This window comes from Papaver somniferum, chromosome 7 (assembly GCF_003573695.1).
Source record: "Papaver somniferum cultivar HN1 chromosome 7, ASM357369v1, whole genome shotgun sequence".
In the NCBI taxonomy this organism is placed as follows: domain Eukaryota; kingdom Viridiplantae; phylum Streptophyta; class Magnoliopsida; order Ranunculales; family Papaveraceae; genus Papaver; species Papaver somniferum.
In genome coordinates this window covers 38,292,753-38,436,931 of record NC_039364.1, presented here as the reverse complement: position 1 = coordinate 38,436,931, position 144,179 = coordinate 38,292,753, and the positions used below count along the sequence as shown (strand labels likewise).

The 144,179-nt window shown below is 37.0% G+C and overlaps 2 protein-coding genes and 1 pseudogene across 5 annotated transcripts; 2 read left to right on the top strand and 1 right to left on the bottom strand.

Annotated features, from left to right (window-relative positions):
- The first annotated feature begins 49,386 nt into the window (after positions 1-49,386).
- On the top strand, positions 49,387-75,460 carry LOC113297020. Of its 4 annotated transcripts, XM_026545403.1 has the most exons (47): positions 49,387-49,773; positions 49,909-49,986; positions 50,652-50,764; positions 50,867-50,960; positions 51,177-51,220; positions 51,317-51,385; positions 52,361-52,422; positions 52,848-53,052; positions 53,521-53,589; positions 53,679-53,758; positions 54,566-54,715; positions 55,575-55,638; positions 56,090-56,191; positions 56,436-56,573; positions 56,646-56,770; positions 57,332-57,482; positions 58,396-58,494; positions 58,580-58,681; positions 59,166-59,224; positions 59,334-59,439; positions 59,905-60,099; positions 60,234-60,350; positions 60,815-61,059; positions 61,277-62,883; positions 63,315-64,516; positions 65,305-65,433; positions 65,519-65,674; positions 65,948-66,568; positions 66,648-66,719; positions 66,802-67,224; positions 67,308-67,494; positions 67,577-68,360; positions 68,494-68,610; positions 69,817-70,090; positions 70,219-70,332; positions 70,410-70,493; positions 70,585-70,635; positions 70,717-70,896; positions 71,059-71,375; positions 71,456-71,809; positions 72,233-72,317; positions 72,581-72,727; positions 73,493-73,597; positions 73,683-73,793; positions 73,912-74,013; positions 74,352-74,421; positions 74,571-75,460. In XM_026545403.1, the coding sequence occupies exons 1-47, from the start codon at positions 49,677-49,679 to the stop codon at positions 75,275-75,277; spliced, it is 10,563 nt and encodes a 3,520-aa protein (XP_026401188.1). In that variant the 5' UTR covers positions 49,387-49,676; the 3' UTR covers positions 75,278-75,460. The 4 variants fall into 4 exon arrangements, with proteins under 4 accessions (XP_026401188.1, XP_026401189.1, XP_026401191.1 ...); XM_026545404.1 differs by lacking the exon at positions 58,580-58,681; XM_026545406.1 differs by lacking the exons at positions 73,912-74,013; positions 74,352-74,421; positions 74,571-75,460 and having other exon boundaries at positions 73,705-73,793.
- Positions 75,461-75,969: 509 nt separating this feature from the next.
- LOC113294536 lies at positions 75,970-108,580 on the top strand (annotated as a pseudogene).
- Positions 108,581-108,654: 74 nt separating this feature from the next.
- On the bottom strand, positions 108,655-113,624 carry LOC113297019 (phosphoenolpyruvate carboxylase 2). The gene is made up of 11 exons (XM_026545402.1): positions 113,471-113,624; positions 113,123-113,321; positions 112,623-113,017; positions 112,405-112,489; positions 112,067-112,289; positions 111,797-111,900; positions 111,524-111,611; positions 111,151-111,305; positions 109,975-110,973; positions 109,472-109,858; positions 108,655-109,278 (listed from the first exon to the last, which is right to left on the bottom strand). Exons 2-11 carry the CDS (start codon positions 113,285-113,287, stop codon positions 108,982-108,984), a joined length of 2,898 nt encoding a protein of 965 aa, XP_026401187.1. The 5' UTR covers positions 113,288-113,321; positions 113,471-113,624; the 3' UTR covers positions 108,655-108,981.
- Positions 113,625-144,179: the final 30,555 nt, after the last annotated feature.

Sequence of the window (144,179 nt, the reverse complement as noted above, 5' to 3'; positions counted from 1 at the left end):
GCCTTAGGCTAATTGCCTTTGTGTCACTTTCACTTTGCTCCATTTTGTTTTGTTTTTGTTCACTGTTTTGTTGCTGTTTAGTTTTTAATCTGTTTAGTTTTTGCTGTTCCTGCAACTCTGTTGCCTCTCTGGTTTGCTTCCATCTTTGGCCTTTGGCCACTGTTTTGCTTTCCTTCCCCCACTGCTGCTGTTGCTGTTGTCTGCTGCTGCAACTGCTTCCTCTCCTGCTGCCATTCCTTTCCCTATTGTTTTCCCTTGTTGCAGCACTGTTGTTAGCCCCAGCTGCTACTGCTTGCATCTGCTCTGCTGTGCACTCAAGCCCATAGCTCAATCCCATTGAGCCCAAAAGCCCAAAACAAAGTTTAAGACCTAAAGCCCATAGTCCACATTTCTGAGCCCAAGCTCAGTTCAGCCCAACAGTTCCAAAGGGTATTCAAAGCCCATTGATATTCAAGACCCCTTTGATATTCAAAGCCCATTAGCAAATTTAGAACCCCAAATAGCTAGAAACTCCAAAACACACCCAGTCTATGTGGATCGACCCGTACTTGCACATTTGCCACTTTCGACACCGTGCACTTGCGGTTATAATTTGTAGGACCTTTTAGAAGCCTGCCAAGTTTTTGGCGCCGTTGCCGGGGATTGGTGCTGTGTTTTTCTTGTTGTTTTATTAGCTATTTTTGCATTTCATTGCATAGCATTTGCATCTGCATCTGCTTCACTTCATTTGCTGTTGGACCTGCTGTTCTGAACCTGCTTTTCTCTGCTGGGACGCCACCAAGGAAAAGAACCAAAACCCAACTGGGTTTTTGCAACAATATCAGAGCAGCTGGGCTGTGCTTAAAAGGTAACCCATTTAAGAGAACCCGAATTGTGGGCTTCCAATTTTTAATTGTGGGCATGTAATATTAAAGCCAATTTTTGGGCTTCTCTTATTTTCTGTTGGGTTTGTAATAATTTATTTGTGGGCTTGTTTGTTTAATTTGTGGGCTTGTATTTAATTTTTGAGCTTGTTTAATTTGGACTTGTATTTTGTATTCTGGGTTTTTAAACCCAGCTGAGCTTGTAACCGACCACGCTAGTTGAACTCGTTAGTGGGCCGAGTACCCAAATTCTAGGCCGAGATTTTGGACTCAGTTCCACCAAAAGTTTTCAACCAAGCGGAGCCAAAGCAAACACAAAAGGCTTGCACAGTGGGCTTGCTCCCATTCAAAAACCAAATTTTATTTTCTTTTCAAAAAAAAAAAAAAAAAAAAAAAAAAAACAAATTTTATTTTCTTCATTTTTTTTCTTCATTTTATTTTCTTCATTACTTAAAAAAAAAAAAAAAAAAAAAAAAACCAAATCTTCTTGTAGATAATGTGTTAGTTAAATTTCCTTTTGTATATTTTGCTAATCCAATATGATCTCGGCTGAAATATGTTGGATTTTTGCCCTGAATAACGGAGTTTTAATTCAGCTTTCGCCGAAATCGGGTATTCTCTCTCCTTTTACTCTACTCAGCATGTCCCTTTCCATATGTTGCATTTTAATTCTTTCCATATTTTGAAACATTGAGGACAATGTTTAGTTTAGGTTTGGGGGTATAGAGTAGATACCATGATAATTTGCCATAATTGAAAACGAACTCCTTCTTCTTTTTTGAAAAAATTGAAAAATTCCAAAAAAAGTGAAAAATCAAATTCAAAAAATTAAAAAATTAGAAAAATCATAAAAATGGAGCTCATTTACCTTGAAATGTTGACTCTTGTGCAAATATGTATTTTTATTAGGAGTCTTAGTCTAGATATTTAGGCACCCTGATTCTAGCACAATTCACATAGTGATAAGAAATTTGCACGCGCACGATCTACCAATACATGTATGGCCTCGATCTTCAAGGTGTTTGATAGGAAGTTACGATTGCCAATCACTTTAGAATACTGAACGAAACTTGACTAGCTTGTTCTTTGGTTGGTTGGGATAGAAGGTGGAGGTTACATTAAGAAAGACAACCATCGAATTTAACTGGGTGCATCAAAAAGGGCTACCTCTTGCAAAGTGTCATGTAATCTTTTGTTTCCTTTTGTATATGTATCAAAAGTTTTCTTTGTTCAAAAAAAAAAAAAAAAAAAAAACGATGTATATATTCAGGAAAAAAAAAAATAATAATACAAAAATAATACAAAAAAATAAAATAATACAAAAAAAAAAAAAAAATATATATATATATATTATATATATCAAGTATTTTTCAATTCCATCCTCTCTTGTTCCAAAAAAAAAGAGAGTAGTCAATGTAAATAAGAGTCATGTAAATAGTCATCTTTTGTGTTTTTGTAATAAGCAAGGAGGGTGTATGCCATTGATGTTCAACGCGAGTGATTGTGAAATACCTCCAACTCATTCACAATTCTCGTAAAGTCCGGACAGCTAGCTAGATTTCGACCTCAGTTCTTAGCCTGAGAAACTATCTCTTGGTGATTAGTAGTCATAACTTCAGATCTTTCTTTACACATGTGTAGATACACTTTACACTCTTATCACATGTTTTTTTTGTTATCAGTGCTAGGATTGTGCCTTCGATAGCTAGATTGACATCTCCATTTTGCTGTGAGCTTAAACTGTTTTGCACATGTCACATTTGATGGAATATGAGCTTATATTTTGACCTAGAACTTTGTAGGTACGTTCTAAGCAAACCTTCACGAGACTTCAACTCGTCCACTAGGGACACTTAGTGGTTTAAAAGGCTTAGTGCATACGCTAAATGCATTCGAGAGACCAGCGACAGTGGTATAGTTAGGATTTCCTTAGTTTTGTTTTACTTGAGGACAAGTAAAATTCAGGTTTGGGGGTATTTGATGAGTGCCAAATATTGTATATATTTATCCCTTTTTGCTGGCATTTAACTCATCTTTTATGCATTAATTCTACATTTTATCCCATATTCTGTATTTTCATTGTTTTCAAGAATAAATATTTTTATTAATTAATTTTGCATTTTTAGGTAATAAATAAAGTCTGGATGACTTGCGGAGCAGAAAAGAGCTGAAGAGTAGTGAAAAGCCGGAAGAAATTACGCAAGGAAGCCGCGAAGAATGGTGCGCATAAGCCCAAAAGACTAGAAATGGGCTCAAGAAGGAAGAATTGCTCTTAAAGAAGATATGGGCTTGGCATACCCAAGGCCCAAAACCCTTACCCAAACCCATTTTCTATAACCAAAACCGCCTCCATTCTCAGCCGTCAGATTGGATCCAACTCATCATACTACGGTCGCTCATTCATTGATCATCAAAATCTGAAGTCTCTGCCAAACACCACAGCGCTTAAATTCCAAGCCTTCAGATTAGATCACATTTAGATCCTACGGTCGATTCTTTGCCTGCGCATCAAATCTCGATACTTCCGCTTAACACTACAGTACCTAACATCATCTAACACCGTTGACTTCGTTGTGTTTCAAAATCCAACGGTTGCATCGATTCATCTCTCATCTCACCGTTAGATCTACCAACCATCTCCGCATCCCGCAGCTCAGAGTCACAGAACATCAAAATTTGATGAAGCCGCTCAACACTCTAAAAACCTAATACCTATACCCAAAAACCAAACAAACCCTAACCTATTTTCTATCGGGCTCCTTCTTCTTCCTCCCCTCTTCTTCACTGCAAACCCCATGACCACCACCTGCTCCGCCACCCACTCCATCTGCCACCACCACCAGCTCAGTACGAGCTCTCAAATCACTCAACAACCCTAACCCACATCATTACTTCCCATTTCACCAACTCTATGTCCTCCTAATCACTCAATTTCACGCCTCTCCCATGTCAGGAACCCTAGAGGTGAAATTGACAAATTAGGTGAAATAGAGTTGCAATTGGAGGCGTGGATAACATCAGGAGAACAATTAGAGGCGTGGGTCGAAGTCAGTAGCGTGTAATCACATCACTATGGGTAAGAATTACCAAACCCTAAATTTTCTGATTTGGGGGAATTTATTAAAGAACCCTAATTTTCTGTTAGGGAGAGTATTAGAAGATATGGGTCTGATTTGTACTGTCAAATTAGGTAGAAACAATTTACCTAATTTCTGTTTGATTTTAGGGATTTTTTGGGAAGAACCCTAACTTGTAATTGGGTATAAATTGGGACTGTGGGTGTGTGTGAGAGGGTATGCTTGGAATAGCCAGCATCCAGGACTTTCATGTCCTGTTAATGTTTTTTTCTCTTTTCAATTTCAGCTCAAACTCATTTCTGTTCATGTGTGTTAGTTTTAATTTCATGTATTTTCATATCCTGTTTAAGTTACTGTTAATGTGCTTGGTTTCATATCCTGTTAATTTGTTATGTTCTTGTTGATGTTTGTGTAATGTTAATGTGTTTAATTTGCTGTTAGTTTGATGGAATGCTAGGCTAGATACCTTTGAAGCATTGAACTGATTGTGCAATGGAAGAAATCAGTGCTCATAGCAAGCTGATTATCTTGCCATTCTATTTGTGTATGCTTAGGTTGCACTGTTGATTGAGCATTGGGAGAAATTAGTGCTCATAGCAAGCTAATTCTCTTCCCATTCTTTTTGTTTGCCTGTATTCTTGCCTTAGTTTTGCTCCATGTTAGCTTCACCATCCCCCCTGCCTTAGGCTAATTGCCTTTGTGTCACTTTCACTTTGCTCCATTTTGTTTTGTTTTTGTTCACTGTTTTGTTGCTGTTTAGTTTTTAATCTGTTTAGTTTTTGCTGTTCCTGCAACTCTGTTGCCTCTCTGGTTTGCTTCCATCTTTGGCCTTTGGCCACTGTTTTGCTTTCCTTCCCCCACTGCTGCTGTTGCTGTTGTCTGCTGCTGCAACTGCTTCCTCTCCTGCTGCCATTCCTTTCCCTATTGTTTTCCCTTGTTGCAGCACTGTTGTTAGCCCCAGCTGCTACTGCTTGCATCTGCTCTGCTGTGCACTCAAGCCCATAGCTCAATCCCATTGAGCCCAAAAGCCCAAAACAAAGTTTAAGACCTAAAGCCCATAGTCCACATTTCTGAGCCCAAGCTCAGTTCAGCCCAACAGTTCCAAAGGGTATTCAAAGCCCATTGATATTCAAGACCCCTTTGGTATTCAAAGCCCATTAGCAAATTTAGAACCCAAAATAGCTAGAAACTCCAAAACACACCCAGTCTATGTGGATCGACCCGTACTTACACATTTGCCACTTTCGACACCGTGCACTTGCGGTTATAATTTGTAGGACCTTTTAGAAGCCTGCCAATAACCCCTACACAAGTAGAAAACGTGAAACCTTACAGAGGGATTCTATGGAGCAATCACGTGTAGAAACAACACTAGAAAGTGGATCTTGCGCTAAGAGTCTAACTACTAGGATTAACCTAAGTCACAAAACATAAAGCATTCGATCAAGCTACACCTTGAGTGCGCTACTACTTGGTGGTTTGGACGAATAGAATCTGGTATGCGAGCGCTTCGGTACCCAGTGACCAAAGGACTTTAGAGAATATCACTTCTCTAGCTGCTTTTCTACGGTCGGTGATAATCTATGATTAATTACGAATAGATAAATATATTAACTCATTGACGATTTATATACGAAGAAGGATTCCTCGATCATATCTCTCTCTACTGATTATAACACAATTTTATTTTCTTTGATTATTTATTTTGTTCACAATCTAAAAAAAAAACCCCTTTGTGACACTTTGATAACTAAAACTCACTGCTCTTCGTGGGAACGATCCTTACTTCCATTATATTACCAGTTAATTGTGTGGAAATAAGATAAATAATTTGTTGAGCCTACGACACCCATCACTTTTCCGCATTATATTTTGTTATATAATTGAAATATCACATGTTGTGCATTTGAATCAATCAATTGGGAAATGCAACCTTTGGTTGTTGATTGAAATTGATTGATACTTGAGCACTGGTCTTTGGTACCGTTCAAGTGATTTCTCTCGTATTCAATTAGACTCGTAGATTTCTATTTGCTTGAGTAAGTATTGAATCGAGAAAGAGAGATATAACTCTTTGATATACTTTCATTAAGATTGAGTCTGACTGTCTAGTTGATTCTCTTAAAAGTATATTGGAGTTAGTCCATACAGATTGCTAATCGAAATATTGGGTGTGGTTGTTAGACCCCCGCTTTTTCACATTGCAAGATGAAAATCGTTGGCAATAGCTATGTGTAATCACAATATTTGCTATTCCAAACCCTAGTTATCCTTCTTAAAACACAAGAATAAATTATCATAAGAAGTTTCCTAGACATTAAAAAAAAAAATTATAAAGAGATCAAGACTGAAGAACTTAGACATAATCAGCAACCAGAGATCGAACAGAAACAAGTTCATCAGTTGCTTTCTTCAGTTCAGTCTACAGAAACTCAAGATTCTTTGTTGCAATTTTAAGTTGATCACGTACAACCTCAAAATCTCGAAGAAGATTTCCAACCAATTGAGATGACATCTGAACTGGAAGATTGTTTTCATGATCAACTACATGATAGCAGGTTATGAGAAAAGGGTTCTCATGAAACTCGATAACTTTGCCATCTTCAACTTTGTCTTCCCTTTTGCATCCATCCATCGTGCACTCCATGATATCACAAGAGGAACCTTGAGGTTTCAGAACGAGTGTATATCAGAAGGGAAAATAATCCTTTATATATATATATGGGTTATCATAGGGAAACCCTAGAAACACACGTTTATCTTTCCAAACTAGCCAGTATTAGAACCGTTCGTTCGGTGCACAGACATTCGTTGTTACAAACCAAAATTCAGAACCAGAAACCGATGGGAGTCTATTTTTAGAAGCATGTTTTGACAAAAGATCAAAAACAAGTTCTAAATTTACGACAAAATAACTCACCCTAAAGGAATTTAGAGCACAATTCATTTGTTGATAATCAAAAAGTCAACTGTCTTAAAGGAAGAACTGAAGAAAAAAAAGTTCTTTCATAACAAACAACAAAGAGCATTATCTCAAGAGTCAACGATAATTTATATTACAAGTGTAATAATTAACCGGAGCAAAGCTCAACAAAAAGATGATCATTAGTTTTTTTAAAAAGAATAAATACAATAAAGACCACTTTGTCAAGAAGAAGTTATCTTCTTGAGAATCATGTGCATCCTCACACGGTCTCAAAGAGGACGCACAACTGTAAGTAGTCAAGTTGCAATTCGATTAGCATATTGCTCCTCAAGGGTATTGACTAGGGCTGTCAATGGGTCCGGCTCCTCCCAGGTACCACTGGACCCAGACCCTACTTATAAAAGTCGGGTCTGGTTCCAAAATTTGTGGACCCAGAACCGGACCCGTTAAAAAACACGGGTACCCATTGGTTCCGGGTACCCGTTGGGTATTAAGAAAACATACAAAAAAAGCTCAAAAACTTGATATATTTCTCTTTTTTGGCTTGAATCTAACTTATTTTTAAAAAAATTGTTTATATTTTTTTATTAACGTACTAAATAAAGATTCAATGTAAGAAAAAAAATGAAAAATGGAAAAAAGATCAAAGCCAAAATTAGCAAAATACTTGTAATTTTGCTAAAAAGAAGAATAAAATAATGAATAACCGGGTACCCATTACCCGCGGGTACCCATCGGGTATTATCTGTTTAGACCCGTTAAGAATCGGGTCCAATCGGGTAATTACCCGTCGGGTCCTAACTTGTTAATGGGTCCAATTTTAGGACCTGAAACCGGATCTTATTCGACCGGGTCCGGTTCCTGTTCCAGGTAATGGGTACCCATTGACAGCCCTAGTATTGACATTCCCAACTTTTCTTCTTTGAACATCATCAGAGAAGTCAATAGAGTTAGTCTCAAGAGAATCAATAAAAGTAGGACAAGAATTACCTGAAGCTACTGCCTTCCTTGCCTTCTTAATGTTGCACTTGCGTCTATTTATATTGGTCTTGAGTTCCGAAACACGATTATTGATATGAATATATTCATGAACGGTTTAAACTTTTGATCCAAAACTTCCTTCTGCCACGGAAGAGGAGTTTGAAGTTCTTTTTTTACTCCTTGGACCAACAAAGTAGTCATTTGTCCTTATAACATTGTTTTTTTTATAACTGTAAAAAGGTTTTGTGTTATTCTCTCAGGCAAGAATTAGCTCATCACAACACTTTCCTTGTCTGAAGGTTGGACATTTAACACCAGTAATATGAGAAACATGTTTAATTACTTCCTTAGACATCCAGACAAGAATGTTATGAAGTTTCTCATTCCGCAAACGAAAACGGCATCTCCTTTCAAGATAATAACAACTAAAAGGAATGCTATTAACTGTTCTCATGTGAGTTGTCTTTGGAGGTTGACAACCTTTTTCTTTTGAAACTTCTGTTGCTGAAGATAAAACTTCACTTTTTCCATCAGTGATGTTTTTCTGCTGAAAGTTGTTATTAGAAAAAACAAAATCAATCTTGCTACTACTAGGAGCGTCTATTCCTTCATAGCCCAAACCTCGTGTATCACGATGTTTCTTAAAAGCTCCCAACATGGTGGATAATTTTGTTAAACTAAGGTTAAATTTTTTCAAGTTTTCTTCCAGCATATTTACCTTGTTCAGAGCAGCAGAAAGGTCAGCCTCCAATTGTTTTTCTCGTGAGAGAAAAGCGTTTTCTCTGTCACTAAAACAACTTTGTTGAGAGCAACATCTTTTTTCAGATTCAACAAGTTCTTATTTTAACACAAAGAGATTTCGACGAAGATTTTCACATTCAGAATTCTTTGAACGCACATCTTCTTCACGATCTTTAAGAAGGGATTGTAAGAGTGTATCCACAATCGTAACCTTTAAAGAGTTATCTCATTTTCTTGTTTTCTAGACAGAGAGGAGTCAGAAACTCAGCCAAGGAAGATGTTGACTTCTTTTTCTTTATGAGATTGTCAAAAATCTTGATATATTGCGAGACTTCCTCATCAACATCGTATCCATCGCCTGAGTCACTTTCATCCGAAAGATCATCCAACTGTTCATATAGGCGTGTTTCCCAGTTATACACAGTTTCAGACAATGGAGAAGATGTGAGAGATTTCTCAGGATAAGCAAGGCTTTGAACCAAGTCAGAACTTTTCTGAACTGGTGATGCTTGTTTGAGATAGCACATCTGTTCATAGAGTCAAATTGCTACAAACACAGACTTATGAGGTCTTAAATGTGTTTGCCTTCTCTGATACCAATTGAAAAATCGGGGGTCTAACAACCACACCCAATATTTCGTTCGACAATTTGTATGGACTAACTCCAATATAATTTTAAGAGAATCAACTAGACAGTCAGACTTAATAAAGGAAATATATCCAAGAATATATCTCTGTTTCTCAATGTAATCATCAAATCAAACAGATAGAATACGTGAGCCTGATTATTATGAGAAACAACTTGAACGGTACCAAAGAACAATGTTCAAGTGTCAATCAATTTCAATCAACAGCCAAAGGTTGGATTTACCAATTGATTGAACTACGCACAACCTATGATATTTCAATTATATAGAAAATATAATGCGGAAAGAAATAACACAGACGCCAGAAGTTTTGTTAACGAGGAAACAGCAAATGCAGAAAAATCCCGGGACCTAGTCCAGATTTGAACACTACACTGTATTAAGCCGCTAAAGACACTAGCATACTACAAGTTAACTTCAGACTGGAATGTAGTTGATGTTAGAAAATTGCTCGGTCGAACTCGCATGCGTTGCTATCTCAATCATGTTTGTCAAGTTTAGTTGTCAAAACTATATGTCTTGATTTCTAGACTACTAATAGCTAAGTCTCGTTTTAGGACAGTATAGTGTAGTTGAGCTCCAGACTCCATGGCGATCATCTTACGAAGACGAAAAACTACTCAAGGACCAGTGGAACTTCATCCGACTAAAAGGTATGTGGAGACTTGAACTTATCTATCACTCAAAAGTCTATCTACTCTATTTCCTACTCTTGAGACAAAGTCGTATAAGTATGATACTTGGATATTCAATCTTTGGTTGTTGATTTAAGTTGATTGATACTTGGATATTGGTCTTTGGTAACATCCAAGTTATCTCTCTAGTATTTGATAAAGACTCGCAGATTTCCATTTGCTTGAGTATAGATCAAATCGAGAGATTGGGATATTAACTCTTTGATATACTTTTATCTAGATTGAGTCTGACTGTCTAGTTGATTCTCTATAAAGTATATTGGAGTTAGTCCATACGGATTCCTAATCGAAATATTGGGTGAGGTTGTTAGACCCCCGCTTTTTCAATTGGTATCAGAGCCGGCAAACACGTTCAAGACCTCAAAAGTCTGTGTTTTTAGCGATCTGACTCTATGGACAGTAATTTTATCTCCCCAAAACCACCACCAGATCCAGGGATCCCATAATTTTCTTCCATAACCGATCCAATTAAATCCGTAGAAGAAATTCTATCTAAACCTCCATCAGGTTCAAGGTCCCTTGAAATATGTTCAGGAATTAAAAAGCAACTTGAAAACCTACTTTCTGATGTTGATACATATCTCCAGAATAAGCAAGAATCTCTTGACAGGTTAAATAAATTTATGATGAATAATAATGCTGAGACTGATATTGATTTGTTAATCAACAAGAACAGTGCTCCTCTTCTGTATTCTCTTAGTTGTAACAAACTAGACAGAGTACAAGGAGAATGTAAATCTCAGTCACATGAGTATATCACCTCAAAGCATAAACTATTTCATGGCTCAATTCCTGATTTTCTCTATCAAGATAGTCTTTTTTATCTTCAATCTTGAAGAAATCAGGATGTCCTCTACTAAAAGAGTTTCCCTGAGCAATTGTAAGAACTATCTACAAAAACTGTTTCAAATAAATTGGAAAAAGAAAAATCAAATACTCAATATTTTTTGGGTTCTGCTGAAGTTCTTTGATAGACCTATAAAAAAACAGGATCTGGAAGGTTCTCAATATTTTGAGATGCAAGAGATGTTGGAAAGAAGATCTTTCCTGGTGTCATGATGTGCAAGAACAATTCTTTTTTTTACAAGAATTACTCAAAAAAAATGATTGTCGAGCTGTTGCTCCTTATTTGTACCAAACGAGTCCTTGACTTGCACACGAGCAGTTCACATACGTTGAACCAGAGCCATCTCACGAATGAATCCTGTTTTCAAACGTGTCAAAATGGTTCACTCGACACTTAAAAGAGAAAAAGAATCTCTTTGGTTCTTTCACCATCTTCTTCGTCTCTCCAGTTCGTATATGCAAGAACAAAACCCTGCAGTTCTCATACCTTCAACATCTCGATTCTCAACCATATCAAAGTTGGGTTGGGTCTTGAATTCCAGAATTTGCTCGTGTACGTTGGGTCAAGAATCTTTCTTATGATTGAAGTGTGTGTGCTGGTTTGCCATTGACAGTTCGCGAGTCAAGTAAGTTTTCAACTCGATCTTGTACCTTTATCAGCTATGGAGCGTAGAAGAACTAGACATGTAGGAAGCTCAAGCCGTCAAACTAGGGATGAATCCTTTTATGACCCAAGTATCCTTGCTATATTTTTCAATTCTACTGCTCGTAAACTCTTTTTAGAGTATAAGAACAAAACACCCATTTGTGAAAGATACTATGACGCGTCTAAAGTTAGAGTTCATGGTTTGGATGATTTTTTCAATAAACACACCTGGGGTATTATTCATAAGCCTCTTAGAACTGTTCGTATTGAAATGGTTGCACAATTTTATGCTAATATTCATGAGGAAAACCCTGTTCTATGCTCCTTTAAGACCATTGTAGGAGGCACCGCGTTTACTGTAGACCGCTATGTTATTGCGTATCTACTCGATGTGACTGTTGGAGGTGCTAGATTTCCTCCTCCTGAGAATGATAGACCACCCTTAAAAGTATTGTCTAATCGTTTGTTTGATAAGGATCTCTCTCGTAATGATGTTAAGATTTTTGTGGAAGGAGCCGGGTTGTTTCTCAGAGTTGCTGCTAAACTCATTGTGCCAAATATGATGCCTGGAACTTGTGACATCAACTTATGGACCAGAGGTTTAACTGAATTCATCTACTACATTGTTGAAGGAAGAAATATTGATTTTTGTGGTATTATCATTGATCAAATGATGAGTGTAAGGCACATTGTAGGAAAGACACCATGTTTCCCATGTCTCATTTCAAGGATATGTGTTAACTTCAATGTTGTTGTTTTTGGGTCTGACCTTGGAGGACCATCTGTTTTGAGTATGTCAAGCATTGAGAAAATGAGACACTCTACAATCAGGAACACTCCAAGTACTTCAACATCAGCTACTTCAGAACTCACTCGTCTTCGAGAGGAAGTCACTAATCTTCAAGAAGAAAATTAGGTGCTTAAAGAAAAGGTGGACCTTGCTGAAAACGCCTGTGCAGAGCTGATAGAGAAGTTTTATGAAATTTAAAGAGATTACTATGGGTGGAGTGATTAAGTTTTATACTTCTTTTGCTTCTACCTGCTGTCTGTTAAACTTCTTACGTTGAACTTCCTTTAAAACTGATGTTTGATTGGATGTAATAACTTTTATGTTTAAGCTATGAGTTTTTCATCCTTCATAGTGCCACTTGAGATAGATCCATAAGAAGTACAGATAATATTGTCAAAAGTTATCTCTTTCATGTGTCGATATGCATGTATTGATACAAGATCGTGAACTTTTGACAAACAAAAGTTAAGCCTATTATGTCAAATCTTTGATGGGAGATAGGTAAAATCTTTTTGTTCACGAGGATTATGTCTATTGTATGTTATTGTGCAAATAGTTATGGAAAATAGAATGAATCCTTGTCTATTCCGCAGTATTGATCTTCCCTGATCCATATTTTATGTATATACTGTGCAGCTCCATAAGTATTATTGTATGAGCATTTCCGACTAGACTAATCATAGATTCGTTTGTGATTAATTTGGTTGTGTATTCCGATTAAATTAATCACGGTTCTCTTTTGATTAGTTTGATTGAGAAATTTTGGATACAAAATCATTTTCTTATGGTTTTTGGTGTCCAAAGAAATCCTTATTTTCTTGTAAAAGTAAGGTCGCTCTTGTTGTTCTTTCGGGAATGACATCAAACGGGGGAGAGTTCTTTTGAACTTGCGCTTAATTTTCATATCTTTGTAGGGAGTGCGGCTGTGGAATATTTTAGGGGTTATCTTGTATCTTTATAAACTCCTTGATGAATACATTTAGCTTCGGCTATATGATTGCATCTAAACAAGTTGATATGTACTTTTCTTTGGTCTTGAAGCATCTCCGTGGAAATTTCATTAGGATCCCATTTTCGTACCTTTGCCAATTTTATTGACAAAAAGGGGGAGAATTAATATGTATTTCACACTACAAATACATATGGTTTACGTGTTTTACGGATCATTATGTAAGGGGGAGTGGTTTTCATGTTGAGATGAAAGTATTGACTAAGGGGGAGTGATACATATCGCCATAGTATTGTTGTCGAAGTTGTGATATAAGAACTTTGATACTGTGCAATAATACTATGACACTGTATAACAATGATCAAGAGCTTTTGTTTTCTCATTATTATGGCTACGGATCTTCAACAACTATGATGCTGAATTGAATATCTATGGAATCATGGGAGCACTTGGAAAAGACGAAGTTTTCGAGTAATGTTGAAGCACCAAGGAGATCAAGCATGTGGACGAGAAGCTACAAAGTTTTATTTATTTTGTAATCCATATGTATTGATAGTTTTGCCACTAAAATTGACAAAGGGGGAGATTGTTAGAGCATTGCTCGGTCGAAATCGCATGCGTTTCTATCTCAAGCATGTTTGTCAAGTTTAGTTGTCAAAACTATATGTCTTGATTTCTATACTACTTATAGCTAAGTCTCGGTTTAGGGCTACAGACTCCATGGCGATCATCTTATGAAGACGAAGAACTACTCAAGGAACCAGTGGAACTTCATCTGACTAAAAGGTATGTGGATACTTGAACTTATCTATCACTCAAAAGTCTATTTACTCAATCTCCTACTCTTGAGACAAAGTCGTATAAGTATGATGGTTTTCATACATACACATTTGCTATTTCGAGTCGAGTTTACTCGCCTATATTTTTTTCGAAATATGTGTTGGTAAGCTTTCGCTTTAACCACTTTTCATCTTTACCCGTGACGAAAGTCATGATGACGTTTCAATCTTGAAAATAGCTTTGATGACGATAGTTGTGAATAACGACTGTTATAACATTATAGAAGAATGTTTCAATGATTGAAATGTATAGTTGAGATTACGTAACCAACTATGGATATAAGCATATATAGTGTGTTTGCACATTAGTGTATAAATCTATGTGCCGGAAACCAAGTGTGTGCATATGTGTGCATACGGTATTGGTGAAGGAGACAGGTTCAGTACGCGTACCCATACGCGTACCAGCGGATGTTTTCGAACCGAAAATTTCTGCTGAGTTTGTAACTTTGCAAACTGTTAAACCAGTCACCTTAGGTATGCATACCCGTACGCGTACCCACAGAAGTTTTCGAACCGAAAATTTCTGCTGAGTTTGTAAACTCAAATCCGGTTGCTATGGTACATGTACCCGTACGCGTACCCAAGCTGGTTATATTTCTCAAATCGGAAGTTCATGAACTTAAAACAATAAATTATAAGGAATGCAATCTTTGCAAAACGTGGATATATTGTTCATGAATTGATTCAAGTGAATCAAAACGATTTTGTTTCAATTGTGTCTATTCATAAAGACCTAAGCAATTGAACAACTCTTAAACTAGTTCTTATGAGTCATTTGAACTAGTTATGAGAAAGATGAATACGGTTAATATGAAAGTGCTCATATGGCTAACCATTGGTTAACTATTTGTGAACCAACTAAGTGTACACGTTTAGGTACGGTCACTCAAACCTATATGAAATACATTTCATTTGTGTGTGTCAAGCTAAGTTTCGATCTAACGGTTGAAATATATTAGCTTGGTTAAATCAGGTTTTTCATCTAACGGTGAATATTGAATGCTTTGTTACCAAGGTAACTTGGATTGCAAACCCTGATTTGAAAACTATATAAATGAGACATCTAGAAACTAGAAAAACTAATCCCCACACCTTCTGTGTAATACTAGTTGGTTTTTCTAGAGTTGATTCTCCTTTAATTGTTCTAAACTCCCATTTCAATCATTGATACATCCTTAGAAGACGACAGTAGCTGTCTCACACAAACTATTAGCTTATAAGTAATTTTCAAGTGATGAATGATCAATACGAAACATTCCAAGTCTACATCAAATGACTGTCTCACACAAATCATGTAAGATGTTACAAGACGATTTTCACATGATCATCTTTGGACTCATTATTTAGTTTCCAACAAATGAATTGTTTCCAACTAAACTCGTCAAGAATAATGATGAATGTAGTTAAAGCAAAAATCTTTCCAACACATATTTCGAGAAAGATATAAGCGAGTTAAACTCAGCTCAAAATATCCAATGTATATAATGTAAAAGTCTATATAGCTATACGACTTAGTCTCAATAGGAGATAGAATATAATAGACAACTGAGTGATGGATAAGTTTTAGTCTCCACATACCTTCTGTTGATGAAGTTCCTCCAAGCTCTCCTCAGTAGATCTTCGTCTTCAATCGATGAACGCCGTGATGTCTAAAGCTCAACTACACATTCTGTCCTAATCCGAGACATAGATATAAGTAAACTAGAAATCAAGACTTATAGTTTCGATCACCTAAACTTGACAAACAAGCTTGAGATAACAACACTTGCGAGTCCGACTGAGCAGTGCTCTAATAGTTACTAAAAAATTACCAATCATACTCAAGTAAAAAATAACTCTCCACTAAGCTAAAACAAAGTAGAAAACATAAGACATAACTTGCATTTCGTTAAATTGGGGAGATAATAATTGGGATAATTCCTTGAGTCGGGATCAGACCCCTTGGCTTTGATGCTAAAGTTGTGTATGTATAGGCATAAGAAGGAACCTCCTCAAAGTTCTAGTGCTCCTTTTGAGAGTAAAATACTTAATTTACATACATTCTAAAGTATTCATAGATTTGGAGTTGGGTTTGCCTCCTAGACGATACTGGACCATTGGATTTGGGATAACATATGGAATAAGGTATAAACTGATGTGATTGTGAGACCCTCGATCCACTAATGGTTTATCAAATCGCATATATGTATACACACACACATAATGATATACCCCGGAATTTTATCGAGGTTTGTTTCAACAAAATTGGCAACAAATGGGTTGGAAAAAAAAATCGTGCAATTATACGTGCTTGGGTGAGAGTAATCTATAAATATGTGGCCTTTCATAAATTTGTTGCTCGATGATTGCATAGGGCGCATTGGAAATATTACATTGACGGATGATTGCAATTTTATGCTTTATGAAATGACAAGGGTACCGAGTACACCACAATCCATTCAATATTAACATATATAGACACATCTTGTATAATCTTACAGAAATAATAACTGCCAAAATATTATTTCAACAAGGTGTAACTTGGTAAATAGTCTAAGCTCGAAACCGAACTAACGATGGGATCAATTACCAAGTGGATTAACGTACAAGTGCAATTACTTAATGTAAAAATAATTATAATGCGGAAAGTGCACGATACACAAGATTTTGTTAATGTGAAACTGTCAGGCGGAAAAACCTCGGACCTAGTCTAGTTTCTCGGAATTAAGCCACTATACAAATTGACGATGCAACTTCTTATTGTTGAGACAATGTGAACACTTATTCATTACTCATTTCCTTCAATCTCCATGCTCCCACAACCAATCTGGTTTGCGCACGTGAATTCTAAAACAGAGTATGAAGATTTTCGCTTCTCAACTTTTTTTGGTCGTAACCCGAAACAACAAATGACTAGATCAGTAATCCACTTACTTATTTAATCTCCAAAACCAAACTTTATATTAGAGATAAAGTAGAGTAAATGATCTTCCGTTTATTCAGTATAAACTCATTTGGCCAATCAAACCAAGATAACGATTATCGAAATAATCAATCTTAGTGGACAATCTTTTTCCAAGCAACTTAACAAGAAGAAGCAACTAAACAGTTTGTTCGACTTTCAACAAGTCTTAAGTCTATCAAGATAAACTGCTTGTTTCCCAAAAAATCAAGTGTGTAAGAAGAATCATAAAGATCAGAAACCAAAAAAATGAAAATTCTTTAAGGCTTAAATCTTAAATCTTCAAAGTAAACGATCATGTTTGAGCATTGCTCGGTCGAACTCGCATGCATTGCTATCTCAAACATGTTTGTCAATGTTAGTGATCAAAACTATAAGTCTTGATTTCTAGTCTATTATAGCTAAGTCTCGGACTAGGATAAAAAGTGTAGTTGAGCTCAAGGACTTCATGGCGATCATCATACAAGTAGAAGAACTACTCAAGGAACCGGTGGAACTTCTCGACAAAAAGGTATGTGAAGACTTGAACTTATCTGTCACTCAAAAGTCTATCTACTCTATCTCCTACTTCTTGAGACAAAAAGTCGTATGCTATATATATAGACTTAGATTATACACATTTGATATTTTGAGCCGAGTATACCTCGCCTATCTATATCTCGAAATATGTGTTGGTAAGCTTTTTGCTTCGACCAAGTTTATCTTTACCTAGTGACGAAAGTCATGATATGTTTCAATCGTCTTGAGAATTGCTTTGACGAGAAATGGTGTAACAACTGTATAACGTCCTCTAAGAATGTTTCAATGATTGGAATGAGAGTTTAGATTACATAACCAATAATGGACATAAGCATTGTTGTGCAAACACATTTATGTATAAGTCTTGTTCCTTGAACCAAAGTTTGCGAACTTTGTTGATCAAGAGAAACCGGAAGAATGGCTTGTTTCCAAGTCCGTGAACTGCCGAACTTTTCATCCCGAGAAATTCTGCTGGAGTTGACAAAATAGTTGTGTGAGTACCAGTTCACGAACCGGCAGAAGGTCTCTTGTCGAGATTTTCTGCTGGAGTTTGTAAACTCCGCCGGTTGCTTAAGTCCACGAACCTAGTGGGAGAACTTAAGAAGGTTATATATCTGAAGATGATTTTTGAACTTAAACTTTAAAAAGACTAAGGAATGTGGTTTGCAAACCGTGGCTATAAAAGTTCATGAACCGATTCAAGTGAATCAAATCATCTTTGCTTCAATTGTGTCTTGTGTAGTTACATAAGATTTTCTTGCAATTGAACAACTCTCTAACTAGTTTATTTGAGTCGTTTGAACTAGTTATGGTGAAGAAGAACATGGTTGATATGAAATTCTCATATGGCTAACCTTTTGGTTAACTATTGTTGAACCAACAATGTACACGTTTGGGTATGGTTAACAAACCTAGAAGCGTGCAGTTCATTTGTGTATAACAAGCTAAGTTTTCGATCCAACGGTTGAGAAATATTAGCTTGAATCTAAATCAGGTTTTCATCTAATAGTGAATATTGATTGCTTTGTTACCAAGGCAAAACCCTGATTTGAAAGACTATATAAAGGAGACATCTAGTATTGTGCAAAACTAATCCCCACACCTTATGTGTGATACTAGTTTGCGTAGTAGAGTCTATTCTCCTTTAACCTTTGGTTTTCTTCTTCTAAAACCAGGTTAATGACTTAAAGACTTCATTTGGATTGTGAAGCCAGACCGATACTACTTTTATCGTAGTTGTGTGATCTGATCTTGCATCTTCTATCGTACGAGTACAATCAGATTGATTGGCTTGAGATTTGATATCTCCGATAGGCAAGATATAAAAAGTAATCACAAACATCTTCGTCTCATTGTTTGTGATTCCACAACATCTTGTTTCGCTACCATACGATTAAGATTGTTGTGAGGTGATTGATTAATCTAGACTGTTCTTCAGGAATATAAGACCGGATTATCAATTGGTTCTTGTTCACCTTGATTATTATCAAAAGACAGAACAAAAACTTTAGGATTTTTTTTGTGTGAGACAGATTGATCCTTTGATAGACTTGTCTGTGTGAGACAAATTTGTTTATTGTCAAAGCCTGCGATTTTGGGTCGTAGCAACTCTTAGTTGTGGGTGAGATCATCTAAGGGAATCAAGTGCGCAGTATCCTGCTAGGATCATAGGCGTAGAGAGTACAACTGTACCTTGGATCAGTGGGAGACTGATTGGGGTTCAACTACAGTCCAGTCCGAAGTTAGCTTGGAGTAGGCTAGTGTCTGTAGCGGTTTAATACAGTGTGTGTTCAATCTGGACTAGGTCCCGGGGTTTTCTGCATTTGCGGTTTCCTCATTAAATTTTTTTTTGGTGTCTGTGTTATTTCAATTTCCGCATTATATTGTTTTATCTTTATAATTGAAATAATACAGGTAGTAAGACTAAAAGATGCCTACAATATTAAACTGCAAGTGCACAGTGCCTTATTGTGTATAGTGCAAATACAGGTCGATCCTCATGGACAAGGTGGGTGTAACGTGAAGCTTATGATCTTACTACTACTGATTCAAAGTGAAAGTAACAACAAGGGGTTTTGTTTGCCGATACGGCCAGATGTGTTTGGTAGTGACTGAAATATTAAAAACGAAAGCAAAGAGTAATCTAACAAGCATATAAATAGGGTGATAGGGCTGTCGAATCCACCTCTTAACCTACACTAAGTCAATTCAATCTCAATAATGTTCTTGTCCCTTGTATAGGCAATGGTGAACTTCTCGGCTCTGTCGACTATCTAGATGGCAGTGAAGATTCTAGTCTGATGCACATCAAAGGGTGGTTTCAGGAGGAAGGTTTAGTATCACTAAGATAATTATCTAATCCTAGTATTAGCTGTCCTCTCACAAAAAACTAACCGCAGATCAATCACTTAGATGAGTAAACAATCCTGATATGGATATTCTAATCACAACTAAGGTGTCCCTCCAAAGTACTAACTGTCTTATTAAAGCACAACTAGTCAAAGGATCGAACAATAATAATTTAAACATGAGTTGCAACACAATCAACATAGTGATGTTCAAACTACAATGGATACATCGCATACACTGTGAAAGCAAAATGATGAAGGCTCGGATTATATTTATCCAAAACATTACAGCACAACAAGAACAAAATCAATACTTGAATTAAACTGAGCAATGGATTAATGGTTTCATCTAAACCCTAACTATGAAATTAGAACACCATGGAGATAATAAAATCAGACATGAACTACTGCTTGGTGCACCGGCTAATCCGGGCATGCTCTCTAAATACAGACTCTTCCCCCTTTATATCAATTTTCCCCCAATCTCATCACTCCCATCAATCCCAATATACAATAATAAAGTACAAATCAGTACTAACCACTAGCTACCTGATAGACGCATTTATGTGTCTATTTTGTTCTCAATATTCTGTATTGTTAGAATCGATTAAGTACTTATTGTGTAATTTTGTGTTTTTGTAGATGTTTTTAGAGAAATAAGCCTTTGCGGCGAAATGAGAAGAAAAGTGTCCTTCCCCTAATCCTGTACGGATGTCCCTTTAGCAATTGGGGTGGAAATAGTAATTTTGGGGTGGAAATAGTAATTTTTCTGGGTTCCTCCGGTACATTTCTGGGACGCTTCCGGTGCATTTCTGAGGTGCCTCCGGTACATTATCCTGGGGTGTAAAACACTACTTTTCGAGCTCATTTCGCCGCAAGGGCTTATTTCTCTAAAATTTCCTACAAGAACACAAAATAACACAATAAGTACTTAATCGAGTCTAACAATACAGAACATTGAGAACAAAATAGACACATAAATGCGTCTATCACTACCACTCACCATATCTTCAGGTATGTGCATGTCGTCATCGATTGATAGCTCAGAAATCACATTCACCTCTTCACGTTTCTGAAACTGAATTGTATCTTTCATACCTAATTAATCTTCTTGATGTGAATGGTGAAGCTAGCTTCAGTTGAGTAGCTAAAGGTATGGACAGTGAGAACAAATACAAAAGCTAGTTAGTACTTGAAATTAAATGGGAAAGAAGAAAGATTGTTGATCGGTGAAGGTTTGGTATGCAGGGATAGAGGTATGGGTTTTGCAGGAGAGAAATGGGAAAACATGATTGTCGGTTCTGCAAGAGAAAAGAAAGTTGTTTATGCCATTGGAAATGAGAATGAGTAAGGGCATGTTTGGATGCTTACTAGCCTAAGGCCACCTGTTTGGTATTAGAGATTGGGCTTGCATTTTCTCAACCTTGACTGTAAAATCAGCTTGTGATTTGGCCCATCAATAATATAACACAATCTGCACCTCATTTTCCTTCCACTTCTTAGCCATCTTTCGCTACTCTAGTCTTTATCACCAGCTCACTTTATGGACCTCCCCATATTCACCAATCCTACAAAACGAACACAAAATATCATTATTTACAACAAAAATATTATTGATGCCTCGAGACGCAAAATATATAATTTGACTTAAAATGAGACATTAAAGCACTTGAGATGTGATAAAAGACAACAAAATGATCTAGAAAGATGCGTTATTAGGCACCGATCACACCCCCAACCCTGAATTTTGCTCGTCCTCGAGTAAAAAAAAAACTAAGAAAATCCTACCTATACCACCGGTGCGGCTACGATGTGGTCGGGCCACATCATTCAAGTATGTGGCCCATTTTTAAATAGTGACACATAGTTTTTTGTTCTCCAAAACAGTTTATTACCTAACTTTTTGTCTTAACTTCCTACTTTTTCTCAAAAGGTAAAGCAATTACGGGGATTTAGAGGAGGCAGGTTTTTAATATGAGTACGTGTCAAAATATGAAGAGGGGCCACATACAAAATATATGTGGCCCGACCACGTCATAATCCAAGCGCTATACCACTGTTGCTGGTCTGTCGATTGGATTTAGCGAATGCAATAAACCTTTTAAACCACTAAGTGTCCCTATTGGACGAGTTGAAGTCTCGTGAGGGTTTGCTTAGAACATACCCACAAAGTTCTAGGACAAAATAGAGCTCACCTTGTATGAAAAGTGTCACCTGCAATTCTGAAGTTTGTTCACAACAAAATGGATATGTCAATCTAGATTTCAAAGGCACAAGTGACACACACTGATTCCAACACAAAAAAAAATTGAAATCCAAGAGTTCGAATAGTTAACATGTGATAAGAGTGTAAAGTGTAATTCTATCATAAGCATGCATAGAAACTAGGGCTGTCAACGGGTCCGGGTCCTCCCGGGTAGTACATGGCCCAGAACCGGACCCGACATATCAGCGTCGCTTCCGGGGCCGGTTCCATAATGTGTTGGCCCAGAACCGGACCCGGTAAAGGTCACGGGTAATCACCGGGTCCGGGTACCCATCGGGTAAAAACACAAACTTATATCAGATTATCAGTTATATGACTTCCCAAGTGACCATATTTAACATACATACAAAAGTAGAGTAAACTTGAGCTTAGAATCCTTAGATTAGGAAAATCAAAGTTACTTTCCTAGCTATAAGTAAGAATCTGCCATTATATATGATAAATATTAAATACAAAAGTTGGCAGACATGTTTTTAGCCGATAACTGCTCCATCAGTAGATTCAGTACCTGCCCTAATGGTTATAGTCTGTCGTATTATAACCACAAAAGTTGACAGACATATCATTCTATAAACTGTAGAAGCCCCAAAAAGATAAATGCGTTTTTCCTTCACAAGTACATATACAAAAAAGAAGGATGTAGTTCGCGCACTTCGCATGTTCTTTGGCTATGTCTATATAATATATATATACCAAAAAGAAGTTCCAACCAGTTCACTAAAGATTTCACCATCATATTTCCAATTGTTCCTGCAAGAGAAACAAAAACAGTTGATCATATTCCCAATTGACCAAAAAGAAGTAACCATATCACAATCAAAGACCTTGCCTGTGATGAAGCAAGAGTTGCTTCCGTGATTGCACTCACCAAATATACAACTAGCTAGGGCCAGGACCACAAGCAAAAATTAAAATTCCCAAATATACAACTAGATAGGACAAATATTGTATAGACAGACACAAGTCAAACTTTCTTACGAATGTATTTCCTTATACTGTACTACTACTAATCACATTTCGACAAAGTTTAAGGAAATACAAATTTGTGCATTCCAAGGTTAGCTGGTTATTTTACCTTAAATTGATAGTCAGTCAGTTAAACAATGTGCGATGTTGCATCATCATCGTCTGACTCGAGCTCCTCCATTGCCTCCAAAAGAGTCTGAAGTGAAGTACTACCTAACCCAAATCCCTCATCTAACACAATAAAATAGTTAGTTGACGTACAAGAACCATAGTAAATGAATCACTAACTAAAATTGATATAATAGCAAACATGAATTGAATATGTTACTTACTCTTCAGCGCACTTCTTATCCAATCTTGTGTGCATATCAGAGCTTCAATTGTTTCTGGAAGCATTGAAGAACGAAATTTATCTACAACTCTACCACTGGTGCTGAAAACAGATTCAGAAGCCACCGATGACGCAGGAATTGCTAATATATCACGAGCTATCACTGCTACAATTGGATACATTGGTCCATGAAATTTCCACCACCCCAAAACATCAAAACTAGAATCATTCAGATCAATACCACTTCCTTTTCTAATAGGGTGAACATCAGCTGATAGGTATTGCTCTAGATCTGTGCGAACAACGTCATGTTGTGAACTTTCTTCCAGAAATGCCGTCAAACCTTTCCTTCTAGAAGTAAAAGAACTTTGAGAAGATGAAGTACTACCACTACTACCAACTGAATCTTCCATGTTCACTTGATTTGTCGAAATGTTTGTTGAGTATACATGAGCTGAAGAAGCATAATGTGTTGCATATTCATTATACAATCTTTTCAAGACTTCCATAACTTCTAACTTCTTCTCCTCGCTGTTACCAGGATATATTAATGGGAAATAGTAATCCAATAATTTCATTTTAAACCGAGGATCTAAAATGGAAGCTATTGCAAATGTTTTACTAGTAAGTTGCCAATATCTTTCAAACTTTTTCATCATATTCACTGCCATTTTTGAGATTAATGCATCATCGGAATCACGCCACTCACGAAGTTCTAAATACAAAGAACAAGCAGTATCAAAATAACGATTAACTGTCACGTATGACGTACCTGAAAAGAGAATGGTGACTTCATAAAAGACCTTCAAGCATATTGAAAGACTACTTGCATTCTTCCAGTCTTCACTCGTTGGAGCAACATTAAGAAAATCAGGTTCAATCTTCCCGAACCGGTTAAATGCTTCCCGAAATAGAAGTGTTGTTTCAAGCATCAGATAGGTAGAATTCCACCTTGTATCAACGTCTTGAATCAACTTTTTATCAGGAGCATTGACTTGCAAGCAAACTTCTTTAAATTTTTGTTGTCTTTGTGGTGAACCTCTAATAAATTTCACTGAATTTCTAATTTTCTGTATTTCTTCTTTAATTTGCAGCATCCCATGATCAACAATAATGGCAACTAAATGAGCAGAACATCGAACATGGAATAATTCCCCATCCAAAAATAATCCATTATCTGGTTTTAGCTGAGCAAGAAGTTCACTTACCACGACTTTGTTAGTTGAAGCATTATCCAGCGTAATTGAAGCTATCTTCCTATCTATATTCCACTTGTACAACTGCTCCATCAGTACCTTTGCAATGTTAACTCCTGTGTGTTGCACATCCACAGCGTTAAAAGATAAAATTCTCTTCTGAATCTTCCATTCTTCATCAACATAGTGAGCTGTCAAAGCCATATAACCTCTATTCTGAGTGGTACAAGTCCACATATCAGTAGTAAGGCTTATGCGACTCTGTACCTTACTAAAAATATCGTACAAATGCTTCTTTTTCATTTGATAAATCTTTATGCAGTCTGACTTCGTAGTGTTCCGCTTCACAAGTTTAATATTGGGTTGTAATAAAGTCAGCACCCTTCTAAAACCAATGTACTCTACAAATGAGAAAGGGAGTTCATGCAAGATAACCATTCTTGCAATACAATCACGAGTTACTTCTTGGTTAAACTTAAAGTTGTAAGCAGCTACTGACCCATCTTGTGTTTCACTAGCTTTCAAGAACATTTGGTTAATTTGTTGTTGTGCTCCTTTGTACGCCATACAACTATTTAGATGTTTCCTCAAACTGCTTGTCCCATTTTTGCTCTCCGCACCAATATTCCTCTTGCAGTGCTTGCATTCTCCGTGTGTTTTCCCTTTTATCAATACCTCTTGAAATTCAGCCCAATACTTTGAGGTTCTTTTGCGTTTACGTGTAGGTGACGGAACCACATCTGTTGTTGCCGCTTCTATATGATCAGAATCAGAATCACCAGTATCACTTGACTCACTGGCTACAGTTTCTACTTCTTTCGGCTCTGCTGAGTTTACAACTTTACTCTTCTTTGCAGCCTTCGAAACGGCAGCTTTAGGAGGCGGCATACACGGGGATTTCGAAACGGTAACTTTAGTCTTCTTTACAGGAACACAATGATCACCAACACTACTTCTTGTTTGACTTTTCATGTTGAATCTGCAAGGAAAACCCAACAAACATATGTATCATCCTATCAGGTGTCATAAAGTAATCCATAACAAATTTTCAGAATCATAAAAAATTGCCCATTCACCGGTAATTCAAAATCACTAAAGTAACACCCAATACTGCAAATTAAAAAATTCTTTCCTCTTGAGTAAGAAGAAACAAAAGGGGTAAATTCAAAACATCCATTCACCATTCACAGATTCAATAATAACATAAACAAACAAATTAAAACCTAAAATATCCAATTTCATAGACAAAATGTTACCATAATCATCATCATAATAATACATGTTTTCAAAATCCCCAAATTCATGAAACCCTAAAACGAAAACATAACTCATAACAAAGAAACCCTAAAAACAAGATAATAATAACCTGAAGAGAGGATGGATGAACCACCAATCAATCAATCAACGTTCTGCATAACATCATCAGTAGTAAACTTGGTACCCTTATCTTTATCAGCAGCAGCTCTACCTTTGGCCTTACGATCCAAGAGCGACTTCCTATCCTTATCAAGTCTGAGCTTAGTAATAACAGTATAACACACTTTGAATCTTTGATGGATTAAGTGATTAACGCCAACATTAACAGTAGATCGGATTCATCGGAATGGGTGGTGAGCTTAATAACTACTTCTGCAGGCAGAGGCAGGAGAAGAAAGTAGATCGGAATGGGGGCGAGCTTCTCATCCTTTCCTTATATATGACCTAATTTCGCTGGGGATTTTACAAAATTAACCTTTATGAAATACCCGAATACCCGCGGGTACCCGACGGGTAGGATCCGGATGGACCCGTTCATAAACGGGTATATATGGGTAGTTACCCGCCGGGTCCAAAATGGTTAATGGGTCCAATTTAAGGACCCGGAACCGGACCCGAATCCATCGGATCCGGTTACGGACCCGGGTAATGGGTACCCATTGACAGCCCTAATAGAAACTGATTTATCAATCTAAGTCATGACTGCCAATACTAAGAGATAGTTGGGCCGATTCAAAGACAAGCTAGATTTATGGGAGATGTGAATGTTCACCTAAAGTGTTGGTGATATTTCAGCTTACCCGTTTGTGCATCGATGGCATACACCCTCCCTTGCTTATTACAAGACTATTTACATGAGATATACAAAGACTAATTACAACATATGCATTGACTGACTATTTACTTTGACTACTTTGAAACAAAGTAAAGAAATACTGACTTAAGAGAGCACAAGACGAAGAACAAACTCTCTTATCATATTCTTTTGATTTTTTTTTTCTTTTCTGAATTTTTCTGAATTTTTTTTTTTTTTACTTTTTTTTACCTTTTTTTTTTGGTAAGAGAGTCAAGAACAAGTTGACGATGATACAACACTTTTAACATAATATTAAGAAAAACAAAAAGATATATCATAATTTTGCAAGAGGTAGCCCTTTTCGATGGACACAGTAACATTCAATGGTCGCTTTTCATAACATATACACCAACTACTATCCCAGCCGACCAAAGAACAAGCTGCTCAAGTCTCATCGGTATTCTAGATGATTGGCAGTCTATTGGATTATGCAAATCAGACGCTATACATGCTTGATAGACCGTGCAAGTGAAAGTTCAGATCACATGTTCAAAAAGTTTCAAAAAAATAAATAAACCGAACTCGCATGTTATGGTGCTAGAATCAGAAAGTTCTCAAACAAGTGCCTCATCATCTAGATCGAGAACCCTAACATATACGCGCAGGCATCACAGATCAAGATAGATGAGCTCAACAATTTATTCTTTTTTTTTTAACATGGCAGAGTTCAGTTTCAACTATAGCACAGTGACAGTCACATGGTATCTACTTTTCACCTCCAAACCTACACTAAACATTGTCCTCGATGTTTCGAAAGATAAACAAAATTATATTAAAACATACCAAGAGAACCATGCTGAGTAGAGGAAAGGAACGATATTACTAGATTTGACGAAAGAAAGAACTGAACTCCAATATTCACGGCTAGAATCCAACATTTTTCAGCTGAGATCGCATTGGATTATCACAATATATACAAAAGAAAAATGAAACTGACTTGAGATAGAAAAATTACCTACTAGATTATACACAAGAAGAATTCACCATACATTAACAGTATAAAGAGTTGAGGATCAACCCAAAATACGGAGTGCAGAAATTTTAACAGCCCAACACAATTATAATAACACAGAAATGCAAGTGAGGCTGCAAAACAAAATGAGCTATCCCCAAACATGGATTTTTCACTGGACATACTATTGGATACAAAATCTCGCAATTTTGGAGGTTCATCATGCACAAGGTCTAGTGCAAAATGAACTGTGGCACGAACAGGAAAAGTTATGCATTTCGACTGTGGCTCCTCAAAAATATTATATTTAGATGCAAAATAGTCCAAGAGGACTTGGGAGGCACAAAATTCAAATCCTAGATTAGGTACTCTTCGAAAAGTAGGTTTAACAATATCTTTACAAACCAAGTCTAGGTTGGGTGCAAGATTACCAGTTTGTGACATGGGAAGCCAGCTAGACTCATCTAAGTTATATTCATGTACATTATCATTAGTACCATCACACACTTTCCCTAAGTCATAAATAGGTAAATCATGCTCACAGTCATTGAACAAATTAGCAATCTCCAATTCAGTTTTATCAACATCATTCAAAACTTTAATCTCATGCACAGAAAAATCAGAAGAAAAATCACACTGCGACCCAGGCAGAGAATCAGACACATCACTTATATTTTCATGCGTAGGAACATTAGTGTCAACAGAAGATTCAACCTGATCTAAGTCATGCTTTCGTTCACAAAATAATTGCACCAGCTCCAAGTCATCAATAATATCACCCGCATATAAAGACTGAGATGTATGAGGATCAAAGGAATTACCAGCAGTGGAGGTTTCTACAATGTGTTCTAATGTTTCAGAGTTGCGAAACTTCGCAATTCTATTTTCACAGTTGACAACCTCATTTAATACCATATCATCATCATCAAAAATACATGAAAATCTTACCTCGTCCAAACTATTAGTGTTTTCTACCTGTACATCTACCTCCAAAGTACGTGAATATGCATTACAATTTTCAACAGTAGGGTAAGAAACACTATTTTCAGAATTTAGTTCCTTTGGAGAAACAAACGTTTCATGTTGACATTCCTCCCTTCCCTCCTTTTGTACATGAAGCAGAATCATATCCAAATATGCATTAATTTTTTCCATGGAAGGAGAGTCTTCAACAATAGGTATCCTCATAGCATATGGGTATCCAGTACATGGTTGAGCATGAGGGTCGCTACAGAAAGAAAATTCATAAGCATTTCTATATGGTTTATCATGCAATAAATTCAATTCAAACCTAGGTTCGATGAGTACGAGATTTTCTTCCACAGATTGCCTACAAGAGGTCGAGCAAGTACAAAAAGTTTCAACTTCCCACTGTGGTGGATAATACATGTGTGCATGGTCATTGGGATTTATAAAATACTGATCGCAACCTTCGAAAGGTTGATTATGGTCCCAATGACTACTAGCTTCGTAATCTGTGGGCATTTCATATTTTGGATTTTCATGGCCTTCTCTAGATTTCCTATAAGCATGCAAAATATAGCAGTTCTCAACAAGATGGCTTAAGCTACCACACAAGGTACAAGCATGCATTTCAGATTTCCTAGGTGAATAAGATGCGACATATTTCTCATGTATTTGCATTTCTAAAGCTGTGATTTGAGCTTCTAACTGTTCCAAAAGTGATGATTGTGTGAGCTGGGCATTACAAAAATGTTCATTTTCTCCATGTGACGATTGATACATGTGCGCATAATCATTAGGGTTCAAGTATTGAGGCTCAGGACTATGAAAATGTCCATAACAATCCCTATAACTATTGACATCATGGTCTGTGGGAGACTCATAACGTGAAGCATGCCCATAAGCAAGTTTTCTAATGGATTTGTTCTCATCCCCAGTTGAAGACCAAAATCCAGACATTTTTTTTTGAAACAAATCTATTCTAAATGCTAGTAACAAATCCTAAACATAATGATGCATATAAGAATATATATAAGCTACTAAGACAAAAATATGACAGGCTAAACACACTATACAAGATTACAATAACAAAAATTAACAAGAAAAATTAAAAATGATGTTGTTGTACCAGTGAAAGAGTGTTGTGACGTTTATCCATCCTGAACTGGATTTCTATTGGATTGGACTATGGTAAAATATGGTCAACTAACGAGAGGCCAACTCGTATTTGTTAACACAATACTAAGATCAGATGTTAGACCCAATATTAAACCATTCAGGCTAAGCAATTACAGAAGCAGAGACGTCATGTTGTTGTGGTGTTTAGGAAACTTACCTCCGGTGCGCATCCGGCAGAAAGCTATTAGGAATTGAATGTTCCCTCTTTTCTTTTGAATCTTTTGTTCTCACTTTTCTGTGGTAATTTCTTTAACAACAAAAAATTCAGTGACGAGTTTCAGTAGGAAACAAAGCTGCTTCCCTTTTCTTCTTTCTCTATGCCAATATGGTGGTGGTCTCTCTCAGTCACCTAATAACACTACAGTTGAAGCTTTAGCACCAGTTATGTAAAACAAATCATATAAAAACACCTAAATGCAAATTAAAAACTACGTACAAATAGGAATCAAATAAGTTTATAGAACATGGGAAATGAGAAAAAAAAATAAGCAGCATGGTACAACAAAATATATGATACAGGTAAGGCGGATAATTAAAAATAAGCAACAGGGTAAGCTGCAACAAACAACTAACGACACAGCAAAATATATGATACAGGTAAGGCGAATAATTAAAATGACACCTCCAAATTATCTAACTCCCAGGGCTTGTGACAACAAATACAAAAGACAAACAAAAGAACACTACAACGTTACAACGATAGAGACCAAACAACACTTTCAGATTCAAGTGCGTATATAAGTCACTGAACTAAAGATATTATATTAACTAAACTAACCACTAAATTAAGCTTAATGCTACCAGGCTACTAGTACTAACAGTTACAAGACAAGATGACATGCTAAAACAGGACCTACAAATTTAGAGACTAAACTTTACTACATGAAAAGAAGACAAACAAGACAAATGCAATTTTAAACCAAAATGCAAAATCTACAAGAAAAATTACAAGTATTAGTACCTAATAATCTAAATTAAAATGAACAAATTTATGTATAAGCCTAGGAGACTGAAAGCCTACACAAGCAGACTATGAGCAGCTGCGACAGTTCCTTATTATGCGATATATATACAGACCAAGTAGTACAACCAGCTACAGGTCAAAGAAATTTTATACTAAAACGAATCAAAAACACCTAATACATGAATTTCACTCAATGTTCCGAGGTTTAAAACTACAAAGAAAAAAAATTAAGAAACACAGGTACAAATAGATAAACCAGTACCAGAACTTTTTTTTTTTTTTTTTTGGAATGAAATAATATGAAGGTGATGAAAATGCAGAAAAACAGAATGGATATAGTGTGAAAAGATGATGCAAAGATGGATGAAGTTTACAAACTAAATTACATGATGCAGTTTATATGAAATGCAACTAACTAGTATTTACATGGCTAAGATGTTTACTAAATTACAGCTACAGATAAATTATATTAAATTACAGTTAAATATTAATAACAAGCTATAGATTGCAAATGTAGAGAATTGAGAAAAGTTAAAATTTAAAAGAGAAACTAACTAATATGCAGACAAACTAGCAAATATGCAGTTACAGAAGATACTAAAGAGGAGAAATGGGAATTATATACACAGATGTTCTTAACTATGATGATGCAAGTGATGGAAAAATCAAAACTAAAATTATATTAAAAACAAGATGCAATTTTCAAACAGATATATACAACAGTAAACTAAAGAAATCAGTAAAGAGAAACTTTAGATTATTACACCGCTACCGAGTCCCCGGCAGCGGCGCCAAAAACTTGGTAAGACTAAAAGATGCCTACAATATTAAACTGCAAGTGCATAGTGCCTTATTGTGTATAGTGCAAATAGAGGTCGATCCTCAGGGACAAGGTGGGTGTAACGTGAAGCTTATGATCTTACTACTACTGATTCAAAGTGAAAGTAACAACAAGGGGTTTTGTTTGCCGATACGGCCAGATGTGTTTGGTAGTGACTGAAATATTAAAAACGAAAGCAAAGAGTAATCTAACAAGCAGATAAATAGGGTGGTAGGGCTGTCGAATCCACCTCTTAACCTACACTAAGTCAATTCAATCTCAATAATGTTCTTGTCCCTTCTATAGACAATGGTGAACTTTTAGGCTCTGCCGACTATCTAGATGGCAGTGAAGATTCTAGTCTGCTGCACATCAAAGGGTGATTTCAGGAAGAAGGTTTAGTATCACTAAGATAATTATCTAATCCTAGTATTAGCTGTCCTCTCACAAAACAACTAACCGCAGATCAATCACTTAGATGAGTAAACAATCCTGATATGGATATTCTAATCACAACTAAGGTGTCCCTCCAAAGTACTAACTGTCTTATTAAAGCACAACTAGTCAAAGGATCGAACAATAATCATTTAAACATGAGTTGCAACACAATCAACATAAAGATGTTCTAACTACAACGGAAACATGGCATACATTGTGAAAGCAAAATGATGAAGGCTCGGTTTATATTTATCCAAAACATTACATCACAACAAGAACAAAATCAATACTTGAATTAAACTGAGCAATGGATTAATGGTTTCATCTAAACCGTAACTATGAAATTTGAACACCATGGAGATAATAAAATCAGACATGAACTACTGCTTGGTGCACCGGCTAATCCGGGCATGCTCTCTAAATACAAACTCTTCCCCCTTTATATCAATTTTCCCCAATCTCATCACTCCCATCAATCCCAATATACAATAGTAAAGTACAAATCAGTACTAACCACTAGCTACCACTCACCATGTCTTCAGGTATGTGCATGTTGTCATCGATTGATAGCTCAGAAATCACATTCACCTCTTCACGTTTCTGAAACTGAATTGTATCTTTCATACCTAATTAATCTTCTTGATGTGAATGGTGAAGCTAGCTTCAATTAAGTAGATAAAGGTATGGACAGTGAGCACAGATACAAAAGCTAGTTTGTACTTGAAATTAAATGGGAAAAAAGAAAGATTGTTGATCGGTGATGGTTTGGTATGCAGGGAGAGAGGTATGGGTTTTTCAGGAGAGAAATGGGAAAACATGATTGTCGGTTCTGCAAGAGAAAAGAAAGTTGTTTCTGACCTTGGAAATGAGAATGGGTAAGGGCATGTTTGGATGCTTACTAGCCTAAGGCCACCTGTTTGGTATTAGAGATTGGGCTTGCATTTTCTCAACCTTGACTGTAAAATCAACTTGTGATTTGGCCCATCAATAATATAACACAATCTGCACCTCATTTTCCTTCCACTTCTTAGCCAGCTTTTGCTACTCTAGTCTTTATCACCAGCTCACTTTATGGACCTCCCCATATTCACCAATCCTACAAAACGAACACAAAATGTCATTATTTACAACAAAAAAGATTATTGATGCCTCGAGACGCAAAATACATAATTTGACTTAAAATGAGACATTAAAGCACTTGAGATGTGATAAAAGACAACAAAATGATCTAGAAATATGCGTTATTAGGCACCGATCACACCCCAAACCTGAATTTTGCTCGTCCTCGAGTAAACAAAAAACTAAGAAAATCCTACCTATACCACTGTCGCTGGTCTGTCGATTGCATTTAGCGAATGCAATAAGCCTTTTAAACCACTAAATGCCCCTAGTGGACGAGTTGAAGTCTCGTGAGGGTTTGCTTAGAACATACCCACAAAGTTATAGGACAAAATAGAGCTCACCTTGTGTGAAAAGTGTCACCTGCAATTCTGAAATTTGTTCACAACAAAATGGATATGTCAATCTAGCTTTCAAAGGCACAAGTGACACACACTGATTCCAACACAAAAAATTTGAAATCCAAGAGTTCGAATAGTTAACATGTGATAAGAGTGTAAAGTGTAATTCTATCATAAGCATGCATAGAAACTGATCTATCAACCTAAGTTATGTCTGCCAATACTAAGAGATAGTTGGGCCGATTCAAAGACAAGCTAGCTTTATGGGAGATGTGAATGTTCACCTAAAGTGTTGGTGATATTTCAGCTTACCCATTTGTACATCGATGGCACACACCCTCCCTTGCTTATTACAAAACTATTTACATGAGATATACAAAGATTAACTACAACATATGCATTGACTGACTATTTACTTTGACTACTTTGAAACAAAAAGTAAAGAAATACGGACTTAAGAGAGCACAAAATGAAGAACAAACTCTCTTATCATATTCTTTTGATTTTTTTTTCTTTTCTGAATTTTTCGGACTTTTTTTTTTTTACTTTTTTTTTTGGTAAGAGAGTCAAGAACAAGTTGACGATGATACAACACTTTTAACATAATAGTAAGAAAAACAAAAAGATATATCACAATTTTGCAAGAGGTAGCCCTTTTCGATGCACATAGTAACATTCAATGGTCGTTTTTCATAACGTATACACCAACTACTATCCCAGCCGACCAAAGAACAAGCTAGTCAAGTCTCATCGGTATTCTAGATGATTGGCAGTCTACTGGATTACGTAAATCAGACGCTATACATGCTTGATAGACCGTGCAAGTACAAGTTCAGATTACATGTTCAAAAAGTTTCAAAAAAATAAACCGAACTCGCATGTTATAGTGCTAGAATCAGAAAGTTCTCAAACGAGTGCCTCATCATCTAGATCGAGAAGATAGATGAGATCAACGATTTATTCAGTTTTTTTTAACATGGCAGAGTTCAGTTTCAACTATAACACAGTGACAGTCACATGGTATCCACTTTTCACCCCCAAACCTACACTAAACATTGTCCTCGATTTTTCGAAAGATAAACAAAATTATACTAAAACATACCAAGAGAACCATGCTGAGTAGAGGAAAGGAACGAGATTACCAGATTTGACGAAAGAAAGAACATAACTCCAATATTCACGGCTAGAATCCGACATTTTTCAGCTGAGATCGCATTGGATTAGCACAATATATACAAAAGAAAAATGAAACTGACTTGAGATAGAAAAATTACCTACTGGATTATACACAAGAAGAATTCACCATACATTAACAGTCTAAAGAGTTGAGGATCAACCCAAAAGACGGAGTGCAGAAATTTTAACAGCCCCACACAATTATAATAACACAGAAATGCAAGTGAGGCTGCAAAACAAAATGAGCTATCCCCAAACCTGGATTTTTCACTGGATATACTATTGGATACAAAATCTCGCAGTTTTGGAGGTTCATCATGCACAAGGTCTAGTGCAAAATGAACTGTGGCACGAACAGGCAGAATTATGCATTTCGACTGTGGCTCCTCAAAAATATTATATTTAGATGCTAATCCAAGAGGACTTGGGAGGCACACAATTCAAATCCTAGATTAGGTACTCTTCGAAAAGTAGGTTTAACAATATCTTTACAAACCAAGTTTAGGTTGGGTGCAAGATTACCAGTTTGTGACATGGGCAGAGAGCTAGACTCATCTAAGTTATATTTGTTATGTTGTCTATGTTTTAGGAAGTTTCTAGAGTATTCTAGAATTGTCCAGGTGTTTCCTTAATTTGGTATAATTAGAGGTTTCCTGATTTAGTTAAACTCAAGGTTTCCTTTTGTAGCTATGTTTAGGTCTCATAGTATAATTCATATACTTGGAAGACAAGTTTGTAACCTATATAAGTAGGTGTACAAGTCTTAAGGAAAATACACACAATACAGTTTAGAGAAGAATTCTCACAAGGAGAGAATTTTAGGGTTTAGAACGTTTGTTCAAAGAGAATTAGTTTGGTGTTTGTGAACAACAACCTGCTGCTCATAGTTGTGGTTTAATTCTCTGTAATTGTTCTATAATAAGAGTTGATCGTAGCCGTTTGTGGACGTGGGAACATTGTCGAACCACGTTACATCTTGTGTCTTTCTTGTTTCGCTTAGTGCATCTTATTCTGTTTTCTTTAGTTCTACGTGATCCAAAGAACTAGTGTATTGTGAAGAGGTTAATTCTAAGGTATTAATCCTAACAAGTGGCGCGGTGAGCGTGGAGAGGATCATAGTTAGAAGTGAATATATCTGGTTCTACATCAAGTGAATTTTCGAAGGTGCATGGATTTGATATTATCAAGTTCAATGGGAAGGATAATTTCACATCATGGCAAAATGATGTAAAAGATATTCTTTTTAGTATGAAAGAAATCAAAGCTATCAAGGCGAAGCCAGCAACGTTACCAAAGGATTGGACTGATGAGAAGTGGGCTGACCTTGATTTGGAGGCGTTTTCAACTATTCGTTTATGTTTGTCAAGGGATATCACTCATAACTTTTCGAGTGAAACCTCTGCAAAGGTGTTGTGGGAGAAGTTAGAGAAGCTCTACTTGCAAAAGGATTTGACTTCAGAACTTTACTTGAAGCGTATACTCCATGCCTTTAGGATGTCTTCGGGTAAGTCTATGATTGATCATATTAATGAGTTTAATAAGATCTGTTTCGATTTGTCTAATATCAATGTCGCTATCTCTGATACGGATAAATCCATGATATTTTTATGTTCTTTGCCTCCATCATATGATGCTTTCGTTGACTATTTGCTGAGTGGGAAAACCGATGAAGACGACGATGATGAAGAGAATTAGTTTTTGATGATGTGGTTTCTGCTTTACAAGCTAAGACGTTAAGGAAGCAAGAGTTCAGCGATGAAGCACAAGTCGTGGGCTTGTTTGTTGATAGAGGAAAGAATGGTAATAAGAAGTCGAAGTCAAAGAATTGTTCCAAAAAGAGCGATATCGAGTGTTATTATTGTCATAAACCAGGTCATATTAGGGCTGATTGTCTCAAGCTTAAGGCAAGAGATGAGAAACGTGAGAAAACAGATTCGAAGAATATTGTTGCTTCGGTTACTGAAAGCAGTGAAGTTTTAGAAAACCCAATGTGTGGCTTTGATGAGGAAGTGTTAACCGTTACATCAAAGAGTTATCTCAATGATGGTTGGATGCTTGATTCTGGTGCTTCGTATCATATGTGTCTTTCAAAGGATTGTTTCACTACTTACAGAGAAGTGAATGGTGGTACTGTTATGATGGGAAATTCTAATGCCTGCAAAAAAGTTGGAGTTGGTACGGTACAAGTTCGTTCGCATGGTGTTATCATAACACTTTCAGAGGTTAGACATGTTCCAGATTTGAGGAAGAGTTTGATTTCGGTAGGAGTACTTGAATCTCTTGGATACAAGTATGTTTCTGAATATGGATTCTTGAAGGTCTTCTATAATGGTAGTTTGAAGATGACCGGTGAAATACATGGTAATTTATATTTTCTACGAGGAGATATAGTTTGTGGTGGAGCTATGGTTTCTCAATCAATTGATGAGAAACAGGTGGACTCAACACGTTTATGGCATATGCGTCTTGGGCATATGAGTGAGAAAGGTATGTCCGTGTTGAGTAGTAAAGGCTTGCTTGGTGGTGAGAAGACTTGCAAGCTTGATTTCTGTGAGCATTGTATCTTCGGGAAGCATTGTAGGAGCAGTTTTGGTACCGTTGTACATCACACACAGGGTATGTTAGATTACATCCATTCGAATGTTTGGGGTCCCTCTCGTACGGTTTCTAAGGGAGGTGCTAGGTGGTTTGTGACCTTTATCGATGAATTTTCGAGGAGAGTTTGGATTTACACCATGAAGCATAAGAATGAAGTCACCGAGGTGTTTAAGAAGTGGAAGACCATGGTAGAGAAACAACTTGGTCGTGTGGTTAAGAAGATGCGTTCCGATAATGACGGTGAATACATCGAAGACCCATTGAAGGAGTTTTGTGAGGAACAAGGTATTGTTAGGCACTTCACAGTTAAGGGTACACCACAGCAAAATGGAGTAGCAGAGAGAATGAATCGAACGTTACTTGAGAGAGCACGGTGCATGTTGTCAAACGCAAGTTTAGACAAGATTTGGTGGGCTGAAGCAGTGAATACGTCGTGCTATTTAGTGAATCGATCACCATCAACAACTATTAAGTGTAAGTCACCTATGGAGGTATGAACTGGAAATCCCGTGAACTATTCTAATTTAAGGGTGTTTGGTTGTCCAGCCTATTTTCATGTGAAACAAGATAAGTTGGGTGTTAGGGCTAAGAAAGCAATTTTCTTATGTTATCCATTAGGTGTGAAAGGATACCGTATATGGTGTCCAGAATTTAATAAGTTCATAATTAGTCGTGATGTGACCTTTAATGAGAAAGCTATGCTTGATTCAAAGAAGTTCACAGGTTGGGACTCTCAAATTGAAAGTGAGAGTAGTAGCGGTGTTGAAGATGATTCAATGCAGGTGGAGCAAAGAGTTCCTGGTTCATCTACTATATAAGAAGAAACAGAAACTCTTGTAGAAGATGAAGTTGAGTTTGAGGTTCCTATTGAGGAATCTACACAGCAACAAGTTGAGAATATTCCATCCTTGACGTCTCCACGTGAGAGACGTCCACCAACCCATTATGGTTTTGATGAGTATGCGTCTTACACATTATCCGTTTTTGAGGATGAGTCGTTTACCTTTTAGGAGGCAATGAGTAATACTCATGCCATTAAGTGGAAAACAACCATGGATGAGGAGATGAAGTCTCTTCACAAGAATCGCACTTGGGAACTTGTTAAGTTACCTAAGGGTCGAAAGAAGATTGGGTGCAAGTGGGTCTATATGGTAAAGGATGGAATTCCAGATTCCAAGGGTATTGTTAGTGGTGTACGATACAAAGAAAGGTTAGTGGCTAAGGGATATACACAAAGGGAAGGTGTGGATTATAATTAAGTTTTTTCTCCGGTTGTTAAACACACTTCTATCCGAGTCATTTTAGCATTTTTGGCGCAGTTTGACTTAGAGCTCGAGCAATTAGATGCCAAGACAGCATTCTTGCATGGAAATTTGGAGGAAGACATTTATATGTCACAACCCATTGGTTATGAAGTTGCTGGTAAGGAATATTATGTGTGTCAACTTGAGAAATCATTGTATGGTTTGAAACAGTCGCCAAGACAATGATACAAGAGGTTTGATACGTTATGTTGCAGCAAAAGTATACTCGTAGCAAGTATGATCAGTGTGTGTACTTTAAGAAGTTTCCAAATGGAGGTTTTGTTTATCTTTTACTCTACGTGGATGACATGCTCATAGCTGCAAAGAGCAAGTCAGAAATTGATGTTTTAAAGAAATAATTGAGTTTAGAGTTTGAGATGAAGGATATGGGTCCAGCTAAGAAGATTTTGGGTATGGAGATTACTCGAGATAGATCTAAGGGGAAGTTATGTCTTACTAAAAAATCCTATCTTGAGAGTGTTCTTCGTCGCTTTGGAATGCATAACTCCAAAGCTATTAGTGTTCCAATACCGTCTACAGTTAAGTTATCAAAACAGTTGTGTCCTACTACAACTGAGGAGAAGGAGTTTATGTCAAAGGTTCCCTATGCTAATGCGGTAGGTTCTTTGATGTATGTTATGGTTTGTACTCGTCCGGATATTTCACAAGAAGTTGGTTTAGTTAGTCATTATATGGCTAATCCTGGGAGAGCACATTGGTACGCGGTGAAGGGAATTTTGAGATATCTTCAAGGGACCTTGGATATTGGTTTAGTGTTTGAGAAGGAGCAGAATTTGAAGGTCTGTAGATTTGTTGATTCTGATTATGCGGGTGATAGGGATAAGTGTCGTTCTACTTCAGGGTATTGTTTTACACTAAGTGGAGGACCTATCGATTGGAGGTCTGTGTTACAACCAGTCGTAGCTTTGTCTACTACGGAGACAGAGTATATTGCTGTGACAGAGGATGTTAAGGAAGCATTATGGCTTCGTGGTTTAGTTAAAGACTTGGGGATTATACAACAGAGTGTTGTTGTGAACTGTGATAGTCAAAGTGCTATTCATTTAGCTAAAAACCAAGTTTATCATGCACGCACCAAGCATATTGATATTCGTTATCATAAGATTCGAGAAGTGATTGATAACGGATTAGTTTAACTATTGAAGGTTGATAGTGAAGATAATCCAGCAGATATGTTGACGAAATTCGTTCTGAAGGTCAAGTTTGAGAAATGTCTCAGCTTGATCAATGTTGCTCGTTGTTGAGGCCATAGGGGCATTTGAGGCTAAGGTTAACTTGTGAAGATCAAGCTCAGTTTGGTGGAAACATCGGCAAGGTGGAGAATTGTTATGTTGTCTATGTTTTAGGAAGGTTCTATAGTATTCTAGAATCGTCTAGGTGTTTCCTTAATTTGGTATAGTTAGAGGTTTCCTGATTTAGTTAAACTCAAGGTTTCCTTTTGTAGCTATGTTTAGGTTTTCTAGTATAACTCATATACTTGGAAGACAAGTTTGTAACCTATATAAATAGGTGTACAAGTCTTAAGGAAAATACACAGAATACAGTTTAGAGAAGAATTCTCACAAGGAGAGAATTTTAGGATTTAGAACGTTTGTTCATAGAGAATTAGTTTGATGTTTGTGAACAACAACCTGCTGCTCATAGTTGTGGTTTAATTCTCTGTAATTGTTCTATAATAAGAGTTGATCGTAGTCGTTTGTGGACGTAGGCACATTTCCGAACCACGTTACATCTTATGTTTTTCTTGTTTCGTTTAGTGCATCTTATTCTGTTTTCTTTAGTTCTACGTGATCCAAAGAACTAGTGTCTTGTGAAGAGGTTAATTCTAAGGTATTAATCCTAACAATATTCATGTACATTATCATTAGTACCATCACACACTTTTCCTAAGTCAGAAATAGGTAAATCATGCTCACAGTCATTGAACAAATCAACAATCTCCAATTCAGTTTTATCGGCATCATTCAAAACTTTAGTCTCATGCACAGAAAAATCAGAAGAAACATCACACTGCGACCCATGCAAAGAATCAGACACATCACTTATATTTTCATGCATAGGAACATTAGTGTCAACAGAAGATTCAACCTGACCTAAGTCATGCTTTCGTTCACAAAATAATTGCACCAGCTCCAAGTCATCAATAATATCACCCGCATATAAAGACTAAGATGTATGAGGATCAAAGGAATTACCAGCAGTGGAGGTTTCTACAATGTGTTCTAATGTTTCAGAGTCGCGAAACGCTGCAATTCTATTTTCACAATTGACAACCTCATTTAATACCATATCATCATCATCATCATCATCATCAAAAATACATGAAAATATTACCTCGTCCAAACTATTAGTGTTTTCTATCTGTACATCTACCTCCAAAGTAGGTGAATATGCATTACAATTTTCAACAGTAGGGTAACAAACACTATTTTCAGAATTGAGTTCCTTTGGAGAAACAAACGTTTCATGTTGACATTCCTCCCTTCCCTCCTTTTGTACATGAAGCAGAATCATATCCAAATATGCATTAATTTTTTTGATGGAAGGACTCTTCAACAATAGGTATCCTCATAGCATATGGGTATTCAGTACATGGTTGAGCATGAGGGTCGCTATAGAAAGAAAACTCAGAAGCATTGCTATATAGTTTATCATGCAATAAATTTAATTCAAACCTAGGTTCGATGAGTACGAGATTTTCTTCCACAGATTGCCTACAAGAGGTCGAGGAAGTACAAAAAGTTTCAACTTCCCACTGTGGTGGATGATACATGTGTGCATGGTCATTGGGATTTATAAAATACTGATCGCAACCTTAAAACGGTTGATTATGGTCCCAATGACTACTAGCTTCGTAATCTGTGGGCATTTCATATTTTGGATTTTCATAGTCTTCTCTAGATTTCCTATAAGCATGCAAAATATATCAGTTCTCAACAAGATGGCTTAAGCTACCGCACAAGGTACAAGCATGCATTTCAGATTTCCTAGGTGAATTAGATGCGACAAATTTCTCATGTATTTGCATTTCTAAAGCTGTGATTTGAGCTTCTAACTGTTCCAAAAGTGATGATTGTGTGAGCTGGGCATTACAAAAATGTTCATTTTCTCCATGTGACGATTGATACATGTGCGCATAATCATTAGGGTTCAAGTATTGAGGCTCAGGACTATGAAAATGTCCATAACAATCCCTATAACTATTGACATCATGGTCTGTGGGAGACTCATAACGTGAAGCATGCCCATAAGCAAGTTTTCTAATGGATTTGTTCTCATCCCCAGTTGAAGACCAAAATCCAGACATTTTTTTTTTGAAACAAATCTATTCTAAATGCTAGTAACAAATCCTAAACATAATGATGCATATAAGAACATATATAAGCTACTAAGACAAAAATATGACAGGCTAAACACACTAAACAAGATTACAATAACAAAAATTAACAATAACAATTATAAATGATATTGCTGTACCAATGGAAGAGTGTTGTGACGTCTATCAATCCTGAACTGGGTTTCTATTGGATTGGACTATGGTAAAATATGGTCAACTAATGAGAGGCCAACTCGTATTTGTTAACACAATATGAGGCTTAGATGTTAAACCCAATATTAAACCATTTAGGCTAAGCAATTACAGAAGCAGAGAGTCATGTTGTTGTGGTGTTTAGGAAACTTACCTCCAGTGCGCATCCGACAGAAAGCTATTAGGAATTGTTTGTTCCCTTTTTTCTTTTGAATTTTTTGTTCTCACCTTTCTGTGGTAATTTCTTTAACAACAAAAATTTTGAGTGACGAGTTTCAGTAGGAAGCAAAGCTGCTTCCCTTTTCTTCTTTCTCTATGCCAGTATGGTGGTGGTCTCTCTCAGTCACCTAATAACACTACAGTTGAAGCTTTAGCACCAGTTCTGTAAAACAAATCCTATAAAAACACCTAAATGCAAATCAAAAACTACGTACAAATAGGAATCAAATAAGTTTACAGAACATGGGAAATGAGAAAAAAAATAAGCAGCAGGGTACAACAAAATATATGATACAGGTAAGGCGAATAATTAAAATGACACCTCCAAATTATCTAACTCCCAGGGCTTATGACAACAAATACAAAAGACAAAAAAAAGAACACTATAACGTTATAATGATGGAGACCAAAAAACACTTTCAGATTCAAGTGCGTATATAAGTCACTGAACTAAAGATATTATATTAACTAAACTAACCACTAAATTAAGCTTAATGCTACCAGGCTACTAGTACTAACAGTAACAAGACAAGATGACATGCTAAAACATGACCTACAAATTTAGAGACTAAACTTTACTACATGAAAAGAAGACAAACAAGACAAATGCAATTTTAAACCAAAATGCAAAAGCTACAAGAAAAATTACAAGTATTAGTACCTAATAATCTAAATTAAAATGAACAAATTTATGTATAAGCCTAGGAGACTGAAAGCCTACACAAGCAGACTATGAGCAGCTGCGACAGTTCCTTATCATGTGATATATATACAGATCAAGTAGTACAACCAGCTACAGGTCAAAGAAATTTTATACTAAAACGAATCAAAAACACCTAATACATGAATTTCAGTCAATGTTCCGAGGTTTAAAACTACAAAGAAAAAAAATTAAGAAACACAAGTACAAATAGATAAACCAGTACCAGAACTTTTTTTTTTTTTTTTTTGGAATGAAATAATATGAAGGTGATGAAAATGCAGAAAAACAGAATGGATATAGTGTGAAAAGATGATGCAAAGATGGATGAAGTTTACAAACTAAATTACATGATGCAGTTTATATGAAATGCAACTAACTAGTATTTACATGGCTAAGATGTTTACTAAATTACAGCTACAGATAAATTATACTAGAACAGTAAAAGTAAAATCTAAACTAGCATATATATATAGCCTAAACTGAAAACTGGGAAACTAAAGATGCGGAAATTAAAAACTACAGCTAATACTGAGCAACAGAATGCAGATTGTAAGAACAAATGGACTAAACAAACTGCAGTACACAGCAAAGCTACATAATTACAAACAAATGATGCAGTTTATGCAAATGAAATGACTGAAATTTAAAACTTGCACTACTGGATGCAAATTATGCAAGTGTACTAGCTTAAAAGAAAACCAAAAGATGCTGAACGTATACACAAATGGATTCAAGTTTAAACAGTTAAATATTAATAACAAGCTATAGATTGCAAATGTAGAGAATTGATAAAAGTTAAAATTTAAAAGAGAAACTAACTAATATGCAGACAAACTAGCAAATATGCAGTTACAGAAGATACTAAAGAGGAGAAATGGGAATTGTATACACATATGCTCTTAACTATGATGATGCAGGTGATGGAAAATCAAAACTAAAACTATATTAACAACAAGATGCAATTTTCAAATAGATATATACAACAGTAAACTAAAGAAATCAGTAAAGAGAAACTTTAGATCATTACACCGCTACCGAGTCCCCGGCAGCGGCGCCAAAAACTTGGTAAGACTAAAACATGCCTACAATATTAAACTGCAAGAGCACGGTGCCTTATTGTGTATAGTGCAAATAGAGGTCGATCCTCAGGGACAAGGTGGGTGTAACGTGAAGCTTATGATCTTACTACTACTGATTCAAAGTGAAAGTAACAACAAGGGGTTTTGTTTGCCGATACGGCCAGATGTGTTTGGTAGTGACTGAAATATTAAAAACGAAAGCAAAGAGTAATATAACAAGCAGATAAATAGGGTGATAGGGTTGTCGAATCCACATCTTAACCTACACTAAGTCAATTCAATCTCAATAATGTTCTTGTCCCTTCTATAGACAATGGTGAACTTCTAGGCTCTGCCGACTATCTAGATGGCAGTGAAGATTCTAGTCTGCTACACATCAAAGGGTGGTTTCAAGAGGAAGGTTTAATATCACTAAGATAATTACCTAATCCTAGTATTAGCTGTCCTCTCACAAAACAACTAACCGCAGATCAATCACTTAGATGAGTAAACAATCATGATATGGATATTCTAATCACAACTAAGGTGTCCCCCCAAAGTACTTTTATCGTAGTTGTGTGATCTGATCTTGCATCTTCTATCATACGAGTACAATCAGATTGATTGGCTTGAGATTTGATATCTTCGATAGGAAAGATATAAAAAGTAATCACACACATCTTCGTCTCATTGTTTGTGATTCCACAACATCTTGTTTCGCTACCATACGATTAAGATTGTTGTGAGGTGATTGATTAATCTAGGTTGTTCTTCGGGAATATAAGACCGGATTATCAATTGGTTCCTGTTCACCTTGATTATTATCAAAAGACGGAACAAAAACTTTAGGGTTTTTATGTGGGGGACAGATTGATTCTTTGATAGACTTGTCTGTGTGAGACAGATTTGTTTATTGTCAAAGCCTGCGATTTTGGATCGAAGCAACTCTTAGTTGTGGGTGAGATCAACTAAGGGAATCAAGTGCGCAGTATCCTGCTGGGATCAGAGGCGTAGGTAGTACAACTGTACCTTGGATCAGTGGGAGACTGATTGGGGTTCAACTACAGTTCAGTCTGAAGTTAGCTTGGAGTAGGCTAGTGTCTGTAGCGGCTTAATACAGTGTATGTTCAATCTGGACTAGGTCCCGGGGTTTTTATGCATTTGCGGTTTCCTCGTTAACAAATTTTCTGGTGTCTGTGTTATTTCAATTTCCGCATTATATTGTTTTATCTTTATAATTGAAATAATACAGGTTGTGCGTTAGATCAATCAATTGGAGAATCCAACCTAACGGTTGTTGATTGATATTGATTGACACTTGGATATTGGTCTTTGGTACCATCCAAGTTATTCATTGTATTTGATTAATACTCGCAGTTTCTGTTTGAGGAAATCAAATCAAGAGAGAGATATAAACTCGTAGATATACTTTTAGTTGATTGAGTCTTGTTGATTCTCTTAAAAGTTTATTCGAGTTTGTCCATACAGATTGCTAAGCGAAATATTGGGTGGTGTTGTTAGACCCCCGCCTTTTCAGATCCACTATTGGTCAACACATACAAAAACAGAGTCAGTTAACGCCAATTGATCAACAGTTCCATATGAAGATCTTGAACCACCAGATCTATAATAGTCAAATTCTCAAACAAACTTGAGCGACTTTATATCACAAGAGGAGGACCGTAGAATAAACAAGTTTGATCTATTAAGGACCGTAAGTTCTTAATAATATCAATTAGTCGATAAACTAAAATAACAATACGATTCAGTTTCCACCAATGGTACTAATAGAAGCTTCTTGATCCCGACGGTAATACAAGTTTTTATATATCATTTCATTGAATTCTTTAATTTTATCAATAATAAAAATAAAAACAAACATTTAGTTTCATTATCTGTTTGTCATATAAAATTTAATTTATTTTTGAAGCATTATATAAAATTTAATAGTTATAAATACAGTTACTTTGAAACCATTAAACTAGAATAAAATTTTTTTCAGAGATATCTCTATTGTTGTCATTTTCTATAATAATAATAGTTGAACCTGATATTTTTATCATTTATTATGACTTTAATAGTTGAACATGATATTTTACCCAACGTATTTTTTTAATCGGCTTTAGATTTTGTTTAAATTTTATCGAATATCGAATTATTCTTTTTTAACATAACACACCACAACAACACACAACAGAAAAATATTCTTATAAAACTCACAGCAGTGCCGAACTAAACTATAATCACAACCCTCCTATCCGCTTCGGTCCCCTTAGCTTGGTTCCTCATGAGGCTCGCTGGTAGGCTAGCACGAAAACTTATTCAACTAATGTAGTAGGGCGTTGTTGGAGCTTAACTTGTTAGGCTTTCAACTAGTTGATGCAATAAACTCTTTATCCACTTAATAATATGATTTCAGGTGAATTTCTTCCGCTGCAGTTAAAAGCTGAATCAAGCTCTCTTCTTAGAGCTTCTGGCCCCACCAAAAAAATATTAACCAATAGAAAGCTCCGTTTTTTCACACCACTAATATTTCTTACGGGAACACCACCATATTTTCCAATGAATATCAAACCTAAAAATAAAAGAGACTTGCGTCCCAATCATCAGAGAGAAAAAACTAAAAAACTAAACCTTAATAATGGTTTGCCGCAACGGTGGTAGGTTACAATCGAAGGGTCAAGCACGTTGCAATCGATACTTACGTATAAGTATGCACGGAAGGAAAAAATTTCCAAATAAACAACATATTTTGTCTACTGAACAAGGTACAATCATAAGAGTGTTCTTTTGTGGTAAACTGTGCGATAAAACAAACTTTTATCGTAAACTGTCTAACTCTTTGTTTGCTTATATGCTAACTTTCTGTTTACTTATGATGAATTTCAACAAAGTATGTTAATAGGGTATAATCGGTTGATATATTTTTTTTTGCTTATGAACAATAATCTTCAACCTATTTAAAACTTATAATTGTGCACCTGTACGAATATAAGTCTTTAGATTTTTTTATCAGTGATCATTCATTGAGTTTCTGACTGAAGTTCCCTTCATAACAAATGAGATAATATTTTATGTCATTTTATTTTTGTTCCCAATGTCGTTTATTTTTATGTTGCCTACATAATAGTTGGACAAAGAAAAAAAACTAAACCCTAATCACCAATGGTTTACAGCAACGGTGGTAGGAAATGTTGTGCGAATGTCAATCCTACGCCATCTATATCAAGAGATCAAGCACGTTACAAAAACTCAATGAGTTTATTCAAAGAGAGGTAAAGCTTCATTGATTCTATTTTGTCATACTATTTTTTTTAGGGTTGGGTATTATCTAATACCAAAGAGAGTAAGTCATAAAATCTTCCCAATCATGATTACAACCACATATAACAGTGGGTTCGATAGATTACAAATAACATCAACACCAGCGCGTCGCACCAGCGTGTCGCACGGGATAACACTGTTGTAGAACTAGACATATATTTTTTTGAATAATTTTAACTATTAAATCAGATGGTAAACTTCATCCCTTCAATTTTGTATGGGATGTGTTATATTTCTAACATTGTTTAGAGTGTCTTATGTTGTTTTCTTTTGATTAGGCTCAAGAAGACAATAAGGGCACCAGAAAAAAACAATTTGTACATTGTTTTCTAGATGATATTTGGATTTATTGGTATGTTCTCCTTCTCATTCGCAAGTACTGATGTTCACAAGAGGACACATTTTTATAATAATAAAGATGATAGAGAATGTTTTAATTTGGTGACTAAAACAGTGAGAATGTTCTAATCTTTTCTATTGAAATTGATTAAATTTTAAGCATCCAAACTCATCGTAAAAAAAAAAGAGAGAGGAAGAATTTATATTTGTGGAGGCATCACATACTGATGCTTATTTATACAGAAATGTTTTACCTCCGTATGCATAGTCGATGCTTATTCATATGGCAAATATATATGTTTGGCAAGAGACCTTAAAAAATCATCTTTTACACTGTTGTAGGTGGTCATTAACCCTCACTACTCCTATAAGCGTGTGTTACTTATAATTTATACTAATGTTCATGTAGTCTCATGTTTTTCAGTGTCTTTATTTGTGTTATTTGTAGGGATTGAGAGGGTTGAATCCGTGTTTCTGATTGAATTTACTCGTTTTTCGACATGTACGATAGATTCCAAAACTGGGAGGAGGTGATAATAAGGGGTGTGGAGTCAGACGGTGTAATACTCTAATGGCGTCTTTAATCCCGATGGATATTGGAAAACCCATTGTGAGATTAGAGAAACATGTCGTCGGGATAGTCCGACAATGGAGGTCGAAGATTCAACCGGCTCTGCAAAATCTGGCGTGATTGGCGAAGAAACAGAAGATTTGGCGTACCGTAACATGGCCACACTCATGGTCATTCTAAGGTTTTCCGGATGAATAACAAATTTGTATACCTACTATTCCAGTTTAGGCAAGTGCATCTGCTATATGGACTAGGATGAATATAGATGCAAGGTTTGTTAAAGGATGAATAGAGATGCACTTGATGTCTTCTCGACTATGTTATATTGTCATTCTTCGAAACTAGACTTTGTGCAACAAAAAACACCGTAAGCACCCATACAATTCCTCTTATGCAGTTTTTCATTTTGCTACACCACATTATTGTCTTTCTGCCATTTACGGACATTGCTAATGGTCCAACATAATACAACTTAAGGGTTGTGTCGGGGAAAAGCATCTACGAATAAGAAATCAAGGTTTTTACATCTGGGCATGTGCGAAGCACGGGCGCACTACTAGTAATAATAATAATATACTCCCTCCATCCCAAATTAGATGAGCTAGTTGGTTATAAATTTTGTCCCAAAATAGATGAGCTATTTCACTAATTAAGGAGGTATTTCTTAAACTACCCTTTTAATTGATTATTGTTACTATAAAAAATATGTATAATTTGATAGCCATGTCTATATTCGTTAAGTAGGTGTTTTAAAATGCTTTTCAACGGTATAAAGTTTACGAAAAACCGTGGTATAATTTAAGAGAAATCATTTAGTATAAATTTTACTAGTTATTATTCATAAGGGTATAATTGTAAAAAAATACTTAAATATATTCCCCTTTTCTCCTTGCCTTAAGAATTGTGTAAACTATAAATAGCTCATCTAATTTGGGACGGACGGAGTATAACAAAATACTCCGAGAATTGTTAAATAAAAGAAAAAACACTCCAAGGCAAATTAGCCTAATCCCATCAGTTATCGAGCCTGGCCGCCCAAGCTCCCCCTATAGCAAGCAAGTAAACCTCGTTTGCTACCAAAATCAGAATGGGACTAAATTGAAACCCAAGAAACAATTAAACTAAAAACTCTTTTAGGGGTTTTAACCTTCTTTCTAGGTTTTCTTCCCAAGTAATTAGCCTTCGTCATTCTTCTATATCTACTCTCTCTCCCCTTCTCCATAGTCTTTATTACCGAATCGGCAGTACCAATTTTCGGTTAAATTCGCCCCCTAATTAACCCCTTAATCATCTTTCTCTCTACATGGCTGTTTCAGTACCAATTTGTATATCATCATTTCTCTAATTCTCTTCTCGCATTCTTATAACCAAAAATATGTTTGAAAGATGGGTTCAGCCGCTCCTATTAGGTTATCTTGGTCCATACATCAAAGATTTCCAAAGAGAACAACTCAAGATCGGATTATGGAACGGTATGAAAATTTTCATCTCTCTAATTGTCTGGCTTTTCAGATATTTCGGATAATTTGCGTAGATTTTCTTTTTTAGTAATGGTGATTACAGAAATTGTATGCCTGATTAGTTCAATGTTGGTTGACTCTTTGCAGAAGAAGTAGTGTTGGATAATGTGGAGCTGGTTCTTGAAGCTTTTGATCACCTACAGTTGCCTTTTGCTATAAAACGAGGTGTGGCTTTAAACTATATCCTTTTCTTTTTTGTTTTTAGTGATCATCAACATTGTAACTTGGAGAACTGTTGCTATTGTTGAAGGCTATACTATGGGATGGTTATTTTTCATCTCATAAGCAAGTGGACAGTCGGTATTAACGTTGGATTGACCTAGTTATTTTAACCTCGAATGCTGAGTTGTAATTCTTTGATACAAGACTCCTAGTTGTTAGTATGAAACAATACTTTTAAGTAAATGATATATATGTCAGTTTAAACAATACTATTTTTCAATCATCTGAACACTTCCACATTGTTTGCGAAGAGTAGGAGAATTTAGTGTTGCTTGAATGAGTGCCTCCTTTCAGTTGGACCAATACATCATGATAAATCCTTCATTTGGCAGCAAAAGCTGTCTCGCAGCTGGTAACTATTTGCGCATCTTTAAAGAAAAGGCTTTAGTCAAGGTTATAATCTCCTGACAGGCTAAGATATGATTGAATTTGTGACCCTTGAACCATTATCAACTTTTGATCCCATTTACATGATTGCATGCCAATAATGTTACATTTCTGTTTCTCCTTAGTTTTGTAAGAAACCGCGCCATAAACTAAGAGTCGATGCACATTTTATGCCCATCATGTACTTTCTCTAGTTGTAAAATTTAACTTGGATATGATAGGTCGCGTTGGGAGGTTAAGCATAAAAATTCCTTGGAAGAAGCTTGGTTTGTCGCCCATCATAATTGTTCTAGAAGATGTCTTCATTCAAGCTGGCCAAAGAGATGAGCATGAGGTGATAGAATTTTCTTTTGTATCACGACATAGTTTCGCACCCATTTATTTGATGGACGAAAGGATTTGCAGGGATACTAATTGGTTTATATTTTCTTTATAGTGGAATCCAGATTTAGTCGAAAGAAGAGACATCGCAGGCAAAAAGGCCAAACTTACTGCTGCGGAGCTAGCAAAATTTTCTAGACGCGTATGCGGTAAGTTCCAAGCACCAAAATATTTATTTCTTGTTCTTTTTTACCATCCAGAAACAGTTAGTTTGTTCTCAATTCTCAAGAGCATTTCGGAATGTTAAGTTCTTATGCCATTCAATATGCTGGGTGGACTGCTGATTCAACTAGTGCCGTGAGTGTATACTGAACCCGATTTACATCTTCTTCAGTACGACCTAATCTAATATTCTTTGTTTGCAGAAAATCAGACCGGACAAGCATTTGTTTCTTACATTACTGCCAAGGTGACACAGATTTTTGCTTATCAACCAGATCGTTTTGAATTGAAAAAAACATTGTTCATATTCTTTAATCATATTTTGTGTTTTTATTTCTGGCAGCTTCTTGATAATGTCCAAGTCTCCATCAGAAATTTTCGTGTCACTTATACTGATCAGCAGATTGGCTCGGTAATTTGGCTCCCCCAAAAATGTGTTTTAGGCATTTATGATTATGCTTTTCCTGTACTTCTTCAATTCATTATTATCTTAATATGTTATTTACTTTCCGTAGAAGCTTAAATTGTTGCAATACATATGGTGCGATGATGATCTATAAGATTTTATCACGCAATGCATCTTTTGCATTTCATAATTTTTTCTTCGGAAATAGATTGAGAATCTTTCTAGTGCAAGTGATTTGGTTGAGTTCTATGTTTGACAAACTCCACTTTTGGTTAATGTCCCCTATGCTACTGAAGGCATGATGCTATATAAGGCAAAAAAACTGTCACCTCGCGTTATCACGCCTAGGCGTCGCCTCAGAAACATGGGGGCTCCTGCATAATTACTGGTAAACTACAATGTAGCATACTTCAAATTTCTATAACAAAAGCATAGTATGTTTGATGCATAACAGTTCCAACAGGTTAGTTATTAAGTAAGCACATACTTAAAAAAAAATTCGCCTCACAGCACCTTAATTTCACCGATGCAGTAATGTATTTACCTAACTACATCACTCGCTAAGGCCTGTGTAGGAATCACTTAGAAACCATAGAATGGTCTCGTATTTTGTCAAGTCTGGTTGTTGTGTTGCCTGTTAGTAGAAACTTGGTTTCCAGGACTTGAAAACCATATAACAATCCAAACGAACCCACTACATCAGGACCCTTTCGACGTTGAACATATTTACCCTAAGATCTGTATCCTCTTAAGTATTTGGATATATGGGTAAGCAGGAACTATACTAATCCTTGATTGATATAGAGCATGCTAAAGCAATACAAGTTGGTTTAACTTTAATTTACTCAATTGTTTTAAATTGTTATAAGCATTTTTCGAATCGGTAATTTGTCTTGGAACATCCTTGAATGCATGCTCTGTTGTTAGTTCTTCACACTCTGAAACTAAGTTGATCGTTTACTTTTATTACATGGTTTGCAGGCACCATATACGTTTGGTATAAGGTTTTCAAGTCTGACGACAGTGAAGCACAGTTCTATCTGGTATCGTACTACCTTTTGTTTCAGATATTTATGTAATTGTAATTCTTTGGTGGCTATGGATTTAGGTTTATGTATCACTGCAATTCTGTTTTAAACTTTTATTACTTTGTAAGTAAGATATTTAAGATTGTTTTGTTAACCTCTTCTGCGCATGTAGTTTGACAACATTAGCTTGTTATCTCGTTCTCGGAAATCAAGGAATCCATTAGAACTCATGTCATTGTCGCTATTACTTATTTTTCTTCCTTATGCTTCTGCTGGGTATGGTTTGAGGATTCCCCCCACCCCACCCCCATTAGAACTCATATCACTGTCGTTATTACTTATTTTTCTTCCTTATGCGTTTTCTTCCTTATCACTGTCGTTATTACTCATATCCTGTCATACTGTTGGAACCTAGCGTCTTTAAATTCTTGTTTTTACAGGACATCCGTCAGAAGTCGAGGTGATCGGGTGAGCAAGATGTTGGAGATATCAGGCTTGGGAATTTATTATAGCACATCTGAGGGACCTTCGAATTCAATGGGTATTGAAGATGCCGCTGAGTACCAATTGTTCAGTGATGCGAGAGTGGGAAGTGATACGAATGATTATATAGTGGCCCCATTTGATGTTTCTGTGTCTTTTGTGGTACGCAAGTTTGGTTAAGACCCATATTATTTTCATCTCTTGATACTATATAAGCCGTTTTTAGGTAATCATTATGCCAGTTGTGTTGGCTCCCTTTTCTCAACCGTCGTCCACTGACTTCAAAAGGGAAAGGGGAAAAATTAAAAAAGTATATTCCACGTGATGTAGGCGTCAAGATCTTTAGTTAACTATAATCTAAGAGGTTAGGGGCTATATCATAAGGTTCTTTGATGGGTGTCTGGTAGTTAATTATTTTGTTTCCGGAAGATTTAGTAGTATTCTTGCTAAGTAATTATCTGAACTAGGTTGTCTTCTTTCCCCAGATTTTTGAGACACCTTCATTGGTTTAAGGGATGCTTCATAATTTAGTGCATGCTTAAATTTAGTTGTTATCTTTTGAGAAACTTTACTTTTAAGGCTGCCTTTTCTTATTTTCGGTACTGCTGGTGAGTAGCTGCATTTTTGTAGGTGAACAGGTCTGAGAAGCTTGAGAGTGATGTTCCACAATATTCTATTGGTGCTGAGATAACTTCTCTGGTTGGTCCTTCACCAATACAATCTTTAAGTCCATTTAATTATGCTTCATTGATATGAACCAATGTATGTTTACTGTGGAACTTCATTAGGTGCTGCAAATGAATGAAGTTCAGCTCAAGCAAATCTTTATTCTTTGGGATTATTTATGCACATCTGAAGTGAGGGAGAGGTATGTTCGACGTTCTGTTTCTTTTCTTATCATTACTTATTACCGATGAGCATATGTGACCGATTGATACGATTTTGAATAGGAGTTAGGCCTTAGTTTCTTTTGGCCTCGGAAGTTTACGATGAACTCGTTAATGTTTTAAGTTACAACTTCATGTAAAATTTACACCGTCTTCCTAGAATACCAAATTTGAAAACCGGATTCTAATTCAGTCATATAGCATGTCAGCTTCCAGAAAACGACACAGCAGATTATTCTACAGCCTGGAACTGCAGATTATTCTATTAGGATCTGCCTTAGGTAATTCTTCATGTTTTTTGGGCGTAATGGAACATAAGTAACAATCAGCACTAGTTTAAGTTGTTAAACATGCTTTCGTATGATAATGAAATTTGATTGAAAGTGTAATGGATTAGCAGGGGGCTGCACCTGCATACATATCCCCATGTATCCGTTTCTTATTTTCCTTTTCTTTCCTAAAATTCTTATCGTTCCCTTCTTGGCCTATCATAAAATCTTCAATTTTGCTTTAACGCTCTATTTTTTCTCGTTAAGTTACTGCCATGTTTACTTAATAACCTCCAAGTATGTTATGGCCTCTTGTTCTAAATCACATGTTTTCATTTATTTGAAATTCTCACCACATACTCTAGTCTATGATGATTGTATGCCTTCTCATGTTTCACGATGGAGGACTGGTTGCAACCTGCGTTCCACCTAGAGAATACCATCGGTCTCACAAAAAAAGTGGTTCCATAATAAACAATGAGAAACCCTGATCTGCTCTTTTCCCTTTAATTACCCCAGGTATTGGCGTTATCGACCATCATTTGATTCTTTATCAAGAAAACCAAAGGGTTGGCAAAGGATGTGGTGGCACTACGCCCAAGAATCCATCTTATCCGATGTTCGTAGAAAGTTAAAGAAGACTTCCTGGAAACATCTTGGGTGGCGAATGTAAGTTAACTGCTATTCAAGATTTAGTTTGTTTTTAATATGCGATTAAAGGTTACTATGTATGGTTTTTGTTTGTTCACTTGTTCTTTGAATAAGTTAATTGCTATTCTGCTATTCTGACAATGCATTTCAGCAAGCATTACTTACTAGGTTGTATTTGGATTTGATCATCTTTGATTAAATAGACAATGAACAGTAATACTTACTTTGCATTACTTACTAGGTTGTATTTGGATTTCAGCAAGCATTACTTACTTTTAGGACCTCTGGTGCTTTAAAGTTTGAAGACTTCGTGGTTCGAGGAAACCATTTTTTTCTGTTGTCTTGAGAACCTCTAGATCAATCCTTGTTTCTTGATTTTTTTTCCATGTTACAATCCGTGTATTATCTCACAGTTCGCTATCTAATAATTGTTGATCTCATAAAGAAGATAAGTTGCGTGGCTATGCACATTAAGTTGCTTCAGAACACTAAGAAAGCACACTTCTGACTTATCATTAGAGTCAGATTCATGCCATAAACATGTACTAGCATAGATGTTATGTTAAACCATCTCCAGTCATGGCTGTGTAAGAAGTGTTAAGAAGACGATAATTGTCCATTTAAAGAAGACGATAATTGTCCATTTAAAATGGTGGGACAAATGCAAATCATTAGAATGGCATCAGGAACAGTAACCATTCACAGCTAGCAAAACAAATAAATAAATCAGTTTATTTGATTTTATGGATGTGCGGTATATGCTTAGCTGTGAGTCAAACAAATTAAACAGCGTTGCAGACATTATTTTTTTTTATTGGATTGCTTGGATAAGCCACTGTGAGCTTAAATTTTGATTAACTCTCTTTATGAATTCCAGGAGCTACCGACGAAAGTATGTGAGCTTATACAAAAGAAAACTGGACTTTCTCCATCAAAAGCAGGTAATGTTTTTGTAATCTATATTATTATGGTTGTATTTGTAAAGAAACATTCAGAATATCAATATTGAATATGTTGATCCGGATTAGTCACGTAGAATTTTTGAACTTCTCGTTGAGATGGATATTTTTTTTGTTTTTGTTTTGTTTTGTTTTGTTTGGGTAGACACCTTTTCCCCCTTCATGCAATTAGTATTTGGGCCCTGTGGATCAATCAGCATTTTGTTTCATTTTTTTCCAACTTTTAATTGGATACTGTAGATGTGCATAATTTTATGGTTTAATTGTTGCACTCAGTTGTCCAGGAGTTAACTCTGGTTATCCCTGTCGTTGTAGGTCATTTCAATTTTTCTGCAGTTTGTGGGTCATTTCAATTTTTCTGCAGTAATTATTGTTAGTGAAGGTCAATTTTCTTTTGAACATCGTCTGATTACCACTGTGTTTTTATTTTTAGACTGTAGAAGAAGACATACTTAAAGAATTGGAGCTTATGGAGAAAGAGACAGATATTGACGACATCTTAGGTTTTAGGTCAATCGCAGAACGTGAATTGGAGGTATGAGCAGTATTGTAGTAATGGATTTGATTGGTGTTTTTGATTAAGTTGATGCAACGTATACCTGACTGAATTCTTGTCTGAGTCTTGTACATATTTTAATTAGGTGACCTAGATTTTGGATTATCATCTGGTTAATTTTGTCTAGGACCTTCTTTTGTTTTTTATTTCTTATTTATTAATGCATGATAGTGGGTTAATTGGTGTAATGCTGAGGAATAAGCATCTCTAAATATGTATGCAGAAACTGCTGCCGAGCTCTACAGCTTCGAGTGTGGGAGCAAATGGATGGATAAATTGGTTATTTCGTGGCATGCTTGGTTCGGGTGAAACAGCGGATTCAAGCCAGTTTTCTGGTGCTGTTTCTGAGGAACTTATCAAGGTGTGCAGGACGTCTTATCACGATTTAGGATATGTTGCTTTCAGAGTTTCTCAATAGTTTTTCCCTATGCAGGATATATACGAGGCAGCAGAATTCGTGCCAGTTCCTACTCTTGATGTGGGTGTTTCTACAAAAAGCAGAATCTTATCTTCAGTCAAGTTCGAAGTTCATAAAGTCACTGCAACACTAGGCAGCAAGTACATATATTTCTCTTAGAAACCCTTATTTGGTTAGTTGTCTTTCTGTTGCAAAATGTTTTTTGTAACATATTGTTATATATGTACTCATATGCCTTTCTAATAATATAGTAGACAGAAGCTGAATGAAAGAGGGTCAATTAAAGTTTCCCCAATTTTTGTCATATGCTCTTTGCTATCTTACAGTGGGATCACTTTAACTCCGTTTGATGTTATGTTAAATGCTCACTTCATTAAATAATTTTTATGGTGGGCTTTTTTTTGTGAAATTTGATGGAGTACAATAGTTTGTCAGGTAACTGTTCGCTACGAGATTATATTTTCTCTGCTGATATATGAAGTTCTTAAATTTTGTTAACACCACATGTCTATTCTTGATTGGGGATCATGAAATGAAAAATATATAATAGTCCGGAAGTTACTTTTTTCATCTCTTTTAGCTTTTTAGGCACCTCTTTGCTGTTCAATTTTCTTTTAATTTGTTTACGTCCTCATTAGCATTTTAAATTACAGGCTGTCAGTTAATTAAACACTTGTGCGTTTTTCTTTATATATATCCAGGATCAGCCAGAAGGAAGTCATACAGATAAATTTGGATGTCGTGGATATTGACTGTAAACATTGGGACGAATCATGGACAATTCAGCTGTTGGTTAATTCATTGGGTCTGGTGGACCCATATGCTAAGAAAGACATTCTGCTTCTTGGAAGGGTATTTTGTATTTGAGCTCTCTTGTTTATTGTTGGAGGTTAATTAATGTCAGATGCAGTTTAGGGCGTAATCAGAATCAGTTAACATCTATTATGATCATCCAACTCCAGAACTAGTGCGTCTTGGCAATCGCTATTATAGCTAAATTTCTTATTAAAGTTCGCATTCCCAAACATTCTGGGTGTTCGTTGTTCCCTCTTTCACATTCCTTCGGCTTTCTGTTTGTTTTACCAAGCACAAATCCGACCACTAAGATAAATATTTTGTAAATTCATTTTTTTTTGTCAAAGTAAGCACTAGGATTGTTTTCCTAGTTCTAGCCCAACGCAAGCTCAACGCAGAATAGATGCCTAGCTTCTTAAACTTCTGTCCTGAGTTTGTAACGATTAACCACTTGCTGTTTTGGTTACTGGCCATTGGGATAAGCAAATGCTTATTCCTGCTTTTGAGGCTAGCTTTGCATTACTAAAGGAAATATCCTCACGGTTTAGAGTCAAAATTTTGAACATTGTTTCTCAACTAATTCATCTCTTATTGGGTTATTTTCTTTCTTTTGTTACTTGGGTTAATTTCAGTTTCTCAGAGGAAAGTGTTTGTGGTGTATGTTACAATCTTCTCATGTCTGAGCTAAGCTAGTTTGATACGTATTCTATTCTTCTCTATCCGACAACCTTCTTTAGGGATAACTAGTTGGGGTCTATTTGGGTACTATAGTCCGTAGTTGCACGCGATTCCATATTTCTAGCTTTGATATACTGTAAAACAACCCCAGTAAATCAGTTCTACAGACTTCTAGTTTTGTTCCATATTTGCAAGTCTCCATTATTTTTCATGTTGCGAGATTGTTCATTTGCTCTTTTAACAGTATATTTTTATGAGTGCGACTTTCTTAGGTTGAATTTGTGCAATGCAGGATGTCTCTGAGCAAAGTAATTCGAATGATAAACTACGGTGTCTCAGGGTTGTAGTTGATACATCTCCTATAAACAATGACACTGATCTTTCATTAAAGGTACTTTTAGTGGCTGCTGATCATATTGCAAATGACATGCGCTTGAGAAGTTTGTAAATTGTAATCATGTTACTTGTTCTCCTAGGTTGAGCTTCAACCTTTAGAAGTTATGTACGATGCTGAGTTTTTATTGAATCTCTTGGACTTCCAGTGGTTTTTTGGATCATTCCATTCTCAGCGTGAGAGAGTATGTTCTCCAACACTTCCTTAAACTTATAGAAAAATGTAATATAACATTGCTCTGTGAACCTATGAACCAGTATCGCCTTTCCAATAGCAGTTGAAGGTATCTTGTTTTGATTTGTCACAAGTTGTTGAAGGTTATGGCAGTGGTAAACAATTCCCAAGTGTTAGTTCATGATGAGATATGTTCTTTACACGTATGCTTAGATTTGAACTTATAAAAAAATGTAATATAACATTGCTCTGAGAACTTATTTACCAGTATCGCGTTTCCAATAGCAGTTGAAGGTATCTTGTTTTGATTTGTCACAATCATGAAATGAAATTGTTGAAGGTCATGGCAGTAGTTCATTTTTACATTCTACTTGTGAGTCAATTCCCATTTGTATGTCTAGGTTGCATAATTCTCTCTCCCTCTCTCTCTCTCTGTGAAAAAGTGAAATCTTTCAATTGATTAGTAAACTAATTAGTTCCCGCCTTAAATACAGGTCCTCATGTCATTAAATGAGCTTGAAAATGTTAATGCTCGAGTACTATCGAAAACTGAGTGAGTTTGTTCCGTCCTGTAATTACTGAGCTTGTGACTCTTCTCCTCATTATTTTTCCTCTGAATATCTGAATCATTTCGTTAATAATTTTTTCATTTTTTTCGCCAGATATGTTGTCTCCAACCGTAAACAAATAATTTGGGATATCAGTTTCAGCAGTGTCTCCATCAAAATTCCATGGGAAACAGATCATCATTCCACACAGTATTTTTTGGTAATCTGCTTAGATATTTATTTGTACGTGCATTCCCTAAGCGCCCGTATTGTACCGTTGTATTCGGTTTCATGGACCACGAAAACATGTTTTTCTTATTCTGTTCATGGTTTGAAGTATGAATTGTTTTTATATTTACTGAAAGATGGTTCTTTTCTGCCATCAAGTAGTTCGCAAATATGGAGACCCATGGAATAAGACAATGGAACTTTATATAATATTTTCAACTAGTTGTAAGAATAAAAATTCCAAAAGATGAATGAAAAGCTTGGATATGCTTACAATTGGCATTCAGATACTTTAAATGTCTTTGTTTTATCTGTTTTCTAGCCTAGGGTACATGATATAGTGAATAGTGATTTATAGAGGGACTCTATGTCTGATAAGGTGGCTTTCATTTCAAAGATGAAAACCTGTTTCACTTGTTAAAGTTTCTTAGCTATTGACTTCCATTTTTTTTTACAGAGTTTGGACTTGGGAACTCTTATCTGTGGATCAAGGATTCAGAAGGAAACTCTGGCACCAAAGCGGAAGCCCGTACCTGACTATTTGTCCACAGCTTTCGGGGGCACAACTTCTTCCAGTGATAGGACAGTGACACCAGTTGACCACCTTCAAGATCTGTACGATCACTTCGAAATTACTTTGACTGGTTTTGAGGTCAGACTTTCAGAATTTTCTTCATTTGATTTGATTTTTTTTTTTTAATATTTCATTTTTTATTACTTTCTCTCATGCATTTGATTTTTCCCATTACCGTTGCTAAAGTTATCTCTGACAATAACATTCTACAGGTGAATCTGACGGTACCTGGTTGTTCTAGAGCAGTCTCCATTGTCGAGAAACTTGATGCATCTATTACGTTGGCATCATGCATTATACCAAATGAATCGACGTTGAAGCAGCTAGAGGTAATTAATAAACAATAATTATACTTCATGCTGTTATTGTGGCAGTTATGTGCTAACCTCCTTCCACTAGACACCTTTGGTCATTGGAAGGTTTAGATTTTAATCTTTACATAATTTTAATTCTTGCATTACGATTGGGTGTTTCACAATCAGTACTTTGAAGTGCTTGATCAAAAAAAAAAAAAATTGTTGTCTTGCGGAGAGCTTTAGAATGAATGAACCGGAATAGGCTCAAATTTATTTGGACAGGTTTACCACAAAGTCATGGGCTTTCTCAATGATGCATTTGCTTGAAAGGATGTATGCTCTTTTGTAGGAGAGAGAACTGAATCCACAAAATTTTATTTAAGTGCTGTATTATCATTAAGTACTGCAGTATATAGGTCAAAAGAGTGTACTAGGTCGTCTTTTCATTTATTATCGAAAAGAATTCTGAAACTGCTTAGTATCGCTTTGAATTTCAGGTCCATGTGGTTGTGTCAACACTTGGTGTACATTTCTCGCCCTCAATATATGGTGCAGCTGTTGGCTTGATTAAATCTTTTGATATTCTGGCTCCGCAATCAGAATCAGAATCTGTGCCAAGTGCTTTCCAATTCTCTTTCACGGCTAATGTTGAGCTTGTTAGCTTGCATGTACACACCAGTGATGACGATAATGGAGATGGTAGCCTTCTTCTCGTCTGTGCTCTTGGGGAGTTGGACATTCAGTATGTACATCTCTCTCTCTCTCTCTCTCTTCCTCCTTTTTTTATGCATAAAAAACAATTTCAGCGTTAGTTTTATTGGTTCATGTTCACATGTGATGCTTTATGTTCGTCATTCAACTTTCTACTTTCTTATTATAAACTCTTTCATGCTAATACTTGTTTTGGTTCTGATATTTCAGCTTTCATGCTAATACTTGTTTTGGTTTTGATATTTCAGGTATGCTCTCGAGCAAATGACAAAAGCATGTTTTGTCTGCGTCAAAACATTGAAAATTGAAACAGGTAAACTGAGCGATGAAACTAGTGACTTAACATTATGCTTATCCAAGAGTATATCTGCTGCTGCACATCAGCACGGATTTGTCTCAGAAGCTAACACTCCAAAAAGTGACGGTGGTGAAAGAAGTAGACCTTTGGATGGATGCTTTATTATGCACTATCAAGCGGATGAAGTTTGTCACAAGTTGACGATGTTCTTTAATGAAGTTGATCTCCATTGCTACCCTAAAGTTATTGGATCCCTCCATCAGTATTTCGATAGCTTATCTCGATATGATTCTTCGTCATTACCTTATTCGGGCAAAAGCTTAGCCAATAGTAAAGAATCGGGCAAAAGCTTAGCCAATAGTAAAGAAACAAAAGATAGAGTACTGATGTCTGGATTTTGGCCTGCAAAATTTGGGTTTTCGAATTTCTGCGAATCTGGGTCAACTGAGGCATGCATAACTGTGGGTCAGTTTCCCTTCATAACTATTGATAGTTCGGGTTCCCTCGGTAGAATTGAGCAGTCTCTTATTCATGGCATTTCTGAGTGGAGGAATATTTTGAATGTGAGGGATAAAAAATGTGAGAGAATTGCAAAAATTAACGTTAGGAAGAGGTCTAAAGTGCCCAGAGTTCCGACAGTGAAATATTCATGGAGCAATAATGATTCCACTTCTGGGAGAAGCAGTGACTCTGCTATTTGCGTTATCGATTTGAACCTCACTGGAATCGCAATACACTTCCATGATTCATCCTGTATTCTGGGAACTCTTTCCGTGCCAGTTTCTAAGTCTTTGATTGCTTTAAGCAGGACACATTATTTGGATATGTTATGTTCTATTGAGGGGTTACATCTCTCATCATCTTGGTCGTCCCAGTACTTTTACAAGTGGCTATGGGGTTCATCTGAACACAATCTGGCCCCTGTTTTCAATTTTCGCGTAAGGATCGATGGTGCAACGAGGCCCCAAATTGAATTGTGTTTCAGCATTCAACATGTGCGCCACATTTTGCCGCCCGAATATTTGGCGATATTAATTGGTTATTTTTCTCTACCTGATTGGAACAAGAAGGAACCTGTACAATTTGTTACGGAAAATGGCAACTGCAAGGATATGGACAACAGCCATGTCGAAATTATCTACAAATTTGAGGTCCTTGACTCCGTATTGATTTTACCCGTGGATGATGATGGAGATCAAACTATACATCTTCAACTTGAACAGTTATATTGCAGTTTCACTGCAAAGAGCATAGCAGAGGATGCTCTGAAGGACATTCCTCTTGACTGTATGGTTCAAGCAGATAAAGTTGCAGATATGGTCCACGTCCTCAACATATTTGGGCGGGGTGTATCTTTGTCGTTGGTACCACGTAAGAACGAGGGACACGCTTCTTTGACTGATTGTCAGAATACCAGTTGCGGAAATGTACCCTTAATTCCAGCATTTGACGCTGATCTATGGATCAGAATACCATGCGGAAATCAGCCTTCAAATGGACTTTCTACTCCTACTTCTGTTATGGTGAAGGTTAGCAACTGGCAAATTATTGCTGAAGGTAGGCTTTCTTGTGCAAACGTCCTAGCTTCTTGTTTCATTAAAAAATCTACTCCCTCCGTTCCTTTTTAATAGGCTGGTTTTGTTTTTGGAGAAAATTAAGGAAATTAAGAGAACTAATCATTGAAAGTGGTCCGCATGACACTTGTCAATAAAATAAGTGAAGTGAAATGGTCCCCATGACACTTGTCAGCAAAAGAAGTATAGTGAAATGGTCCACATGACACTTGTCATCAAAAGAAGTTAAGAGAAAAGTGGTCCCAGAAAACTAAAGTAACATTTGACTTTCCTAATTAGGAAACCAGCCTATTTTTTTGAAACATTTATTTTAGGAAACCAGCCTATTAAAAAGGAACGGAGGGAGTATGTTGTTCTATCATATTATCATACAATTATATCAAGGTGATATTTTATTTGGGGTTTGTTTGGCAGTTGATTACTTTCTCTATGGAATTGAAGCAATTGCAAACATCGTAAATCAGCTGTCTGCAGTCGGCAGTGAATCCGAATATTTCAAATCTGATGTATTGCAGTTTATACAGTTGAAGAAGAGTATAAAAGAAGGAAGCGTAGTTCTAACCAATGTTTCAAGTCCGACCTTTATAGAAGTAAAATGTTGTGTCAAGTTACTCACAGTAAAATTATGTCAGTCAAGGGGAGGACAGTCTAATAACTTGTCAGAGCCTGTTGCCAAGGCAGATTTACAATTTATATTTTCTGGAAAGTTCAAAGACGACATACCCTTGAGCATGGATATTTGTCTTTCTAACATATCACTATATTCATTTCATACTTCCGTCATCTTGCTGCGTTCTATTGTCTCTTCAGTTTCATCTGGTTTTGAGATTCATCTGTCCAAGTTAAGTAGTGGTGACACTGAGATTGTATTTTGTATACCTTCTCTGGATATTTGGTTAAACATGTCGGATTGGAGCACAGTCGTAGATCTTCTTGGTTGCTATTCTCAGGACCAAAACAACACTGAAGTTATGGTTGAATCATCAGAGAACTCAAATTTAGGAACACTGGAACTTCCTAAAGATTCGACTGGAAATGTAATTGAGGCTTCTCCTGAGTCACCAACACCATCGTTACATTCTAACAAAGATTTTCGAGAATCCGGTAATCTGATTTTGAAGTCAGAGGAGATAGACATATCACTTCATTATCCACTCTCGGTTAGAGAAACATTTGACATTTTGAGGGATCCTGAAGTTCTTGTAGGAGTTACCTTTTCTGGTGCAGAATGCTGTAAACATGTAACAGTTACTTTGTGCAGTAGAGATACGGAAGTGATTATAAATGAAGGCCATACAAAAGTGACGTCGAATATCGAAAAGACAAGAATTACGCTGGAGACTATCCAGGGCCAGAAAGTTATTGCATGGCCTCTGTTGCAGATAAATCAGATATATGTTTCTGCAGAAATTTGTGATAAACAAGAGGGGTTTATTCATGCCACAGCTGAGGTTCGTATTGAATGTTTGGAAGTGTGGTTATCACATCAGATATTCCAATTCTGGCATGATGTTAAGATCGAACTTCCTGAAAAAACATCCTCTCAATCTTCAACCGGTATTGTGGATTTTAAAGTTCATTTAAGGAAGGCTTCTCTGCTGCTAACTGATGGGAGGGTATGTTTTTGATAAAACATGTTCAGTTTTTCTTTTCAGTTATGATTTGTCATACTTAATTAGGATGAGGATCCCATGGTTATTTTGGATCTGGTAGGAAAAATTCTGCATGGGAATCCGCTGTTGTCCCAAACAACAGTTTGTCACACAAGCCCTAGAAACTTGTTAGGCCTGTATTGCAGTTTAACTAATAATTTAGGTTGTGTACAAGCCTAATTCACTGGAACCTTGTCATGTATATTGCTCAAAACATCTGTAGTGGTAAGCATCAACATGTTGTGCACCAAGAACCAAATTGACTTTTTGATGTTTTTGATCTTTATTATGATTATATTAGGGTAATCACTAAAATGGCCAAAAGTTGAGCCCAGCTCATTGCTAATTGGCATTTGTTTTTGTATCCAGTAATCTGATTACCTATTGGCTTATCTTATGTGAAAATTCCTCATTCCTCAATTTGTTGATCACCGTTCCGGACCCGTGATTGGCATATGGGGGATTGTAAGAATAATTCCCGCAATTATGATCAACAGTTGGATTGAATTCTAGTTTATTTTGACCATTGGATCTAACAATTGAACTTGAGCATGGTGCTTCATTTAATATATATTCTTGATGGAAAATATCAAAGATTTTAATTTTAATCAGACCCGTTTACTTTTTTTCGAATGGGTTGTCTAATCACATGAATTATGTCAAACCCTGTGACCACTTAGACATTAAATATGTAAATTATTTGGATAGTATTTTCCATTTTTCTCTAATATTATTTTGTTGTGTTCCTGTAGTGGAGTTGTAATGGTCCTCTCATGGAGATGCTTTTGAAAAACTTACTGTTCCATGTGAGCCTAACTGGTGGCATCATGGAAGCTTCAGTTGGAGGAGATCTTCTTGTGAACTACAACAATCTTGAAAAGGTAAATTGGTTGCTGAAGTAATTTCAATATCGTTTTTACACTTGATAGAATGTCTGATTGACGTACACAATGAATTTATTATTAGGTGACTTGGGAGCCTTTTATAGAGCCATGGTGTTTTCAATTAGACATGGCTAGAAAGCAAGAACAAAGTGTGCTTTTAAGTACTTCCGTCATGACTGATATATACCTGAAGTCTACTGCACATCTCAACTTCAATGTCACAGAACAGCTCATTGAGGTATAGCCAGACATACCAACTTTTGAGTAATTATTCATATGATTCTCTACTTCAGCTCTCTTCCATAAACTAATGTCAGTAGCTTAAAGTTTTGGTTGGAACCGGATGGAGGTGGTGCTCAGGAAATTTTGGGCGAGGATGATACCATGTCTCAAACAACCTGCACTGACTGAACCATCCTCACCCAAAGTCATCCCTTAGATCAATTCCATGGTCCTGCCTTTTTTCTTTCTTCTCTTTTCTGTCATATCAAATAACCCATTTTTGTTCAAGGTTATCTTTAGGGTGCATGACATGATCAAAGATGCTTGGAGTCGGGTTAAGATAGATGGTCTTCCTGAGAGTCGCTGGTTTTGTGGGGGTAGTGAAACCACTGAAAATGCATACACAAGAAGGTATGCTCCATATATTCTCCAGAATGAGACTTCTTTGCCACTGCTGTTTCATGTGTATCGAGGACATGTAAATTCAGACGATTTGAACATGGTGCCTATGAAAGAAGGAAGTATTGTGCAACCAGGTTGTTCTGTCCCAATTTATATTGATGAAACTCCAGAAGAACAAATATTTCGTTACAAACCTGCTCAGTCCTCTGACAGGCCAAACGAGAAAAAATCGAATTGGGTGGCACATCATATGATCTCTGTCCAACTTGATGGAACTTCTGGGTTTTCTGTTCCTATTTCCATGGACCTTGTTGGCCGTAGCTACTTTGAAGTAGATTTTTCGAAAGCATCAGAAGCGTTTGGAGTAAATACAGCTGGAGAAGTGTCAAAGTATGGCGGAAGGGTTGAAGGGAAAAATAGAAAAACCTCACATTCTGAATTTGTTGTTCCCGTGGTGTTTGATGTTTCCGTTCAGCGTTATAGCAAGTTGATACGATTGTACTCCACTGTAAGTGTAGAAACATCTGCTTACCATTTATATATTCCTTTGTATAAAAATAGATGGTACTTATAGATGGTGACTTCAGGTAATACTTCTGAATGCAACTTCGGTGCCGTTGGAGCTGCGTTTTGACATTCCATTCGGTGTATCACCGAAGGTACAAATATTACCTTTCAAGAGCTTCTTCACGCCCACCTTACGTTTTTTAGGCTCCCTCACGCGGGTGTTTTTTAATCCAGGTGCTAGATCCAATATCTCCTGGTGATGAATTTCCCTTGCCTCTTCATTTAGCTGAAGCTGGTAGAATGAGGTGGCGTCCGGTTGGCAATAGTTACCTGTGGAGTGAGGCACATCTTCTTTCCAACATGCTGTTACAGGAAAATAGGCTAGGAATTCCGAGGTCGTTTGTTTGCTATCCATCTCATCCTAGTAATGACCCATTCCGCTGCTGCATATCGATTCAAGATGTCAGCCTTCCTTCATCTAGTGGGAGGTGCTCATCTCTTCAGACCAAAGATTCTGCCAAACAGTCGGTTGCGAACAGTCGAGCAACTCATTATGTCACTCTCACTACTCCTTTATTGGTTAAAAACAATTTACCAAGTGATGTCTCTTTCACAATAGAAACTGGTGGAGTTGCTCGTACTTTACTCCTTTCCGAGGTTTGTTACAAACTTATTCTGTAAAATCCCTGCAATATGCATTTATCTGAGTGCTTGTGCTTACTAGCATCTATGTTCTTCAGGGAGATGCTGCTTCCATTTATCACACAGATTCTACCCATGACCTGGGACTCGTGTTCCATTTGCATGGGTTCAAGCCTAGCTTTTTTAACTTCCCGCGCGCGGAAACATTTTCTAGAGGGGCCAAATTCAGCGAGACGAAGTTCTCTTTATCAGAAACTCTGACCTTCTATCCTGAATCATCTAATGGTAAGCAGCTTCGTTCACCTCTAATTTTCTGCAATACTCTACCAAACGGTTCACTGATACCATCTTTTAAATCTTGTGCCAGATCCATTATATCTTACTGTGGAGAAGGTGATGGATGCATTCTGTGGTTCCCGAGAACTAAGCATTTCTGCTCCCTTTCTTCTATACAACTGCACGGGATATCCACTCACTATTGCAGAGTCTGGTGCTGAAATGAAAGGAAATGGCTGCATTATTCCTTCCTGTTATTATTTGTTTGATGAGGATCAAAATCTAGCAAAAGAAGATGGTCTCAGTGTGTTTTCTCAGGAGGATTCACTTACCAACCCTCAAAATATTGGTCATTTTTCAAGTTCTTTCTCAAAAAATCACACAGTCTCGCTGAGGGAGAATTTAGACCTGCATTCGCAGAGGTTTCTGAACAGGAATTTCAATTCTGTAGATTCATCTGCACAATTTATCGAATATACAGAGTACCCTGATTCAGATTCTCGAGGCACCTGTTTAGAAAAAGTAAACAATGTACCCAGCAGAAGCAGCCAACTGAAGCTGTCAGCAGGAGGTAACAGGGGTGTGAGTGTAGATGCTGATAACAAAAAGGTTAAAGCATGCATGTATTCTCCTCAGTCCAGTTCCTCGGAAGGTGAACTCATGGTTAAATTAGCTACGTGCCTACCTGAATGTGTTACTGAAAGTAATAGAAGCTCTATGTGGTCTAGCCCTTTTTTCCTTGTTCCGTCAAGTGGTTCAACGATAGTGGTTGTTCCTCGAGCATTTACATCTAGAGCATTGATAATATCTGTAACATCGAGTCTCGTAGCAGGCCCGTTTTCTAGTAGGACAAGGGCCATTACTTTCCAGCCCAGGTAACCCACTGAACTAAGTGTTGTCCATTGATAGTTACTTCTAATGACGTGATTATAGTTTATGTACTATGATTTTTTTCTTGTGGTAGTATATCGTAAGAACAACCAACCTTTGTGGATTTGATTTCTGCAGATATGTCATCAGTAATGCCTGTAGCAAGGATTTATATTACAAGCAAAAGGGAACTGACTACATTTTCCACCTAGGCATTGGTCAACATGCGCACCTACACTGGTCTGATACGAAAAGGTATTGCCCCTGTTTTCTTTTGTTTTAAGCTGGAGTACTTCTGAAAATACCTCTTTCTTGGTACTCAGGAATCTCGTGTCTATAATGCATCATGAAGGCCTGGCGCCTGGAAAGACTAGTCGTGGACTAAAATAGATAATTCAATAATACTAATTTTTTTTTTGCCACTTGGACTCATATTTATGTAACTACTTTTAAGTTTCTAAATACCTAAAACAACAACACAGCAGTCTTATTAATCCCTCCTGACAGCTTCTTGTTACAAAGTTTACACCAAACTTTGTCTGTATTAGCTTCTCTGTTCTCACCCCACTCACATGCTATATCTTTACCATTCTCTGGTATTGGTACTGTGCTACAGAAAAGAAAGAAGAGGAGAAGAAGGAAAGATAGATTAGAAAACCCTAGGGTTATGAGAAATACAAAGTCATGTGGTTGGCCTTTGTTGAAACCTTGGCTAAGTTACTTAGTGGGCTAAAGCGGTGCCCAGGGCCAGGCCGTTTTTTATAAAATCGGTCCAAAATCGGGGAATAGGCACCGAAACTCCTAATGCCAAAAGGCCTGAATATTTTCGGCGGTCTTCGGGCGCCTAGGCGCTGCCTTTTACAACTCATTATGCATCACATTGTCTCATCTCTGTGTGAGTTATCTTTTGAATGAACCATGGAGCTTATCCAAGGTTGATTTTCGTTAGGGACGTACTCTTATTTATCTCAGCATCCTCAGTGAACTTTTGGCCATTCTATAAGTTGTTAGAAATCAGTAGCATAAAGGATGCATAAACATTTTATGAGTTTTTTTGGGATTGAGTGGGTTTAAAAATTTGCACTGTTGACACCTTCAAATATGATCTAGAGTGAGGAAACATACTCATAATCATAATCATAACCATAAGTTCTGTTGGTCTCTTGTCTTTTCTTTTTTTATTTCTAGTATACGCGGAAGTGACCCCAGTCTTCAGTCTTGACACAATAGTATTTACCTTTGTCTTTGGTAATCAGCTGGGGTGGGGGTGGGGTGGGGTGGAGTGGGGGGGGGGTGGGGTGGGGTGGGGGGGGGGGGGGGGGGTGGGGGTGATTTGAGGGGGTTTCTAAATTTTGAACTGGTTGATATCTGGAAAATGATCTACTTGGTGAGGATAGACATTTCTTTACAAGGGAGTATTTGCATTTGTCTCTAGGTAAAAGGTTGTTATTTATTTTGCAGGGATATGCTGGTTTCTCTTCGTTTTGATGAACCTGGATGCCTATGGTCAGGCAGTTTCACTCCTGATCATCTTGGGGATACACAAGTGAAAATGCGAAATTATGTCAATGGTGCCCTAAACATGATACGGGTTGAAGTGCAGAATGCTGATGTTTCCATTAAAGAGGATAGGATTGTTGGCAGTTCCCGCGGAGATTCAGGGACAAACTTGATTCTTCTATCTGACGACAATACAGGCTTTATGCCTTACAGAATTCACAATTTTTCAAAGGAGGTGAGTAGCTGTGACTTGTGAGGTTGTATGTGTAAATTCCGATGACAGATAATGCCCTATTCTCTATAAAAACAAAATCTGTGTTAATATCAGATAATCATGTTATTTTATTGTTTGATACTTCACAGAGGCTACGTATATACCAACAAAAATGTGAAGCGTTTGAAACGACTGTTCATTCGTACACATCTTGCGGTTATGCTTGGGATGAACCTTGCTTTCCTCATCGTCTAGTTGTTGAGGTACGTCTTCTCTTATTTGCCATAATAGCAGACTCACAGCAATAATTACTTAAGTGAAGTTTTGTGGAAACACATAGGTTCCTGGAGAACGCATTTTGGGGGCATATTCTCTCGATGACATTAAGGAGCAAATGCCCGTGTACTTACCATCAACATCTGAGGTTCATTACATACTATTTCATCTATAGACTATATTCCTAAATTTTGTTTTGTCCGTTGTCAAATTTTTTAATCATTTGATTCTATCTTCAGAATCCTGGAAAAAGGCTACTTGTCTCCACCCATGCTGAAGGAGCAGTTAAGGTGCGTCTCTAGTGCTTTGCTTGATTAAAATTTCGGTGTGGTTTTTCCTTGTAGATAAATGGTTTTGATTTTATTTTGCAGGTTCTTAGCATCATTGATTCAAGTTGTCATCTTGTGGATGATATGAAGGGAACCTATTATCCTGGCTTCAATGAGAGAAGGAAACTTGATCAGAAAGAAGAAAAAATTGATGACTATAGTGAAAGGATATCGGTTCATATATCATTTATCGGATTTTCCTTGATCAACTTGTATCCCCAGGTTTGCAAAATAGATTCTTTCTCGGTTCTTTCGGAATACTATGATTGATAATTCTGCTTTAATGCAAACATACTTAGTGAAGAGTGTATCAATCTCTGCTCTATGTTTTCCTCTTTTACTTTCTCATTACTTGTAAATATAAGAATGTCTTCATTGATGTAGGAATTGCTTTTTGCCTGTGCGAAGGATACCAAGATTGACATACTGCAGAGTGTGGATCAGCAAAACTTTTCCTTCCAAATGTCATCCTTGCAAATTGATAACCAGTTGCACAATACCCCATATCCTGTAATCTTGTCATTTGATCGTGATTATGGAAGCAACTCAACAGGGTGGATAAAAAATAAGGATATCAAGGATGAAAATGGCGCGCAAGCTTCTACACCTGACAGCTCATGCGAACCTATCTTCTACCTAGCCGCTGCAAAGTGGAGAAACAAGGATATTTCATTGGTTTCTTTTGAGTATATAAGTCTAAGGTGGTGCCATTTATTGCAGTACGTGTTTTCTCAATTTTATTTTCGGTTATGATAATTATATTCTGTGTGAATGTTTTCAGGTTAGCACCTTTGCATCTTGAGCTCGAGGAAGAAGTCATCTTAGGGCTGTTTGATTTTGTTCGTACAGTTACTTCAAAGCTGCAGAGAAAAACCCCACCTGGCCTATGTTCCACAAGCTCCTACGGTGCACATCTTGATAAAGAAGTATCCACTGCATTGGATTCTGATAATTCCAAGAGCCAGAGTCATTCCGTAAATGTTTTAAACTTCATGGAGAGTTCTAGCTGCAGCCCTCCATTACCTTCAGTAGTTCCAATCGGAGCTCCTTGGCAGAAAATCTATCTCTTAGCAAGAAGACACACAAAAATATATGTTGAAGCATTTGATTTGGCGCCAATCAAGGTGACCTTTAGGTGAGTTCTCTAACTGTTCCCACTCTTCTCGTCATTTTCTTCTTCCTAAAGTATAAATAATCCGTGCTCATTATTTGTTAATTGTTGTTCCTTCACCTAATGGACTCTATCTGGTACAATCACACTGCATTTTCTGTCACTCACTATCTAGCCATGACTTTGAATTTGACTGGTTGAATTCGATAAATTAAATATAATAGTACCGTCTAACTGTTTAATGGGCTTCACTGTTGATTGGACATTTGGCACTTGATTAATAGTGGAGATACAACAGTTGTTTCATTCGTTATGTAATGCATCTTTTGTATCTTGTTTTGAGAGAAACAATGGTTCTGGTTACCTTGATTTGTCCACTTCAATACAGTTCACTTGTTTCATTGATAATTAAACAACTTGACCACCTTGATGCTCTCTTTTAAACAGCTTTTCCAGTGTTCCTTGGATGCTAAGAAACAACGTTCCTGCTCCAAGCGGGGTTCCAAGTCATGTCAGTAGCACCGCTTTTCAGGTAAGATATAAAGTGAAATTTGGCAATTATTTCTGCTCCAGCTAGAGTTGTTATCTACCCCCTGAAACCCTTTTGACAGGATTAAAGGTTTTCATAAACTGGAACTATAGTCCATTCTGTGAACAGTCTTGGAATCTTGTTCCGGGGAGCTAATCCTTTACCGAGTTGGTTATATGTGTCCTTATTCTTCCCCAGATGCAAATATGTGCAAATTATTCTCGTATACTTTTCTTCGTATTCATCATCCCTCGTTATTGTTTCAGAGAGGCCTGATGGCTCTTGCGGATGTCGAAGGAGCACCAGTATATTTCAAACAATTAACCATTGTGCATCATATGGCTAGTTGGGAGTCGTTCCAAGAGATCCTCGTCAGGCATTATTCTCGGCAACTTCTTCACGAAATGTACAAGGTGGGATTAATCACTTAAATGTCCTGATCCTATTTTCTGAATTAGTGCCAGTGTGCCACATGTTGTTCTTATAGTGGTTCAGGTAGTTTTATGTCATCAAATTAAAGCACAATGTAGAAACTAGTATAGCTTAAACCAACTGCATCATCAGGAAAAACAAATATCCAACTTCTCTTTTTACGTTTTTTCGAAGTCTGCCTTTATCATGTCTGTTTGGTTTACCACTAAGTTTGTTAGATGGAGGCTTTCACGGTTGGTAAGGAGACTCTGGAGTTGTTTTTCTTGATAGTAATTAACTTTAAAAACGGATCTATATCTGGGCTTGCTCTATTTCTAGAGTTGTTTTTCTTGATAATAATTAACTTTAAAAACGGATCTATATCTGGGCTTGCTCTATTTCTAAAAAGAAATGCAATAAACGCACCCTAAAAAAAACTACCTAACAGGGTTTGCGCTGGTTTTATATGCCGTACGAATTTTCAACCCACTTAGCTAAATACACATTATTCCATTTTTCCTATGTACTTCGTACTTTTCTTAAGCTTCCAGGTAGCTACTACAGCTTTTAAAGTCCAAAACATATACTACGGCTTTTAAAGTCAAAAACATACAGGACTAGACTATCCTCTTGATGGATAATTTGTAAAGTATATTCTTCCGCCAGAACTCCGGCATCGTTTTCTATGTAATTTCAAATATTAACCGTAGTTTTTTCAGTATATACTTGGCTATTCTTTATGGTCCTCAGAATTTTTTAAATTGCAGGTATTTGGTTCTGCTGGTGTAATAGGCAATCCTATGGGATTTGCGAGGAACATGGGACTTGGCATCAAAGATTTCCTATCAGTACCAGCCAGGGGAATTTTAAAGGTGCGACTCTTTATAGATAGTCGTTAGCATGTTCATAAGGTGTAGTCATTATCACAACTTTTAAGGATTCTACTGTCTTTTGCAGAGCCCATCTGGGATTTTTACAGGCATGAGAGAAGGCACCAGAAGCCTTTTCAGTAACACGGTCTACGCGGTTAGCAATGCTGCAACTCAGTTCAGTAAATCTGCACACAAGGTGTGTTTAATTGTATAATGCCATGTAGTTGCATATGTCAAGAATAATCAGTTTCACATGTGACATGTTTGATAATTGCAGTAATAAAATATAATAATGATAACGTTTTATTTTGCAGAGTATTGTTGCATTAACATTTGATGACCATGCTGTTTCAAAATCTGAAGATTGGAAGGGCCTAACAGCACAGAGCAGTGGTTTATTAAATGAGTTCTTAGAGGTACATAACAACATGACCTTAATCCAGTTCACCACTCATCAGTACTTCCACCCACCTACACTTACGGTCTCTGAACCAGAAGAACATATTTCAAAAAAATCACCTGTTAACAGAAGTTCTACAGAATTATTCTCGAGAATTATTTGAATTAACATTGCTAAGTCTGAAAACAAGTTACTTTTTTTGAATTATTTGATTTGTTGACGTGTTACCTTTCGTAAATGATTCTAGCACCATGGTTATCTATGTGAGAACATCTATGCCCCCTGCAACTAAGGGTAAGGCGAGAAAGTATAAGCTAACCAACAAATTTTAATTATTCCTATTTACCTTTGTAGGGACTTACTGGATTCCTCCAGTCACCTATCAGAGGAGCAGAGAAACATGGTCTTCCAGGAGTCCTGTCGGGTAATACTTATCACTCTACAGAACTAATTGTCTTCCTATGCAACTTAACCACCGTCACGCCTACAATTCCATTACCATCTTAGTTTTTCAGGCCCTTCGCATGTGCAGAATAGTCGTTAACTGTCGCTGGTTGTTTCTCATATCTGCAGGCATAGCTTTAGGAACTGCAGGACTTGTGGCTAGACCTGTGGCCAGCATTCTTGATGTAACTGGAAGAACTGCACAAAGCATCAGAAATAGAAGCAGTCTTCACCAACCCCACCGTCTTCGTGTCCGTTTCCCTAGGCCTCTGGGTAAATATCTCCCGCTACGACCCTACTCTTGGGAAGAAGCAATTGGAGCATCAGTGCTTATGAACGTCGATAATGCCAAACTCAAAGACGAGCAGTTTGTCATGTGCAAAGCACTTAGGCAGCCAGGGGATTTTGTCATCGTCACTGAAAGACATGTCTTTGTTGTTAAGTGTCCTAGTTTGGAAAATTTCGGAACACCGGAGTTTCATGGTGTTGCTGCTGATCCAGACTGGAAGATTGAAGTGGAGATGAGCTTGGAAAGTGTGATTCATGTGGATAGAGAAGATGAGGTATTGAACATTGTAGGAGGGAGCAATTCGGAAACCCCACTGAGGCAACATATGCATAAGAGAGGTATCAGTACAAGTTTTAGTACTACAAGACCGACAACTAAGCATGGGAGCCAACAGTGTACTACTCCCCTGCCACTTTTTCAAATGAGCATGGCACTGGCTAGTAAGGAAGAAGCTGAGGATGTTTTACATGTTTTATTATCTACTATCGAATCAGGCAAACTTAGAGGTTTGGAGGTGCATGTTTTGCATCGAAGCAACCTCAGGTGAAGTTCCATGTAGTGCAATAGAACACTTGTTACGAAAAAGTGGTATAAAAAATTAGTTTCTTTTTCTGTACATAGTTATATATACCCAGATTCAGGTGGTATTTCTATGTGTACACACACACACGATGACTCTATGCTGTACATTTATATTTAAAGATGAATGACTACAGACCCGTTCTACGTAGAAAAGTACCAAAGTATATAGTATATGCTGGATATTATTATCAATTTTGGCTTTATACGCTAATGAAATCGGTGTTTCTCTATTTGGTTAAATCCTCATGGAGCTCATGGTACTATTTTTGTGCAAATCTGATATTGTAAGTTGAGGTTAAACAGGACTACTTCTATAGTATCTACGTGCAAGCATGCTAACCTTAATGACCTCTTGTAGTGGAATGGGTGGAACTTGTCGGATACAGAAAAACTATCCTAGTTTTTGTAGAATTTAAGTGTAGAGCCTTGCGTAGTTGGGTCAAATATTTTGGCTTTGGAGTCGATTTTGCTAGTTCCGGGAAGTTATCTCAGTTTGGCAGTGTTTCCACTTAATAAGGTAACAAGTCATCCGCACATTATAAATACAGGCGTAAATCTTTTCACGACACTACATTTAGTTTTGAAATCTTTTTATCAACTTGCTCAAGGTTTTTTTTAGTAGTGTCAGAATTTGTTTTCATCAGACAGACATCAGACATGGATCAGAAACTAAAAGAAGGGGAGCCACGGAAAAAGAACGTCAATCCATGCATGAAACTCGTTAAAGACATGTGGTTAAGCGAATCGAAAACCATAAATCTTGTATTTTCTCCTTTCTCCATTGACACTGTTCTTGGGTTACTAGCTTCTGGAACAAGTGGCGAAACCTTAAAACAGATATTAGAGTTCCTCAATTATGAGAGTCTCAACAAACTGAGTTCCGGTCATTCAAAACTCATCGACATGTTGGGAGAAACAAAAACCGAACCTAAACTGTCTTTCGTTGGCGGTGTTTGGGCTAGCTCCTCACTTAAACCTTCATTCCAAGAAGTTGCGCATGCAGTTTACAAAGCGGAAGCCGAGGCAGTGGATTTCGCAAGTAAGGTACGCATTGTTATTCTTGTTTTGTGTTAGTTTCATATGTGCGTTATGTTTTTTAGTTTCGTTTTCTTATTGATTTAATGTCCGCAGCTTGGTTAGAGAAAAGAAGTGCCGAAGACGGTGAATACATGGGCTGCAAAGGAAACCAATGGATTAATTCAAAATCTCCTACCTGCAGTCAATGAACATACCATGTTAATCAAGCTTATTATAGAGGCGGCACGGTTTATTAGAGGGGCGGCATTGTGATAGTAATGTCCCTTTAGTTGGTTAGGGGATGTCCTAAAGGGGATGTAAATTGACTAGATTACCCTTTTCACTTTAAATCAACCAAAATCTAATCAATTTTTTTAAACCTAATGAATCAGAAAAAATCAAATCAGTTTTTTTTCATCTTCTTCTTCACCTTCTCTTCTCCTCCATCAATCGTAACCTCCATTAAAACTGAAAATTTCATCGTCTTCGATTAATCGACGATTTGAAAAATGTCTGGAAAAACCCAGTTAGGGTTTAGTTTATCGTGTTGGATTTAAGTTAATTTTGTATCAAAAATTAGGGTTTTGTATGAAAATTGAAATTGAAATTTCTGGTTGCATGTGAGTTACGGTTGGTAATAACTCAAATACGAACCGTAACTGTAGATTGAGTTGATGTTACGGTTGGTTTTAACTCAAATATCAACCGTAAGTTCTTAGTTTTGAGAAATATGTTCAGTTACGGTTTGTATTTGCATCATATTTATCAACCGTAATTGAGTTACGGTTTGTTACTCAAACAACCATACCAACCGTAAATAATCCTGTGTCTTAAGAATTTATCAAATAATGATTTACGGTTCAAAAGTTAAGTTGACAGACCAACCGAAGGGTAGTTACGGTTGGTCTCGATTCATTAGTTACCAACCGTAATTTAGTTACGGTTGTTGTCCAAATTTAATTACTAACCGTAACTGGTTTTACGATTGGATCTTCCCCAAATTTAACCAGTTACGGTTGGTATTCGATAACTTACGAACCGTAACTAAGAGTTACGGTTGGTCACGAGCAAAATTGCAACCGTAAGTTCTTCTGAAAATTTAAAAGTTTTGATTTCGTTACGTACTTTAGATAATTTTGAGCGAGAAAATGTTAATGGGAACTAATTTAGAAGTATACCGGGTCACTGGAATCACTCATTTTGGTTGAGTGAATTAAAATCTAGGGTTTCACAAATATCACAAAAAAATTTATTTTTCTTCTCCTCTGAACTTTTTTTTTTTTAACTCTATAAATCTGATTTTGTTTTGATTTTGAGTTAATATAAGTGAAATTAATCATTAATACTAAACTTGATTATCATCACTAAACTAAGTTATCAATAATAAGGGTTAATTTATCATTTCCAATTTTTTTTGATAAGGGACACCTTGAATGATCATGTAATGATCCTTTTTGTCATATTAGAATGCCGTCCCTCTAATAAACCATGCCGCCCCTATAATAAGCTTGATGTTAATATTGGCGAATGCACTCTACTTCAAAGGATCTTGGAATCAGTATCAATTTAAACCATCACTAACTAAGATGTCAGAGTTCCATCTGCTTGAAGGAAAAGAATCAGTACGTGTTCCCTTCATGTCATCGCACATGTATCAACGTATTGGTTGTTTCGATGGCTTCAAAGTATTGGCACTTTCTTACAAAAGAGATTGGGAAACCAGTCTATATTTCAACATGTGCATAGTTTTACTCAGGATGAGCAAAATGTCAGGAACCGCGGATTTAATTCGTATCCATCCGTAAAATTACGGATGAAACCCAAACCGCAAGATGTATGGGCCGAACACGGGTGGGATTTTCAAATCCGCACTTTTAACGATTTGGTTGTAGTTGGGCTTTGAAATCCGCGGATTCACCCGCACCGTAGTGCAGTAAAGAAAATTAATAGAATTGTTAAAGGATATTATTGGAAGTTATGCATTAAACGGAGTTTCTCTTAAACTTATAAGATTAGTTCATCCATGTATTCTGTAGCTGAAACTGAAGTCGAAGGAGGTGGTGACATGGAAGAGAAACTAATGTGTTGGAGTGCCTTCATTGTTTACGTTCAATAAACTGTGGTGTGCGACTACACAAATGATGGGAAGCAACTACTTACTGTGTACAAAGCTATGTTGGAGGACGGTAGTCAAGTTAGAAGATGACAGGTCGTGGAAAAAAATGGCTAAGAATCTAAAACAATCGGAAAGGCGGTCATGTGCTATCATTCTTTTTCCATAATTAATATTGGTGTCTGGTAACTTATTTCTTTCATTCGTGAACTCCTTTGCACTAACTAATGAATTATTCATAATCAACATGTTTATTTAGTTTTGGAATTGAAGCATAACTATTTTGTATGCCGATTCTATGCTACTACTAGTAGCAATTCAGCAGATCATTTTACTGTACCACAAGCTTGATTCTTTATTTTTGTATTGTTTGGTATGATAGAAACGTAATTCTAGTTTCTAAACTTAGTAATTTTTTTTTTGACTTAATCCGCGGTTAATCGGCATCCGTACCGTATCCCCCGTTGATTCGCGGATGTCAAATCCGCGGGTGATTGGACATGACACGGTTGGATTTTCCAAATCCGCAACTTTGACGGTTTGGACGCGAGTGAACCCTAATCCGCATCCGTCCGTCCGTTGCACACCCCTAATTTTACCAGAGCAGCGCGATGGGTTCGGTGAACTTATAGAAAAAGTGAGTTCTGATCCTGCTGCTTTCCTTCATCAGTATATCTCAGTTCGTCGTCGGTTGGGCCCAACAAGAGAACTCAAGATTCCCAAATTCAGGATTTGTTTTGAGTGTGAAGCAAAAAGTGTTCTACGGAAAGTAGGACTAGTTTTGCCTTTTGATAAGTCGAAGGCAGAGCTGACTGAGATGCTGAATATTAATACTAACAAGGAAGAGCTGACTGATATGCTGAATGGTTTTGATATTAATAAGAAAGAGCTTACTGAGATGCCGAGTGTTGAAAGTAAGTTTCATGTTTCAAATGTTTATCACAAGTGTTTTGTTGAAACTAATGAAGATAGAACGAAAGCTGCTGCTTCTACGGCTGTCATTATGCGTAGATGTGCTTCCAAGGGTCCTCGTACTGTTCCTCCTCCCACTGATTTCGTAGCCGATCATCCGTTCATGTTTATCATTAGAGAGGGGCAAAGTGGTGCAGTATTGTTTATGGAACATGTGCTTAATCCTTTATTAGACTAGTTATGTCTGTTTATATCTCTCGTCTCGCTAAATTGTTTAGAACTTAATTCTTCTTCTTTGAATTTAGGAACTGATCCAAAGGTTTTGAAATTTAATGATGATTTAAATTTAAATTTCATGCTATTACAACTTGTCCTTGGACTTAATCCTTCATTACACTAGTTATGGTTGTCTAATGATTTATATAGACGTTATTAAACTTTTTGATTGTTGTACTCTTGATGTTATTTTTCATGTTTGCTATTTTAGGGGCTTTTAGAGCTCTTTCTCAAGTTATTTCATTTACTCTTTTGGTTTACAAAAAGTCTATTTGAACCGCATAAATGAACTACGGTAAAAACCGATACTCACACAAGTTTTAATGGGCTCCACCATAAATGGCCCCCTACTGTTTTTCGGCGGGATCCACCGAGACCCACTAAAAAAAACTGTGAGACCTTTTTAGAATGTTGTTTTTGTGAGGTTCAGACCCTCGGTATGTTAAGAACCTGTTTGGTTTATGGGCGGTGGTGAGCTTTTGAGCCCGTTTTAATTCTTGTAATTACCTTGCTTTAATAAAATTTTGGACTTAAGCCAGAGTGCCAGACATCTTGGAACAAAAGGATTAATTATTATTACTTTGTTTGGATGCCATCCTAATTATTCTTCCATCAACTAAAACCAAAAGAACGAATAAAAAAAAATAGTAAACTGCAAACCATGTCTTTAAACTTTGCCGTTCAAAGAGATTTTGAACGTTAATCTTAAGTTAACTAAATCAGAGCAACGAGAAAGAAAGAGATGCTAGTAATGATCATGGGGTGGTACCTCACGGCCTATTTAGGTCGCTCAGATTAGGAAGTAGATGCCCCAAACACGCAATTCCCTAGAATTCTAAACAGATTAGGAAGAAGAAAATCTTAAAAACTCTAGTTGTCCGGTCCGGGTTTCTGATTCCAAGTTGGTTTCGCTTTTGCTAGTTTATGGAAATCAGGTCTATTTTTGGGAATATATATATATATATGTATTTCTTAAACACTATAAATATCCATGTTCTTAGTACTTTTTGGCAATCCCTTCATCAATGGCAGAAACAACACCCTCACCACAAAACCGGCGGCAGCAACCCCAGCTGAAACCCTTCCTTCTTCTTCTTCCTCATCAGCCATATGGTCAGAATTCCCCGAAAGAGTCTTAATCAAGAACATAATCGGCCGTCCAGATGGTGGTGTTGGTTTAGCTGGTGAGAAAATTAAAGTAGGTGGTTGGGTTAAAACAAGAAGAAGTAAAGGGAAAGGTTCTGCGTTTCTTGAATTGAACGATGGATCTTGTCTAGCAAATCTACAAGTCATTGTTGATTCATCCGTTGTTGAGTTAAGTCAGATTGAAGCTACTGGTACTTGTGTTTTTCTTGAAGGAGTCTTGAAGAAACCACCAGAAGGGACTAAACAAAAGAAACTACCACAAGGGACTAAAGTAGAAATGACCAAAAAAATGATTGACTTCCAATAATTTGACCTAAACTGAAACAAATACAAATAGTTGATCAAAACTGTGTGTGTATTTTAATAATGGCTAAGATACCCTTTATATGTTGGGTGTCGAGACACTGCTGTTTATTAGGAAACCAATCGTTAGTAATTAGAAATCAAATTATAATGTATTATAATACATCAACTTTCTACTGATTTCAGTACATAATTTGAAAAATATTTCTCTCTCTCTCTCGAAACTGGGCGACAACCTAACCCACAGATTTCTCACTCTCTAAATCAAACTTAACATATTCATCTTCACTGTTTTGTTTATCAGAATCTTATTTTGATGTTTCTTCTTCAAATCAAGGATTATTCTAGGTAAGTACAAGCTATTTTGAAATTTTCGAGAGAGAAACACACCTGATTTAGGTCTGTGGAAAAACAAATCGAAGTAAATTTTTTTTATCTCAAATTCACTTTTTTAGATGGGTTTTTGATTAAATACACTGTTCTTCAAAATCACATTCTCAGTAGCTTGGATTTTTTGGATTTGAATGAAATTTAGGGTTCATGGAATTTTTGGGTTTTCAGCAAGAATAAGTTTTGTATACCTAGAGATATGGACGGGATAAAGAATTTGTGATATTACAAGTTAAAATTTTGATTTTTAAGATGAGTTATTCGATTTTTTTTTGAAGCGTTCTAAAAGATCGATTGTTGGTGGTGCTGCTGATATTTTTGGAACGCATTGAGATTCTCTTAAAGGTAATTAGTTAAATTAAGATTTTTGTGTAATTGTTGATTTGAAAAAAAATCCTAATATTTTTATTGATATTTGGGGGATTTTAATTTTTAAACTATAACAAAAGGTTTTCATTCAATTGGTGTGTATCAGTCTATGAAGAAGTTATTGAAGCATGAGAGTGTCTTTGTATTCTATAACTAAATCATAATGTGCTACATTGCTTTATGAATTCTTTTGTGATTTCTTTAGATTGGTTTTTGTTGAAAAGAAAAGTTTTTAATTCAAAGGATTCTTTGTTTGTGGTCTAAATCAGAAGAAACGGTGCTAGTCTTATTCGGATAGTTGTATTCAACATTACATTTCATGACATAGGAGAAATATCGATGGTTGGATCTTGAATAACTGTCCTGCAATGGGGACAGGTCCTGTTGTTGATCTTTTAGCGGGTTCTGTAACTGGTGGAGTTGCCATTTTGTTTACTTAATGCCAGATTTAGCTCGAACCATAACTGATTCTGGATAGCAGTTGTGAATTGCTTCCAAGTAGTTACTGGTGCTTCACTGCTAAGGGCCAAACCTGACATATACGCTTCCCACCAGATTAGGGCATGTCCATCAAGTCTTAGTCTAGCGAAACTTACCTGCTGCTCTTCAGTAAATCCCTTGGTGCTGAAATAAACCTCCAAAGACTTGAGCCATCCATCTAACTTATCTAGGTCTAATTCTCCGTGGTAAGTAGCGATTTCGATTCTTGCCTCCACTTTGAATGGCGAATCATCTATGAACTATGGATGTTTTTCTATATTTGACTTGGAACTTTTTTTTTCTTGTTGTGTTTTTTGTAATCTTTTTATCATCTCCATTAGTTTATCCATATCTTTGTCCATAGTGTTTTCTTGCGGATTGGGTGATGATGATGATGAAACAGATGTCCTCTTCTCTCTATCGATATTAGGATCTAACGGTAATACCTTGTTAGCCTTGGATTGAAGCCCTCCCAATCATCGCTGGAAACATTGCTTACTTAACTTCTTGCTCTGATACCACTAGAGAAATCAGTTTCTATCCCCAAAATGATAGATAGAGAATAACTTCACAAGTAGAATAAAAAGAACTGACAGATTGCAATAAACGTTTTATCTTTATTGCTTGTTTTGAAAGAACAATACAATGTTCTCCTTTAAGTTGTTTTCTACTTTTGAGTACCACTTTGCATGCTTTGAACCTTTCCCCTTAACATAGTCTTGAGACAAATCTTGTTCTCTAGCTGTAGTCATTTGTGTCTTCTTGCTAAGTGTCTAATTATCTTTTGTTACTTCATTTAATGATGGCTAAGTCTTGCGCAACTTGTAATGATGGTGACTTGTTTTTCTCGTCCAGTAGCTTGATTTCTGGTTCCACGCGTTGTTCTGGGTGTCTTCAAACCCTTCTAACAACTGTTGCAGATCGTTCTTTTTGGTTTTAGTGCACTCTCAAGAGTTTGCACAAACCAATTCACTAGGTTCTTTGATAACTTGTATAACTGTTAGTAGGCTAAATTTCTGACTAGTATTTACCAAGTGTTTGGTTTGCTGTGCAGACAGATGTTGTAGTTTCTTCTTCTCTTTAGAAGCCAGAATGTTTGTCTATTTATAGATGGTTCATGGTTGTTGATTTTCAAATGTTTGTTTCTGATGAATTAGATTATTGAGTTAGGATCAATAGATAATTGTTTCGAAGAGAGATCTGGTAGGATTTTTGTTGTGGATATTTCCTGCGCAGGTTTTAGGGACCATAATAATTTGTAGATATTTCATGCACAACATATTATTCTTGTTGCGGATAATAGCTGCACACTAGAAGAACACCGTGGATATTGTAGTGATCTCTATTTCTAGATGGTTCATGGTTGTTGATTTTCAAATGTTTGTTTATGAAGAATTAGATTATTGAGTTAGGATCAATAGATAATTGTTTCGAAGATTTATATCGAGTAGGAGAGATATGGTAAGGTTTTTGTTGTGGATATTTCCTGCACAGGTTTTAGGGACCATAATAAGTTGTAAACATTTCCTGCACAACATATTATTCTTGTTGTGGATAATAGATGCACACTTGAATAACACCGTGGATAATAGCTGCACACAAATGGATCATATTATTATGGAAATAGCTTTCTTACAAGCATCGTCAATGTCAATTACTGAAAATAAATCAAGTTCTGTGCGTATAGCAAAAGGCAAACCTCCTTTATATTTCTCAATAGTCTCGGAATTTCTCATATTCACGGTTAATGCTATAACTTCCTTTCTAAATTCAGTATTTGTAGGTATAATCAATGGGTTCTGGTAGACTTCCCAAGAAGAGGGCCAAGAAGAGTATTATGAAGGCGATTGAATTGGAAGTGTGTAGAGGACCATCTTTATATTTTGAAGTTCCTAGTGCAGCTGTGGACGACAGGTAAAAATAGGAACTTCTAGCAGAGGAGTATTCTGCTTTAATATAATGTTTCACTAAGTTCAACCAATTATTTGTAACTTATTCATTGTTTCTTTCAACTTTTTATTGTGTTTCGCAGTGGGTTTTTCTTCCCTCTCAAAAACCGGGGATTCGCCTTTGGCATGAGCAATTACTCGAGTTTGGGAACACTACAAGACTTGTGGAAGGTTCTTTCTAAAGATGAGAAAGACTTGTTCAGGACAACTGCGATCGGGCATTTAATGGACATTCCCGAAGAACAGAGTTGGTCTTCTGCAATATTTTGTTTTCTAATGAGTCGGCAGATCAAAGTCGAACCTGAAAGAAGGCAAAATGAAGAAATGTATTTCAGAGTTGCAGACAAAGAATTGTGTTTCCGAAAGACGGATTTTGCTCTGATATCCAGTCTTAGATTTCTGGATTCGAGGGTTAGATCTCTCGATGTTGACTCTCAATCGGGATCTCAATCGGGGGCGTCAAAAGACTCAAAACTCAGGCAAAAGTATTTTTCCAAAAATAAAGCAATCGTGGGACATGATTTGTATGACTTTCTATTTTGCAAAACAGTCTCACAGGATCGGGTAGAGAAGGTTGACAGAGAAACTAGTGATAGTAAAACAAGTGATGCCAGTGCAACCATATCTAAGAAAATGCACGACCGTCAGGCAGGATATAAAGACATAGAACCGGTTCCATATCCGGTTGAAGATAGGGTGAAGGTGGCATTAGTATATGTGGTCAACATGTTTTTGTTGGGGACACAAAACATACATGGAATTGCTGACGATTTGTGGCACTTGGTGGACAATCTCTCAGAGTTCAACAATTATCCATGGGGTGAGAGGGTGTACAAGGGGACTCTGTTTGAAAGTGACTCTGCAATCAAATCTCAAATGAAAAAAGAGACTACAGGAAATATGATTAGTAAACCAACTGTCAAGCCAAAAGGAATGCCACAAGTGTTGGTGGTAAAAGTGATTGGACTGATATTTTCTGCATGTCTAGTATCTGGTAATTGTTGTTTTGATAGTTTTTGTTTTTACCGCAGGTTTGGTTCCTTTCGTTGTTGCCGTATGTGCGTGGAGAATGGTGGAAAAAGAATACAGTTGAAGGGTGGCGCCCCCTTATTCTTGACGTGTTGTGCACGAAAGTAGTTCGACATCTACAGCTATGTGAATCAGTGGTATGTTCAGAAATGAGGGTGGGTGAAGAAATGAAGTGTTATCACAATGATTCGGAACTGTTAGTAATTCTTGGGGTAGCTGAAGGACCCCTCAGTTATAAACAGTGGGAGGATCTCGAGGCTGGAGGACCCCTCAGTTATAAACAGTGGGAGGATCTCGAGGCTGAAGGTCCGTTACGGAAGTATGAAGGTCGTGTTCCGGGAAATGCGCCTGATGGTATGGAGCATGAAGATGAGATCCTGGAATATGGGAAGACGAGTATGGATTTTGGTTTAGGTCAACTTCGTAGCGACCTGAATGGCTTGAAGACTCAACTAGAGCATACTAACGTTCAGACTAGTGCAGTGCTGCAGATACTGATGGAAGTGTAGTTGCAGGAAATCCTACAACACACCCCTTGTACTATCATGACTATGATTTCTAGATCTAAACTTATTTGATATGAAAATAAAGATAAAGATAATGAAAATAGAAAATAAGACACAATATTTACGTGGTTTGATTAATTTGATCTACATCCACGGGGTTAGGTTTTACTATGATTATTTGTAATTACATCTTGATTACATGGAGACTCCATTAATGAGTATTTGGAGATCTAGGTTCGTGAAGGAGGAAGAAGAAGGAGATAATAATAATACAACCAATTCTACTTTCTCTCTCTACAGAATGTATCCTCTCCTAAAGTGTGTCTCTCTTTCTGATTATCTATCCCCTTTCTCTCTCTTGCCTTTATCTTTATATAGGATTCTACCTAGTGAGTGACAGCTCATATGCAGCTAAGATTTACCCTAATTTCGGATCTGGCTTGCGATGATATCGCAAGCTTACAAATGTTAATTTCGCAGATCTTCTAATCTTCGCAAAGTTATTACATTTTTCTTATGTTTAAGCTAATATCACATATTGTATCGTTTCTCAAAGTGCTCTGCAACATTTTTGTAATGCGTTGTTAAGAATTTCGCGAGCGTATCGTTGTCGCGAAATTCTGATCCTACATCTTGCCTCTTTTTTCTTGAATATTGCTTGAAGAGCGATCTTCAGGAAAAAATCCATTGTTGTAGTTGTTGGAGTAGTCTTTGATCTTTGTTGATGAAGGAACGAGCGAAATAATACTGGATTTGAAAAGTACGTACTCGCCTCTATTCTTTTGTGAAGTTCCGGAATGTTGCAAAGTAAATAAGAAGTATCATCTTTTGAAGTATGCGAAGTATGAAGTATCCTTGAAGAAGTATAAGAAGCATGAAGTATCCTTGATGAAGTGTAAGAAATATTCAATTCTCGAAATGTAAGAAGTATCCGTCCTTGAATGAGAATAATAAGTATTGCCTCTATTCATGTGAAATTATTACTCCATTTTTGGTGATTCTTGCCGAGAAGATAAAAAACATAAAATGTTTTCTTGGTAATCCATAGTTGTCTCTGTTCTTTATCTATGAGGGTAGAATCTTTGAGAAAATATTGAATGTGTGAACTGCTTCTTAATTGTGCTTTGTCTCATGTTTTGTGCTCATGCGATAGTATAATCTCTTCAAGTTGCTTATAATTGTGCGAAATAATTGAGCGAAATGATCATATCGTTCGGAATAATCACATTCTGCGAAATAATCACATTCTGCAAAATTCTGACACATTCTGAATAATCCTACGAAATTCTGACACATTCTGCGAAATTCTGAATAATCCTGCGAAATTCTGACACATTCTGCAAAATTCTGAATAATCCTGCAAAATTCTGAATAATTCCGCGAAATTCTGAATAATCCTGCGAAATTCTGACACATTCAGCAAAATTCTGAATAATCTTGCGAAATTCTGAAAAATTCTGCGAAATTCTGCGATATTATTGCGAAGTTCTGCAATATTATTCCGTACAGTTTTGTAAAGTACTTGTGCGAATATAATGCTTATGTGATGATCATGTGTATGCGATGTTTATGCTATGAAATGCTTATGCAATGCTTTTATGATGCGAGTATGATGTTTGTATGATGAGAATGCTTATCTATTGCAATGTATAGCTAATGTTTGTGTTACTTAGCTCATTTTGCACGCTAAAATTGATGTAGCTTTAAATTGCCTCCATTCTCCATTTCTCTGGCTTTTTCTTTAGTGTATGCATTCCTCTTCGTGTAGTTATTGTTCCTCACAAGTTCTTACTTGTGTTTCATCTTTCCTTTTTCCTGCACTATTAGTATCTCATAACAGTATGATCATAATATCAAGTCTGCGGCATTTTCACTTCCTCAGTTTCATTTCCATGTACATATTCGCAAGCTTGTTTGCTTACATATAATCATTCTCGCAAGCTTACTTGCTTACTCATTTTCTTATGTGGTCTTATTTTGCCTTCCTAGTTAAAGGTCTTATGTTGCCACCTCTTGTCATTGCGACAAAATCGCAGGACGTCTTTGCACTTTCATGCAAAAACCCATTGATCTAGCCTTAACTTTTTCTTTTGTACTATTGCCTCTTCAGGATTGTTGCGACAATATGACAGGCCTAAATATTCTTGCGAAAATAAAGCCCCATGACATTGCCGTCTTGCGACGAAATCGCAGGACGTCTTCACACTTTCATGTAATGACCCATTGATCTCGTGTTATCCTTTTCTCTAGTATTATTGCCTCTTCAGCATTGTTGCACAAATATGACAAGCCTTAATACCCTTGTGAGTAAAAAGCCTCATGATATTTGCGTCCTAAGACACTTATCAGCTCCCTAATGGAGGGTGCCGCCCTTATCTCCCCCCTGGTTGCCCCTTCAAGGAGGCGTACTTCTACCATACAAGATTAGCTCCTCCCATCCGGTCTTAACAACAACCAGTTGTTTTCGCAGCCTATTATGCCTTTTACCTATAGGGCTTATGGTTACGAGACTGCACCCTAAGTGGGGTTTTCTTCGGGCCGAGTGCAGTATAAGCCAAGACTTGTCAAGAATGGCAAGGACGCTTCAAACGCCCCTGGCACTCTTGACTCAACCGTGTACCTCGGCGCCTTGATCAGATTCTGCACTCCTTGGGAGAGTCCTTATTACCTTAGTCGCCCAACCTAAGTCATATGCTTAGGCTGAGAATCCAAGATGCCTCTCCCGGATGGGCTTTATTGACCCCAAATCTCCATGACTCAGGTTCCAGGGGCGGTGTAACCTTTTCCCTGAGTCATGCTACAGGTAACCCCTTCTATGACATACTTTAGGTCTTACATTTGCCTCTTGCGAAATTTTATTCGCGAACTAGGGTGTACGCCATAAAGGTTCGCCCCATTCTAATCTTAGATTTTTATGGATTTTAGATTTTCTCTTGCGAAATTTTCACGTTTCTTTGTTGTTTTATTCTTTCATTCATTCTTTCATTCTCATAATATCATATCATTTGAAGCAAAATAAATATTCAAGAGAAGTTCTAATACATTATAATTCTGAAATCTTTGTAATTGTGAAATCTTTGTAATTCTGCGATTGTTTCGCATTTTGTAAATCAAATCAAAAATCTTTTTATTCTCAGTAAAAGAAATATTCTAGAGAAACAAATAAATTAAATTTTCTCAGTTTTCTGTAATTTTGAAATCTCGCAATCTTTGTAATTTTGAAGTCTTTGTAATCTTGAAATCTTAGTAATCTTTATAATCTTTGAAATCTTGAAATCTTTGTAATCGTGCGATTGAATCGCTTTTTTGTAAATCATATCAAAAATATTTTTATTCGTTCTTAGTATAAAGTAAAATGTTCAAGGAAGTGGTACTTATCTTTCATGTGAGTCGTTGTTGTTGTCAAATAAGTGAATAAATTCCTTGAAATGTATAAATTTCGCGCAGCAAAAAGAAGTGTGAGAAGTGAGACTTGAACCCTTGATCTGCTTCTTAGATTTTCTCGCACCATACCAACTGTGCTAAGCCTCTTTTCCGAAATAATCAAAGTTCTTGCGAAGTAATCAAATTCCAACTGTGTAAGAGGCAATTCTGTATAAATTTCGTATAATAAAAATAAACATGCGAGAAGCAAGAATTGATCCCGCGACCTGCTGCTTGCATTCATGCCTCCTGACCAACTGTGCTAACTCTCTTGCGAAATAATCAAAGACTGTGCGAAGTAATCAAATATCAACTCTGCGAATGAATATTTGCGAAGCAAAAATTATTTGGTCGCAGGGAGAATCGAACCCATGTCCTCTAGTTTGCATACTCCTTCTCTGACCATCTGCGCTAATTGTTGCTTGCGAAAGAAACACACAATGTTGTACTTTATTCCATTTCTTCGCCTTTAGGATTTCAAAAATGTGCGAAAAATTAAGCTTGATGAGGGATTCGAAGCCGAGTCTTACAACTCACTCTAGCGAAGCTTGACCAACTGTGCTACCTTTTGTTTGCGAACTAATGAAACAATATTGCGAAATTATTCATTTTTTCGCTATCTGTAAAAAGAAGAAAACTATGCTCGCCGGGAAGTTCGAACTTGCGACCACGAACGTACATATTGTTCTCTTGACCAACTGTTCAAGAATCTCTTTGTGAAATAAACGCACAATGTTTTTCTCTTATTCTTTTATTCTCCCATGCAAATGAGAAGAAAATGAAAAATATGCGTCTCTGCGAAATTCGAACCCGTGACCTATCGCTTACTCGCTCCAGCTCAAACCATCTATGCAAATTTCTATTTGTGATAGAAATTGCAGCATCTGCCTCTTATCTTTTCTTCGTCCTTCCTTAACTTCTTTCACATTTGCCTTCTTCTCCTGAACATGAAAATCTTCCACTGAAACTTCCATTTTCTCCTCAAATTTCACCACAACAACTAATTTTCACTCTTTTCATGTCTTTGAATTGTTGATGATGTTTACTCCCTGAAAGTGTGATTTCTTCCATAAAATTTCCATTTTTGAACCTAAATTTTGTAGATCTAGAAAAATATGAACATTAGCTAATCTTCATGAAAATTTCTTGAATCAACAAGTTACAGGAAGGATAAATCTTTTACTCGATCCCTGTTTCTAGCTCCATTATGTAGTTGCAGGAAATCCTACAACACACCCCTTGTACTATCATGACTATGATTTCTAGATCTAAACTTATTTGATATGAAAATAAAGATAAAGATAATGAAAATAGAAAACAAGACACAAGATTTACGTGGTTCGATCAATTTGATCTACATCCACGGGGTTAGGTTTTACTATGATTATTTGTAATTACATCTTGATTACATGGAGACTCCATTAATGAGTATTTGGAGCTCTAGGTTCTTGAAGGAGGAAGAAGAAGGAGATAATAATAATACAACCAATTCTACTTTCTCTCTCTACAGAATGTATCCTCTCCTAAAGTGTGTCTCTCTTTATGATTATCTATCCCCTTTCTCTTTCTTGCCTTTCTCTTTATATAGGATTCTACCTAGTGGGTGACAGCTCATATGCAGCTAAGATTTCCCCTAATTTTGGATATGGCTTGCGATGATATCGCAAGCTTACAAATGTTAATTTCGCAGATCTTCTAATCTTCGCAAAGTTATTACATTTTTCTTATGTTTAAGCTAATATCACCTATTGTATCGTTTCTCAAAGTGCTCTGCGACATTTTTGTAATGCGTTGTTAAGAATTTCGCGAGCGTATCGTTGTCGCGAAAATATGATCCTACATGAAGTGAGACAGGAAATGACCGCGATAAAGAGAACTATTGTGAGTAAATTTGCAAATTGTGGTTGTGCTATAAGTTAAAATCTCAGATAAATCTTGTTAATTTGTTATGCACATAAGTTAAAAGGAAAACTTGACTAGTGATGAATCCAGATAATAATGGTTGAAAACGATTTCCATACATCGTGTTTTTTTTTTTTGGTCGGTGGCTTCATGTTAATTTGACTTTGTTTTGATATAACATGGCAGGGTCGTCCTTCAGAAATGGATGTAACGACCTTGGACGAAATTCCTCAAGAATTTACGACGTTCTGGAGACAAATGGAATCTTCTAAACTTGAGGCTGGTATTGAATCTAAAGATGATAACCAGATAGATAACCAGAACATTTTTAATGATGGAAGTTGCCGATCTGATTCTTGTGGCTTTGGTCAACACGATAAGTAACTAACTACTCTTTTCCTAACATTTGTGTTCTATTTCCAATTTATCTAGGGATGTTGGTTGTTGCAAGTAATAGATAATGATATAATCTGATGCCAACTCCATTTATGCATATAGTTGCACCTCATGCGACATTGGTGGAGGCCATAAGGAAGAATCAAGCAGAGCTGGTTCATATGACTCTCTATCTGGCGGCTCTGAAAAATTGTAAGTATTTCGTGCACGTCTTCTTTGGTACAAATAAAAATTTATGTTCAAAATTAGGATTGTTAGTATGGGTGTATGTTTCTCTTGCTGTTTAGATTAGGGTTATTAATCTGGGTGTATCTTTCTTTTTCTTTTTAAGATTTTTTTTTGTTCTATAGTATGGTTTGTTGATATGGGTGTATTTTTCTCCGACCTGTTTCTCCTTGATTGAAATTCCATTTCATTGTCTCCGTCCCTCCGGATATGTAGGCCGATATGTTTCAGAACATCACAAAACAGAAAAGAGAACATGATGAGGCACAGTCATCATATCAGGCCAATGAGAATGTACTTGAGGGTGTTAGGAAAAAGAAGCTTGGGAAACCATTGAAGTCACCGTTTAATACTCCTGGATTGAATACTCCTGGAATGACTACTTCTACAATTCCTAAGGAGAGAATGAGTGTTGTCGCTGATGAGACGGCTCCCAAAAAGGTAAGGTTTTTGCGAGATGTAATCACCGATGTGAATAACATTGGGGCCGAGAATGAAGTTGGTAAGAAGAGGAAGCGTGGTAAGAAAAAGAATAATTCCGTGAATGTCAAGAATAAGGGCGAGAAGAATTCTAGGATTTTAATTGATGATGGTTGCGCTGTTAGGGAGAATTTTTTTTTGAAATTTCAAAGTTAGCCGGCTGATAACGAAGCAGGACATAAATGGTGTGAATGATTTCATATACCAAGGGTGAGTGTCCATGATATATCAGTTATTTTCTTCAGTGTACTTGTTTATTTAGAAAGTAACTCTTAATTATCGTGTTGTTATTGTGTGGCATAGCGATGTCGGTGCTAAAGGCGACTGGTTAAGCTGTCAAGATTTTAAAACATTACTCGACAAGGATGGGATTTTAGGGACGGATGTATGTTAAGTTGAATTAAACTACAACATTGATAACATAATTTTACTTTGTGGGGGTTCAACTTATTTCTTTTGGGTTTTCATACAGTATATCAACATCATGCTGCGCCTCATGCGCGAATCAAATCTTGGGACCCGTGGCGGATAGACCACTATAGACACTCATTTTGAAGTATGTTATGTAAGATACTGAGATTCTTTTTAATTGTTAGAGTAATTTATTGTTTTAACTAACCTTTGATTTTGTTCTGTAGCCTTATGTGAATGGGAAGCCTTCGTCGAACACCGCTAAATTGATATAATATGAAAACGGGATATTGCCACTTGGTGGGGATAAACCGTGGGAAAGAGTCTCTATGTTGTATGGTGTGGTGCATATCGTCCAAAAAAAAACACTGGATGGCGGTACGTATCGACTTAAAACATCAAAACATTTATATAGATGATTCCATGAGACCGCTATGTGATTCTAAATCAGACGGAGTTTATCCTGAAATCACGCGTATAGCAGAGTATTTGGAGAACTACATTGATACGGAATGGTATCCCGAGTTTGTTGAGGCTTGCCCTCAACAACCCGACATGTAACTACTCTTTTCCTAACACCCGACTTCTATTCCATCCCAATTTATTTTGAGATGTTGGTTGTTTGTAAGCTAAGTAAATAATGATATACATTTCTGATGCCAACTCGGTTTCTGCATATATTAGAACCTCATGCGGGGTATATGCCTTGAAGTTCGTCGAGCATCTAATCAGGGGGATAAATTTGGAAGATATTGATAAAAGTCAAATTTTGTGATATCGTCGGGAGATGGTTGTTCAAATCTACAAGAAACAGTTCCTTGAGGTAATATCCCAAGTGGTGAATTGACGGGTGTAAATATATATTCAAGTGTGGCCTCTATCATCCGAAGTAACCCCTTTATCTGTTTGTTTGTGCAGCTCTGACCTGAATGAGGGTACATGGCATTTTGGATATGCAAGTATTATGTCGATGAACTCAACTCTGGCTTTGCTCATGGTTGGTTTGCCATGTCTTTTTTTTTTTCAAATGCAACCACACCTTTTGTAGAAGAAGAAAATACTTGTCGAAATTCTATTGATCGTGTTCTGGTCATTTAAAGATCCAAAAATTATGTTAAACAAAAATTCAAGATTGCTTGATTAGCAGGCTAGATTCTCAGTTGTACAACCTAGCTTGATTGTCATGTCTTCACCTAATTTGATATGATTCCTCAAATTCTTTCATAGTTGTACATCCTAGCTTCGCAGGATTCGAAGTATACACCAATAAAGTTGCTAACAGTGAAGGAACGATACTAATACCCTACAATATGTTACCGCGATACAAAAAATCAAACAAATTAAAGACCAAACTCCACTTAATTGGTATCATCGAATGCCATGGATCACTTCCATATATCCATTCCAACGGACCTAAATTTGTCCAACAGTCTGCTCGGATGTTCCTGCCTATCCACTTTAGACTTCAACGCAATAATTTCTGATTTCAGAGCAATAAGCTGGTAAGATTTTTTTTGTGGATATTTCCTGCACAGGTTTTAGGGACCATAATAAGCTGTAGATATTTACTGCACAACATATTATTCTTGTTTCGGATAATAGCTGCACACTAGAAGAACATCGTGGATAATAGCTGTACACAAATGGAACCTATTATTATGTCAGTTTACAAATGACTTATCTTATTGATAAGCCTTGGACAAGCAAGACGACCTTTAGTTTGCTTGTTCTTCTAATATAACGATATAGATAAATTTTCCAGGACGCTGAATTTTAAAACATAGTTAACACTGATAAAGTTCATTGCCTTATAAGGCTTAACAACTTACATAACCAGAAGATTTTTACTTTGCAAGGGTACTTGAAGTTTAAAGCGCATGACAATGTTTTGGTTCAAAATAAAAACGTAATTCTAAACAAGAGAGTCGGAAATCATCCAGAAAGTTCTGATCTATGCTTTAGCTGGGGCTGGCGCTGTTGCAGTTGGATGATTGAACACCGCGCCAACATTGGATACCTGCAATCCAACTTCTCCAGCTAACACTACGGCTGCAAGCCTGCAATCCAACCCTCTCATCAGCTCTGTTCGAATGAAAACCACTAAATGGGTTATAGGGAGATCTCTAGCCTTCAAAAGTAGGTTATTCCAACTCTCACAGATGTTTGTTTCCATGAGAGTATAACAGGCTCTCTTGGCTTTCACCCTAGCCCAATGCCTTGGATGAAGTTCCTGCACATAGGAAAAAACTTCCTTATCCTTTTTGACTTGTAACATAGCCCTCCGATAACCATATATAGTGTACGCTTGCGCATCTCTCATAAATGCCTTAGCAGCGGCGAAGTTGTGGTACCTCCTGATGATATTCCCTGCACTGTGAGAAAATGACAACTGAATATGCCCTCAATATTATATGTAAACTACATCGGCAAAGATAACTAGGAGCTTTCCCGCGCTACATAGCTCAAGGGTTAAACTTTAAAGGAGATGAGTTTCTAACAAATGTAACACGACTATAAAGTGTTGTTGTTAGATACCTTTAATATGGTATGCGCAGTACACATGGCATGCTTCAGGAAACACTTCCGCAATCGCTGATTCGAAGCCTGCCGATCTGTATGAACACACAACTAGATCCTTTCTCACCGAATACTCGTGACCAAGCGCATTGAATAACTTTTGCATGAACCATAAAAAAGAATCACCGTTCTCAGAATCAACGATGGCAAACGCAATAGGGTACATTTTTCCATTGGCATCATACCCAATTGCCGAAAGTAGAGTTCCTCTGCGTTCCCCACTTAGATGCATACCATACACAGCAAATGCGGGTCTACACCAAGACTTGAATCCTTGTAATGATACGCCCAGCGCAAAAAAATAATACAAAAAACCACAATTTGTATCGGGTTCAATTGTTGTTTGCGTTTCTGGGTTGTGTTCTACAAGCATGTTACTGTGACTGACCAGGTGCTGGTATGACTGTTCAGGAGAACCTCTAACCACTTCAATTCCCCGTTTACAACCAGTGAGACCCTGCTTGTCAGTGATGGTGATACCTAGTCCTGTCTTCATGTCTTCACACAATCATTGCTTATCACCCTAGAATGAACAAACAAGAGTCACCATGTCAGTTTGTTGCCAAGACCAGAGAGTTTTGTATACAAAAAGAAATTGATAAGTGTGATGTATCCTAGAGTATTCTAGGGATGTGGTGCTAGTCAAATACGGTTGTAATGAGTGACTGACAAAGGAAAACTCTAGACAAAACTAGAGAGTCCATTGTAGCCTATAAATATGCATTTCTATCATCAGTTGTAACCTGAGCAAGAAAATTAATAACAATGATTTTATAGTTTAAGAGAGTCTTGCTTCACCAACACTACTAGAGAGACGGGAGCTCTGTATGAGCAACACTAAACCAGCTCATACATATCCAGAAATTGTTCTATCAAAAATGAGTGTTCATCGAACACCAAAAATTCAACATAGTAACATCAAAATATTAAAAATTCAACACAGTTACACAGTATGAGAAGTACCCTAGTATGTACAAACATGCTAGTTTGTTATTGATATGTACAACCATATCAGATGTTTGCTTTAATTCCTCTTTAAAATCCGAACAACCAAAATCAAACAGTGGCATAATTTCGTAACCAAAATTCGAATCTAACACTAAGAAATTGCCTATTAAACCCATGAAATCAAAATCAAAATTCATATCCAGTTTAACATTATCATCAAAGAAGAAATTGAACCCAAAAAGAAAACATCAAAGATGCATAAACATATAAAACATCAAAACCCTAGCCTAATTTTCAATCTATATCCAGACGTGGAAGTCAAAATGGGGAAAAAGATTAGAAATCCAATTTCTAGGGTTTACATCAAGATTTTAGGAAGACGGATTTTTTATACCTGAGATTACAGATCAGTGGAACTGACAAGAGGACAATATGAACATGACCAGAAAAGGAAATAACAAGAACCAGGAACAAGAAGAAGAAGAAGAAGATGGGTGTGGTGTGTGTTCCGTGGAAAAAGAAAAATGGAAGAAATAGAAGTGAAGAGTAAGACGAGAAATAAAAGATTTGAGTAACAACATCTAGACATCGAGGCCGATTAATGATAACTATTTCACTAATGACTGTATAATTTTTTGATAATCACCTTTAGCAAACGTATAATGAGATCCAAATTATCCAGTGTCGGGACTCCACAAAAGTTGATGTCGGGACTCTGATAGCATCCCTTATGCCTATCCTCTCGACATCTATACGGTGTCTGGATGTGCTATCCCAACACCCACGTAAGCCACAGTTAAATAATAACCGGTAACTGTAAAAAGAAAAAATTAATAAAAAATCGGACGTTGGGTACGACCAGGGAAAAACAGGTCATAAAATAAAAAGGTAAGGACAGAAACGTCCAAATACCAAAATACATTTAGTTTTGGTCACGTTCGCCAACACCACCTAGTTTTCACCCTATTAATCACACAGTTTCAGCCAAACACCCGGGACTAAACAGGGTGTTGAGTTAGAGGTGGAGCAAGTTTTGGAAATTGGGGGCGTGGATCATCCAGCTGCGTATCCATTGCCTAAGACTAAACTTACTCTTGAGTTTTTGAGAGATTATCTTCATCTGAGGCCAAGGACTAATATTATATCTGCCGTTGCTCGAATCAGAAACGAATTGTCATATGCAACCCATAAATTCTTTCATAAGCATGGATTCTTTCACCTTCAGACACCTATTATCACAACTATTGACTGTGAGGGTGCTGGTGAAATGTTTCAAGTCACAACTTTGTTTAATCATGAGACGGAAAAATTGGGCAAGGAGCTGAAAGAGATGCGTCTGCCACAAAAAGAAGATGGGAAGCTTGATTATTCAAGCGACTTTTTTGCACGTCAAGCGTTTTTAACAGTGTCGGGGCAGCTCCAGGTTGAGACACTTGCCTGTGCCCTTGGTAACGTTTACACTTTTGGACCAACTTTTCGAGCTGAACACTCTCACACATCACGGCATCTAGCAGAGTTTTGGATGGTGGAACCGGAGTTAGCATTTGCTGATTTGGAGGATGATATGAATTGTGCAGAGGCATATGTTAAGTTTCTATCCCAGTGGTTACTTGACAACTGCCTTGATGATATGCAATTCATGGTTAAGAATTTTGACAAAACTGCGATTGATCGTTTGAAACTTGTTTCGTCAACCCCGTTTGAGAGAATTACATACACAGATGCTGTAGCGCTTCTTGACAAAGTTACAGAAAACAAGTTTGAGAAAGCAGTGGAATGGGGAATTGATTTAGCTTCTGAGCATGAAAGATACTTGACAGAGGTAACATTTAAGAAACCTGTTATTGTATACAACTATCCAAAAGGAATCAAACCATTTTACATGAGACTTAATGACGACGACAAGACTATTGCGGCCATGGATGTTTTAGTACCCAAGGTTGGAGAGCTAATAGGTGGAAGCCAAAGGGATGAACGTTGTGGAAATTGACGTTTGGTCCCAAAGTTACTGGGGTTAGGACGCTTTAGTCCATCCATCTGAAGTCCAGTACAGTTTATTCCAAAAAAACTCCGTCCAAAACAGATTAGTCCAAACATGGACGAGTTAGTCCAAAACCGCGGACGAGACCCGATTTTGCGAGTTTCCCATATACCATAATTACCCTTGAACGGTACCTGTTATATAAAGCCTGATTTTGGAATCGAAATTTTTGGATCTGAAACTTGAATTCAAAACAGGATGCAGCTCTGAGATAATTTGGGAGGTGATTTAACAGTTTCAGAGAGGATTTGATCGTTTCTTCATCATATCTCAACTCAGGTTACGTTCGAGTGTGTTCTAGAGTCGAAAATTCTTAATCTCAGATTTGAAGAAACCACAGAGTGAGAGATAGATCGTTCTAGGTTTTAATTCGGAGGTGACTTAACAGATTCTAGGAGCTTAGATTGTATTTGATTGCTAATGGAGCAGAGTTCAGCCACAGGTTAGTTTTCTTTTGGTTGTAATTTAATCTAATTTTCAGTTTTTCTGATTTTATGAGTTGATGATATCAATTCGTATGATCGCGAGTTGATGTTTTGTTATATACTAGCTTTTGATTCTCGTGATGATGATGATTTACTGTTAATACTAGATAAATTTGATTTTTGTTTACTGTTGTTTGATGTTGATTTTTTAGTTTTATGATGCATGATATGAAATCGAACTGATACTAGATCCTAGTCTTCTATTTTATTCAATTATGTGTTCCAGTAAGATTCTGGAGCTTAATTGATGGAGTATTTTTATCTAGGTTTACTGTTACTTGATGTTTTTGGCTTTGATTAAATGTTTACTTTCATGTACACTGTTTACTTTTTAGGTTGTATGAAATTGAAGCTTCAAATGATTTTAATCATTTCTTTTGTAATATGTAGGGATACCAAAGAATCCTGACAAGTTTATTAATGTTGTTTTGAATCATGGTGAGCATTCTGCGGTTTTTCGTGTTAATACTAAAATAACCGTAGAAGAATTGAAGCATTTAGCATGCAAGCAGTGGAGGTCTTTGTCCCCTGGGAGTATATGTTTCAGCTATATGGACAATGCTCAAGTAGTTTTTGTGACAGGTGATATACAACTACAAAGCTTAATTGGTTTCATGATTCTTATTGATAATGAAGATTTGTATTTGCGTGTGGGTATGATTCCGAATCATACTTCTCGTTCTAATCCTGGTTGTAGCAGAAGTTCTGGTTCTAAGTCTGGTTGCAGCAGTAGTTCTGGTTCTTTTTCTAAGTCTGATTGTGAAACTGAAAGTCCTTAGATGGTAAGGGTGTTAGATCATGATGCAGACAAGGGGAAGCCTCTTATTATCGTTGAATGAAATTATGTATTTGACGAAATCGGTAGAGAATTCATGGGTGGTGTTAAAGTTGTTAGGATTGCTCTCGATAAGCACAAGATGGCTACTGGCCGCAAGATTTTTATTCTTAAAAATGACACAACTCGTTTTACTTTAAAATGCGAAGAAGATGGTTGTGCTTGGAGGATTCACTTTGGGCCTGTGAATGGCGATACTTCTCTGTTCGTGCTGAAAGATTCTAACGCTCACAGGTTAGTGGTTTTCATACTAGTCCACATTACTTATGTTTAGGCCTTTTGTTTTTATGTCCATAGTGGTGGACATAGTTGTGCATCTCATATATGTAGATTTGTTTTAGGTGTACATTGGGGTGCACTGTACTTTTTGTACTCTTAAAATAATTTTCTTGCTTGGTTTGTGTGTATGTTCATAGTTTTGGTTTTGAGATCTTTATTAGGTGTAAATTGTGGTGCACATTACTTATTCCAGTTTTTTTTTTTTTTTTTTTGTAGTTTTGGTGTTGGTTTGAGGTTGAAGAATCCTGCGGTGACAACCAAGTTAGTCAAGCATTTGATCGCTAATAATATACAGGGTGATCCTAACTTAAAACCCAGACAGATCATTTCAATTTTCAAAAAAACTTATGGGTCCAATATTAAGTATCACCATGCCCGTAAAGGGAAAGAAGCTGCATTTGAAGAACAGTATGGCGATGATGAGAAGTCGTATAATGATTTTACTTGGTATGTCAAAGAAATTGAAGAAACTAATCCCGATAGCTGTATGAGGTTTGAAGTTGAGGATGGAACCAATAGATTTCAGAGGATATTCGTTTGTTACGGTGCTTGCAAGCATAGCTATAGGTATCTCAGGCCCATGATTTACTTGGACGCTACTTTCCTTACTGGTAGATACAGGGGTACTCTGATGGCTGCAACATGTATCAACGGAAACAATGAGTTTTACCCATTTTCTTTTGTTATTGTTTCTTCTGAAAACAAAGATATTCTGGAGAATCTTCAAAAACTTTTCGATGGTCGTCCGATTGTTTTCCTTAGTGATCGTGGAGAAGGACTTTTGCAGGGCATTCCAAAATATTTTCATAATTCACATTACAGCTATTGCTTTTACCACATCAAATGCAATCTCCCCATTGGATCAGGTGATGCGAATTCGAAGTCCGTTCTTGATTTTTTTTACAAAGCTGCGTACTCTTACATACCAACGAACTTTGAAGAAGCTTTGCGGGGCATGAATGCAATTGGATGTGGGAATGTTGCTAACTATATCAGGACTATTCCAAAGGAGAAATAGGCAAATGCCTTTTTCCCTGTATGCAGATATGGTGCTCACTCTTCAACTCTTGCTGAGTCCTTCAACAACTGGGTTCTTCCTTTCAAAATGTTGTCTGCTTTTGTTCTTCTCGATGCGATACGGTGAGTTTTATGTTTAGTTTTTTATTTATGTAAGTCTGTCTACATTGTTTGCATACATGGATTTGCTTTGATCTGTGTGTACATTGATGTACACATGGATTTCCTTAATGTGTACATTGTTGTACACATGTTTTATCTGTATTCCTTTTTGGATCATGTTTTTGATTTTATGTTTTGTGTTTTTATTATGTTAGTTTGAAGGTTATGGAGAAGATGTCTGAGAGAAGGATACTAGGTCTAGAAACTTTCAACACTAGGCTCACTCCTGAATATGAGGCTTTACTAAAGGAAAACATTGACATTGGTCGTACTTGGACTGTTGTTCAGTCTATGGAAAGATTGTATGAAGTCAGGTCTCCCCGGACTCATTTTGTAGATCTATTGCAGAAAACTTGTACATGTCACAAGTGGCGAGTTAATGGTTTTCCTTGTGCCCATGCTTGTGCTGCCATTCAAGCTACGAGAGAAGACATCTATTCATTTGTTGAGCCATACTTCACAACCGAATGGTACAACAGGACATACCAGCAGATCATCTTGCCAATCCCCAATTATGACAAGCCGAAGTCTTATGATCCTAGTGATAGGGTTATTGTTCCTATTCATGTTCCTCCACCGGGTAGACGAAGAACACATCACATCAGGAATGCATATGAGAATCAAAAGAGGGCTATGATGTGCACAAAGTGCTTCACTCTTAGTCACCATAACAGAACTACCTGCCCCATGATTTGATGATTTTTACTATGTTTCATTTGTTCAAAAGATTCTATGATTTTTGGTAATGTCTTTTCAATTTTCTTTTGGCGTGGATAATCAGTGCCAGGACATGTGTACCATTATGTACACCTTCCTGTAAACTTCAGTTTTTCTTACCTGTCTTTTTACAGGTGTACCTCTATGTACACCTTGGTGTACAATGGATGCTTCTAGTATATTTTTGCTTAGTAGTATTATATGTTTTCAGATATGTACAATTAGTAATTACTTTTGCTATTTAGAACCATTATGTACACCTTCTAAACATTTTATGCTCTGTCAGTAACTGTGTACCATTATGTACACCTTCTAAACATTTTCAATTTGTATACTTTTGATCAAGTATAAAAATCTGTCAGTACATGTGTACCATTATGTACACCTTCTAAACATTTTCTGCTCTGTCAATAACTGTGCACAATCAAGTACACCTTAATGTTTCAGAACCTGGTGAATGAGATAAGTCAAAAACTTGTAACATTAATATTGAAACTAATAAAAATATATTAATTCAAGGTCTTCATAGTAGTGATAAGTCATAAACAAATTGATAAAAACTGAAATTTGAAAAGAGATAAGTCATAAACAAAGTGACAAGTCATGAACAAAGTAATAAAAACTGAAATTTGAAGAGTTGTCTGAAAGATAGAAAACCTTTAGAAAAGACTCTTCTTCTTCCTCAACGGATTCTTTTACATACTCAGGCGCCATTGCTTGTGCTCTTCATCCGTTGCTACATCCCACACCTTTTCAAACACTCCAACTTTTTTCAGCATCTTTGCCACCAATTTCGCTCTCATATCCTGACAAATTTTTTTGGCCCTCTGCTGATCTCTTTCCATACTCTTTCTCTTCTTCATACCTCGTTTCATAAAGTAACAAGTGTACAGGAGGCAATCTGGATTGATTCCTTGTGTAGGCATTGCATGATGTTTATTTCTTGCGGTTCTATAGGTGCATCACCATTTAGCGCTCTCTTCTTGTTGAGTTCCAACTGCACCACATTTGACAGTTGCTGTGCATCTTTTTTATAGTCCTCATTTGAGTGCAGCGAGTTGTACCACTTCCACTCTTCAGCTATGAAATCAAACTTCAAAAGCGACCAGTGAAGTCCTACTGCCAATTGTACTGTAGAGTGATTGAGGGGGATTAGAAGAACTTCCAGATTGTCAGGCATGTCCCGTATGAAATCTATCACAAGCCTTTGTACCTCGTTGATGTTGTTGTTCTTCACATAGTACTGAAATCAATAATTTGTTGGAAAATAAAATTAATTAGGTATACCTAAATCAGACCTATATAAAATCTAACAATCAAGCATTCATGCAAACACTTAACATAGCATTCGGCAATCATATGGCATACTGGTGTATATCTATGTCCACTCCTAAAGAAATCTACAAAGGCATACTGGTGTATATCTATGTCAATCAGGTGTACTAGTATGTACACATCATTAAATTATCTATATATGACATTTTTTATTTGTTTTTTGAGAAACTTACACACGCAGTAGGACTCATAATTTCACATCTCATGTACTTCTGAACATCAGGATGACGGATGCCGTCTCTGACCATTGCATTGCAACGTCGATGGATGTAGAACTGCAGTACCGCTTGATCCAGATACTTGTTCAACATCAGTTCAGCAAGTACTTTTCCCACAATCATAACATCTTCCCTGACTCTCGGATCTTCGAGCCTTGTTAGTTCCCAAGCTACAGAGCTGCGGAATCATAAAGGAAATGTTAACATGGTGTACATAGTGGTGCACATAACTTTTTTTCAATAAGATTCAATCATTCATATAGTGCGAGGTATTGTTTTGTGAACTTACGTCAGGCTTGCATAGTCAAAGAATTTGTGTACACTATTTTTGTCCTGTCATGGGTCCATGGCATGGTAAAGTGATGATTGACGGATATCTGGCAGTGGGAAATAAGGATGATACTCATTGTCCTTTCTCCTTTTAGGTGCAGGATACAGTTGTTGTTCTTCCTCTTTTTGTACCCCCTTACCTTTTTGATCCACTTTCGTCCTAACTTGTCTGTTTTTACCCTCGACAGTGAAATCAGCAGGAAGTTTTTTCTTTGTATTTCTCTTTGGTGGTGTCTTGGAGACCCTGCCAACAGCTATTATCTTCAACATCTCTGCTTCCTTCATCTTTCCAACTCCTGTCTTTGCTGGTGGTGTCTTCTGCTCTTCTACTTCTTGACTGATAAAAAATGCATCTCCATGTTGTTGGTTGCACTGCTTCAGGAACGATCCTTTCTCGTACATCATCATTGGATAATGATCTTTGCGACTCTTCTTCTTGAGGATCTTCTTGGCTCAACAACTGAAAGCTTGGACATTCGTGGATCACGGTTGCCATCTTTTCCTTCACGTCAGACGCTGCCATTCTGTAACAACCTTTTTCAAGCTTTATGAAAACACTTTCAGACAAGTTGTCTAGGAGGTCCTCAATTGATGCATAAGGATCATTCTGCTGATCTTCTCCCTGTGTGAGTAAAATCATATCTTCTTCAACCGACAACATGCCTTTAGGGTCCAACTGAGATATGGCTTCAGCTGCGATTATAGTAGCCTCATCAATTCAGTTGTTTCAGTGGCATCCTGGTATGCAGTTGTCTCTGGTAGAGAAGTTCTGAAAAAATGCATTTTTTGTTAGGTTTACACCTTGGTACACATATACAGAAAATGAAAAGAAATGAGATCATTTTATACCTAGGCTTCTTAGCAGTTTCAGACTCAACACCTTGCCTTGTTCCATCTTTGCCATCCTTCTCTTCATTTTTCTTTGACAGAGGAGTGCTAAAAGATTCAAGTTTATAGAAAGGGTATGAGTTATAGCATACTGGTGTACAACTATCTACACACATAAAAATAAATGTCTGCCACATTTAATAAGAGTGATTTTATACCTTCGCTTTTCAGATTTTCCACCCTCGTCATCACCACCTTTGCTACCCTCTTTGTCAGTGTCATCACCGCGCATATCACCACCTTTGCCACCTTGCAGATCATCATCATGAATATCACCACCTTTGCCACCACCCTCCTCCTCATCCTGCTGATCATCACCACCTTTGCCACCACCATCCTCCTCATCATGCTCCTCATCACCACCTTTGCCACCACCATCCTCCTCATCCTCATCACCCTCCTTCTCCTGATCCTTATCATTGTCATCCACATCATCAGCTTTTCCACTTCTATTACCTTCCTGACCTTCCTCCTCATCATCATCATCACTATCATCATCATCATCACTGTCATCCACATCACCAGCTTTGCCACTTGTCTCACCTTTCTCACCTTGCTCCTCCTCCTGCTCATCATCATCACGCTCATCCTCACTTTGTAATTCTTTGTTTAATGAAATGATTTCTTGCAAGGTTTCAACAAAAAAATCAACAACATCCTTATCATTTTGCACATTCCTCAGATCAGCTTCATAAATTTTCTTGGCTTTTTCTTCAATGAAGCTAACAAGCTTTTGATGTTTAACCTGCAAGTCTGAAAGCTCTTCCAATGCTTTATCTCTTTGTTGTTGTGCTTCGTACAGCTTTTCCTTCAGTGCATCTGTGCTATGTTGTTGCATGTTTTTCCTGTACTCTTCCATAACTTGTTGATGCTCATCACTCCAAGGTTTTACCCATCCAGGTTGCATCTGAAAACATCACAAAGTATCAACATGGATAACAAGTGTACATCTTTTTACATCTATGTTACAGGTGTATATTGTTGTACACATGACAAAATTTTGTCAGCATTTTGTAAACCTTATCAAGGTGTATATCTAATGTACACATCTAGGAAGAAATCACTATCGTAAGAAAGTTATCGAGTTACCTTTTTCATAGCTTCATTAATGTCTTTCTCTATTGTATTGCTGATGTCATTTATCACCCACCTTAGAAACCTAGGAAAACCTTTTTCATTGCTTGGCATCATGCTGTTGTTGTGTTCAGCAAACCAATACTGCATTGACAAACAGGTAAAAGAGTTAGAAATGTTAGGACCCAACAAATACAGTGAACAAAAGCATGTAAATTGGTACAACTTAAAACTTGTGTAAAACAATGTACACATGTAAACTCACCAACAGGTAAACCATACAACCATTAACTTTAAGTGGTTCTTCAACATTTTTTCTTATGCTATCCATTAAATATTTATGTATATGCACTGGCCAATTGGTTTTTTTCATTCTTTCGAACGATTCAAAGTAGGGAGCAAATTTTCTCTTGGTAATCCCGCTTCCATTTGCTGTGGTAAAAAAAAACAGTGATGCACAGATACATCGCAAACAACACTACCAAGTCCTCAGCATTCCTCTCAATCTCGATATCCAACTTTGGTTTTAACTTCGTTATACGCAAGATTCCATTCTCGACATCTCGTTTCCCCAACTTAGATTTTTCCTTCAGTTTCAATCGGTTTATTAGTGAACCGAATCTCTGCTCAGCTCTAATTTTGGTACATTCTCCTTCAAAAGGTTCTGATCCCACCATTTGTAATTCAAAAATGAAGAACAAATCTTCTGGCATACTCTCTACTTCCACAAACTTTTTCTCCTCGGCAGTATTGAAAACAAAGATATTTTTTCCTGAATGATCATGGCGGAACTGGTTCACAATCTTCAAGATTGATTCTGGACTCTTGAACCACAGATCTCTCTTCTTCTCCTGTTTCTTTTCTGAGTTTTCCTCCTCCTTCTTTTCAGCTTTCTTGTTAACAAAGACATATACTACAGGCCAAAAAGGGTTCTCCTTTTGTTTCTCTAACTGAAATTTTGTGAACCATACTTTGTCACGTCTCTTTTTGCACTTCTCCATCCTTTTCATAGTTCTTGTTCACAAACTCGTTGATTGCATTAAAACCTGATCTGTAAGGTTTGTTTGTATCTACGAAAATAGACAAATGGGAATAAGAAAAGAGAAGCATAACACATGATACTGATACAAAAATGCTGGTGTACAGACCAGTACACTGGTACAGAGAGTGAGTAAAAAAAACAGACATAACATACAAAAATGATGGTGTACAAACCAGTACACTGGTACAGATAGTGAGTACAAACCAGTACACTGATATAAATAGTGAGTACACTAGGAAAGATATGAGTAAAAAACACATAACATGCCATGAATCACATTTAACATGCTATTAACCATAACATCACTATCACTTAGATTTGGGTACTGTTTAACATGCCATTAACCATAACATCACATTTAACATGCCATGAAGCACTGCAACAGCATGGAGGTGTACCAGTATTTACACACAAACAACAATTCTTACAAAAATCGCTAAAAAACAGACAGAACATGAAATGAAGCACTGCAACAGCATGATGGTGTACCAGTATTTACACACAAACAACAATTCTTACAAAAATTGGTCTAAAACACACAGAACATGAAATGAAGCACTGCAACAGCATGGTGGTGTACTAGTATTTACACACAAACAACAATTCTTACAAAAATTGGTCTGAAACACACAGAACTGGACATGAAACAGTACAACAACATGGCGGTGTAAAAATCTGTACACACCAACAACAAAACTCATAAAATTGCTCAAAAATATGCAGAACCGGACATGAAACTCTGCAACAACATGGCGGTGTACATATCTGTATACATATACAAGAAATATCATAAAAATTACTCAAAAACAGACCGAACTGGACTTGAATTGTTACCTTTTTTTTTTTTTTTTCTTCTGTTAACAGTTGTTGAATCCTTTGAAGTCTTTGATTTCTTCTTATCTGGTGATGTTTCTGGTACTGAAATTGATTTTGAAGGCTCTGTTGTCTTTGATTTCTTCTTAACTGGTGATGTTCTTGAAGTTTCTGCTACTGATTTTGATGTTGAAACTTCTAATCCTCTCTTAGATCTAGTTTTTAGACCTGTTGATTTTCGAATTTCTTCTGCAGTTGGGGATGAAATTTCTTTTGAATCCTTCAATGCTGACTTCGATCTCGTTGTTGGTGAAGTTGATTTCTGGATTTCTGATGCTTCAACTGTTGGATTTTCTTCTTCTGTTTCTTCTTCTGTTGATGTTGAAAATTCAATTGTTGGTGTGTTTGTCTTTGAAACTACTTTGTTGCCTTTCGCCATTATTTTTCAGATTGTTTAACATTCTAGTTGTTTTCATTAGGGTTTTAGTCTGTAATTTTTCTAGGGTTTGGATGCAAAATTTCCTCTGAATTTTTTTTTTCTTCTGAAGTTTCTGATAAAGCAAAAATGGTGCAGTTAAAGATTTGTCCGTTACGCCGGTTTTAATCAGTTTTTAATGAATGCTAACGTGTCGCACCCACGTTGATTGTTTCAGTTAGAAAACTGAATCATTTCATTGCACGTGTGCTTTAATAAAAGCGTGCGAGGGGTAGCATAGACTTTATACAATTCTTGGATTAAATTGTACTTAGTCAACTAGATCTGGACTAATCTGTTTCTTTTGGGGCGGTTTTGGACTGAACCGTTTTTTTCCCAAGAACGTTACCATGTCATTGAGAAAAGGATGCTGGACCAAGGGTTGCCACTTGATCCATAACAATGGTACCTCGACCTGCGACGTTATGGGACTGTGAAGCACTCAGGCTTTGGTTTAGGTTTTGAGCGTATGGTGCTTTTTGCTACTGGCCTTGACAATATACGAGACGTGATTCCTTTCCCTAGATATCCAGGAAAAGCCATTCTTTAATCGTGTTTTTCCCTCGCATTTCCTCTGATTTGTTTAGACAGAATCATAGTAAATAGATATGGAATTTAAGCATCTTAGATGTCTAAATCCTCAGCAGTATATGGATTTTTTTTTTTTTTAGTTTTTTTTTTATCCTTCATCGTGTCAATTTCGTAGCGGAGAACTGCAAGTCTGCAACCAATGCTTTAGTATCTAAAACTTCCAGCAGTGCAAAATGCAGACGGGAAAATACAAGGAAAAGCTACCTTAAACAAAAGTTTTATTCATAATGAAACATAGATAATCAGTTCACTAATAGACGTAACTTCCGCAAAGCCATGCAGCAACTCAAAATTAATGCCACATTTTAGTTCAGCATTTCGTTCTGAGTTCATATACAGACTGCATACATGCAAATAACGAAACCTAAAACCAACTACTCAACAGTACTCACAACTCTTTCCCCACCTCCATTTCAGGCATATAAATATATGTATGCCACCCCGCTTATATATACTTATATACGTGCAAATATATGAAGTTTTTGATGATGACGATGATGGGTTGTAATTACACCTCAACCAGTGTTCTGCATACCCGCAGCAATACCTTTCATGGTTAAGATGAGGGTGTCCTCCAGTCCTGGAGCATATTCACTTGTTGGATTAAGCTTCACCAATTCAGCAGCTGGCTTGCTTGATTCTGTAATCTCTCTGGAAAGGTGAGGCCTCAATGTAACATGGTAGTTGGGGTCTCGGATCCGTTTCAGAGTGTAGGCCTGGCAAACATTTAGGGTTGTTATGTAGGAATGACGAAGTCGGAGTCTCTGTTTCAGGTATGGGTCCCCTTCAAGAAGATCCCTGTGGCCTGCAATCTGTTGCATAAATAAAAAATAACAATTTTCAGATTGAAGTTGGGGTCAAATCAAGACATGACTTCAACATGTTCTAACACTACTTTGGACTTTGGAGTGAACTCGCATTGAATCTATTGTCCAATTAGGACAGCAATATATATTCGGAGGAAAAAAAATGATAGATACTAGATATAAATATACTCATATTTACCTTGAGGAGATAGCTTTTAGTTTCTTCGTAATCAGCTCGCAATTGCTGTCCGAAAGACCAAAGATCCTCCGACACTAGCAACTTGTCATATAAAGCAGCAATACCAGGGTCTCCCTTGGCAAACACCATTTCGACCAAGTCGATTGTGACTCTGAAAAAAGGCCACTGGTTGTACATCTCTTGGAGCATATGGAGGTTTCTAACGTCTTTCTCGATGACATGTTTAAATGCAGCTCCAAACCCAAGCCACACAGGAAGATGAAACCTTGTCTGGGTCCATGCAAAGATCCACGGGATAGCACGTAGAGATTCAATTCCTCCACTCGGCTTTCTTTTTGATGGACGACTCCCAATGTTCATCCTACCATATTCAAGCTCTGGTGTTGCCTGCATTTGTAAAATAGATAAGGATTACTCCGTTTCATGCTTAGGATGCCAGTTAAAATACAATGTCGTGTATAGGGCAAAAAAACCGCATGGTTAAATCTTGGTGAAGTACTTACCAGGCGGAAGTATTCAACGAATCGAGGTTCTTTGAAGACAATAGAACGATACTTCTCTGTTGAAATGATGGCCATCTCATCCATAAGTGCACGCCACTCCGGCTTTGGTGAGACAGGTGGATGCATACCATGCTCAAGTGTAGCAGCAGTGAAACGCTGAAGTGTTCTAAAACACAAGTGCTCTTCCCCAAAAGATTGTTCTATCACTTCTCCTTGAACTGTAACACGTAATGACCCGTGAATAGTATCTGGGGGTTGGGACAGGATAGCGAGATGGGTGGGACCACCTCCTCTTCCAACAGTCCCACCTCGGCCATGAAACATAGTCAACTTCACTCCGAATTGCTTTGCAACCTTTATGAGGTCTTCTTGAGCTTTGTACAACTGCCAGCCTGCAGAGAATCGGCCAGCATCTTTTCCAGAATCAGAATAACCAATCATGACTTCTTGTTTCCCGTCTATTCTATTCCTGTACCATTCTACAGAGAAGAGACGAGCCATGGCAGCAGGAGCAGCTTCTAGATCCGCAAGCTTTTCAAATAATGGTACAACTCTCAAGGGATTCTTCACGTGACATTCACGCTGTAGGAGCTCTACAGCCAATACATCTGATGGGGATGTGGCCATTGAGATAATATACGCACCAAAGTTGTCAGAAGGGAGTTCTGATAGGACATGGAATGTGTCCAACACATCAGCGATTTCTTCGGTTTTTGGAAGATCAGGGCCAAAAAGTGGTCGCTTTCCACTGAGTTCAGAGAGGAGCCACTCTTGACGGCGTTCCTCGGACCATTCTTTGTAGGAACCAATGCCCAGGTGATTTGTGATGGCATCTATGACATCAGTGTGCCTATCTGATTCTTGCCTAATATCAAGTCTCACGAGTGAGAGACCAAAAGTAGAAACTTGGCGTAAGAAATCAAGAAGGCTACCATCAGCAATTGCTCGATCACCACAGGAGCAAAGGGATCTGTAACAAAGCTCGAGAGGCTCTAAGAACTGCACGATGGACATAAATATAATATTTAGTTAATATACAGCCATATTAAACATTAAGTTTTGAGTTGTTTTAGCATAATCATTGACATTATACTTCACTCAAAACACAGACTAAGCATATTGAATGCTCAATGATTCCAAAAGAAGAACTTAACACATATGAGAAGATGAAGATACCTGCTCAAGATTTGTATATGTTGCCTCCTCTGGAACCTCTGAAATTTCATTGGATAGTAAATGTCGAGAGCGCTCACGAGTCTGATACAGCTTATCCCTCACATCACTAAGTATAACACGATATGGTTCACTTACAGGAACTTTTTTCCAAAATTCTGAAGCCAACAAAAAGGACATGTGATTAGAAAAGTGATTCCTTCCAATGCATTGGTCAAAACAAGTAATAAGAGCAAACTCTCCAAGTAGAGCAATTCAATCTCAAGAACTTGGGAGATGAAAAGGAATGACATTATACAAAACCAAAACTTTGGATAGATATTTTGATACAGAAGACAACTCATGAAAGGAATAAGCACGTAATAATATGACAAACCTATGTAGTGTTTGGCATCTTTCTTTGAGGACCTGTGGATCTCATCTGCACGTACACGGAGTTCATCGCTACAACGCCACATAGACAACTGCACGTATAGATTATGATAGGAGATTAGTCACAAGTAAGTCGTGTACATGGGCCTTTGACCATTTCCATTTGTAAGTCATGTCCCATGGCTAAGATTGTGGTTGTTCTGCTCATTTATGTTTACCGCAGGTAAAAAGAAATGCATAGTTGGTATGAATCGCAAAAGATGAAAGTAATCAATACCTCAAACATAAGGTCTTCTATCTGAGAATAATACAAGTTGGAAGCCATCATTCGAGCCAATAAGCACACATCTCTTGTGACTTCAGGAGTAACCCTTGGATTTCCTAAAATTCAGATCAAACAGAATTTCAGAAAGCAAATTAGGCGAATTTATAGTGATAAGATACACATTTGAGCTAGCACATCCCACATCAATTCCCCTATCCACAATGAATACATCTTAAAATAAAAATGAATAACGAAGCATCAACTTGTGGTCAGAGATTGTACCATCCCGGTCTCCGCCCATCCAAGAAGAAAACTGAATGAGTGGTGCGTTGTAAGGAACCCGCTCGTTTATCCCTAAATTCTTCAACGCTGTGTCAAGACGACGCAAGAATTTCGGGACACCCTTCCAGATTGTCTCATGGAAGTAGCTCATTCCTGCCCTCATCTCATCTTGAGGAGTAGGAGGTGTCCTACGGATTTCATCAGTTCGAAATGCTGCCTGAATCTGCAGATCAACAATGGTGCAAAAGCAATCAACACACTGCAATCTCAAGGCGAACTCATTCTTTCTTCTGACAATGCCTAATCACTGATAGATATAAAATCTTCATAACATTTACCTCTCTCTGAAGTGCCTCATCCAGTTCCTGCTTATCATCAGGAGTAATGTCTTTTGCATATAACTGCGCCAAACAATCACGAATCCTACAAGGCAAATAAATGAGAATGAGACACAGAATTGGCCGAAGCAAACAAACTCACTGCTTATGGCCAGGACACATAAGCTATCAAAACATAACCATAATGTGATAATTATAGCAACAAGTTAGTAGCAAACCTTCCATGCTTCTGAAGCAAAGATCTTCGGACGGATTGAGTAGGATGAGCAGTAAACACAAGATCAACAGTCTGGTTCTTGAGAGCATCAAAAACCTCTTCAGGGGATTTCCCCATTTGTGTGACAAGTTTCTTGAGAGTCTCTTCAATATCTGATTCAGTTGTTGCTGAATTCTCATCAGCAAAATCCCCCTTTTTAAGCTTAATTCTTCTACGATAAGCAATCTGAACTTCCTCGGCTAAGTTAGCCAAGTTAAGCATGTGTGAGAATGATTTCGCAACAACAATTGAATCTCCAGGATCCAAACTTGTTAGTATATTCCCAAGATCTTCTAGCTTCTTAGGGTCATGGTTTCCACCTTCATACTCGGCTGAATGTTCATACAACTCTTGAACCTAAACAACATCAACACATGACAAAAACATTACATAAACTAAAATTACTAGGAGATCTACACACAGGAAATATAATGAATGCAAAGAAATATATTAAAAACATACAGTTTGTTTGATATCATCTCCATGCAAATCTTCAAGGATATCAAGAAAGCTATCAAGAAGCAAAGCATCATATTCAACAAGTTTGTCATCTTCTGACACTTTTCCAGGGACTAAAAGCCTTAGTTGAGCATCAATTGATGCTAGTTTCTCTAAGTTACGAGCCATATTTGGTAATTGTGTCTCCCCCTCTCTTCTCTACCTGTATTTACAAGAGAGAATCAGTTACAGAACACCCAAACACAAGAATTCTGCTTCTTCACTGAAAAGCAAAACTATCAACAATCACGGATTTTAAATTAACAAAACACAAAACCCTTTAAAGGGTTTATTAATTGGTGATTCACAGACCTTGTGGTGATGATGATGTTATCTATTTTTTTTTTCAGAAAAAATTGAGTGAAGCACGAGAAGTAGCTTTACTTTAGAAGTACCTACCAGTTTCTCTCTCTCTCTCTCTCTGATTTTTCAAAGGGATGTTTTCCTGGTGTGTATTTATAGGAAAAGATATTAAATATGAAATATGTTCTTTTTGGTTACACTCTAGAATATCCGGGGTTGATGCTCTTTTCTTTGAGCTCTCTTTAATTGTAGATAAAATTCTAGGTTTGGAGCGTAATTATGGTGATTATATTTGATACGTTTAGCATAAATCCCAGTTACACCAGGAAACCCATTTTTAAGCGGATACGGTTGTCTAATTGAAGCTGAGTAGATACTGGAGTGACTTGCCAAAATAATGACTTGCTAAAATTGCCTTTCATGTCAACAAAGTGTGGTCACACACTTTTATCAGTGGAATCCCATTAACTTTACCGATACAAAAGAGAAAATCACAGTAAATTTTTTTAAGCAAATAAATTAACTAGTCACTGTGTCATGTCATTATTAAGCAAATAACTTAACTAGTACAACAAATTATATTTTTAAGCAAATAAAAAAAAAATTATGAAAAAATTATATTTCATAAATCAAAATTATATAGTACAATAAGTTTTACAATGTCATCTTTATCAAAAACGTTAGATAATGAGAAGAGATCCCCTCACACTTTTATTATCACACTATCTCACGCATTGGACGTTATTTTTGCGAATAAAAACCAAGCCGTAACGGATTTGAAGCTAATATTTTGGGGATATGTTCCTCATATCAAGTTCTATATACCTACCAAAAATGAGTGTATTCCGAGACATATAACACCATCATCTACTACTTTGAAAATGAGCCGTTGAAAATCAACGGATTTCTGGCCGTCGAAATTAAGACCGGTAGATTGTGAGGTTTTATATTTCAGAATGTGCTCATTTTTGGTAGGCATGTAGAACTTGGTAAGAGGAACATATTCTCAAAATATTAGCTTCAAATCGTTAGGGTTTGATTTGTATTCGCAAAAATGACGTCCAACGTGTGAGATAGTGTAATAATAAAAGTGTGAATGGATCCTTCCTCTTAGATAATATATTTGATTTACTAATCCTTTCCTTAAGAGGCATAGATATATGTTTAAGACTCTTGGTTCTTGCTTCTTTGGCTATAGAATTCGTTGTTGAATTGTGTTTCATGTTTATGTAACTTACCTTAGCTTGAGGTAGTGAATCCAGAATCTCTTCAACTTCTTTAATCGTGTTTTCTGATTCCCAAGATATATCCTTACATTTCTTGTTTAAGCAAATAAATTAATTTCATTAAAACAATTCTGGATTATCCCTTTCAATTATCACATGTGAGAGCTTCAAATATTTGACTCATTGCAAAGCCTTAAGCATCACCAAAACCCCATTATGGTTTACATTTTTTAACCTTGGCGAGTAGACCATTGCCCCCATGACGGATTTTGTATGATCAGCAAAACAAGTTCAAATTTAAACCGGCAAAAGAATTGTTAAATTTCATGGAGTATTTATCTTTTTATTTTTCACTGGGATCTGCCAAACGGGAATTAAAAATTGGGATGTAATTGGTCTGGGTGCTAACAATTAAGTCACAATGCTTAGAATAATGTCTATCTTAGCTATTATGAACTTAGGATGATGCAGTTTATTAAAGACTTTAGACCAGTTCCTATGGAATGAACAAACTTGGATTTTGTTCGTTTTGCTCCCACTATGGAATGAACAAACATGAAAAATGGATGTTCAAATCAACAAATCTGATGCTTTGAATATTGAGTCAGAACATCCAGCGCGCGTCTATGGTAAGGACGGACGATCTTGCTACGAACGCGCGACCATGCCAAAAACGCCAGCGATTTTCTCATTGACGCCCGCGTCTCTTGGTTTAACGCCAAGTACAATTCCTGATTATTTTACTACTTTCTAATCATATTTTATCTCACTTCATCCTATTTTATCTCACTTAAATATTATATTTTATTTTTCATCTTTATCCTACAAACATTTTATATTAAAAAGAAATACTAGTGGGGCCCTAGAAAATCAAATATGTTCATTTTGCCCTGCTTTACCATAATGGAGAAACCAGTTTGACCATCCACGTGGCTCAACAAAATTTTGAGTTTGAATATTACCATAGGAACTGCTTTTACCAAATCTAGATTTTTGTGGATGTCAAAGAGTAACAACTGCCAGATTAGATGTATCAAAAAGTAATATGTAAAGAAGTAAACCGAAACAACTTGACGAGGACAGAATCACGAGTTCAACTAGTTATCCATTTGACGGAGTAAAAGATTATAAGGGGGAATCAATAAGCATAATAGAGATTTTTAAAGTAGTCACACCGATATATATCATGTTACACCACTTAGGATGAAAGCCTAAATGAATAATACTCAACGAATAAATTTCCACTCCATTATGTCGAAGGCTATTTCTATGTCCAACCTAACTCCAATAACTCTTAAAAATGTCTTAGTTTTCTTCACGTAGTACATCATTTCATGAGCTATAATTGTGTTGTCATGTATATATATTCATGGTACAAAAACTGATTGTCAATATGAATAATCTTAGGATGTATATTTTTCAATCCTAAAACAATTAGTTTGTTATAATCGTGTGAGATATGTCGCGCTTGCACAAACTTATTGGTCTGAATTCTTCTGGTTTAGAATGACATTCTCTCTTTGGAAGTAACACTAGGTAAGTCTCATATATTTTGTGGGGAAATTCTCCTGTTTTGAGAAAATCTTGAAAAAAGGTTGACCACTTCTTCAGCTACAATATCCCAATTATGTCGATAGAATGCCACTTGATGGCTATCGGGTCCTGGGGCCGCCCATGAATTAATTTGAAGAATATTTCTTTAATTTCATTAAGGGAATTTCAATAAGCATGATGTTGTCTCCAACAGTGATTCATGGTTGTATAAAATATAAAAGATCCTCAACCATATATGATTGCTAGTAGTTGTGATGGAAGAGATTCAGTCATCTAACAGTTGTTGCAATTCTTCTCTTGTCGATCTGTTGGTCTTTCTTGTCTTGGAGAGAGCAAATTTTATTTATTACCCTCATGTAGTTTTCCCTGGATTAGAAAATTTTAAAATTGTGTCTTCATTCCTTAGAATATTTTCTCTTCTTTTGTTGACAAAGTATATGATTTCTTTTCCATGCAAATTATGCAAGATTCTTTCCGGGCTTTGAATCTTGTCAGGTATCTGAGAATCTTCATCTTTAGCTTTTTGAAGCTACATTGAGCATTTTTAATTTCAGTATTACATGACCAAATATTTTATTATTTGAGTCTTTCATTGTTGTACTGCTATTCTGAAGTTTATTAATGAAATTATTATCACTTGAAGGTGACTGGGGGGACTCCATTTTCTAGAGACTGTTTCTTTGCAGGTAGGATTAGAATGCCAAACTCCTTAGAGTCTTTGAGGTGTATGATAAGAATTTTATTTTTTTGTGGGTTATCATAAGAATATGTGCATGCTCATCCCCAAATAGAAGAAGGTTATTAAAAACCAAGTTGGGTTGGATAAAGCTAAGTCAATTCTGGTATAGGCATGTTGATGGGATTATCTTTTGTTTGACCAGGTTAATAGTGAGCTTCGATGGGAATGTTACTAAGGCCAAGCTGGTTTATAGTGTCATAAAAAAAAGGATAAGACTATGAAGGATGAGTATATAAAATTTTCCCCTCTAAGTTATGAAGAGTAATGTTGAGATCTCCCAAAATAACCCATGCCATCTTCATATGAACACCCATGCCACTAATAGACTTCCACTAATCTTTCTCTATATTTTGATGTGTAGAATTTCAGGATTCATCATTGCTTTATTAGAATTAATAAGATCAAAATCATGACATCTTTCTAAAGTAAGGCGAGGCCTCCCAACTTTCCTACTGGATTGTGACACCTAATATTAAGATATCTTAAGCTTCGCATATATCAATAACTTATATTTTCCTTGTTCATGGTCTCAAGAAGGAAGATAATATCAGGACTGAATATATTTATGAAATCTCTAAGATGATTTCTAGTTTTGGTATTTCAAGTCCTTGCACATTCCGTGCTAGGACTTTCATGTCAAGGGGTATGATTTGAAAACTAGAATTGATTGGTGAAAGTATTCTAAGATGAGAAAATGCAGTCAAATTAAAGACATACATAGTAGGAAAATGGAAGCGGTTTTCTTTAAAAAAAATTATAATATATATATATATATATATATATATTATTTTAGATTTCCCTGCCAAGTTCTAGGGTTCTTAACAATTGATAGACACCAAGATAGTTTTCCCAGTCTTTAGGAACATTTTGACCAACCTAATTTTCTGCAGGCGTACTTTGTTCACCCCAATTCTGTTGCATATCATCATTTTCCTGGTACTCAGTTTGCATATCCTCCCATTCTTCTTAATTAATATTATAGTTTCCTTGTCCATAATGATTATAGTCTTTGTTTATTTTGCCTCTTATAGTTGTTGAACTTTTAGCACCATCATTAGTGTAGGAATAAAAAGGTGAGACTTTGTGTCCATCTCAGGGATAACAAAAGCCCTTTTGAGATATTTTTCGTTCGATTGTTTTTCTTTGGAAAACCACTATAGTTTTCCAGTACCAAACATGAGATGATGCGTGTCGTAGGCTCAACAAATTAATAATCTTATTTCCACATAATTAGCTGGTAATATAATGGAAGCAAGGATCGTTCCCACGAAGAGCAAGGAGTTTAGTTGTCAAAAATGTCACAAATGAGGATTTTTGTTTTAGATTCAAAAGCTAAATAAATAATAAAGCAATGAGAAGTAATTAAGATTGCAAGCAATATGGAGTGAGATGATCGAGGAATCCTTCTTCGTAACTAAATATTCATCAAAGTAGTATATTCATCCATTCATCATTAATCATAGATTATTACTAACCGTAAGATAACAAGTACGCTTAGCTATCTCCAAAATCCCTTAAGCCACTGGACAACAGGTACGCTTAGTCGCCAGAGTCTATCCGTCTGAACCACCTTGAGGTACGCTTACAAGATGTAATTCAGTCGAATGCTTTATGATCTGTGAATTTAGGTTTAATCCTAGTAGTTAGACTCAGTACGCTCGGTCTACTTTCTAATGTTGTGTTTACACGCGATTGTTTTACGGAATCCCTCCGCAAGGTCTTACGTTCTCTACTTGTGTAAGAAATTATTCAACAATTACGGATATCCTAACCCTTATTAGCATTAGATTGAGTTAAAAAATATATTCAGTTGGCCACCTAAACAATCTATCAATCAATCATATTCATTTTTAATAATAAACACAAACAATAATCATATGAAGAAATCAGAACAGATTCATATACTAAATCAAATCATATATAGTACTTAGAATTCATCCTCAATCAAATAAGTAAATTAGCTAGGCATAATGGAGGTTATAGAAAGCAAACTGTTGTTGTAGAAGAACTCTAGCTACTGCTGCTTCTATTGCAAGAGATCAGCCACTGTCTCCTTGTTGCTATAACCTTTCTGCTACTGTTGCATGTATGAACACTTTCTGCTTCTGTGAAGACTTTTTACGAACAGGTTATGAGCGTGAAACTGAGGTTGAGGAGATGAGTTCTGCTGGCTATTCGACCCTCTATTTATAGCTTTTTGTAGCTGAAGTTTCGAATCTGATAAACACCCAACTCTCCTTAGACGACTCAAACCCTATACTCGTGTTTATCATCCACCGTTCATCTTCAAAATCAACGACAAAAGTCTCACATGATGACTGTTTTCCAGCGAGAAAACTTATCAAAACTCTGAATTCTCGCCCAAGCTTTGACTTCTAAAGATTACCCAATTTTCACCAGCACGTAGCAATGATTCCTTGTTTATACGATCTCCAGAACCACCGCTTAATCATCTCCATCCAACCTATTCAATCAACGACATCAATATCAGTTTCCGAGTTGATTTCTCTCTCAAGTTTCGAGCAGCTACACCTCCTCGAACTCCATGTTTTATCTATAACCACTCTTCCAATCAAACTAGGATTCCAAAGTCACAATCCCAGTCATTTGCTAACCACCAGAACCAATGGCAGAAGCCATCTTGTTTCACCTGATATCGAGCCCAACACCAGCTTAACCTAAACTCGAACTCAACACTTCTTCCTCGTCACTGCCAGCATCACCAGTAGTCAGCCGCAAACCACCTATCCATGGCATAATCACGACATTAACTTCATTGCCTGATCATCATGATAATTACCATAATGGTAGCAATCTTAAAAACCCCAGTACCTCTCGAGCTCCATCAACACCATCGAGTTCTTCTTAACTATTACAGACGACCAGCTCCATTACTGGTTCTCACAGTCAACAACGGCAGCAACTCAGAATCGCGCCATCTCCTCATTACTGCCAACGGTAGCAGCACCACTGCTTTTCTTCATAGTAGACAAAACTTAAACCCATCACCAATGACTACGGCCAACAATGGCAGCAACGTTCACTTCCAGGCTTGAGGTCTTCTTCTCTACTCGTCTTCCATAAATCACCGAACCCCCTCATCACTTCCAATCGTAGCATCTCGAGCAACACTGTAACAGATATCCATGCAGAAGAAACTGCATGCGGGATTTCTAGTTTTGAATAACGAAGATGGATATGGCATCCCTGAGTGAAACAACGTCTGCCTTTAACAATATTTAAATTCCAGCTTTACACCTTGTAAAATGCCGGACTGCCATTAGTAATTCCTTTAAAAGTTGATTGTCCCTTAGTAGAATGGATACCCCTTAACGCATAAAGGGTGCCAATAGCACTTGTCCCGGAAACAACCATTTTGCCCTTTTGTGTTCTGAGTTCTTGTTTTGCTCATAACTTCTTCATGTGAACTCGGAATTACTTCATCCTTTCGCCGTTCGCTTTATCTTTTCGTCCTCTTCAAGATGAAAAGTAAAAATCTTGTACTTGAACAAGTTCCATTGGTCTTTGGCCATTCTCCATTTGTAGATAGCTTCTTTTATTGCACAATTAAGTGCCAACTCACTTCTTTTGGATGATTCACCTAATGAAACATAAAATAAGAGAAAACAAGCGTAATATACAATAATTTGCAAGAATATAAACAATTACTAGCATGAAATTGACACTAAATATATGTAAAATATGCACTTATCATGAGACTATTTGGCCATGGATCTATAATTTCATTATATTCCTCCCCAGATTTAAAGATATTCCCTTCATCATGGTTAACAATGAGAAAAGAAGGGTGTAAATTTCTTGTCTGTTTTAGTTAGTATTTGGGTCATAAACTTTGGTACCCTTTAGCATTTGGGTCCTATGTTTTTCCGTAGATGGTTTCGGTGACTTGTCCTTTATTTGACTAGTCAACAGTTAAATAATTTGATCATATATTTACGATAAAGCCATCCGGTCCCCTAAATATGAACATCGTTTATTACCTGAAATCGTAGCCGGTTCTTTAATCTTTTCTTTTTATCAAGATTCGGTTGAACAGAAACATAATTGTACCCAAACTGACAACTGTATACAAAATCACCCAAAATAAATCTAGTCAAAGTCTTTAAAATTGATATTATACTTAATTTATCTCTTATCCTCTCTATCTCATGTAGAAGATGAGGCTTAGGTTTGGTAATTTAGGTCATGGGAAACTAAATGACCAAATTAAAGTTGTTGTTATAGATTAAAGTGCATGAATAATTTGTATCTTGAAGTCATTTCCATTGGTGTTCGTTGTTATTCTGACTCAATACAAAATTAAAGACATTAAGTATTGATATTGATTATGAATTTGGAGATGATGTTGATAAAACATTGTGGGGTTCCACTTTAGTCACGAACTAAAAAAATTGATGTGTTCTGATCAATTCCACCTGATTTCTTAAAGCATTCAATCTTCTTTTTTAGTGGTATTTGACTTGTTCATCAATTATTCAAATGGTTGATGGCTGATAATTTTGGAAAGGAGCTCAAAAGAATTTAAGCTATTCAACGTTGGTGTTCTGTTGGTTCATTCGAATTGTTGATGGTCACGACGGAGGAGGTGCATATGGTGAGAAATAGCAGAATTAATGATAAATTGTTAATGGGTATGGTGGTTGTATGATGGGAGAGTTCTTTGAAAGAGAGAAAAAATTGACCAAATTAGACGATGTATGTTTAAGTCACGGAATGGTTCTGTTATAAATAAATTGTCAAATTATTTAACTAGTGACATGTCAAATAACAGTCAGGCGACCCAAAACCATCAACGGACAAACGTAGGACCCAAAGGCAAAAGAATACCAAAACTCAGGACCCAAACATTACTAGAATCTACAGTATATACTTAGCAACATTTTCAGCTAAAATTTCTCATAACATAGGATTGGAAACCTTAAACTCAATCAGAGCACTTAGAAAAATTGGTTTCAACTGGGTTGACATTTCCAAGATCTAAATTTAAAACTTTTCCTAAATTTCTTGCAATTTGGTAAGCCACATTTTATTACGAAACTCCGAAGGAAGCTTTTTGATTTCTATTATGTATTGTTGAACGTTGATCCATCACAAAAATTGGTCATAAGAATGTTAGAGTTTTTTCAATGTTTACTATTTGAACATAAAAGTGTCGTGTCACGTAGGAAGCTTGCATATTAATATTGAAAATCATCTTTAATTCATGAACATGGGGTGATATCTGAAACTTTTGGGAAGATATCCCTTATTCGTGAAAGAAAAGGTTCACCATTAAGATGAACTCCCATCCTAATCATCATTTTTTTAACAAGTTGATTCAAAGGTAAAAAAAAATTGAGACGTTATACATATATATATATATATATGAATGTTACCTAAGTACACAAAAAATTGAAAAACCTACGGATTTTTTTTTTTACTTCTTGTATTTAGAAATTTATATCCAAATATGAGAACTAAATTTTTAAGAGTATGTCATCTAAGTGGTGCCATTTATGAAACAACCACAGTAACTATTAAATAAGCTCTTAAAGAGGCGTTCCGCTAACTGAGATTGGACTTAAATTGGACTATTATTCAGGAGATTATTATTTCACTTTTTATTAATGTTTTCCCAAAAACATGTCATATAACCCTCACATTCATGGGTTGGAGATGACTTTTTTTTATGAAAAGTGTCTACATGGTAAAACATATTTAAATTAAAATGTAAATAATTGGAGAAGATTTTAGCCATGTGATCGGTCATTCTATTACAAACACTTGTACATACACACTGTTGGATATTTTATAAATGTTTGCCCCTACGAAAAGGGGATCCGGGTTAGGTCTCGGGGGTCTAGGGCACAACGCCCCTTAGCAGAGTGTGAGACATCGCATGGTAGAAACTTTTTCTAGTTTTGATATTGAAAACCTAGTTCGGTTTACCAGAAAATTCTACAAACGCGTATTTTTCCGTAAGGTGTCTCTTCCATTAGACACCATTAATGGATGTCTTCTGAAGGCATCTGTTAGAGATGAAAAGGCAAATCTAATAGACATGAAACCCTCTATAATTTGCGAAGGCTTTCTCCCATTTTAGCATATTAAAGTCTTGATTTCTTTTCTCTCTAAGTCATCAGAATCTAAGCATTACCAGAATCTGATATATGTGTGTTCTTGGTTGGGTCAAGGGAGAATAACTCTTGAATCCAACAACGTTGTTAGGCCTTCATTGTATCCTGAAAGCATTATTTCATTGACCGGCTGTACTCGTCAATTATTTGGGAAATGTCAAAATATTTGTTGAAAAGATTCATAGGGCCTTGAAGTCGGTGCTATAACTTTCTTTTTTGTTCTTTGATTTTTCATCCTTTGGTACCCAATTTCCAACACACACTATAACATTGAAGGTTTTGACCCAAAAAACTCAAAAACCTACTAATTACACAATCATCCTTCCAGTGAAGGGTTAGTTGTTGTTGTTTTAGTGAGATTCTACATGTGTGCAAGTTATCATTCTAAAAGATTAACTTCCGGTATTAAAGTTCATTCGACTGCACAAACTCTAAGAATCCCTATTTGTCGGCCTACGTTGTATTTCTGACTTGTTAAAGGAGTCTCATGGCTACCATGAATCTTTCTGCATCATCCCGAATTAGAATTGTATCTCCAGCTAGAGTATGATTAAACTACATAAGATCATCATGATGAGTAAGTTGCCCTTTTTGTGGTGGATGCCAGTTAGGTATAACATTGGATCGTATCTACATAACAACGCTAGTAGAACCAGAGTAATAAATTAGTATGCTGCTGTTTATGGGTGAAAACTATTTCTGCTGGCTTTGGTAATTTGGGGTGTGTGGATGAGAAATGAATATAAACCCTAAACAAATGCACTGCACGGGAGTACTTTTGATTCGAGAGATCAATCTGTATAATTCTGGCTTAAACCAAGAAATGGTCGTTCCAGACTTGCTTCGGTCACAAAGTGAAGGAGATGGGGTTGATTTTAGGGAGGGAAGCAAAGAAGGTGTTGGGATTGTGGAGGTGTTGGCTGTTTATGACTTGTATCAGAATACCGAACTGGCTTGCAATAATGTAAGCAATCAGCTCTGGGTATTTGAATAAGTTGTATCAACACTTGGTTTCTGTCTTATCTGTGTTGGAAATAGGGAGGAGAACCTATTTATACAAGTCATTGAGCCTAACCCATGTATCTCGTGGGAAGTGGAGGAGGTGGAGTGATGGAGTAGTGGAGTCGTGTTAGTGATTGTCACACGATCAGGTATAAGCCCACTTCTCCCATCATCACTAACCGTCCATGTCTTCCTGACATGTTCTTGTGATGGCGCGTTGCACGCTGTAAACCGCCAGACCAATACCCCAGTATGTATCCCCCAGTTTGTGACATGCTTGATGTCTCGATTGTGTGGATCTTGGGACCCACAGAAGGTAGCATAGGGTGCTAGGTTAAATAACTAAGTTATTTAGGAAGTCGATACTCATGAAATATCGTGTGTACTCTATACATGTAATGCATCGAATATAATCAATGTGTATGAAGCATCGTTGTTTTAAGGCTTAACGGAGTAAGTCGCGGATTAAGCGTCTTAAAACAGATGCATGCTTAGCTAATTTCGAATGATAGTTTGGAGGTTGCACAGGAAAGCCCTCCATTGGCCGATCACATGATGTGGTATAGTGACGGATGGTAATCACCACGACACCTTATTAGCCATTTAACTCCTAGCCTGGGCTGCCTAACCAAGCTGGTAGAGTTGGACGGATAAGATGATATATGACGCTCATCTGCGACCGTTGATGAAGTTTTAGGGTTTTGAAGAGGTGCGCAAGCATCACTCTTCAGCTTGGTCGAAACCAAGCATGGGAGGTGTTTTTGACAGGACCGACCGGGCAGGAGTGTAGACGGCTTGCCGGTGTGCATCTCCATACCTCACTGCCCCATGAAGATGCGATCTAGGCCACTCAAGTTTACCGGTAAATAGGAGTGGCTGAGATCGATTTGCGGCAGGAATCCTGTGCCGCAAAGGATTTCCAAAGAGGCGCCGCATGCTACCTTCAGGGCACACGAATCGAGGCGTCTGGTCCTGCCTTGCTCTGTCGGTCGGACATAGAGGTAGACGGGCCCACGGTGATCATGTAAATACTCTTTGGACATCCTTAGTCTATTCCTGCATCCTTTATCCAAGCTGGCGAAAATGGACGCTCGTGATCGATTTACGACACATGTAATATGCCGCTAACCCTAATTAGGGTTTTATGTTGGTCGCGCGCATGCTACTTTGGTCGGACGAGTTTGCATGCTATGCTCTTCGTTTGGATTGTCCGACAACGTGGGACCCACATTGGGACGGTGATGAACATGGTGATACCTGATTGACGGTCATGGGCCTGATCTAAGCCATCCAAACATACTGGTGAAGTTGAATGGTCGTGATCAATTTGAGACCCTTAGTGGAATTTCCTGCGACCCTTTAAGGCTCACGCCGGCCCAACTTCAGGCAACCGCACGTCATTCCGTGGCTAGGTCAGGGGAGGATCGATTATGCAGGTAGGAAGGGGGCCCGCCAGTGTACACCACGGTACTTGTCCGACCGACACAGTTGGACGACCATGAATGTTTTTAAGTCTTCCTTGGTCGGCCCTTGTCGCGCGATCCTTCTGCTCCACACCAGCCTGGACATCCAACTATGGGCTGGCATTTGGTGGGTATTTGAAGGGCGTGGTATGTATTCGACCGACCAGGACAAAAACGGGCCCGCTGGTGGTCATTATGGTGATAGCCTGCTCCTACTGAGGATCGTCTAGGCTATCGAATCATGCGGCCAACCTGCGTGGTCATGATTATTTCTGAGACTGGCACGGGCAGTCCAGATTATACTCAATCGGGCTAGTATAACACACCGAGAGGAATGCTCAATCGGGATAATATAACACACCGAGAGACTTTACTCAATCGGGCTAGTATAACACACCGAGAGATAGCCTATACGGGCATTTCGTGCATGCCTCACTATTGACACTCGAAGATTCATCTTACTCTGTTAGGAGCAACACTCAGTCCTCATGCTGCACCAATAGTGAGGGTTCCCGGGAACAACACATGAAATACAAGGCTAATAAGGCATTAATTAATAATGCTATAAATCCACAGAAAATCGTAATTGTTGTTACATGCTCCGTTATGGGTATATCTAATTCACAAGGATTGTTGTCACATGCTCCATTCTAGGTGAATTAATAAAGTGAAGAAGTATTCATCACTCAAATGGCTTTATCCTTTACAGGATGTTAGCCTATTAAAATTCGGCTTTTACAATTTTAGCCTTAAACAAAAATCCACCATCAACATCTACCAGAATATTTCTTAGTATGCTTGTGATTTTGGGTTGCTACTTTGAAAAACGTTTTCACATATATGTTTCGATAAATGCCACATGATGTAGACAATTTGATATATGTGTCATGTTGATGAAATTGAATACGAATTGTTTTGCCTGCCTAAGTGATAATCCTTCCTCCAGTAGCTGCGTTGGACAAGTGAGAAGCACACGAAGACTAAATATATCAAGAAATCGAGTATTGCAGGAGTAAGCGAGTTATTGTCTGTTAGAGCACTGCTCGGTCGAGCTCGCAAGTGTTGTTATCTCAAGCTTGTTTGTTAAGTTTAGTTGATTAAAACTATATACTTGATTTCTAGTCTACTTATAGCCATGTCTCGGATTAGGATCGAATGTGTAGTTGAGCTTAAGACTTCACGACGTTCACCAATTGAAGAAGAAGATCTACTGAGGAGCTTGGAGTAGCTTCATCAACAAAAGGTATGTGGAGACTCAACTTATCTATCATTCAGAAGTCTATTCTATTCTATCTTTTAATAGTTATATAAACTTTTACATTATACACATTTGATATTTCGAGCCGAGTTTATCTCGCTTATCTATTTCTCGAAATACGTGTTGGAAGCTTTTTGCTTTATCTAAGTTCATCGTATACTTGACGTGTTTTGTTGGAAACTAAATATTATGTCAAAAGATGATCATGTGAAAATTACCTTGAACATCTTACATGATTTGTGTGAGACGGTCATTTGATGCTATCTCAGGAAGTTTAGTATTGATCATTCGATCACTTGAAAATTACTTGAAGCTAATGGTATGTGTGAGATTACCATTGTCATCTTCTAATTAAGGATGTTTCAATGATTGAAATAAGAGTTTAGAACAATTACCCATGTCAGGATACAAAACGGTATGCATACCCAATATGCAAACTGTATTGTGATGATTCGGGTCCGGAAATCTTGTTTGCGTACCTAGTATGCAAACAGGTTTACCTGAGTTAGGTCCGGAACCGTTGTTCGTGAACCGGGTTTGCGAAAGGCTTGACTAGGCCATGGTCCGGAGCTGCTGTTCGCGTACAGTTTGCGAACACAATGGTTATTGGTTAAGTTCTAAATAGGTTATGTATGATTCTCATACTCATGAACTAAAACATTTATGATTTAAGGAATGCAAATTAACTTTGCAAACCGTGGATTAATGTTCATGAATTGATTCTTGTATAAGTACTTTGTACAATCACGAATCGAACCGATTTCGTTTCAATTTGTTCATGAATATTTCTATGAGATATTGAACAATTGAACAACTCTATTTGAAACACAATTAGATTCATTCGATTATCTATCATGATTGAGTGATCATCGTATTTGATCTAGAAGTGTTAGATGAATATGGCTAAGTCAAAAGTGTTCATATGGCTAACTTGGGTTAACTGTTATTGATCCAAACCAATATACACGTTTAGGTACGGTTACCCATATCTAAATATAAGTATATTTCATTTATGTGTAACAATCTAAGACCATCTAACGGTGGAGATTGATTGCTTAATTTCTAAGCAGACTTAGCTTGAATCTTAAATCAGGAGTTCATTTAACGGTAAATATAGAAGAGGCATAAAGAACGCGACTGTACCTTAATCGGTATGAGACTTGGTTAAGACTCAACTACATTCCGGTCCGAAGTTAACTTGTAGTAGGCTAGAGTCTGTAGCGGCTTAATACAGTGTGGTGTTCAAATCTGGACTAGGTCCCGGGTTTTTCTAAATTTGCGGTTTCCTCGTTAACAAAATTTCTGGTGTATGTGTTATTTCTTTTCCGCATTATATTTGTTTATATAATTGAAATATCACAGGTTGTGTGTAGTTCAATCAGTTGATAATCCGATCTTGATTGTTGGATAGAACTTGATTGACACTTGGGCATTGGTCTTTGGTACCGTCCAAGTTATTCTCATATCAATCAGTCTCACGGATTTCTATCTAGTTGATTTACTGATTGTATTGAGAAAAAGATAAAGCTCTTTGATATATTTCTTGATTGAGTCTCACTTTTAAGTTGGTGCTCTCGGAATTATATTGGAGTTTAGTCTATACAGACTGCCGAACGAATTATTGGGTGTGGTTGTTATACCTCTGCTTTTTCATTGTCTGTTAAGAATCATACAAATAGTCTTATTTGGACCGGAAGAATCATATAGATAGTCTTCAGTATTTTTTTTATATAAGTTTATACATAATCTTTAGTTTTTAACGTTTCAGCCAAACTTCACAAGAAAATTGACATCTGCTAAGATTGATATGAGTCTTAGCCAGGTAGTCACATATAAGCCATTTTTTTAATGAAATGGCCAGTGAATGTCAAAGGCCACCCAACTTTGAGTAAATAATTTCTGAAGAATGTCCAACTTCCAAGCTTAATTATCGTCATCTATAAATTCTAATTGCATTATAATCAATCGTATTCATTTCACATGATTGGAAGCTTCTACCATTCAAGTTGGGGATTCACCGATGTCTTTGCATATTTATGTGTTTGCATCTCTCTTAATCAAATGACATGTAGCTATAATGATTTGAAGTACATGGTGGCACATCCCTATCCAGGATAACCTGGAATGGTCTAATTTCACTCACCTAGCCGATTATTAATTTAAGTTGATAATTTATAAGAAAAAGATAAAATAAAATAAAAAAAGTAGTTCTAGACATACACCATTTTAGACAACACAAAAAAAATCTAGGGATTTTTAACAAACTGCCACACTTGCAAATCCCGATTCAAGAAAATGCCACCGTTTTTTTCAGAGTTAATTAAATGCCACAACCGTTAAATATTCCGTCAGGGCCTACCAAACCGGTCTATATGCGTTGATCAAGTCAAGAAAATATGTTATCATTCCCTATTTACCCTTCACAATCCTTAAAGACTTGTGAATCGCTAATTAGGAGAAAGCAGAACAAAGAATCTGAGAGAGGAGAAAAGCAGCAGCTGCTGCTATTATTGCCGAGAACTAGGTCGAGAAAAAAACAGAGAAATTGAGAGATGATATCGAGTAGAAAATGAAGATGGATATGAGAATTAGATCTGTTGAGGTTGTGAAGGTTCAAATTGAGGATTTGTTTTAAAATTGGAGGTGTTCTTGGTGATTGAGATGAACATTTGGAGTTGATGTTGTTGTCGATCTCTAGAAATGGAAGATGAAGAAGAATTGATAGGGTACAATGATGAAATTGAACTGAGCTACAGTCGTGGATAATTGAGAATAAATTGAACATTGGGTTTGATTTGCAGATAGAGATCAAGATATTGATCTGATGGATGTTGTGATGATTGTGGGTTTGAATCAAATCGAGAATTGGTTAGAATTTTGTGATGAAGCAAGAACATTGATGAGATGGTATCAAAATCAGTTTTGTGAAACCTACATATAGGATTTGTCAAAATTCTTTCTTAAAGTTTTGGGAAATAATTTTAGGGTTCGTCAAAATTATGTTTAATTCACTAGAATTCAGGTTGTTTTAAGAATAGGGTTTAGCTTGATTTTCATTTTTTTTCCAGTTTCGTATGTTAATTAGGGTTTCTAATTTTTTTTTACTGTAAATTGTTTTGATTATGATGGTTGTCGTGATGAAGCAGTATTGGTGGCTGATACTGGTGGTGATGTCATGGCTTGTTGTGAATTTGCAGGTGTTTCGGTGAGTTTAGAAGCGCTAGAAATTTCAATGTTACACCAAGATGAGAATGGCACAATAGGTGTTCGATAAAAGTCCTAAATGGTTTTTTCTTCACCTCTTCAAGCTCAGTTTCTACCAGTTGAGCCTGTGTACAAGGTGGTTTGTGCTTGGTTAATGTCATAGGAGCTGCAGGGAGTTGTTGTAGGCTCTTGAGATGAAGCAAGAGAAAATGACTGCGATGGTTGGTGATGAATTGCCATGGAACTGAAGTGTTGCTACAAAGTTCCATGGGTATTTGGTGACTTAGATGAATGCTAGGACAGGTGACATGACAGTGTTGATGCTGGAGAGTTTTACTGGTGGATGTTGCAGGTAACCCAAGAACAAGGAGGAATCGGTGATGGATTACGGATGGGTATGATGCTGTTGAACTGGACATGGCGAGATTGCAAGAGAGATGAGTAACAGATGTGCTGGTAATGAAATTGAATTGGCACTGGAAATGGTATGAGGAGATGTATGTTTATGAGGTGAAATGGTGCAGCTGGTATTGTTGCCGCTGCAGTTTGGTGGTAGTTCTGATGTGTTCGCAGGCAGAGATTGCTGGAAATGAAGAAAGGAGGTTAAAAGGAGGTTAAGCTGTCCGTGGTCCTGGTGAAGCTGAGTATGCCAGATTACAGGGTGATGGCTGGAGTAAATGGAGTTGAGATGTTTAAGCAGAGATAGAGTTGTGACTAAAGTGAAGAAAGGGCAAGAGAAGCTGAGGGTGTATATGTCTTTTACTAAGCTGGATAAATGCCACCTATGCACTAACTGATGGCAACAGTTTTTTTGGATGGAAAAGGTCAAACGTGTGGCATTAAATAAACTCTGAAAAAAACGGTGGCATTTTCTGAAACTGCAAATTGGAAGTGTGGTACTTTATTAAAATGTTGGCAGGGGGTCCACTTTTGGGGAGTTATGTAAGAGGGTTGTTTTAGTGTTGTCTAAAATGTTGTTTCCCTAGAATTTATGAAATCAGTGGTTCTCTATGAACCGAGAAAAAACCATGCAAAAACCACCCCCTCACATGGGGGTGGGCTCCGCTCACATGAAGTTAGCAGGGAGCCACTTTTGGGCCCCACAATTTAGAAAAATATGAGGAGGCGGTTTTTTTGGTATTTTTTTGCGGTTTGTAAAGACTTTTTATTTTGAAATAAAAATTCTCAACATACCGTTGGTTTAAACAATCCAAAAACAACCCTGTCACGTAATTTCCAATTGTGGTTTAAAAATGGACCCCTGCTAATTCCAAAGATGTCGGGCCCATCAGGTTATTTTCGTGTTGTTTTAACCAGTCGTATGTATAGAACTACTGTAGAAAAGGAAAGTAGGAAGTACCAATAGGTCCTACAAATAATATATTAGAGAGAGTCTAGTCCAGTTGACCCAGTCAACTGTCTGTTTGGTCCTATTTGGAAATATAAATTATAGTTTGGACCTAAAAATTATGGTTTGGTCCTATGGTGATGTCATGGATGATGTAATTGTCATTGTGTGGTGGCAGAAATACCCTTTTGGGACCACATATATAGACAAAAACCCTAGAAAATATCTTATTTTCAGATTTACTTTCTCTTTCCACCTGCTTTCAGATCTAGTTTCTTTTCTCAATTTCTTTTTTCTTTTTCTTTCTGCTACTGTTTTTGTTGTTGTTTTTGATGATGAAGAAGAAGAAGAGGAAAACAATGACGACGATTTTTCATGGATCTTTTGATGTTTTTGATGTCGTTGTTGATGAAGAAGAAGAAGAAGAAGAAAATGTTTGCGACGATTTCATGGATCTGCTACTGTTGTTGATGATGATGAAAAGAAAACGATGACGACGATTTCATGGATCTGCTGCTGTTTTTGATGTTGTTTGTTGATGATGAAGATGAACTCGTGTTTGAAGACGATGATGTTTTGCTTTTGTTGCAGCTTGAAGTCGACGAAGACGATGTTGCTGTTGGTGTTTGAAGACGACGATGTTACTGCTGGTGTTTGAAGACGTCGAAGAAGATGGAGATGATGATGTTGTTCATTTTTAGGTTTTTATATGGAGTTCATTTCTGGAATGAACTCTGTTTTTTTTTTTAGGTTTTTATATGGAGTTCATTTCTGAAATGAACTCTGTTTTTTGTTTTTGTTTTTATATGGAGTTCATTTTTGGAATGAACTCTGTTTTTTGTTTTTGTTTTTATATGGAGTTCATTTCTGGAATGAATTCTGTTTTTTTAGGTTTTTAGATGGAGTTCATTTCTGGAATGAAATCTGGTTTTTTTTAGGTTTTTATATGGAGTTCATTTCTGGAATGAACTCTTTTTTTTTTTTAGGTGATTTCTGAAAAAATAAGGAGAAATTAACAGGAGTTCATTTTGAAGAATGAACTGCTACAAAAAAAAAATAAGTAGAAATTAACACGGAAGGGTGTTTTTGTCCATTTAATTTTTTTAAATAATTGTGGACCAGACAGTAAAGGCGTTTTCCCAAAGTACCAAATTGACATAGGCCCACCTAAAAGAGGACCAAACGATATTCCCCGAAAGGAAAAGGTAATTGGACGGAACCACCTAGAAAATACTTCACTCACACCAAATGTGGCCTTAAATCTATAACGATTTTTTGGGGACCATGGTTTTTTGGGGGGACCATGGTCCTATTAGGCCACCTACCCTACAATGTTAAGGGATGTCCTAAAATCAGATGAGATTACTAATTTGGCCCTTACCTTAATTAAATTAACCCTAACCTAATAACTACAACTAAATTAATCAAAAAGAAAAAACTAAATGTAATCCTAATCTAACCTAGCCGCACAAAAAAAAAAACAGTTTTGAGGAACTATTCTCCTCTTCTTCTTTCCTCTTCCCCCATTTCAACATCATCTTTATCGATTAATCGTCGATTCATAAAATTTTCATCGTCGATTAATCAATCGACTATAAGAATGGTTCTTCTAAAGAAAACCAATAGACTCCCAGGAACAGGTCCCCCATTAGGGAATTTAGCAAATAAGCCAAGTGATTTTAAGATTCATAAAGAAGTGGAAGAGCCAAGTGAATCCATAATCCAATATAATAGACGCAGTAAGAAGCAATCTGATTCTGCCATGGGACCGATTCGCAGGTATTTTCCAACAAACCCATACTTTTAATTTGATTTTGATTCGTTTAATTGAATAGGGTTCGAATGGGAGTTACAGTGCGCTGTTCGGTTAGGACGAATTTCTAGTAAACCATAGTTTGTTAACCGAACTTCATGAAAGGAAGAACACGAAGAACAGTTCGGTTTTATAGGATTCAAAACCGGGTCACCGAACTGCCAGTTCGGTTAGTTCGCAAAAAAGCCTAAAACTTTTTTCTAACTGAACTTCACCAGTTTTGCAACAATTTTTTTTCCACTTGCAACCGAACTGTGCAATTTTGCCCGCTATTTTGAGTTTTTGTGTAACCGAACTGAGCTATCTTGTTCGGTTGGTTCGCATAATATTCTAAAACTTTTTAGTAACCGTACTTTACCAAAAAAAAAAACAAATTTCAATATAACCGAACTATGCTATTTTCCCCATATGTTGAGTTTCAATTTAACCGAACTTGTCCAACTATGTTGTGTTGCATACATGTGGAGTTCGGTTTATTCGCAAAAAACCTTGACAAACCGAACTCTTCACTATTAATTATCAATGTTGAGTTCGGTTTATTTGCAAAAAACCTTGACAAACCGAACTTTACTATTAGTGACCAATGTTGAGTTTGGTTTATTCGCAAAAAACCTTGACAATCCGAACTCTTCAGTATTTTCACACATGTGGAGTTCGGTGTGTTCGCAAAAAACCTAATCAAACCGAACCTTACGCTGAGAACCCTTATGTTGCATCTTATTTAGTCAATCATTTATCGGTTAAGCTAATATATTTTGTTTTCTTGATTAGAGGAAAACAACCTTTACTGGAAGATCTGAGAACTCCCACGCCTCGAGGCAAAGTACATTGTGGAACCAAAAATGCTAAGTATGGAGGTGGGTCATTACCGGGTGTTGTCATCCAAGATGGTGTCAATAGAGATAATGTTGACAACGTAAGCCAACAAGTTAACGAAGAGATTGTGGAAGAGATGGGCAGTCAAGAACATAATCAAGGTGGAGAAGATGAACCAGTTCAAGGAGGAGGAAATGAGGGTGGCGATGATGAGGGTGAAAAATATGAGGAAGATGGAGACAAGGATGGAGATAAGGATGATGATGGATCAGAGGAGGACTCGGATGAAGAGGAAGAAGAAGAGGAACAGGCAGACATAGTGGTAAAGAGACCTAGAAAGACGCCTAAAAAGCCTTGTGCTAGATATTCATACATTCCTCATAAGGATTTGTGTTTTCCGCCAAAGAATCCAACATATGGTACTCCAAGAGATGGCGGGGAGGATGGGCTACAAAAACTCATGGGCTGCCAAGATCTTTGCGACAAAGGTATGGTTCAATTTTAACCATCAAGATTTAGATTTCTAAGTCATTTTATTTTATTATATTTTGACATATATTATTCTTTTCTATATATATTAGTATATTAGATATGATGTTGTTTTTTTAGGATCATAAAAATGTTGTTCGTGTTTTGAAACGTCAAAAGAACAAGGTATAGAATATAGAAAATGAGTGTGATGAGGTCCGCTTGGCGGTATTTGATTGTGTACTATGGAACGGGATACAACATGCGCACCAAAAATTTGATGCTGTCACTGTTACTACATTTTCCGAGAGGGCTTATCCATAAACGGATACCTTTCATCTACCTTTTGGTGAGATGGAAATAACTCCGGATGATTGTTTTAGAATCACAGCCCTACCAATTACAGGAACAAGTGTCCGAGATGGCTACGATCCCTCGATGAGTTATGAAGTTCTTGAAAAACTAGTCGAAAGGTGTCTAAGATGGAGCGATAAAAAGGCACAATATGAGTTTAGGAGAGCTAACAAAGACCCTAAGGAAGGTGATGAGTATAATGAGTTTGAGGAAGACCGCACGTACAAGAAGAAGTTGAAAAAGATCAAGTTCAAAACCTTGTTTGATGAGTTTTCAGGGACGAAAGATTTGGTTGCTCAAGGAAAGTTGGTGATGACAGAGGAGAAGACTAAGCACCATGTGACTGCTTATTTGTTATATCAACTTGGAACCATCTTCTTCCCTGACACTTCAGGCCACGTGGTAAATGCTCATTACCTCCAGCTATTGGACCCCTTGGATGAGGTGAACAACTACTCTTTGGGCATTGCGGTTCTTTCATTCGTTCAAGTGGAACTCAGAAAAGCTTCGAGGCTTAGGGGTTTATATTTTGGAGGCTTATACACCCTTGTTCAGGTACCCCGTTAAATTATCGTTTGTGTGTTTGAATATATAAGTGAATGAATGTGTACTGTTACTAATCATATTGCGAATGTATTATTTTCTTGCCTCTTCTCATAGGTTTGGGTGTAAGATGATAGACGCATTTATGTGTCTAATATAGCCCCATTGTATATTGTGTTAGTACCCATTTTTGTACTTATTATGGCTTTTTATGTCCCTGTAGGTATTTCCGGAGAAATAAGCTTTTGCGGCGAAATTGGCTAAGAAAGTGGTTTTTGCGCTCGTGGGAGAAAATTACTATACGGACTCTCACTTTGGATAAGGGGTAACCTAATTACTAATGGGTGACCCATTTCCAGGCAGCTGCTAAAGGGACACCAGAACTGGATAGGGGGAGGTCTTCTTCAAATTTCAAATACTGGTTTTTGGCGGGAAAGGCCATGCATATCGCTGTTGAATTTTGATCCGATTGTTGGAGCTGTTTTAGGGAGATTAAACACCGGAAATTGATTGGGCTGGACGTGATATGGATATAAAATTCTAGTATGGATGATTTCATGGGCTTAATTGGGCTAGAATATCCGGGAGAAGCTATCAAAGTTAAAACAGAGAGACGTGTCCTGTTGTGCACTTTCAAAGATTTTTGAGAGATTTCTGGAGGACTTTGACGATGGATTAACATGTACACGGTCTTATTCAAGTCTAGGGAAGAGTTTGGTAGCTATTTTATAGCTAACAGCACGTGAAAAAGCTCAACAGAAGGGATTATTCTCTCAACAGCGCAGAGAAGAAAAAGAAAAGAAAAAGTCGGAATTTATACGAGATATTTGGGGTCTGTGGGATATATAAGAGTGGTTTCAAGTCATAAAAAGGGTTAGAAAAGTTTAGAGAGAAATAGGAGAGAGTTCAGAGCCGAAACAAGGAAGATACCATTGATTGTTGCTGCTGCTGCTGCGAGGAGGAAGAACGTGAAGAACAGACTCTCCAAGGCCGTCGTTTATCAACAGTGACATCGACTGTCCACTGTGGGTCGTAGTTCTTCAACAGTGCAAACAACGAGCTCTCTGTGTCGTTGTTATACAACACTTGTGTCCTATCGATTATTTTCAGCACTACCCCTTTGTAACAGTGACGCTGCAACAGTACAACAGCGTTACAAACTTCAATTATCAATTATTTTCATCAATAAAAACACTTATTTAGCCATGAATACATCTTGTGAGTGTGTTTTTGAGATGAGGAGCTAAACCCAATCCCAGGGGTGACAGAGGAAGCCATTCTCACAATAATTATGTGGTAATCTCTATTTTATTAATTTATGCAATATTTTTATATGATTAATTGCATTGATAAAAATGATTTAAATGGTTTTTATTAATCAACTGTGTTTTCCCTTGATAATGCATGCTTAGTTTTAGACTCTTGATGCATTATACTTGTGAATAACATTTGATATTTTGGAAAATCTGCTCTTGGCAATATTTAGAATCAACCCAATTATTTAAATTGCATAGTAAAAAAATTTAGATCACATAAGTATTGTTGATTGGTGGAATCTTAACCCCTATTTCTCCATAAAATTTTACTTCAGTTTGCTATTTTTCCTAAATTTTATTTAAATCTAGAAATTTTGTTACCTTCACAAGTCTGAAAAGACCCCTTTTTACCACTACAACTACAATCACTATTTGAAATACAACAAATTTTTGGCGCCGCCGACGCTGACCTGTGTTTAGTTAGCATTTTTTTTTTAGATTTTTATTATTTTTGTTCTTCTTTACGTTTTTGTTTTTTTTTGTTTCCTTGCAGATTTTTGAAGATTGGAGCTAAAGACAATTTTGCCAAAGCTTGTGGTGATTTACTTAAAGTTTGGGAGCGAAAAGCAAAGCTAAAGGAGCGAAAGAAGAAGAATTTTATTTATTTATTTTGATAAAAAGAGAGAAAAAAAAGAGAGACATTTTTTTTGTAATTTTTTTTTATTAGACTTTCTTTTCTTTTGTATTTTTTTTTTATGGACTTTGGACATTAATTTTGGGACATTTTTATTTTTATTTTTAAACCCTACGGAAGGGTACCCTTAAATATAAACTGTTTGCAGGGAAGGGCGGTGATTACAATATCACCTCGGCCCCTCGGGTTCGCACACGACATAGGAGTCGTGGTACGAGTCGACTTCAGCGGTTCTTCGCCCGTCTGGTACGGGAGGTAAAATTCTAAACACCCGCGAATCTCCTGCAAGCGGGTTACTGGACTCCTTAAGGTGAATATATGCTGAGGACTTGAATATGGACTGTTTTTAAATTCCTAGTAAAGGGCAAGGACTGGACCATATAAGATAAGGGTTCGGATTTCATCACCGCTCCCTTCTTGCCCGCCTTAGGAAAACGAAACCTAAAGCGAACCTAAGCCTAAAATTTGGACTAGAAAGAGACCTATAGGGTATCGAGCTTAACAGGACGATCATTCGAAAAATATTGGTTACTCTTTTAAGCACACCTCGAAGTTCTTGAAGGTTTCTGCGAGTTGAATGCGTGACTGCGCCGCATTGGATCGGTGAGGTTTTGGGTATCAAAGCTCTTCCGAGCTTCCCTCGCCTCGATTCAACTTGCTTTAACTCGGATTGATTCCATAGGGGTTTGCTCAAATTGTAACGAATTCCCTTTCGAAGGATTAGAAGCTGGTCTAGAAACAATCTAAGTGGAGCCATCATGCTTGTTGTTTGCTAGAAATCTTTAGGTTTGCTGTGGTAAAGTCGAGTCAGCCTGCTGTGTTTGCTAGAACCTTCCTGTTAGGATTTTTATTTCTTTTTGAATTCTTTTTAGTGTATGCCCGATTTTGTTAGGGCTTGGAAAAGAGATACTCTAGGTCGATTGATTAGCGAAAAACCTAGTAGTTCTTCTGATTTAAGCAGGGAGCTCGAAGATTCTTCTTTTGAGAGCCCTGTTTTTGGAAACTTCTGTTTTGAGAATCTGTCTCTTTGTGAGGAAAGTACTCCTAGTACTTCTGTTGTGCCAGCTATGGCAACTTTGAAAGATTACATGTTCCCAACTAGGACCAACCGAGCTTCATGCATTAAATTGCCAGCCACTACGGCTAATTTTGAGATAAAACCTAGTATTCTTCAAATGATCCCTATATTCTTAGGAAAAGATGAGAACCCTTATTTTCATATTAGGGACTTTGAGGAAATCTGTGGGACAATTAGGATAAAGGACCTTACCGATGAAGTCTTGAAACTTAAGATGTTTCCCTTTTCCTTGAGAGATAAAGCCAAGACCTGGCTTAACAACCTACCGTCTGAATCCATAGAAACATGGCAGGAACTTATCGCTGCCTTCTATATGAAATTCTACCCTAAGCATAAAATGCAGCTGTTAGGCAGAAAATTAGTGCTAGTGTGCAACAAGAGGGAGAGTCTCTTTATAGGTTTTTAGAGCGATTCAATGATCTCCTATCTCAGTGTCCTCACCATGGATTTGATAATATGAAACTTGTACAGATTATTTATGATGGTTTAGACTATTCGACCAAAGCCATGGTTGAGTCTATGTGCGCTGGTGAGTTCACTAGTAAAAATGCTGATGATGCTTTTACCTTCTTAGGAGCTATCGCTGAAAAATCCCAACAGTGGGAATCTTGTGTTGAACCCCCTAAAAGACTCTTGGTCAATAGAAGTAGCACCAATGTGGTAGATACAAGTTTTGGTTCAGATGCTAAGTTTGCTGCTTTATCCAGAAGGTTAGAAGCTTTAGAAATGGGCAGTCTAAAAATAGGTCCCTTGTTGAACCTAATAGAGCCTCTCAAGTCTCTAGTTGTGGAATAGAGCCTGATAATTCATTTTGGGAAGGTCAGGTTAGTGAAGAGCAAGCCCATGCTGTCTATAACAACTCTAGGTTTGAGAACCGTCAGAAGTTTGACCCATACTCAGAAACCTACAACCCTGGTTGGAGAAACCATCCTAATTTCTCTTGGTCTAAGGGCCAGAGTCAAGGCCAGTCTAGCAATTCTCAGCCTCCCCCAGGTTTTGGTTTTAAGAACTCTTCAGGTCAAACCCAGTTTCAGAACACTTCCGAGAAAAAGATCTCTACCTTAGAGGATACTCTCACTATGTTAGCAAATAACCATGAAATGCTAACAAAGAACCACATGAGCTTTCAACAAGAAACTAGGCAAGAATTGAAGAATAATTCCCAGAGTCTTGCCAAATTAGAACTTCAAGTAGGACAAATAGCTAAGTTCATAAGTGAGAGAGAAGATGGAAGGTTCCCTAGTCGTACTGATCCCAACCCAAAAGGAGAGAAATCGTACAATCATGTGAATGCTGTCACAACCCTTAGGAGTGGAAAGAAAGTTGACAACAAGGTCGCCATGCCTGATAGTGAACATGTGTAGTTCACCCTGCTGAGCCAGAAAATGAGGAGACTGATAGAGTCTCCAAAGAGACCAATGAGGGTCCTGTTAAGCCCGGCTTTGTTCCTAGAGCCCCGTTTCCCCAGCTGCTAGTTCCGACTAAGAGGGAGTCCAACTTTAATGATATATTGGAGGTTTTTAAGCAGGTTAATATCAACCTTCCATTATTAGATGCAATTAGGCAGATTCCCTCTTATGCCAAGTTCCTTAAGGACTTGTGTACGCGAAAGCGTAAGCTCAGTGTCCAGAAGAAAGCCTTCATAGCTAGTCATGTGAGTTCTATTATTCAGAATACCACTACTCCTAAGTATAAAGACCCAGGTTCCCCTACCATTTCTTGTACAATAGGTAAGTACCGTGTTGAGAAAGCGTTGCTTGACTTAGGAGCCAGTGTGAACTTACTGCCATACCATGTGTACCTTAAGCTAGGACTTGGTGAGATGAAACCTACCCAGATAACACTCCAGTTAGCTGATAGGTCCGTTAAGATTCCTCGTGGTGTGATCGAGGATGTTCTCATAGAGGTTGACAAGTTTATTTATCCAGTGGATTTTGTTATCCTAGATACCCAACCTGTCCCTGACCCAGAGAACCAAATACCAGTGATTTTAGGTCGCCCGTTTTTAGCTACATCCAATGCGATCATTAACTGTCGAAATGGTATTATGAATTTGTCTTTTGGTAATATGACTATTGAGCTGAATATTTTTAATATTAGTAAGCTACCCTCTGAACTAGATGACTCGAATATAGAAGAGGTGAACATGATAGGAACATTAGTCGAGGAGTCATTACCAAACACTTTGTTAGAAGATCCATTAGAAAAATGCCTAGCTCACTTTGGGATTGATTTTGATGATGATAATGTAATTAATGAGGTGAATGCTTTGTTAGATTCAAGCCCTTTGTTAGATACTAGTAATGGATGGAAACCTAAGTTCGAACCACTACCAGTTTCTAAGTCTACCCTAGTTCCTTCTTTAGAAAAGCCTCCTAAGTTGGACCTAAAACCATTGCCAGATACCCTGAAGTATGTGTTTTTAGGCCCGTCTGAGACTTTACCTGTGATTGTTTCTTCCGACTTGGATAGAGATCAAGAAAGTAGGCTAGTAACCGTCATTCAAAACAACAAGGAAGCTTTAGGGTGGACCATAGCAGACATTAAGGGTATAAGTCCTACTGTTTGTATGCATCAGATCTATTTAGAGGAAGACACCAAACCTTCTAGGGAGATGCAACGTCGACTAAACCCCAATATGAAAGAAGTAGTTCGAACTGAGGTTCTTAAGCTATTAGATGCAGGAATTATCTACCCTATTTCAGACAGTAAGTGGGTCAGCCCCGTTCAGGTTGTTCCCAAGAAATCTGGTATTACTGTAGTCCAGAATAATAACAATGAGTTAATCCCGACCCGAATGACCACGGGTTGGCGTGTTTGTATTGACTATAGGAAATTGAACAAGGTCACTAGGAAGGACCACTTTCCCCTTCCCTTCATCGACCAGATGCTAGAGAGATTAGCTGGACATAGTCACTACTGCTTTTTAGATGGCTACTCTGGATATAATCAGATCGTTATTGCCCCAGAAGACCAGGAGAAAACCACTTTTACCTGTCCCTTTGGTACCTTTGCGTATAGACGCATGCCTTTCGGGCTATGTAATGCCCCAGCGACTTTTCAGCGTTGCATGATGAGCATATTTTCTGACATGGTAGAACGGTTCTTAGAGGTCTTTATGGATGATTTTTCAGTGTTTGGTTCGTCTTTCGATGAGTGCTTGCATCATTTGTCATTAGTTTTGACTAGGTGTAAGGAAAAGAATTTAGTGCTTAATTGGGAGAAATGTCACTTTATGGTTCGTTCAGGAATTGTTCTAGGGCATATTGTATCTTCAAAGGGTATAGAGGTGGATAGAGCAAAAGTTGACCTTATTAAAACTTTACCGGTCCCAAAAACCGTAAGAGATATTAGGTCATTCTTAGGACATGCTGGTTTTTATCGTCGTTTCATTAAGGATTTTAGCTTGATGTCTAGACCTCTTTGCAATTTGCTTGCAAAAGATGTTAAGTTTGTTTTTGATGATGCTTGTTTAGAGGCTTTTGAGAAGCTTAAGTCATTACTCACTACCACGCCCCATAGTCCAGGCACCCAACTGGAACCTACCCTTTGAGATCATGTGTGATGCTTCATATTATGCTATTGGTGTTGTGCTAGGTCAGCGAGAAAATAAGTTACTTCATGTGATTTACTATGCTAGCAAAACTCTGAATGATGCCCAGTTGAACTATACCACTACCGAGAAGGAACTATTAGCCATTGTGTTTGCCTTAGACAAGTTTAGACCCTATCTCTTAGGTTCTAAGATCATCATATATACTGATCATGCTGCTTTAAAATATCTTTTGTCTAAGAAGGATACTAAACCTAGATTGATTAGGTGGATTCTGTTGTTGCAAGAGTTTTCTCCAGACATTAGAGACAAAAAGGGTGCCGAAAATGTTGTAGCAGATCACTTGTCTAGGCTAGTTGTTAGTTCCCCAGATGATTCCCTTCCTATAAGGGATAGCTTTCCTGATGAACAATTGTTCTTTGTTACCCAATTACCTTGGTATGCGAATATAGTGAACTATCTTGTTACTGGTCGAATGCCCCAACATTGGGGTAAACAAGATCGTTCTAGATTTTTAGCTGAGGTTAAGCACTTCTTTTGGATGATCCTTATTTATTTAAGTATTGCCCAGACCAGATTATTAGGAGATGTATACCTGAGAGTGACCAGTCCAGTATTATTTCCTTTTGTCATGATCATGCTTGTGGGGGTCACTTTAGTGCTAAGAAAACTGCTGCTAAGATATTGCAGTGTGGATTCTATTGGCCTTCGTTGTTTAAAGATTCCCACAGTTACTGCGTTACTTGTGAACGATGCCAGAAATTAGGAACCATTTCCCGTAGGAACATGATGCCCTTGAACCCTATTTTAATTGTTGAGGTCTTTGATGTGTGGGGTATTGACTTTATGGGTCCGTTTCCTAATTCTTTTGGTAACCTATACATCCTTGTCGCCGTAGACTATGTCTCTAAGTGGATTGAGGCGGTTGCGTGTAAAACCAATGACCATAGGGTTGTGATTGAGTTCTTGAAAAATAATATACTTACACGTTTTGGTACACCGCGAGCTATAATTAGTGATGGAGGGTCGCACTTTTGTAATGGGACTTTTAGACTTCTGATGAAGAAATATGGTATTACACATAAGATAGCTACCCCGTATCATCCACAGACTAGTGGTCAGGTAGAGGTTTCCAATAGGGAGATAAAACGTATATTAGAGAAAACAGTTAATCCTAATCGGAAAGACTGGTCGTCTAGGCTTACTGATGCCTTATGGGCTTACCGTACTGCGTTTAAGACCCCCATTGGAATGTCGCCTTATCGGCTTGTTTATGGCAAGGCATGTCACTTACCTGTTGAGTTAGAACACAGAGCTTATTGGGCTGTTAAGCAGCTAAATTTTTCACTTGACAAGGCAGGAGCCCATAGGAAACTCCAGCTCAATGAGTTGGACGAGATTCGTATAGATGCTTACGATAGTGCGAAGGAGTATAAGAACAAAATGAAACTTGTGCATGATAGAAACATATTACGGAAGTCATTTTCTCCAGGTCAAAAAGTTCTTCTGTATGACACTCGTTTGCATCTATTCCCCGGGAAACTGCGCTCTCGGTGGACCGGTCCTTTTGTGGTCCGTACTGTTTTTCCTCATGGAGCTGTTGAATCGAGACACTGGATGTAGTTCTTCAAAGGTTAACGGTCAGCGATTGAAGCCCTTTTTAGAGCCTTTTCCTACAGGTGATGTTGAGGAGGTCCCTCTGGAGGACCCTGTTTACCCTTGATTGACCATCGAGGTGATTTGTATGTTGTATAATTTTTATTCAGTTTTTGGTTTCACTTCACTCAGGTACTATCTTTCCGAACTCTCTCTTTACTATTTCCTCATGTTACTTATATTTTGGTACTGTTCTTTCATGCGAAACATTGAGGACAATGTTAGATTTAAGTTTGGGGGTGGGGAAGAAACTTTTTGTTAGCTTTTAGTTGCAATAAATAAACTACAGAGCCTAGAAATTTATGCCTATTGAGGATTGCACTAACTAATCTAAGTGGATGGAAGCATTTTGATTGTAGGAGTTTGAGGAACCAATCTGATTAGATGGAAACATCTAAAGAGTCTATTCATAAAAGCACAGAGCTCAGGTGTTAGAAATAACATGATAGTTTCACCATATCTCGTTGAGTCCTTTTCACTTCTATTTTTATTTTATTTTGTTTTTAAACTATGTTTCTCTAAGTGATAGGTGGGGCCCACGATTCAAGTTGTTACC

Bases quoted from the DNA above. Each gene is read 5' to 3' on its own strand.
- LOC113297020 (XM_026545403.1), top strand. From the start codon at position 49,677: ATGTTTGAAAGATGGGTTCAGCCGCTCCTATTAGGTTATCTTGGTCCA. The intron at 49,774-49,908 runs GTATGAAAATTT...GACTCTTTGCAG, and splicing joins CAAGATCGGATTATGGAACG to AAGAAGTAGTGTTGGATAAT. The intron at 58,495-58,579 runs GTACTTTTAGTG...TTGTTCTCCTAG, and splicing joins ACACTGATCTTTCATTAAAG to GTTGAGCTTCAACCTTTAGA.
- LOC113297019 (XM_026545402.1), bottom strand. From the start codon at position 113,287: ATGGCTCGTAACTTAGAGAAACTAGCATCAATTGATGCTCAACTAAGG. The intron at 112,290-112,404 runs GTAAATGTTATG...GTTGATCTGCAG, and splicing joins ATGAGGCACTTCAGAGAGAG to ATTCAGGCAGCATTTCGAAC. The intron at 111,612-111,796 runs GTATTGATTACT...CTATACGTGCAG, and splicing joins TAGAAGACCTTATGTTTGAG to TTGTCTATGTGGCGTTGTAG.